Source organism: Colius striatus, chromosome 11, assembly GCF_028858725.1.
Source record: "Colius striatus isolate bColStr4 chromosome 11, bColStr4.1.hap1, whole genome shotgun sequence".
NCBI lineage: Eukaryota > Metazoa > Chordata > Aves > Coliiformes > Coliidae > Colius > Colius striatus.
In genome coordinates this window covers 5,137,371-5,281,549 of record NC_084769.1, presented here as the reverse complement: position 1 = coordinate 5,281,549, position 144,179 = coordinate 5,137,371, and the positions used below count along the sequence as shown (strand labels likewise).

At 38.4% G+C, this 144,179-nt stretch overlaps 1 protein-coding gene across 1 annotated transcript; it reads left to right on the top strand.

The window, feature by feature from the left end:
* The first annotated feature begins 74,078 nt into the window (after positions 1-74,078).
* On the top strand, positions 74,079-133,582 carry KYNU (kynureninase). Its single transcript, XM_062004968.1, has 14 exons — positions 74,079-74,114; positions 78,684-78,873; positions 84,568-84,688; positions 91,735-91,817; positions 98,418-98,479; positions 99,676-99,747; positions 101,061-101,135; positions 102,472-102,618; positions 108,523-108,621; positions 109,383-109,456; positions 126,535-126,587; positions 128,091-128,176; positions 131,489-131,719; positions 133,430-133,582. The coding sequence occupies exons 2-14, from the start codon at positions 78,705-78,707 to the stop codon at positions 133,580-133,582; spliced, it is 1,425 nt and encodes a 474-aa protein (XP_061860952.1). The 5' UTR covers positions 74,079-74,114; positions 78,684-78,704.
* The last annotated feature ends 10,597 nt before the right edge of the window (positions 133,583-144,179 follow it).

Here is a 144,179-nt window from a genome sequence, read left to right as displayed (position 1 = left end):
GATGTTAATAATGGACTAACATCTTACAATCAAATCTAGCAAACATCAGATGCTTTCTGCTGCCTGCATTACTTTCTTCTCAGGAAATTTGACTACCATGTAATAAATGCTTGGCTTGGATGATGTTCTGTTTAGGTCTTTTTGTTGTGTAGCAGCCTTTACCAGAGAGAGAGTGGGAGAAGATGTGGCAAAATATTTCAGTTCCCGAAAAATTGTACTTATTTTCTCAGCACAATTCTGCATTATGAATAGTGCCAGAAGACTTCCCTGAACAGGATAAGACTTCTAAAAAATCCTGCCTCTCAGGCAATATCATTTTCCAATTTCTGCTTAATTTTGCCCACTTACAGTTTTTATGCCAATGACACATGCCTGACATGAGAGAGAGTTGCAGAAACTGCAGAGGAAAATAAAAGCAGGGGAGAAGAACAAGAGTAGAAAGTGATAAAGTGAAAATAAGAAGCTAAATAAATAACAAGGGAAGGGGCAGAGGGCACAAAAAGAGAAGTATTTCAAATGATTGAAGATAGAGAGGTATGAGGAGAAGGCAGCAAGTTCAAAACAAAGTCTATAAAGTGTAAGGGTAAGCTCTGAAACTCCTGCCACAAGATGCTGGGAAATTTGAACTCTGTCTCCATTGCTTTTTCACAGTCACTGTTACTTCCATGTGCTGTACCTGTTTAGCTTGGATGTCTTTAGCAGAGAGGAGGAAAAAAAAAGGCATAGTAAAAGGACTTGATGTCGAGATGAGAAACTTACTGTTTGGAAGGGACATCTGGTAAGTGCTGAGCTGAGTGCTGTGGTAGTGGGATGGGCAGTGGTAGGCTTTGGCTTTTGCTTACTACCGGAGATGGGACATAGCACTGCTGCTCAATCCCTGTGGAGCTGCTCCTGTGTCAGGAAAGAAAACAATGCTGGCAGAAAACCGTTATCAGTGCACACTGTGAAGGAAATATAGACACTAAAAAGAAGCACAGACAGATTTCCAAAGGATTAATATCCATTTCCTTTTGTTCTTCTCATGGCTTTCAGCTTCTTCTTGTCTCCCTGGTAAGATGGCTTTCTCTTGTCGCCTTCTTTATGACATTGCTGAAACTCATCATTCTCCTTAAGTACACTTTTGTCCTTATGGCTCCCTAGGCAGGTATTATCTCTCACCACTCAGTATTTAGACTTATGCTGTGCTCAAGTATAGTTCGTGCTAATCTCCTCCACTCTGAGGAATTCCTAATATTTATCTAGAACATATGCAAGGTTTTCTTTGGAAAGATGGATATGAGGTACATCTCTGAATCACATGTGGTTCAGAAGTGTTTTCAACTCTGCAGTTTAGCTGTGTGAAACAGTCATTTGAAATAAGAGGACCCTGTAAGATTGCCATTTGCTTGATGCTGAGATGCTCTAAGGCTGTGCTAGTGGGATTTAGTAGCAGCACCTCAGTACAGGTCCTCCGCTGCTGTTAATGGCACATCCTCAGCAAAATGAGCAGGAAACTGGATCCTGCATTGTTCCCTTACAAATCTTCCATTGATCAAATGCAGAGGTGTGAGATGATGTAGGAGCATCGACAGTACAGCCCTTGGTGAAGGGCATTGAGTCTGTCACTTTCTGAATCACGATTTTCTTTCCTGCTTCTTAGACCAGTTCTTTTTATGTACCTTTTACAAAGGTCCAAGTCCTTTTTACCCTTTGTAGACTTTCACAGATGTGCAACGTGTCTCTTATAAGCAGTGGGGCAAACTTTCTTTTAACCTGTTTCTTTTCTTTGGTGAATTGTGGCAAATTAATGAACACATCACATTTGAAATTTAGAAAGTCCTGTTATGGTGCACAAATGAATTGCAAAATGTCATCTCTGCTTAGACTGAGGAAAAATGCTTTGGATTTTGCATCTGTTTAAGAAAAAGTGCTTCCAACACAACAAAATGAATTCCACAGTCACATATCTAACATGCAAACAAAATGGGGAGATTACATGTGCCTAGAAAACAGAAAGACTTTGCTTCTCAAATAGAATTCTGTGTAATTGAACATATAGAGAATAGAATCATAAGCTGGGTGTTTAATTTCAAATCGGCAGTGATAAAACTCCACACAGTTTAAAAATGAATAATTTGTGTGAGTTTGCAGTTTGTAATCCTTTCTAATCACTTCTTTGAAACAGCATTGCATCACAGGCAACACTTTATTATCCGTTGCATAAGGGAATTAAATCACTTTTATTGAAAGTATAGGGGACTGTTTACCTCTGACAAAATTACAAGGTAATAAATATGAGTAATGTCAAAGTTTAACTACCCCAACCGTTGTTAATTACCCATTTCTAGATAATTATTAGAAGAAAAAAAAGAGAAATGTCTAAAAATTGCTGTTTCTCTGCATGAAATGCTTGTAAGAAACTTCAAGTGAGAATAGTATAAGAGTGCCTCCAAGTGGCACCTGTCTAGATTCCACTTCAAAGAAAAACTTGAAACAGTCTTAAGAATTTAGTTTGCAAAACCAAACTAAACAAATCCTGTCTTTCAGTCCATTTCACTCAGACCATTATAGACTTTTACATGTTTTAGTTGATGGGACCTGCTATGTGTTTTTAAGGAACTGCAGGAGAAGGGTATTTAATCTAAATTAGTGTCCTCAGAAAGATGTCTTTTCTTCCTACATATGCAATAATCATTCTTAGATTAATTGTAATGGTTAAATTAAGCTTATTGACACAGCGTGACGTGGCATCAGTGTTTCCTGGGAACTGTCTCCTTGTGGAAATTATGTTTTCCTTTGCTTTTGTGTTACTTCCCCACTAAGGAGTCCCCAGCTGGCATCCAAGCAAAGGCAAACTGCCAATCTCTGATCCTCACCATGCGTGGCTTTGTGGGTCTGTGACGCACGTTCAGGCTGTACCGCTGTCATTGATGTCTGTGCAAGGAGTGAGGGATAGACTGTGCAACAGGGAGACTTTTTGCCCTGTGATTGAAGGTAAATGGAGCAGAGTGACTAACTGAAAGGGAAGATCTGTGGATTCATAAGCTGTGATGTGGTAAAAGCGCTGAAAAGACTGGAAGAGCCCGTATGCTTGCTAACACAGGATGGTTAGTATTGCAAGGGAAACTGTGGGAAAAGAGAAAAGTGTGCTGTCCTGGGCTTTGGATAGACCAAGGGAGCATTTTAATATCAAGCTCCTCTTGGTTCTGAAATGCATTGGAAGTAGACAAAAATCTGTTCAAAATATACAAGAGAAAAGTACCTGTGGAAGTGAAGTTCTAGAGCTGGCTGTGTCAGGAGGTTGTGCAAACAGATGGCATCAGTCCATTCAAATCCCTAGGTAACAAGCCTATGAAAAGATACAAATGGAAGAGATCAGGCAGAAATGCCTACACTAATATCCCTAATCCAAGAAACAAGGATGTTGAAGGCTCTGAATGAGGGCAAGTCATGCCACCACTCCCAGGTGGACTAGATAGTTTAAGAGTCTCACCCAGCAGGGAATTTCTTTAGCCCTTAACAGATTATACCCCACATGTTGAAGAGCATTTGTTAAAGAGTCATTTACGTTATGGATTTTTTTCTCTACTAGAAAATCTGCAACTGTAGTCCTGAAGTTTTAATCACCAAAGATGAAAATCATATAGATAAAGAAAACTTAATAGGGAGTTTAAGAATAACACAAAATTATACATGGGAACAAATCTACAAGTTCTGTGAGCTTGATGTGGGTTTTTCCTGTACGTGTCTGAAGTTATTGTATCCATTTTAAGAAGGAAATAACTTGATATTTGGGAGAAAATCACTGTCTAAGAAACCTACTAATTTAAATAATCTTCCATGATTGACAGGTTATAACACCCACCACTAATATGTATCTAGTTGATGGCAGACTTCATAGTTTACAGATAGAAAGCAGGAAAGCAGGTTCTTTCTTTAGAGTGAAATAATACAGCATATATTAATCCTTCCTTTGAATAAGAAATCTGTTAAGAGGTACATTAGAAGAAAAAAAAATACATTAGAAGCAAAGCAGAAAACATAAAGAGATCTTGCACTTAGATTGGTTTGTGTTTTTGTAGAGGTCTTTATAAAGACAGTAGCATTTAACAACACCTATTTACAAGTCTATCTACACATTAAAGAGGTGGGACTTACGTTTAGACATGAAATGAATAACAGCAACAACACAGCCTGGGAAAACATAAGTACAAATATCTAAAGACTGTTTTGGGGTTTTTATTCTTTTTAAAGATAAGTCATGTTTAACTTACTTTGAGTTTTGTGTGTGAAACACTTTAGTTTCTCTTCAATAGTGATTTGCAGTTTAGTATTCCTTGGAACGGCTTTGTCAGAGGAAAGAGCTTTGTCAGAGATCAGTGCAGGAAACAGATTTAAGACACTAGCTAAAATAGTGGGGGAATTTAGGAAAGCATATCTGAAACAGCCTATCTCAGAAGAAAGGAAAATGGTAAATGAGAAAAGGCACTGATAGAATTTTCTCGATTTTTGATATGTAGTTTATGCACTGGCACATAATACTCCAGACCTTGATCTGTAGGAAGCTCAAAGCAAGTTGAAGATGAGTAGGCAGAACTGAGCTGGCAGGAGCTGAAGGTCATTGGAAAAAAAACTTGTCTTTCCCATGGGCATGAAAAGTATTACCCCAAAGGGTAAGCATTTTTAAATTATTTTCACAGAAAATGTTCATAGACTCTTATTTTTGCCCAATTCTTTAAAAACTACTCAAAAGTAGATTCCCTATCTTTAAATTTCACTCTTTTTTTTTCTTATTTACTAATGTGAGGGTCTTTTACTTCTCCAGTACAGGGACCTGTCAACAAGTAAGAGCTAACTGCATCATAGTGACAATATGAACTACATAAGGGAGTCCTCAGCTTAATGAAAAAAGGAAAGAATAAATTCCATAGCTGCAGAGTTAAACCACCTCTTCAAAATTCACCCATTGAAAGCACAACCACGTATCAGCAAATGAGTGCATAGAGGAGAATTCAAATTGTGCACAGGCATAAGCAAGCATGAGGTGAAGCAGAGATGAAAGAGTTGCACCTCGGGTTTGATGCAGTAGATCATTTGCAGGAACAATACCATTTCTCTTGCTAATTGTCAAATTATTTTTTCCCTTCTTCTGCCTCTCAAGTCCTCTTCAAGAAATGTCTGCTGGTATCATCCTGTGCTCATAACACAATGACTAGCCAGAGAATAAACTGCAGCCAGAATGGCAACAGAGCTGATGGCAGTGGCCATGATGATGGCTTGACATTTCAGTAAAAACCTTTAAGCTCACTGAAATATAACAGCTTTGGGTCAGATTCAGCACAGCTGATTTAAGATGGTATGATTTATACCCCCGTCAGCTCTTGTCTCAGTATGTCTTGGAGGATGAGATTCTTCTGCTAGAGTATTGTCTAATTAACATTACTGCTGAAAGAGAGAATCTGTTGCCCAGTGGTTAGAAAACAGAGGGAAGGCAGGCCACCCATGTCGTAGCATCTGGTTTGGAGCAATTGGACTTTTGTCCTCCAAACAGCTATTGTGGAAGAGGGAAGTTCCTACTGCTTTGCTGCCCACTAATGTTAGATCTATGAAGAAGCCATAGACTCCTTATTCTGCTTTCTGCCAACATCTCCATATTGCACGAGTTTGATCCTCAGTTTTATTCTTTGCCCTGTCTTCTAAAGAACAAAAAAGGAAGAGATTTTTGTGATGGTTACAGTCCATCTCCAGGCACTGAGAAGAATACTCCTCTGACTTTTAAACCTCCTTTGAAATAAAGATTATCTGCTAACTACCTATATCTCTATCTTATAAAAGAGAAATTGTTCAGAAATGCTTTAGAAGGCATTACTTCAGAATTAGGCAACTCTTTGGAGAACATCTCAAACCCACATGTATATAATGAGTTGGATTTCTTTGGTAGAAAATTAATCTTGGTTCATAGTTTTGTGAAAGCACTCCTTGCAGCTTTTTGCTAGAGAACTATTGAAAACTGTTACCAGAGTGATTCAGCATTAGATAGGAGTGTCACTATTGCCTAAAAAGGTGTCAGCCTCTACCATGTGTTACAGAAGAGGTGGGCCCATAAGCTAATTCTGAAATACCATTTAAAAAGTACAATAACCTGACATGTCATTGGAGTCAGAGCTGCATTTTTGTGCCACAGGCAAATGGAAAGGTAAAGGTTTAGTTAAAAGTATGAAGATATAGTTAAAAGTGTCCATATAAATAAATAGTAGTACCTTAATACTTCATAGATTAAGACACAGTCAGGATAAAGGCTAACATCAAAGTTTAGGAAAAATCATCAGGAAATAGCCTTTTCCCTGTTGATTTTCTTTAACTGACTGTATGATTCTATGAAGGGAGAGTCTTTGTTTCTTCTCCCAGAGAAAGCAGTCTGATGACTTGGCTCTTTCTCTATGGAGGTCATCCCCCTTCCTCCACACAGGTAGGTGGTGATATCAGTCAGGAGGTTTCTCTCCGTCAGCATCCTCTATGAAACTTGACTTCATCTTTTGTCGTCTATTCAGCCCTTCTGCATGCTCTGTGCAGTGCTCAGTGACTGGGAGGGTGCCCAGAAACCTGATCACTGCTTTTGCTCTCAGGAATCATACAGGGACAAAGCAGGTGGATACTTCCCCTGCAAAGGCAGAGAATGGGCTCTGGCAAGGTCAATAGTGTCTCTTACATAGTTTTGGAGACAGCACTGAGACACAGACTTGTCAGTCACCCTCTCTTACTGTAGGAATTACTGATATTTGAAGAAATATTCAAACCATCTTTCCAGGTTTTGTCTCAGGTTTCCAGGTCAGTAGAAGATGCGAGATTAGGAAGGTGTCCTCCCAAAGAGAGGAACTCCACTATAGCAGTTCACTTAGAAATCACATGTTCCCACACATCCATGCCTTCCCATACTTTCTCTGTCTTACCTTAGTTTGTGACCATCTGCTCGTATTATTTAGGGACATGGTTTAGTGGTGGGCTTGGCAGCATTAGGTGAGTGGTTGGACTCAATGATCTTAAAGGTCTTTTTCAACCAAAACTATTCTATGATTTTCATCTATATTTATTTCTGTGTGCATATATTGGTGAATATATCTCACATAGCCACCTTCTCCTTAAGTGACACTCCCTGGAAAGTGGCAGCAGAAGCTTCAGTTGTTGAGATAATTCTCACCCACCAGTGTGGAGGAAGAACTGGTCCTAGTCCGTTGCTATAGCAATTTTCAAAGGCGTGAATGTGGCTTAATAGTGTCATCTTAGAGCACTATAAATCTAAAGTAATGCCTGCCAAACTATTACATTCTGAAAATTCCATACTAAGGGAGTTAATAAAATTGATATGTGTGCAAATGGCATTTATAAGTTGCACATTACCAATAGTGTGCTCATTCCCATTCCAATAAAAATCGGTTGCAAAACTCTCATTGACTTTACGGCGTTCAAGATGAGGCCCAACATGTAGCTGTGATTAAGTATGCAGTCCTGACAATTTGATGAAGAAAAGATAAAAAGCAATGATCCTATAGAGAACAAAGCTTCTTGTCTGTTTATCAACAAGCACATTCGAAATTCTCCATCATTAAATTATACATCAATAATATCATAAAATGGGAAAGGAAAAAAGCAAGTGTCAAACTAAAATCTTTGATGTAAAAACTTGTGCCTGCTGATGAAAAGCAAAGCCCAATATAGCTGTCTAATAAAATCTGCTAGGTGTATAAAATATATGTACCTTTTCTCTACCATATGCCTTTATAATTAATGCTAAATCATTTATTGTTATAATTAGCAATGGTTAAATAATGGTCCTCAGCAAAAGTTTGAAATACACAGTTACAATACCTGTGCCATTTCTGTAGATGAGTGTTATCAGACCAAAAAGTTAGTGAAGGTTTTAAAAATATGTCCAGCCCATCTCAGTTGTAAGGTAAATGCAAATAAGTTTGTTTACAAGTCGATAACATTATGGGCTGTTGTTGCAGAGGAGAGGCACAACTAAGGGCAAGATGTGTTAGACCGCCAAGTCTCTGGGAACTATTTATAGAGACCAACTGAGCAGAAAGTATGGGAATGACTTGGTTTTCCTTTTGTTTGTTTTTTTTTTTAAAAGGAAAATATATGGCATGTCATTTATTCCAGTCACCAATGTTAAGTCTGGAGGCTTCAATGGAATTGCTCGTGCAGAGCTTTCGCTTAGAAGGGAACACTGTAGTTGTATTTTTTTCATAGATAAGTTATGGATGTTGCTCCTTATTAGTCTCTATAGAGTAACAAAAATATCTGTATGGGGCAGGATTTCTGAAGTTAATATTCTGTAATTAAGATGCTCCAATGTGAGTTTTTTTCTGCTTTATGGAGCTGTTGGTACCCTCTGGTTAGCTTCCCAGCTCACTGCTGTCAGGGTGTACCAGGGCACGCTAAGGCGCTGTGTGTAGATGTGGAATAGGTGGAATTAATGATTACTGTCTAAACTGGGTAGAGGAAGTTATTTTTGCTATTTCACAATGTGCTCCATTACATGTTTCCAGACATTAAATATGAATATGTTACCAGCCCAATTTTGCAGGTGCATGGCTAGTTAGTTACTTCAAGAATCCAAGCAAATATGATTCTATCCTTTCTGCAAACCTTTCCCCCCCACATTGCAACTTACCTCTTCAACTACCAGACAGCCAACATCATTATTATGTATCAAGGTCATTCTTTATTGCAGCAATCAAAGACTTTAAATATTGTTTTTTTAAAAAGAATGGTAAGACTGAAATATTCTGAACAGATACTTTTTAATTACATGAACCTGATCTCATCTTTTAAAACTAAATATCAGTGTGTCATAGTTACTTTACAGTGTTTGCTTTTCAGAGGATAGAAATTGAGGACACCATTCTTTCTGCAGTGGAAAATGAGTCCAGAAAAAATGCAGTGCAAGGGAAGGGGCAGAAATGGTGCAATCACCAGTCCTTCACTAGGGTCACTGGAGCAGTGGTGTCTGCAGCAGAATGACTAACTTCAGCTCAAAAACCTTGACAGCTTTTGCAGCCATTTCAGCAGCTATTATCTGCCAGGTTGTATGGTTTAGTTTATGCTCTGAAGTTTATATGAATAACATAGAGTTGTTTTCACTTTGTTTTGCCTTCTCATCCTTTTTCTTCTCAACTGAGCATGAACCTCAGTCTCTCTTTGTTTCCCAAGAAAAGGTTGGAGCTGGTTTGCAGCAATTATTCAGAAGTAAAGCAGCTCAGCATAGCAAAGTTAAAGCAATAAAAATAACAGTACAGACAGGAAAAATATTGCATGATGGATTCTGATCTCTTGTGTTTCAGCATTAATCACCGTATTGATTTTAACAGGGATGACTTCTCAGCACTGTAGCTGCTTTTTGTCTTTTTTCTTTTACTGCAGCTGATTAGTATCTGTCCTATGTCCAGTGCACAACCGTCTTTTGGAGAGAGTGCTTTCAGAAATACTTTTTTTCCCCCTTAGAAAAATCATAACTTGAAGGGATTAGACTTAACAACCACAGTTGAATCATCTTGTGTTCTTATTTGTTTAGTATGGAAAAATGAGATATATATATATATGTATATGTGTATATATATATATACACATATACACACATATATACTGATTTTGCGAAGAGGTCTATTGCACTGAATGTCCATAAACTGTAGATGATTTCAGTTCAAATAATTTTGAACTTGCAGGAAAATACCAAGTTGTGGCATAGGTACTCCACAACATTGAGAAAGCTGTGTAATGAAAGCAATCTACCAACTACTCTGAATGCAGAACTAATACTTAGAGACACTGAGACTGAATAAACAGTTCTTCAGAAATCTTCATGATTTCTGTGCAGTGAATGAATCCTATATTAGCCATATTGTCATCCTTGTCTTCCTGCTATATGTAAATATGGACATGTACATGTTCATTCATGATGCTAAGGTTTTATTTTTGGGTTGATTTTTTTTGTTTGAAAACTCTTTCTAGGAAATGTTGCAATCTCAATTATTACTGACTTCAGTGGTGCTGCTCAGAAATTAGGTTACTCAAAATCTTTCAACTTGAGCTGTAGTTGAATAATCAGATACTGCTATCTGAAGGGTTAGTTGCATCTTTACCTCTATCCACTGAGATTTCTCCATTACCTTCTTGCTTTTTCACAATATAGATATTTTTCTGACTCAGTTCAGCAGGCTCCTTGGTGATGACTGTCACAAATCACATGCCAAAGGCTGGGGAATACAGGATACGTGCCTTCAATGACAGCACCAGTGCCAGAAAGCATGACTTACTGATATGCACCAGGATAAGTTTGCATAGAGCTCTTAAACCCAAAAAAAGAACAAGGGGCAGCCCGTTGCATGCCTGCAGAGGCTCTATTGGTAGGAACTGGGAGAGCAGCCCTGTTATGGTTTTCAGTGTAGTTCTGCTGCAGCGACCTTGTCTTTTAATGTTTACATCTCTACATTTAGCAAGAAGATGACTAAGAAAGTGATAGTTCTTCATGCAGAAACTAGTAAAACTTCATGTCTTTCCTTAAAAGAATGACTCCAACCAACTTCAGAATATCAGTTTTATCATTAAGGGTGCCCATCTTTGTTAGTTCTGCTGCCTAACCACCATTCTAAATATTCCTGCAAACGTGTCTTGGCTTCCCTGGACCTCTGGAAATCTGTCTTTCTTGAGCTAATGTGCAATTCTCATTCAATCAGGGGTGACTGGGCTTGACTTTGTAACCTCTTGAATGCAGTAAAATCACTAGAGTAATGCTTAATGACACATGGGGCTGGAAATATATTTTAGGATTTGTGGGGCTGTTACTTTCTCAATTTCAAATTTATCAGACAAAAGAATTAAATATTCAGACTCTGTTTAACTTAACAGAGGTACTGGGCCTACTTAGCCGGTTTTATGGAGCTCATGGGTCAAAATTAATTGGTTACAACCACTTAATGCAAGAGATATTGTCCTGTATTACATCTATTTAATGTTAGTCTACAAAGAAGCTACATACCAGATTTCTCATTTGATGCTTACCAGTCTTTAAAACATCCTTTCAACCCATTTTGCTGAGTAAATTTGACTGTGGCAAAATCAAATAACAAAGACAAATTAGTTGCATCTTCTGTTAATCATTGATTATAAATTAGACATGCTAGCTCAACTGAGATGTCTCAGAGGATGTGAATATTAGAGTTAATTGTTTAATTTAGAAAAGAGCTGGAAAGTTTGTTTCCATTTGTACCGGTTGTAATCCTTTGAGATTAATGTATTTGGACTGTCTCTTTACCTAGGTGACACTGTCTTTCAAATACTGACTCTTTCAGATGGACCACTGTTTAGAGAGTAACTAATACCTGTACAGCCAATGTATTTGTTTCACTAATGTTGGCTCTCATTTGATGGTGTTTTCCATGATCATGCTTCTTGTATAAAAAGATTACTCAGTTTATCAATATTTGTAGAGCTATTTAATAGGACCTGATTCAAGCAATTAACTACAAGCTTAAGTCCAATCAAGTCAAATATATTAAAACTAAGGTTTTGTTTAAGAAGGTTCCTAGGAAAGCAGAATGAGTAACAAGCCAGCATCTGATAGAAGTGCTTTAGCTTAAACACTATTCAGAGACATTCCAATCATTTATTTCAGCTACCTTAAAATTTCTCCACAGGAAAATTATCCTTTAATTTTGTGTCAGTATAATGCCTAGCACAATGGAAATCAGGCTCTTGGCTAGTGTGCTGGGTGCTCCTGTGTTATAAATAACATGCTCCAATCTGCTCATTACTAATGGAAGGCAATAGAACTCTTAGAAATGCTACTGGAATCACGCTGAACATTCATCCTTAATATTTTAATGATAAGAGTGATAGTCAACTATGGCAAAAGCTGTGAAGAGACTTTAATGCAAAGATAGGGTGATGACTTTGTTGACTCAAGAGCTCAGTCAGGGAAAGCAGAGAGAGATGTGCATCAAAATGAGGATTATTACTAATTCAGTGGTGAACTCTTGGAGCAATTCTTTTCCTTAACACTTTAGATGAGAAAATTCTCTGAGGAATTTTATTAAGAGCAGTTAGCTCTATGAATCCCAGAGGAACAGTATAAAAAAAAGTTGTAGAGCTCAAAGGAGAACAGGCAGCAAGCAAGAATCAAGAATTTTATTTAAATGAACTTTACCCCTTAGCAAATAGCAAAGTTTCCCCTTTCCTCTGCTATTTATGGCAATGTTTATATGGGTGTGTGCTGTAGGTTGACATTTCATCCAAGTATGCCAGCCTGCCAAGAAGCATCATTTCTAACTTTTGACAAGTCGAGGATCTATAAAAGCCATATATTCTTTAAACAGCTGTATAATTAGGACAAAGAACATTTGGAGCATCATTTATTCTAATGTATAGCTGGAGGCATATGCCATCCATTAAACTTGAGGAAGGGGCTCTGTGTTCTTGTGAAATGCAACAAACCAGTGGATTTCACAAAAGCAACAAACTCTGTTCATTTGATTGACATAACGTTTAAGATTTTTCCAATTATGCTTTGGTTTTGCAAAACACAGCTTCAGTTTTACAAGTGCATCTTAGACTCAGCCCATCACAAAGAGATTTTGAAGCTAATGAAATACATTTTGCTAAGTTATGCGTGTTTTCATGAGGCAAGGGGGAACACAACCTCAGCGTGGGCGGACTGTGGCTGGGAGCTGGCTCCCAGTGCTGTGGAGCCAGGAGCCACAGGTGGTAGCAAGGCCAGTTGCAATCAATAGCCTCTATAAAAAATGCTGATATTGATGTTTCTATGCAAAAGGTATTTTAGTGCATTATTTAAATACTTTCAGTAGGTGTTTAAACTCAGAGTAAAGTAACTACATGTTTAAATCTATGCAGAGATGTTTTCCTGAGCTGATACCTACACCTGAGGGGGGAAAAAAATTAAACAAGGCTTTTAATGGCAAAAAACGCATATACCAAACCCAAAGTGTCTTAATGAAATCAATATAAGCATTTATCTTGCCATTTCAAATTAGTATAATGATCAGAATGAGCAAGCAAGTTTAGAAAGTGTAACGTATCAGTGCAATGATAAATTGGGCAGGCTTCAGAATATCTGGTCAGCCTTCCTGGTGATTTATGAATGTCAGAGGCTTAATAACTGGAAAAAAGAAACGTCTGAGTCTTTCTGTCTTGCTTGTAGTGTTTGCTGTGCTTTGTGTTTTAAAATAACATGTGAGAGTATTTGGACCAGTGTTACAAAACTGAATACAGAGATAAATCCATTTCTGGCTACTTCCACACAAGCTTTTCCAACTGAGAACCCCATGAAGTTTCTCTATTAGAATGCACATAAGTTTTCTTTTTTATTATATTAATTATTTTTTTACACATATACTTCTTGAAATGTTCATTTTTCTTTGGTGCTCGAAGCATCTCTAACACAAAGTGTATCTATCAAAACAAGTATAGGTAATACAGAAAAAGAAATGTAAAGAAGAAATGTCATTGAAGTTGGCTGCACCTCCTCCAGTATATGTGCTACCAACCCCAAACACAACATTGGATAAGCTGCATTTTTTCCCAAGCTGTGAATTCCTTATGAGGAAAGGCTGTGAGACCTGGGGCTATTTAGTCTGGAGAAGAGGAGACTGAGGGAAGATCTCATTAATATTTACAAATATCTAAAGGGTGGGTGTCAGGAGGTTGGGGCAGCACTTTTTTCTGTGATATCTAGTAACAGGATAAGGGGTAATGGGATGAAGCTGGAGCACAAAAAGTTCCATTTAAACAAAAGAAAAACATTATTTTACTGTTCAGGTGAGGGAGCCCTGGCACAGGCTGCCCAGGGAGGGTGTGGAGGCTCCTTCCTTGGAGGTCTTCAAGACCTGCGTGGACAAATTGCTATGTGACCTGATCTAGATGGACCTGCTTCTGCAGGGGGAGCTGGACTAGATGATCTCTAAAGGTCCTTTCAACCCCTACCATTCTATGATTCTATGAAAATCGAGACATCTCTGCATCTCTGACAGTGAATGTGGCCATTCCTGAGGATTAGTTAAGGTTTAGTCAAAGAACCCAAAGGCTTGATACTGCTGTCTGCTTGCATATGACCTTTCACAATTTCTGGAGGAATCTTTTAATGGCAATTCTGCACTCCATCCTAATAATTTTTTGCATATAAATTACAACATGATCTTAAGTAACATCTAACTTAAATGGAAGCTACCATGCTGTATATTACCCAATAGAGTGCAAAATATTACAGGAGGCAGTCAAACTAGATTATCTCTTTCTAATCCTGGAGAAGGTGGGAAGTTATTTTTTACTTTTATTTTACAAATAAGATCAGAAAAAGAGTTAGTTGGGGTCATTTTCACCTGTTTTAAAATTGGACTAGTTAATAATCTTGTGTCTAGATGGGAATGCTTCAGTAGAATAGTGCTGAACTTTGGAATGAAAAATTACATAATTACAACTGTGAAACATTTTAGTCTTTGCAATGTAGATGTTGCAAAATCAGCACCAAAATGAGAGTTAAATCTTGTGGCAGTATGTTTCCTACTTCTTAAATGTTGAGAGTTTCACAAAAAGTTTGTATTCCTTTTCAAATATTCCTGATTTGCTCTGCCACACTGGCACTTAGCATGAACTGAGGTGATTTCTACAGTGTCACAAAGATTGGCCTCATACAATCATGCCACACCATAACAGATCTGCATAAGATGTGTCATTCTCACTTTTCTGCACAAAGCTTAAGCTGATCCCCTCCCTCAATAAATTAGACACTAAAGCCTTCAGGAAATCAAACTGAATAATCAAACACTTAATAAAAAATGCATCATGGTACGTCAGCCTATGTTATTAACTTGGCAAAAAAGGCAGTATAAAAATGCTCAGATAATAATGATGTTCATGAATATAAACATTAATGCAAACCTCCACCTCATTGTACTTTTTCCAAGATGTTTAAACCCTTTTACCAGATTAAGTTTTCTTCAAGCCCTTTTGACAAACAGTACCTTGTAAAAAAACTGTGCAAGTTGATAAATGATTATGAATGATCAGCTTATGAGTAAGGGATTACCTTAGGTCTTGTCAAAGATATATTTTCTATGCACATTTGCAAATATTTATCACAATCTCATCACTGTCACTGGTAGGTCCCACTGAACAAGATGGTTCCAGGTTTTCCTGCCTCCACTTGTCATCCTTCATTCTAAACCAGACAAAAAACAAATAATGTTGCAAAAGGCTTTTTACCTTAGTTTTTAAATGAAGAGGCTTTCCATTTCTTCCAGAAATGAAGAAGAGGACCAAGTATTTAGAGATTTAGGTGGTGATCTGTGAAAAAAATAGAAATTCACCTTCTTTGGCAACAAGCAATGTAACAAGTCATAGCAAAGCCATGCTTTGTTGTTTTCAGTGGTAGAAATTTCACAACCACCAAATGTGAATAATTGGTTTATATACGTACGTCTCTTTAAACTGTCTCTCTCTAGGATCAGGTTATTTTAAGGTTTTGAATTCACTTCTCATTATTTTGGACTGTTTACAGAAGGATTGCAACCTTATCCAGTACGTAGCATGCACCTCTGTGTACAGTTTTGATATACATGGCATTTCTAGCATTGAAATATACAGAACAAAGTCATATAGGTATTTTGAATCTGTGGATTCCTGCACAGCTGACTCAGTCTCCTGGCTTTCCATAGATAAAACATGTAAGTTAAATGCCTACAGAATCTGAAATACATGGTGAACCCATCCTCAGTCGACAACAAAAGATTCAGTCAAACCCTGTGTTGTTCCACATTGCTACAAATTCATATTTGCAAAGTAAATGTTGTGTTTTCATAATATTTGCTTTCATTGAAGCACAAACACTTTACTGTCCTTATCAGGAAATGTCTAAAAATCTTTCCAGCAAAAGAAAACACAATGATCATATGTTGGGACAGTGTGAGAAATTGCAATGGAATTAGTACATTTTTATAGCCCATCCCATGATGACCTATAGCCTTTGCTGATCTGTAGATAACACCTGCAGTACACAACAATGCATTTGAATTTGCCTTTTCATTGCAATATTCAATAGTGACAGCCAGCTTTTTATTTCTTTTCTTATTTAAAAAATGAAATATTTATCTAGGACCCACATGCTGGAATGTCATTTTCCTCCTTCATTTAAAGTTTACTTTTCCCATGTTTAGTCAAGCCAGTTTCTCAAAGACGACCATGGAAGCTTTACTGCTAGTGAAGATTGAAGTTGCTGTGAATATGCTTGTGTGTATTCAGTCTTGCATGAACTTTAATGCAGTATTTTATAGTAAGTTTTTTTACAGGACATCATTTAGCTAATGCAATGAAACATTAAGTTAATGCTCTGCTCTTTGGAATTTATTTTACGAGTGTTTTTGTTTTAAAAAGAAGTCACTTTGCAGGGACAAAGTTGTATGAATCTTGAAACGCCTGTCTTGATAAATACATTTAAGATGCCCAAATAGCAGTTGCCATCAAATGACTGCTAGTAAATGTTGCTTTGAAAATACTTGTTTTACAAGTTAAAAAGAACAGTACAAGTGTAAAAGTTTTCTAATGCATTGTTTGTTGCACCTAGCAGCACTTTAAGACATCTGTGAAGCAACCCGTTCTAACACCACCACCAATGACAATCTGAAGTGAACGGGTACACCATAAAAGTACTAATAAAGTTCCTCTATATTCATTAATGTACCTTGTAATAGACCAGTTAGAAGACAATTTGTTCTTTCATGCAAATAGTTCTATTAATGGAGCAAGGAGAATGATGAAAATTTAAAAGGTACACTAAAACACTCTGATGAATATATGGGCTGAGTCATGTCTCTGACTAGGATAGGGAGGGAAAGTAAAACATGAATGTGCTCTCTATTGTCATTGTTAGGAATCAGTTCATGCCTTTTTCTGGAACAGTTTAGGTATCCATCAAAAAAAAAGTTACGTTGGCAAATGTTAATTTACAGCTACAGAAATTACTTGGGGATTAATATAGAACCTATGAAGTGCAAATGGGTCTTAATGTCATCCAGTTCAATAAATGTGTACCCTGTAGAAGAACATAGGGTTTGACATTGTTGTTGACTGAGGATGGGTTCACCACATATTTCAGATTCTCCAGGCATTTAACCTAGATGTTTTAGCTATCCAAAGCCAGAAGCCTGAATAGACTGTAACAGGAAAGACAGTTATCTGCAGATAGTAATTCAAAATACCTCCATGAGATATCACAAGTTAAACCATATGAAGAAGAGCCTGTGGTTACAGGTTTCAGAAGTAGGATAGCTGACAGGGAATATTCCAGTCTCTAGCCCAGCAGATCATTGAAGCTTTTACTCATCTTTGAATATAATATTGAAGGACTCATTCTGAGTCTTCCCATAGTGATTCATTAGTTGTGAAAAGGAAGCTTATTGGAGAAGCTATATCTGTGTTTCATAAATTAACATATACTCAGATCTGGAAAGGGATTTGTATACATAATGTTAAGCTCCTCAGATTTAATAGAACTATTTGTATACTTAAAATTCAGCACTGGCTTTATTATCTAACTAAATCAGGATTAAATAAATCAAAGTTCTTTCTGGTAGGTAAGTTTTGATCAAGGCCTACACTGTCAGCATCACTCAAACTTCTTGAGAGGTTTTAAGAATATCACTAAACACAGAAATTAAATAAGAATAACTTTGTGGTGCTCTTAGTATTGCTTCTGCTGTATATTTTGTGAGTCATCAGCTCATCAGAATATGCCATTACAGGGCAGAACCTCATATAGCTACAGATTTAAAGCCATGATAGAATTGTGCAGTCTGATACCAAAAACCCATGGAAAAACTTGTGTAAAGATTTGAACTACTTTGTTCTGGAATTTCCTTCCAAAGGGTAAATAAAGAAGCACTGGTGGCTCTATGAAGGAGCTGTGTCATCTGCTTATTCTCTGAAAGGACTTGATGCAAAATAGTATCTCAGAAATTGCTTTGGAAATTTCACACCAAGTGATCTCAAACAACCTGGAGGAATAAACCCCTCAACTTGCTAGTTTTTCCCATTGGTCTTATACCATTTCTCCTTTTGAAGTGTGATGGATACTTTGGAAGAGTCTTCCTCTATGAGTCCTTCAGGAAGGACTCTTCCTCCAAGCAGGTTGAGCTTTTCCGCTGCATTTACACTTCAAGGGTATGTTCTGAGCTGTGGTGACACCTTTCTTCCATCAGCCCTTGAAGAATATAAGACATTGCTAGGAAAACACAAACAAACTTTTTACCTTTTTAATAATTATTAATTCTTTACCCTAGAAAGACAAGCCCAACTCCTAAGAGTGATTTCTGTAGACTCCTATTACAGTTTCATGGTGTCCTATTGATTTTGTTTCTCTTAAGAATTTCACACCAAAAGATTGCATGTAATATAAAGGATAATAGAAGAAATTGCTAAGCACTAAGGATTATTATTCTCTGTGTTTACTGCTTTATCAACTCTATGAAAAAGAAAGGAAAAAGAAGACCGAGGCAGTGTACTTATGACTACTGGGATTTGTAGTTTGTCCTGTGTAAATGGATGCTGACCTCCATCTGTCTGAGACAGTAAAATCAATGGTAAGAAATCCACCCACCATTTATTTATACTGGAATTGTTATGCAGGATATATATTAAGAACGTTTTGTCTGCAGAGTGTACTGCATCATGGTACATATCTGTACTTTTTTGAAGGCACCTATCATATCTGTGTGGATATTATATTACTCTGGCATAATAGCATTGCAATGGCAATACAAATTCAGTATCTTTTTTTTCATACAGGCTGTATTTATGGCCAAAGTAGCCACAATTTTCTTCATATAAAATATGAAGTGTAAGCTAATCTTTCACTTCTTGACAGAATAATATTGTAATTCTATTCAGCCTTCAGCCATTCTTTAAAAAGACCAATGGTGGAATTTTGGAAAAAATACAATAATTTATTTTAAAACTAAAACTGATCAATGTTTTCTCAGTTTTTCAAGTAATTGTACTAGTGTAACAAATAATTCCTCCTCCTTCAAACTTTTTTAGTTGCATGAACAATTCTTACTCAAGATATCAAATCTGGATTAGTATCAGTCTTGGATGTAATTAAGGTGATTTTGTGTTTCTTTGGCAACAAAATCTCTTTGGATGAGAATCATAGAATTCTATGGGTTGGGAGGGACCTTTAGAGATCATCTAGTCCAACCCCCCTGCAGAAGCAGGTTCACCTAGATCAGGTTGCATAGGAACATGTCCAGGTGGGTCTTGAAGACCTCCAAGGAAGGAGACTCCACAACCCCTCTGGGCAGCCTGTGCCAGGGCTCCCTCACCTCACAGTGAAATAGTTTTTTCTTATATTTAAGTGGAACTTTTTGTGTTCCAGCTTCATCTCATCCCCCCTTGTCCTATCACTACAATACAGTAGACACAATAGAAAAAAGTGCTGACCCAACCTCCTGATACCAATCATTTAGATATTTGCAAATATTAATAAGATTCCCTCTTAGTCTCCTCTTTTCTAGACTAAACAGAACAAGGCACCACAGAGAACTCCTTGAAAACGCCTTGTCTTCCATTTTGTTGAAGATTGATGATATTGATGAAACTAAAAGTTTCCCAATGTCACATGAATTTGCGGACTTGAATAAGGTACCATTGACTCACCAACAGAATTCAGATTGACATCAATGATGCCACGAGGAGTTTGTAAGGCGTTGTAAGATGTTTGTTTGACGTTGTAAGTTTGGATTCTGAAAACTGATAAACACCTACAGTTTCAAATAAGACCTGTGGAGGTCTTCCACAGATCCAGCATCTATAATCATAGAATGGTAGGGTTTGGAAGGGACCTTTAGAGATCACCTAGTCCAACCCCCTGCAGAAGCAGGGTCACTTAGATCAGGTGACCTCCAAGGAAGGAGACTCCACAACCCCTCTGGGCAGCCTGTTCCACTGCTTCATCACCCTCACAGTGAAATAGTTTTTTCTTATATTTAAGTGGAACTTTTTGTGTTTCAGCTCCATCTCATTACCCCTTGTCCTGTTTCTAGATACCATAGAAAAAAGGGATGTCCCAAGTGGGTTTTAATGAAAATATTATTCTCAGCATATAGTCAAAGTTGATGACAATATTCCCCTGAGTGTTAGATGAAAAAATATTAAGTTTTATTATGATCCATGTGGCTTAGCAACTTGTACACAGGTTAGAAATAGTATGTACAATGCACTTAACACAATGAAATGCTAGAAAAATAACAAGATATATTCCTTTAACTAAACGAAAGCTTTGGCACAGGCTGCCCAGGGAGGGTGTGGAGGCTCCTTCTCTGGAGGTTTTCAAACCTGCCTGGTCACATTCCTGTGCCCCCTGAGAGACAGGGAACCTGTTTTAGCAGGTGAAATGGTCTAGATGCTCTCCAGAGGTCCCTTCCAACCCCTACCATTCTGTGATTCTGTGAAAGTGCTACTTTTACTTAACTACAAAGTTGAAACCCTTGTGGATATTAAAAACATTATGATGTACTCAAGAATTGCCTTTCCAGTTCCTTGGTATAGGAAGTACAGATAATTTAGGTTTTGACTTCAGTATCTGGGGACAAAGAGAAAAAAGCAGAGTTGAGTAATAACAAAATGACCTCATTTATTGAGCTACAAATGCATATTTTACACTTTGATGTAACAAAAAATCTCCTTCTTTCAAATGAGGACATATGTGTTATTTCCAGGTTTAGGAAGCCAGGAAAGTAAGGAGGGGGTCAGAAAATCCAGATATTATATAACGCGCGGGGGGGGGGGGGGGGAGGGGAGGGAAAAGCAGTTTCATAGAAAGAGCTTCTGATCAAAAAAAAAGCTTAATTCAGTTTAGAGTATTTTCTCAAAAAAAATTGTTCTTGCATTAATAGCTTTTGAGTGCCTCATTGTAGCCCATAAGTAAAGCATAAATCAGTTAAAGAGTGAGGGGCATAGAGATGATATTACTATGGATTATACTTGTTTTCTTCATCTCTCTCTCTTTTTGTTTTTAATTGGGTAATTGAATACATGCTACAACCAAACTGGTATATAAGGTCATAATATGAATTATTCTCCTCTTGGGGCACTTTACCATGTATCCTTGCAACTTTTAAGGACATTTCCACTATGTTTAAAGAAATAAAGTGCAGACTGGGGCACTGACCATTAGTTTTTGGTTGAATCTGCCTCCTTGGTTTGTCCTCCACTGCACAAAAGGAAACCCAGGCACCCTTTAGCCTACAAAGAACTCTGATAAATAATGTTTGCTGAATTTGCTTGTTGTGAGCAATGTGTAATGAATAAACTGTACAGAAAGGGAAGCCTTTAGAAATGAAGATTAAAATATGGCCTAAGGTTAATGATATCCAAAGTTTCTTTTCTTCCATATCTTGACTTACATATACTGTAGTTATTCAAATTAAAATAGAAGAAAATATTTCAGTGGAGGAATTATTGCCAATATCTAAATTTAGAGAGAGTGTGAAGTATAACATGCAATTTAAAACTCATTAAAATTATCTTACTAGTTATTTCTTTTGCAAAAGGATTTGGATTGGATTAATTATATCATGAGCAAGTGTAGAGAAGCCAATGCAATGTTTTGCTGATATTGCCCTTTCTTAGTTATATTGTAGCTCTTGACTTCTGCTGCTCTGTATGTATTCTCTCTTCAAGTTTTTACACTGAATCATTGTCTTATTTTGTGTATGTAAACATTTCTGTGAGAAAGAACAAAGTCATGATTATGCTTCTTTGAAGGAGAGAGTTCTGAGAAAGGCAACACATTTTTATTTACTGATGTATTAATTCAAGACAAGTGTTCTTCCCATATAAAGACTTGCATGGCTTGATGAAATTTGGCTCATGACTTTCACCCAAGCTCCTTCTTGTGGGGGTAAATATTGTGTGAGCATCAGAAAGACTTTGCATCCTCGTTAATGGGTTTTCTTGCAACATCTCAGTTAAAAACAAAAGGTCAAAGAGAAGTAAAAGCATTCAGTCTTGTAGTGTTGCTGTAAATGCTGGTTCTTTGGTCTAAGAAATAAAAATATGTCTTGAGCTTTTGATGGTCAGTTCAAGTTTCTGGAGCAACTGGGATCAAGTGTGAATACAAGAAGTCAGCCTGATTCCTGCTCTTTCTGTTACAACTTAGAGCCGAAGAGGTTAACAATTTTCAAGTGTCAAATTCTTGATTTTGGTAACCATCTTGTCACTGAAAAAGTAACCAAATCTTAAACCTAAGAATAAAACAGGTTAAAAAAAGTGGGGGAAAGATGAGCTGTATGTCTACTTTCTTGATACATCCCAACCAATATGGATGAGTCACTATGGAAGTCTTGTAACTTTCTGCTAAGCAATAAATTATTACTTTAGCCTTCGCTGGAAATGGCTAAAGAGTTTGAGAAAAATACTACCTCCTACCTTTTTGCTGTATAATAATAGATATAGCTGTCTTAGATGAGTCATGTTACACTTGGTCATGGTGGGAACTGAAGAAGCAGAATCAATTCAGTATTGAATCTAAAATAAAACAGCTCCAATTATTCTAAATAAATGGATTTTTTCCCCCATTTGGGAATATTTTCAGATATTCTTTTAAAAGTAAGTGTTTTACAAGAGAACCAAACTGTAGGAATGTCAAAATAAAATGCCATTAACTTTATATTTGGAATCTAGAGGAAAAGAGAAAATAAGAGTGTTATTCAGATTGAAGATTAGAAAAATAGAATTTAAGAAAGTGAAACAATTTACCAGTGGCAGTGATAACATGTGGTTGGTTCAGAAGCCCGTGAAACATTTCTGGAGTAACTTTAAATGGTAATTAATTACTTATTCGCTGCAAAAATAAATGTTTTTATATCTTTACATTATGATGTGACAGAAAGTTTACTTTGCTGACATTTATTTCAAATTTTGTTTTGGCAAAATTAAATCATGACAGCTGAAGCCTTTTGATCATTGATTTAGTTCTCATTTTTCAGTTTCTTCTTTCCTCAGTTTGGTTTCTCTCACTCTCACATGTACACGTCTATTTAAAGGAAAGAGAAAAAGAAAGAAATAAAATGGAAGAGTTAATATTTCAAATTTCTAACTTTTAAAAAATAATCTAAGTTTTCTGTTAAATTCAAAAACCAATTCACCTTTTTGGGATTTCACTTTCCCCTGGAAAGCGCGTAACATTTTGCAAGCTCAAATCATGTTAATATTTAGTTTATATGTACCTACATCACCTATCTCAAGGTCTCAAACTGGGCAGATACCATTTACAGGAACAGTTATTCAGATGTTCTGATTTAGTACTTTGTTTTTCCAAATAGATGGACTTTTTAGCCACTGGACTACTTCCATCTGGTGTCAACAGAGGAGTTGTGTCTCAAGGATAAGAAGTACTTCCCACAGGTTTTGTAAGATAGGCAAGTGGAAATGCCTTGCAGGACATGAATCAGTTTCTTCAGGTGCTTAAGAACTGCTTGCATTGTGCATGATCTTCCAGAGGTGAAGGAAGCTTTGGGAGGCCCATGCTGTACAGAGGGACAGAGGGGAAGTGGTTGATTACCTCCGAAAGTAATTCCATCCAGTTTCTAACAAATTCGGTGGAAAAAATGGTATTTTTTAATATATCTGAAGTCATCAACACTAAAGGTGATAAGAAAAAAAAAGAAGGAAAAAACCAAATCCCAAACAATGACCTCAGTGATGGAAAAATGAAGCCTTAAATCTTAATTTTCACAGTCTTGCCCTGAGTAACTGAAGAAAATCCAGAGTCAGAGGCAGAGAGAGTCCAATCCCAATACTAAAGACCTGTTGAGGATCTGTACTTCTGAACATAATTAAAAACTTACAAGACTAAGGAAAGGGCATTGGGCTGTCACACTGAAAAGGTTTAAAAGTGTTTAAAGAAGGTGTTAAAGTGTATGCTGCAGGCTTTAAATCATTTTTAACATTGTTGGCTACGTGCGCTTGTACAACAAAATGCTCAAAAATATCTCGGTTTGTAATTTTGTGCAGATATATTGGAAAAGCAATATACATGCTGTCCTCTATTATTAAGAAAATTGATGATTACAAGGTAACTTATATGTGATGCAGAAATTTGTATAAAGACTGGGTTCAATTATTATTCAACACATTGACCAAGCATTAAAAAAAAAAGAGAAAAGCTAAGCCAACCATATTGAACATCTGTCTCAAAAATGTTTAAATCAATAGTAAAAGCAAACTTTATTTGACTTGTAGTCACAGTCTAATTCCATTCCCAAATTTTCCACAGGCTAAGTAATTGCAATTAACCAGTGATTAATGTTTTAACTAATAAGAGTTTTGTTGAGGAGCCGAATATACCGTACGTACAAAAAATCGTGGGGAAAAGCAGGATAAAATGCAGTTTCAGAAGCACAGCTACAGACACATGTACAGTAGGAAAAAAGATTATTATTTTATCATTTCTGAAATTCATCTTACATTTGGTTTATTATTGTATAGTTTATAATTTTAGTTTATGAAGTTTTTAATATTCATAGACAAATTATTTTCTCATTTTCTGGTAGTAAAAACACAAGCAATTCTGTTTTCAGCTGATGGGAGAAGAAAACCTTTTGTGCATCAGCTAACATCTCTTTTTTGATTATGCAATTTTATTTCACTTTGTACAATATTTGTTCTATCCAGTTAAATTTTCTTAATGTTTTCTTTTTCCTAAAGCTAATCTCATGAAACACTTGCAGCCTCATCATAACAAAATATTTTGTTTAAAATGAGCCTAGAAGTCTCACATTTGATTCAGGTTAAAGCAGAATATGTAAACTGCAGATATTTTTACATTGTGGTCATCCAATTTGTAATGGTATCATTAAAACAACAAAAAAAGTGATTTAAGATAATGGATGGAGATATTGCAGTGCATTTGGTCTTGTGAACAAAACTGGAGTTTAAATACTTTCTTTTTTATTTGTATAATTTTATCATAGTCAAGGCATCCTAACAAAGTGTATAATTTTGGCACTTCTGCTGTTCAAAAAGGAAAAGTATGGGGTAGCTAACTTAGAAAATATATCTGTTTTGAGGCTTTGAACTTGAACATTTAATTATCTGAGGAATCAAGACCATGCAGAAGTCCAGCAGGAGAATGAGGGACTTATTCTTTTACCTGTAACCTAGTGAATCAGGATTTTAGATCTGTGGCCATGCTTTGTTTGGAAATGGTTAACTCAAAAATATTTCACACTTACATCCCATCTCCTTGATGAAAGGCTCTGGTTCTTCCGCCTGTTTTTCCTTGCAGCCAGAGAAAGCTCATAGTGGCTGAGAGGATCCATCATGGACTCAGACACATATGTGGACTAAGCAACGGAGGTGAAATATTCTGGCACTGATGGCTAAAGTCAACCTGCAATAAGTCCTTGGGAAATTTCCCAAAGAACCTCAAGGACTTAATGACTTTGTCTAGTTTGTCTTCTCCTGGGATTCAAGATAATGTGGCTTTTGGGAACCAGGAGTTTGTCAGGCACACATAATTGAGCTAAAAGAGAAAATACATGGAGTAATTGTGGTGGCCTTTGTTACACAGGAGATCAGACAAAACTAGGCCCTGCATATGGTACATTGTACAGATATTTCATGTGGTAAAAAACATCAGTTTCCAGGGGCATGGAAAGTTTTCCCTGTGCACACATAAATCTTGTGATTTCCATTATCTTAGAATCCACTGCTACTACTACTTACACATTTAATAGATTTTTACTTTAATTTCAGTTGTTTAATGCTATCAAATTCTATTTATTTACTTATTTTTACAATCTGTGTATACTTTGGAAGTTTGATCAGGATTTTAATGTGTTTCTAGGTAGCTGATTCCTCTGTCGAAGACATAACTTGCACTAGGGAAGTTAAAAGGCATCTCTAATTTCTGTTCCTGTCAAAGACTGGATAGGTCCAGCATTTTACTTTGAAATTATGTTCTTCATGTGAACTGCTTATTAGGCAATTATATGTGCTGCTTAAGCTAGAGCTAACTAGAAATTGAAATGAAATGATTTTTAAAAGACTCGGTGGTAGTTGTTGTTCAAAGGCAGTTATGGCTGTGTGGCTGTCAGATAGGGTTTAGAATAATGAAACACACAGGTAATCAGTGTGAACTGGCAGGAACATTTTTTTTTTTTCCCCATGATTTCATTCCAAGGGGACCTGATTAGGAAAAACATTGCACTTACTACTTTTGAAGGAGCATTTTAAGTAGGCTTGGCTAGAAAGAGAATTGCATATGGTATTACTATTTCAGGCATCTATAAACTGTAAAATATGAATAAAAAGAGGAAAACTACTATTTCAAGGATTATCATCTTAGGAGGCCAGCTAGCCAAATGTTTTTACTGCTTGCAACTGAAATGTGCTGCTCTCAAGTTGTTGAAAACATTCTAGTTGTGACAGGTTTCAACACTTATGAAACAAGAATTATACAAATGAAATGCAGGGACTTGGTATAAAGTTGTGATTTCCATCTTGCCTTTACAGTCTGGAGCTTTCTTGTGTATTCTAAAATGCTCCCTTTACTCTCTTTGGTTAGCATTTCTGATTTAAAAGTCTTCCTCCATTTAAAGGGACCTCAAAACACTTCACAACCTACTTTGTGCAATGAAATACACTTTTCTGATGTATTAGGAAGTTCTTGTTAACTTTGAGAACATAGAAAAGAGATTAACATAAAATAAGAGTTATGTAACAACAACAATAGAGAAGGCATCAGAGTTTATAATACTGTCAATAGCCTACTTTAGCACAGAGTAGGGCAGATGGAGGAAAATGTCTCTGCTATCTCTTCTTGCTGTTACCACTTGTGTTTCAGTAGAGCTCAGAAGTCCTGAAAGAAACCTACAAATAAACAGAGGATGAGAGAGGAATTAGCAGAAAAATACATGATGCTTCCAGCAAGGAAGGCAGAAGATCATTAGCCGAACTGGAGAAATGGCTGGAATCTCTTGATTTAGTATCCACTGCCCTAAGAACTCTGTCAGACCCCCTTGGTCATGAATGTTATGAGCTGGGTATGAATCAACTGAGGCTGCTGCAGGAAGGCAGAGCTATTGCTCTTTTAATACTGAATGCTTTAGAAATTGCTTTGTGTGTTTATTGTATGTGTGAAAATGGAGTGAAAAGGTAAAAAATTTAAACAATATGTCTAACCCTTAAGCCAATGATTAAGACTGTCCCAGATTAACTTTTTACCTCTTTATAAAACCTATTTTAGACTCGTCGCCCATCTTACATTACTGAAACCTGATGAAGTTTTTGCAAGAAACTAGAGAGATTGCTTTATCACCACAGTAAAGTCAGTCCATAGGCAAATATAATTTGCACTTGATAAGTAAGAATAAAGTCTGATCATTCCCTTTTGACTTTTCAAAGAAAAAGAAGTATGATGTAAGGAATCACCAGAACTCCCACGGATTCTCTTGAAGGAGCAAAGAAGTTGGTGACACATTGGAAACATGAAGCTGAGCTACAAAGCCCTCTCCTTTTTTAAGTCTCTAGGTGTAACTCAACAATGTTAAAACTGAAATTGTAATTATAAACTAAAAAAACCCCAACCAGCTTACAAAGGGAAAGAAACAGAGTAGTCACCTTTAGCTAGCTACCTGGAGTCATGAAAAGAAATGTCATCGTTCATTTTAAGACATAATGAGATGCCAAAGTTGAAGGCATAATGAGCTGCCAGAGTTGAAGAATATTTATTTGGTAGTCATCTCCTATATGCTTCCCTATTAGTTTAAGCTGAATTACCTCAACAGACCAGCATTAGTAACAAGCCAACAGAGTGCCAGTTGCCTGGAGCATCATATGGGTAATGGATTATAAAATGCATCTCAATAGGTAAATCTGTTGCCATTCCACATTTTGTCTGAATAACTTTGTAATGTCATTGGTAAGCCAAAGCTGTTCTTAAAAAAAACAAAAAAAAAACCCCAAAAGCATTTACAAATGCTGTACTAGGTCACTGGGGAGGGAAGGAGGGAAGGTAAAGCTGGCCTCCCCTCGCTGTCACTGACATCTTTTATTCACTGCACTGTATGTAAGAGCATTTTCAGTCCCAGCTCCCTAATCTACCAGCCAAACAAGTCATGTTCTGCTTTTGCAAATGAAGACTGAAATCAAAATCAAGAAGAAAACGTCTTGTGGCAGCCAGATGCAGACAGATCTAGAGATTAAGAAAATAGTATAGAATGATAACATAATCCAATGATAGGATAAGGGGCAATGGGTAGAAGCTGGAACATAAGAGGTTCCAAAGAAATATAAGGAAGAATTTCTTCCCTGTTCAGGAGAGGGAGCACTGGAAGGGGCTACCCAGATGGGTTGTTGAGTCTCCTCTGGAGACATTCAAACCCAGCTGGATGAGTTCCTGTGTGACCTACTCTAGGTGGTCCTGCTCTGGCAGAGCCTTCGATGTTCCGTCCAACCCTTTAAGATTCGATGACTCTGTGATAACTATACTCTCGGGCAGGAATGACTGGATTAGTTTAAAAGAAGTGCTGTGTTCTAGAGTGTGCACACACTGGAGAGCAAGGAGGGCTGCTGACACCTAGTGTTTTCTGCTTAAACAAATTGTCTGCCTGTACTCAGGCAGAAGTGTCTGTGTTTGGTTACAGAATCACAGCCCCTGGATTGCACTGAGAGCACAAGGTGCAAGCCTCCATGACATCGATTTAGTGAGGTGATTGCAGAGGATGCAGGCTTGAAATTCCCTGTCTCTGGTGCCTGACCACGTTAGCTGTTGGAATTAGAAACCGATCCGTTTCCTAGTACACTTATGCATTTGCACACCAAGCCCCTGAGAGCTGCATTTGAACATCTATTTTCTTTTTCTTTCACTTGTCTTATTTTCTTGAATGAAGAAGCAATTTCTTAAATCAACATCATCAATCAATGCAAGCTCAAGTCAGGAGAAGACACTAGGAAAAGTTTTGTCTTTCTGCCTCACTTCCTAAACTCAACAACAATTAAAATGTACTGTGTTTACTTTACATACAAAACAAACCAACAGCTAGAAAAAAGAATGCTTTCACAGATACTGTAGATGCAGTAAGTGCACATAAATATTGTATGTCCTCACTGTGATTGTCACCATGCTTCCTTTTAACCAAACATAATTCTTCTATAATAGTTTCATTGGAGAATATGTTTTGCCTCCCTACGCAAGTTCATTTTCTTTACTCTGTCTATTTACAGTTTGTGCACGCTGTCTGATTATGTTAGGACTGTCATTCTGTGCTGTCATTATTATCTGGATTGTTTTGTTAGCTCTGTTGCTGTTAGACTCATTATTTTCAGCCTGCTAAATGTCCTGACCTAGATTTGATTGCCTACCAGGTGACTCATTATTTAAATTAACTGGTAGATGTACATCAGGCATTACAATTTAATTCCTTGAATTAGATTGCCTGCTGATTCTTCCTCTCCAGATGACTGATGGTTTGAATGATTGTCACTTATGAAAAAAAACAAACCAAGCTTTAATATATGGCTTAGTAGTTAACTGGTAACTTTTTTTTAATACTTCAGCCTCAAGGTTGTTCTTCAGTTCTGAAATAGATGTAGGGATGTGGACTATAATGATTTTAAATCAATAATAAGGATTAAATATTTTGCCTGTAATAACATTTACTTAAATATTCTAGGAAGATATTGTCTGACTACAGTCAAGATTGTCTTTACCTGTATTGCAGATACCTTGACACACCAGCTGCAGAGAGACCTTTGAACTAAATGTACATGGAGATAGTAACTTCCCTGAACATCTCTTGCAATCTAAAGGTTACATTGAGAAGCTCTTTTTTGCTGTGACGGATGACTGCCTGCACGAGCTGGATCATTATTTTGTAGGGGACACCTAGTGCAAATACTGTTCATCAATGAGAATAACTGCTTCACAATCTGTCTCTTAAAGATAAGACACGAAAAGGACATAGACCTTGGAAATTACTCCCAATCTGTTACTTTAACCACAAGACCATTCTGATGAGCATATCAACTTTTCCTAATGTGTTTGTCTGTAGAAGACACCTTGCATAAAGAAATGAACTACTTCCCAAAGTTTGTAATCATTACCCTCTATAAAATGATTTTTAGATGCATTGTTCTTGTACCACTGTAATTAATATTGTTTCCAGCTGACAGTTGTTTTTGACTCTGCAAGGTCAACTGTTAAACTGCTGCAGTCACAGTAAGCTCTAAGCCTGTTAGTGTTTAACAGGATGGGAGTTTCTTCCCTGAAGTTTCTGCTTTTACAGCGGGAGAGGTGAGATCTCCTTTTCTCTTTGCTAAAGGTTGCTTTACCTCTTATTTTTCCCTAAAGAATTTGTTCTCTTGGTTTTAGTTTGACAGCTTTGAGTGAAGTTAGAAGAGTTCATCTTGTTTACAGCTTCTCTGGGTAAATGTATATGTTTACGTACCAAAGATGTAAAAGTTTAGTGTCTTGGGGACAGTTTGCTCTTCTTGTTGAGAAGGATTTGTCTCTGTACATGGTCACAAGGCACTGAGAAAAGGAATAATGGTGGCTTTATTTTTGCAGTTTAATCTGGTAAAAGGATAGAATCCATCATTACCATAAGACTAATAGAAAGAAACCCCTCAGAACTGCAGATGTAGCAACTTCTGTTTCTCAAAACAAGAGTAGGAGAGGAGTAGGCAAGTAGTCAGGCTCGTTGCTGAATAGTCTCAGCTCAGTGAACATGCAATCACAGGCCTAATTGTAATCAAATAAGTAATCCAGGCCCCAATCCATAAAACACATAAGTGTATAATTAACATTATACAAGTGCCTAATCCTATTAAGTTTAATAGAAGATAAGCATGGGCTAATGTTAAGCATATACTTTGTTGAATCAAGACCTACCCACTCTCCATATACTTCAGAGCAGCAGCCTTACAAACCTTCTAGAGTAAAACAGGGTTTTCTTGGGTATGCACTCCAGTAGATAGTAAAATCTTGCATGTATGAGAAATATATATATGTAAAACATGCAAAAACATAGATAAAGAATATGAAAAACGAAGAAGAGCAGTACCTTGAAGCAAACTTAAATTCCCCTGGGGAGCATATGTCAATGTATAAGGCAACCCATGTTTTATTTTGTCCTATATGAAGTGTAAGAGAGGATTGAGATACTGTTTCTGCTTGTGAAAGCAAGATTAATACTTGTGTGAAGATCTGCCCCGTGGGAAAGGAGCTACCCGTAACACTAATGACTGATGTGAGTAGAGTACTTGGTGGCAAAGGGACAAACCACAGAAGCAAATCAGCAGACCATTTCCACAGATACTTAGGCAATCTGATTCAAAAGCATCTCTTGAACTCCAGCGTCCAAAGGGAGGGGACAGAGAGTCTGGCATTTCCATTACTGGCTTTCAAAATTACCTTTTCTTGATAAAGTATTGAACCAGGTAGAAATTACAGGGGAAAAAAGCAGGGAAAATAGAGGGGGAGAGAGAGAGGCAACTTACCATCAGTACAGTCAATACAGGAATATGTGTTAGCTAGTGATTGTAAAAGACGTAAACTTATCAAACTGTTCTGCACAGCCAGGGTAAAGACTGCAGAATTAAACATTAATGCTAAGCTGCTTACCATGAATACTATGACTCCAGACTGTGTACATTAGAAAAGTTGACAGAAGACTAATTTCTGAAGGAGAAAATGTTTTAAAAATTAAGCACAGCCGTCAATAAATCAGCCAAGCTTAAAATAAAGAGGTTTGGATGTATTTTGACATCTGAATATAACATGGCTATAAGAATAAAGGGTTTAGAGAACTATGTTCTAAAGTAGTCAACTAGTCTTTTTGCTAGAGATTGTGTTTAAAGAATTGTAACCAATGGTATAGTCCATGGATTTGTATCAAACTTCATTTGGTACTAACCCTGCAATGATTTCTCTTAGAACATATATACCAGTGCAGATCTTCAGAGTGCTTTACCAGCATTATTTAATGACATGTACAATAGTCTTTTGAGGTAAGTATTGTAGAGATGGAAAAGCTGAGGCATGGCAAGATATTTCTTAAAGCTGTTTTGTGAATAAGCGGAAGGGTGAGAATTAGAATTTAAAAGGACTTAGTTCCTCAAAATGACTGGGGACTGTCTCTGTACAATGGGTTTCAAAAGTGATTAAATTATTAAAAGGCTTTAATTCAAAATGCAAATAACACACGTGGGCTCTAGCCCACTCTGAAGTCTTTGACCTAAACTGTTTCTTTTCATCATTGAGGGCTAGATCCTCAAAGAAGCTTTGTAATCTGGTCCCTTTTAGGAAGCGCTTACATCAATAAGACTACACACGTAGAGAGTTTAAGTACATACACTAATGCCTCCATGGATTAAAGCCATACAGTTGAGCACCTTAAAAGACTGAGCTGTAAATTTATGTTTGAATGTCATATGATGCTTAAGACAATTAATTTTTAATAGCAAAGGCATTGTTTTTTACATGCTTCCTCCAGCACAAAAATGGAGATATCACTGGTCAGATTCTTTTGCTTATGGGCTCAATCAGCACTGTCAAGCTTGCTCTGCACTAGGCTGATAGCTGGGTGGTGTACAGGCATTTTAGGGCACCAAGCAAACAAAAGTCACTTTACCACCCTTCTCCAGCTATGCTGAACTCTTTCCCTGGCTCTGGGGCAATTCCTGAAGGATACAGTTGTTGGGGTATCACACGCAATTTAATGTAATTATTCACTTAAAGCCTTAATTGAATGTTGGGGCTCTTATCTTTGCAGAGAAGAACAAAAGAAGAGAAAGGTTTGGGTAAGGGAAGGTTGGTATTAGTTTTCAGCTACCACACAATTTCCCTTTTGTCTTGTTTATGGGCCTTTACTCCAGATCACACTTCACTGTAATAATGAAAATTGTGTGTAGAGATGTAGGTACATATATATAAACAGAAATTTGCATTAACTTATGTAGTTTCATAAAGTAAAATGCTTTCGTTACTATTTTACTGTTTACTCACCAATATTTCAACTGTATCAGCACTTCTCAAGCAGTTATCAACACAGTATCTAGGCAGGCATATGGATTCTAGCAGAGAATGAAAACTGTCCTGAAGGCAGTCAATGCTGTGCCTTAGCTTTTAATTACAGCAAGGAATTTGTGATGTTTTGGTTTAATCATGTTTGTAATCATAAACTGTTGGATTTGCTTGCAAGATTTTGTTTTTCTTCTCTCTGGAAATGAAATGACAAAGTAGTGAGCCTTTTCATCTGACCTGAGACTTATTTTCTTATTTCCTCATTTGGTAAGGGTTTTTCAGAGTTTGGAACTTGCTTTTGAGAAAACTGTACTTAAAAATTTCACTATTTTCAGACTCCAAATGCAAGATGGCCCAAATGCTATAGGCCTGGCATACGAGATGACAGTTGCTGTCTTTAACTCTCCACGGAGATAAAACTAAGACAACATAGAATCATTCTGCTTTTCAATCAGGGATGAAAAATATGATTCAACAGTACATGAATTTGAACACTTCAAGGATGATTTTATTCACCGCCTCATCTAGAGGATGATCAGCTGTGTTGGAATTCACAAGTTGCTTGTTTAATATTCAGCAATCTTGACATTCAGTAAACTCTAATTTATGGTTATTAGCAGAGCTGCTTTTGTAGATAGATCCCGAGTTCATTTGGCTCATCAAGCACTCATGTAGATGGTATTTACAGATCCTTACAGTAATCACTAATATTTGATTTTGAAAAACAATGAGGTTTCTCTTTTGATCAGGGATTCGTGCTGTTCTGAAGAGCTGTGTTTCCATGTTAAATGCAAAGTGTTTGCTTTTGACTGATAAGCAACACTTTTTTTCCTCTTTTTTTTTCTGTTTTGTGGTGAATCCTTTGTACTTGAAATAAGTTCCAAACAAAGTGAGAAAACCAAATGCAAAAGTTGAAGTGAAACAAAACAAAAATACTCAATAGGAGACCATCAAAGAGTATTACTGCTTTATTTCAAAATGCATTAATAACAATTCCAATCTATTCTACTTTTATTCATATTTCCATATTGTACTAAATTTGCTATATACAGAAAATACTACTTCTTTAGACCTCTGTATGAGTCTGATAAGGTCCTCTGCATTTTGCCTGTCACAATCTGGAGGACAGTGATTAGCAGTAATATTCTGAAGGGTGAATCTTCTCTCCTGGAACCTTCACCTGGCACCTATGACCTGCCTTATGGTCATGTGTTCAGATGATTACTGTGCTGTTCTTGGACACAGACAGGATTTCAGGGTATGTTTCCCAGTACTAAGAGGTCTCCTATGTCTTTTTCAGTGCAGGAATGTAAGAAGACAATGTGACTGGTAACTCTTACAAGATGACTCCACTTTTCCTGTCCATTGCACACATTTATGGTAAGCTCTGGACCATGTTTGCTTGTGGAACTAAAGCTCTATATCTCTTGAATGGTTCTCTAGGATATTTCCAGGTGCAGTCACCTTATTAGGTTAGATATAGCTGTAGCTGTACCTACCTCCAGTTGCAAGTAAATTTCACCTCAAATACTGTGTTCAGTTTTGGACCTCTCACTACGGGAAAGACCCTGAGATTCTGGACTGTGTTCAGAGATGGGCACCAGAGCTGGTGAAGGATTTGGAGAACAAGCCTGATGAGGAATGGCTGAGGGAACTGGAGGTGTTCAGCCTGGAAAAGAGGAGGCTGAGGAGAGACGATCACTCTTTAGAACTACCTGAAAGGAGATTGTAGAGAGGAGGAGGGCAGTCTCTTTTCCCAAGTAATGAGTGATAGGAGGAAATAGCCTCAAGTTGTAACAGGAGAGGTTTAGGTTGGAGATTAGGGAGATCTTTTTCCTGAGAGAGTTGTTAGACATTGTAACATGCTGTCTAGCGAGGTAGGGGAGTCACCATTCCAAGACACATTTAAAGCTATGAAGCTGAGGTGCTGAGGGACATGGTTTAGTTAGTGACAGGCTTGGCATTGGGAGGTTAGTGGCTTGACTCAAAGATCTTAAAGATCTTTTCCAACCAAACAATTCAATGATTCTATTCTATGAATATAGTGGAAATGTTTCCAGGTTTTCATGCCCTAGTTGTGTCCTGCAAATGACAGGACAAGGTTTAGACACTCGGCAGCTTGCCTCCCCTTGACTTAGTCTCCATGAAGGGAAACCCGCACACATAGTTTGGAATGGAGAAAAAAAGAGTATCCCCTCCTGTAGCTTAAATGATGAGGAAAGCCAGATCCTTGGATATGCCGGAGCACAGCAGCATTACCTCTTTGTTAAGAGACTTTTGGTTGGTTCTGACAAGACAATGTTAAGGCTATCTGTGTTCTATAAAGAGGTGACATCTGCAAGAACTGTCCTCCAAAAGTAACACGATAAGGTACATCCTAGGTCAGATCTAAAATAGAGGCTTCTGCTACATTGGCATTCTAAGGACACATCAAAACCTAAAAGTTGGCCCTTGTCTTCTTGGCTGGATCTGGCCAATTCCTAGTATCTTAATCTTCTCAGGAACAATGGATGCAGTGCCAGACCTGAATCTAGAAAATGAAGTGATGTCCCAGTATGTAATATTCTCTATAAAAGTCTCAGCCATCAAAAAGTAGAGGCAGTTTTACACCATACACAGGATACAGAGGGATTTAAGAAGGGGGCATGTAGGAATATATCAAAGAACTATTCAACATTTTCTTACATATTTCTTCTCAGGTATAAATCTTCCTTTAGGATCCACACCCAGCAGTGTAATTAGCTGAAGTCTACAGCAGTAGCCACTTAAGCTACCAGGTTTCAGAAGGACTGAATATTTCTCACCCTCCTCAATTCATTTTTTTGCAAATGTGCAAAAATGGGATTACTGAGATGCTTTGTATAAGTTGCTTTAGCTATAATTCCCGAAGAGTTTTTCAAGCTGCTAATCTAAGAGCTCGTCTCTGGAGGCTGATGACTTAAATCTATTTTACAGATTTAAATACCTCACCCTTAATATCCAGGGTCTGGGTTAGAAATGCCACTAACCTTTTCCATCCCCTCTCTGCTGTCTGAGAAGGTTGATAAAATTACCAGAAGAGACAGATAAAGATGAGCAGAAGAGTTGGGAAGAAGGAGAAAGGCATTTTTCCTTGCTCAGCCCAGCTTGCACTTTAACAGGTATTTACAGTCTCTGGCTCCTGGTGCTTGTACTCAACTGTGTCAATCTGCTTCTATCCACAGGCTGACTGTAGCTAGGAGCAAGATAATTTATCTTTCTTGCTCTTACCCTTGTCTGTGTCCCCACACATTAAGGATGTTTCTCAGGCAGCACAAATATGTGTGAAATCTCTTGATTGCCTTTGCCCCTTGTGAAAAGACATTGTATGCTCTGTCCTTGACCAGCTATTGTTATGCCTTTATAGCTGGCTGATGAATTCTCAGAGCACAAGCACAAATTCTGATGGACTGGAAAGAAAATATATATATATATGCTCTCTGTACTGGAAGGGCACAGCACTTGGTGACATTGCCTGCCAGACAGCTGCCTGGTGCTCTCTGCACTGGATTTTCATATTCATGGACTACCTTCTGAGCAGCTAGTCCCAAGGTGCTTATGGACTCTGTGCACCTCTCCTCTGTCTTTGCAGATTAGTGCTTTTTGGTGGAGAAGAAAGGTGCTGTATGCTGCTGCTCTTTGTAGAAGTCACTACTCTCAACAGGATCAGCAGCATCACTGGCACCATTACTGTCTCACAAGATAGCCCCAATTCTCCAAAACATAATTGCTCACCGGAATTCCTTCCTTGTCAGCTGCAAGAATAGAAAACTATGTTTTTTTACAATGTCTTTCTTTTTTTTTTTGAATGTCCAGAGTTTCTGCAAGCTTTTTCCCCAACAGCTAAATATGTCTTAGGAAAAAGACTAAGTGGAGGCCGGCAGGAGGGGAAACAAATTCTTTTCAAGTGGTCACATTCCTCGTTGTCTATTTAATTCACGATACAAATGGAGCCTTCAACAGATATTTATCAGCCTAAAGAGAGTTTCTGCTGCTGGTAGACTGCTTGCAAAGCACAATCAGAATCGTGCAGGTTGCAATTTTATATTCAACAGCTCTCAAGCGTTTAAACATAACATCCTCAATTTTAGATAACAGTACCAGTAATAAAACAGTATTTAGAGATTATAGAGAAATAATCTGTAGATAAGAGCATGACCATAAGTCACTTTTGGGAGACCAATACCTCATCCTCAAAATATTTAGTTGTAAGATCACTGTGATAGTTTGTATGATGGAGACCCCTCTTCTTTTGGAGGGGGTGTAACACATGGCCTTAGCAAAAAAATGTAAAGATTCTGTTTAATCCAAAAGATGTACTGAAAACTAGATTAAAAATATGATTATTTTATCTTTTGAAAGCATTTGTTTCAATTAGCAGGGTTCAAGCACAACCAAAGATAAGAGATAGAAAGAGTTTTATTTTTTCTACATCAATGTCAGTAGAAACGTGTCATTTTATATCAGCAGAACATCCACCTATTGGTATTAATTCAGAAATCCAAAGCTTGACTAAATCATTTCTGTTTGGGGAAAAATATCTGTGAAGTATCCCACAGCACATGCACTAGTACGAGTTATGTCACTGAAACTCTCACTTCTGTCTTTCCCAAATGTATTGGGAAGTGCATTATAGAGTTAGTTCTAATAATGTCTTCAATGGACTTGTGAGATAATTTGTATTTTACAACTGTAATCAAGAGAAGCCTACAAAGATACGTAGAAATACTTGAAAAATATTGGGAAAAAGCAAAGAAACACCTTTGCAGACTGTCAAAATTGACAGGAAAACAATATTCTGAGGCTGTAGAAACTCACCTCATATTTCAAATGCTTAACACAAGCAATAGAGTTTTAATTACAAGAAAGCCTTGTAAGTTCTGTGGGATTCTTTCAAACTTTGCATTTCTTTTTCTGGCATAGAAGCTTCTTCAGTAGGCATATTTCGAGAGCAGTTGCTGGCAATACATGCTGCATGTATTCCCAGCAAAGCATTTTTGCAAACGTACAGCCATAATCCAAATTAAAGATGAAAACAGGGCATAATTAATTTTGAAGCAAAAGGAGAGGCAATAGGAATATTGGGAGTGCCATTTTTAGTTAAGGAGATAATCAAATATATGGCAGCAGAAGCCAAAGGGAAAAAAAAAATAGAATAAGAAGATGCTAATGTGCATTTAGCAATGTAGCAAAGAGCTAACGGATTAAGGTTAAAGAGAAGTAGCCAAAGCATTCAGGTCAGCTCTGGGACCTCTGTTTTAGGGAAGTCAAGGCTCATAATATGAAGAGAGTCCATGAAATCTGTGTTTTTTACTTTACTGCTGTGATCCTATAGGCACAAAGAGATGTCCACCAGATTGAATGTTTCCCTATAAATCAATGAGAAGATCTGTGATGCATCACTCGACTGGTTCATTACAGCTAGATGGATAAATACTGTCTGTAGATACCATCGAGATGTTATCTGGAGTTTGCTCATATACAGCAGGACAATCTCAAGGCAGTAAAAATGGACCTATAACACTGACTAGATTTGAATACAGATGGAAGGAGATCTTATCTATCTGCCAGTGTGTGCCTGAGGTGTGTGTTCAAGGAACAGCTTTAGCTCGCTTATCATGTGAATTCTCTCATTTCCCTATGGCAGATTATTAAGATACATAAAACCTCTGTCAAGTCATTTATTGGTCTAGAGAATGTCAAAACTCTTGATCAGGTGGGAGTATCTTGATGCAGGAGCAGTTTTCTTTTACGGGAGCAAAGTTGAGTGACTCAAAGGAATTTGAACACAAACTATGAGTGTGTATGTGTGTATATATGTATCTCCATCAATATAAGCGGTAGAGAGCAAAGGAAAATTTATGACAGACCCACATAACTACAAATCCTCAGTCTCAGACCACTGGTGAAACAGTCCAGTGATGCCATTCAGCGGGATATTGACCAGCTTGAGAGTTGGGACAAGGAACCTCATGAGGTTCAACAAAGGCAGGTGCAGAGTCCCGAGTCTGGGAAGGAACAACCTAATGCACCAGTACAGGTTGGGAGTGACCAACTGGAGAGCAGCTCTGCAGAGGGAAACATGGGAGTGCTGGTTGACAATAAACTAACCATGAGCCAGCAATGTGCCCTCATGGCCAAGAAGGCCAATGGCATCCTGGGATGCATCAAGAAGAGTGTGGCCAGCAGGTTGAGAGAGGTTCTGCTCCCCCTTTGCCCTAGTGAGGCCTCATCTGGAGTACTGTGTCCAGTTCTGGGCTCCTCAGCTCAAGAGGGACAGGGAGCTACTGGAGAGAGTCCAGTGCAGCGCCACCAAGATAGTCAGGGGACTGGAGCATCTTTCATACAAGGAAAGGCTGCAGGAACTTGGGCTGTTTAGTTTGGAGAAGACTGAGGGGGAAATCCCATTAATATTTACAAATATCTAAAAGGTGGGTGTCAGGAGGTTGGGACATCCCTTTTTTCCTTTGTATCTGGTGACAGGACAAGGAATAGTGGGATGAAGCTGGAACACAAAAAATAAGGAAAAACTATTTCTACTTTGAGGGTGATGAAGCCCTGGCACAGGCTGCCCAGGGAGGGTGTGGAGGCTCCTTCTCTGGAGGTTTTCAAACCCACCTTGACACGTTCCTGTGGGACCAGATCTAGGTGGGATCTGCTTTAGCAGGTGGGTTGGACTAGATGATCTTTAAAGATCCCTTCCAACCCCTACCATTCTGTGATTCTATGATTTGAGCTTCAATTTGTATTTTTAATTTTGGTTATAAACTAATGCTTTTTTGTTGTTGTTGTTGCTCAGAATTGTGCTGTTCTCCCATCACCTTATCTGGTGTCTGTCAAAGGTATGTGTTTGCTTTAGATGTATGTGCAGCTCCTATTGAATTCAATGGCACTGTTTTAACGACAAGGATTCAATTATGTGCTATTAATGGCCCATCCATTTTGAAAACACCTATTGCTTTATCTAAGTATTCTCTTAACTCATCTTAGTATTGACTGGATTTATCTGGAACAGATATCTGCTAAGAATGGTGTGAGGTATAGCCTTTTCTGCTTTTGATGTTCTCTAATTCTTATTTTAGTAAAATCTTTATCTTTTCTTTAGTGGTGCATGTACCACTGTGCTTCAATCTGTGTATGAATCACAAAACTTTAATGGTATCCCTTAGAAAATAGTCAGAATTTGAAGTAATCTCTCTGGGAGAAGCCAGGAAGACTCTACTGAACTCCAGCTTGCAACCAAAATGCCACCAGCTCTTAAATGCCCAGATGAATCAGACATGTGTCCCTTTCTCAGCATTTCACCACAAAGGATGTCAGCACCTACAGTACACAACTTTAAAGCAATTTTTTTTGCCACAGGAAGATTGAAAACTGAGTCAGTGCTGTGGAATTGTTAACTTTTCATCTCAAGGGAGTCTGATGTTTATCAGGGTGAGTGCCTGGCCCACGGGTAAAGAAAACCTGTGAAGTATGAAACAACCCTAGCTCTTCCCTCCACACAACAAACCAAGCTGGCTTCATCCTCACACTATGCATAAAGAAGTTGAATATGTTACGTATTCAAACACCCATGTACGTTGCTGAAGGCTCACTGACTCCCCAATGGCAGCAGCTTAATACGGACAGCACATCATTTTCCTCCTCCAACAAGCCTACGGAAAATTGAAGTCTTTCAAACGTTCACCTTGACAGATCTAGGTTAGCAGGATCCCTGACAGCCCAGCTGTCTTGTGTCCCTATGTCTCTATTTGGACGCAGACAGCATATTTTAGGAGGGGCAGAAAGAAGAACAAGAACAGGTAATTTGCCCTTCTGAAAGAGCTGTGGTTTTATGAAATCCTGCCAACTGAGCTGTGCTACGCTTTCTGCTGCTGCCTTGTCACTGTCAAACAGGTTCACACTCCCTATCCGTGGCTGACAGTCTGAGATGCAGAACCAGAAAATGTCCCTTTTTCTCTGTTTATGTGTTTTGTGCACTTGCTAATTACTTCAGAAGATAGTTAAATTTTACTTTGCAAACTCTATTATTATTTTTTGGGTCTTTGTTCATGGTGAATATAGTGCATTGTTTCTTTTGGCACATAACATTGACTGTAGTCTCTGTGCTAGCTGTTGTTATTTATTTATCAGTTCAGTGACTCCACTATGCTAAGGCAAATAAAAGGTATTGTCTTTGGCCATAGGGGACAATATTGCATTTGAATGCTTCTGTTTACTGATTGATCCTTATTAATATACATTTTGAGGCTTTAGTCAGGATATTTCCCCATTCATTAAAAATTCATGGTCAAAAAGCCCTCAATTGCGTAAGCTACTTCAAATCAGTCTTTGCAGATGTGGAGCAGGTAGAAACTTTTGTGGAATATTTGTTCATTTTGTAGATAACAAGCAGCCTCAGACCTCAGCTCACATTAGTCCTACAGAACACAGGAAGGTTTCCCTTTGAGCATGAGTAGCTGAACGTGCACACATGCAGACTACAATTTCAGTTGTTTGTCGGTTCAAGCAATGGAAGCAGGGCATTCTTCATCCCATTTCAGTTTCCCGTACCTGCATGTTCTCTGAGCAATGAACAATGTTAATAAAATCTGATTTTGGCCTGCACAAAGTTTTCATAGATTAATCAGGGATGTGAAATTCTTCTTAGGCACTGCTGGCATGATCCCAAGGCATTATGCTTACACAGGTATAAAAGTTCTTTAGCACACTGTAGCACTTCCCACACAGGAATAAGCTCTTCTAGAGCATGGATGTGGCAGCTCCTGTTTATTTGTGGTTGTTTTCCCTTTCTTTAAGAAGGTGTGACTGAGTCAAGAGAAACCTACTGGAACAAGAGGAGACCAGCTTGTGTGCTCCAGTGATGGAGCGGTGGCAGGGATGGACACCTCTGGCAAGAGCTAAGGAAACTCTGAGGGTAAGCTTTTGTACTAAAGACATGCACACTAAGGATTGATATAGATGTACCTTCAGTTTAGCCCCTATGGAAATATTGCACAGTTTAATTTTTTTTCTCTAATTGCTGTAATATATGGAATTGAGTGAGTCTACTTTGTTATTCTAGCATGAAGAATCTTTCACATTAATCATTGTGTCTCCATGGCCCACTAAAGTCCCTGTGCTAATTTGAATTAATCACTCTATTCTGGTCAGGTATCACATGGTATAGTCTTTCATTATTCCTATAATTTGTTTTGTTGGGTTTGGGTTGATTTTTTTTTCTTCAGATATATAGGAGATGCCAAGCAGAAGCTGGGGATAAACAGGCAGCCATAGAGCATAGATGCATTAGTTTCTCAGCATCGTTTACAAATTGCCAAATCACATGGAAGATGCAGTGGTTGCATCCATGAGTGCAGCAATCATCATGCAAGTGAGACAGTACACAGGTGTTTGGACTCAAACAAGGACATGAATTTCTGTCTGCTCTTCTAGCAGGATGCTCAATCTCTGGATCCACTGGAGGAAGAGGAATGGCAATGGGTCAGAATTAAAAAGTTATTTGTACTCTTGACAGCACTGATCTGAAGTAACTTACTGGGTGAAGTGGCTGGGCTCACAGACCTTGACTGGTGAGAAAGAATGATGGCACAAAATGCTCATTGGTGGTTGAAATTAGGTCTAACAAGGTCTGTTTTCTTAAAGACCTTTACTGAGCCCATCTATGTTTTGTAACAGCAAAACACTGACCTAAGTCTTCACCTCTGCATAAAGCAGTGAAATTCTCTCATCACGTCCTGGCTGTGTGTTCTGGTTTAGCAAGGAGCAGCTTTTGGCTTAGTAACAGGGGGAGCAGGTTACAGTCAGTAGGAAAACTCTTGTCTTTAGAAATCTCATGTGTGTATAATCAAGTGGGAAACCAAGTGATATGCAGCAGCCTTTGCTGATCTATGACATTCAAGGTAGAAGAGTCTGATGGGCACCACCAACTCAGCTCTGCAAAGAGCTGCTGTTGGGCATGTAATTGTATTCATTCTCTTTCAGGCAGTTCTTACCAAAGCTTTTGAGTGAATCTACATGGAAATACAGAAGGGCTACTATTCTGCATGGATAGCATTCCCAAGGTGCAGTAGGAAGGCAGATAGGTAAACTCTGCCAAAAAGCTTCCAAGCCCTGATGCCAGTAGACACCATGTTGTACACTCTGACTCTCCAGAAGTTTTCAGTGAGATAGAAAACCAGCCTTTTACAGTCATATTACAAAGCATTCACCTTGAGATTAACCTGAATGTTTGTTCTGAAAAGTCTTCATGGTACAATCTGGGCTATTTGCCTTCTGAAAGCAGAATATATTATAAGCAGTTGGCAGCACCTATTTTCTACCCTTTTATTCTGTTCTTCCAAGGAAAAGTGTCTGTCTTGTGACATGTTTTATTTGTGTGATGGCTTACAACACTGCAATGAGTCCAGGAACTGTAGAGGGAGAAGGAGCAGCCAGGAAAGGAAGGGATGGCCCCGTGTCTGTGGGGGGTGAAGGCAACAGCGTGGCACATGAGGGTCTTCCACTGCTGTATTTGAACCCTGTAGAAAAGGAGGAGTTCAGATGTCTGGGAATGAGTGTCCACATTGATATTTTTGTATAAGTTTAGATCTGGTGAATCACACAGTTAATGACTGCGTAGGATATTTCTGGTTGATGTGGGCTTTGAAGGCCTATGTTTCTAAAATATCTTATAGGAGCAAATTGTTATGTTGAATTAATTCCTACTAATTATTGCATGGGAGGAAGCAGTCTGTCAGGGAAGCATCCAGACAAGGGGACTCTCATGAATTTGCTCATGTCCTCTTGTAGAAGTGGGACTTAGCTGGGGCTCAGGTCACTTTTCATGTGCACCATTATAATATAATTGCAGAAATCATGTCTGAATAGAGCTGGTTTTGAGGCTTTGACCCTCAACTTGTCAAACTCACCACCCTTTGCACTACCACAAACTACACTATATATGACCAGTAAGAGAGTCTTTGGTGAGCTGGATGCAGTCTGTATGCTTTAGCTAAGAAGGTTTTTATACCTATGTGTTCAAAATCTTGCTCAGAAAAGTCTGGCACCTGTGATTAAAAAGACCATTTTTAAAAGACTTTCAAGTGACAAACTCCACGCTTTCCACCATGATCTTTTTAAAAAGTTCTGTTAAATAGGGCATTGCACTTGCAAAGCCTTTCTTGTTCTGACGTTTCTGAGTAATTCAAAATGAGTTTCAGTGTACTGGACTTACTTATTTGCATTTCAAAGACCCAGAGAGTGAGGTGGAAAGCCAGATGTTCCTTGAGTTTGGGACTTAAAAACCATAATTAAAAAAACCCTCATCTTTGGCAATTGTTAGCTGAAATGCTGACTCATCAGTGATGTCACGCTTTTGTAACCTGCCTCAGTATCTAATTAAGGTTTTCTAAAATGAAGCATGGTGCAGAATGGAGAAGAGCAAGGATAATTTGTCTGACAGGAGATTAACAGAGGACATAGTTGAATTTAATGGGAACATTATCCTCCACGAATCCCTGAAATGCCTGACTGTGGATCAGAGAGCTGCAGGAGGCTACCTGCTTGTTGGCACCTTTTATCAGTGCACTGTATTTAAAATAAACTGCCAGGTCTACTATATCTTTCATTAGCTGACTGAATGTCTGTCTTGGTCTCAAGTGAAGATGTCACAGAGCTAATACCTTCCTAACCCATATCCTGCCTTGGAGCCCATGATAAGCTGCCGAGACTTGAAAGGTTACAAAAAAATGAAGTCTGTATTCCAGTAGCAACAAAGGAAAATGAGGGCAAAAGACTAGAAAAAAACTGTTAATTTGTTTCTTTTTTTTCCAGTTTACAAAACCAAGCACAATCCATCAGTGACCATGGGTCCCTTTAGATCTCTGGTCCATGTCCAACCTCTGGATTGTACCAGCTTTATATAAATTCTTCAACTAGTTGTAGTGGAAGATAAATCATCTATAGATATTGTTAATGATGAAATGCTTAACACATCCTTATTTATGTATTTTATTATTTGAGCGACTTTCACTGACAAAGGAAATCAACCATACTTGTATTTGCCAACATATCTCATAATGTGATGTCACTGTAGTGATGAGGAGAGCTCAGCAATTTGTTCATGGTAATGGTTGTCATAGAGTGATGATTTGTTAGTTAAACCCACAGTTTTGGTGTGATGGGATAAGTAGATTGTTCCCTGAACGAAAGGTTAAGGAGTATAACTACACAGATACTCTTGTGCACTCTGTTAAAATATTGACAACATGGTCTTGTTCCAATTTCTTCTGCTCATTTGGAATATCCCCACATTATTCTGATACTATATTGCACTAATACGATAATGAATACTTACAAATATAAGATATATTAATAGTTATGATGACTCTTTAAAAATTCTATCATTGAATGAATGAAACCTCCTTTGTTTTGTAATCTTAATTGGTACAGGAATTAAAACATTGATGTATAATTTTCAGGAGATCAAAGCACATCTTAATCTTAGCAGTATTAGACAAAATAAGAGCACTCAAAACAAAATTCCTTTAATGGACATCAGAAAATTTCAGCATGACTATGAGTAGAAGTTGTTTTTCTTGCTCATCTATACTTTTTTCCTAAACTCTTATTAGGATGAAAAATAAAACTAGTAATTTTTCCAAGGAAACTTCCTTCATATTAAATGAAACATTTTTGGTTGGGTTTTTTTTTGTTTGTATTGTTTGCTTATTTTAGGGTTTCTTTTTAGCATTTTTTTTAGAGTCCTTTGTTACCATGTAATGTATGAAAAGGCATTTTGAAATTGAAAGCTGAAAAAGAAAAAAGCAAAGATACACTTTTTCCCTTATTTTAAGTTTAAAAATAAATGTGAAGATATTATTAAAAATTAACTCTTTTTAAAAAAGTGTTTTTCCTCTTACGTCTTTCCTATTGGAGAACAATTATATAGATTTTAAAATTCCAATGAGTTGTTAAGACAAAACCAGCACATATCATGCATGAGTTTTCCAGATTTATATTATGTAAAGTCTTCTCTCCTTCTCTCCTTCTCTCCTTCTTCTCTCCTTCTTCTCTCCTTCTTCTCTCCTTCTTCTCTCCTTCTTCTCTCCTTCTTCTCTCCTTCTTCTCTCCTTCTTCTCTCCTTCTTCTCTCCTTCTTCTCTCCTTCTTCTCTCCTTCTTCTCTCCTTCTTCTCTCCTTCTTCTCTCCTTCTCTCCTTCTCTCCTTCTCTCCTTCTCCCCTTCTCCCCTTCTCCCCTTCTCCCCTTCTCCCCTTCTCCCCTTCTCCCCTTCTCCCCTTCTCCCCTTCTCCCCTTCTCCCCTTCTCCCCTTCTCCTTCTCTCTCTTTCTCTCTCTCTTTCCCTTCCTCCCTTCCTCCCTTCCTCCCTTCCTCCCTCTCTTTCTTTCTCTTTCTTTCTTTCTCTTTCTTTCTTTCTCTTTCTTTCTTTCTCTTTCTTTCTTTCTCTTTCTTTCTTTCTTTCTCTTTCTTTCTTTCTTTCTCTTTCTTTCTTTCTCTTTCTTTCTCTTTCTTTCTTTCTTTCTTTCTTTCTTTCTCTCTTTCTTTCTCTCTTTCTTTCTCTCTTTCTTTCTCTCTTTCTCCCTTTCCTTTCCCTTTCCCTTTCCCTTTCCCTTTCCCTTTCCCTTTCCCTTTCCCTTTCCCTTTCCCTTTCCCTTTCCCTTTCCCTTTCCCTTTCCCTTTCCCCCTCCATCTACAAGGCATCTGCTAATATGTTTGCAGGCTCAGCACCGTGCAACACAGCAACTGGGAATCGATTGAGATACTCCAGGTGAAGAGACAGGCACAAAACTGCTGGGAAAATTTTAAAGTTTAATTAATGAAATTTGAACCAGTGCTACAATTTTCAAGGAGTTTGTAGAGTTCTCTAACACCTATGGCTAGATTTAGTAAAAGGCAAGATATTTCCATAATCATCAGCGAGACTTCTCTTTTAGAAAATGAAAACTGAGATAACAACTTGGGTAATCAAATCTTCACTGTTCAAGTGTAAAAAAAATCTTTAGAAGAGACAGAAAAAAACATTGTAAACTTATTTACAATTTGTCATTATTATTTCACAGTCTCAAATCCTGTGCTTGAGCAGGAGGAAACTGAACAGCAATCAAAGATGTGTGGTGGTAGCATCATTAATATTTAAGATTTGAGAGATCTGTCTGGCTAAGAAGTTTATCCTAAATAAAAGAACATTCATTTCAACTAAACTTAGCTCTCCCCTTCTGAGCTAAGGTAATACTGGCTGTGCCACTCCTGCAGGCTTCACCAAGAGCCATCTCTCTGTAATATCGTTTTATTTAAACATTGTCAGGTTCCTTCTTAGAATTGTGAGTTATCAAGATACTTAAGGTATCTGTTAACACTGACATTTACATTAATAATTGACATTAATTATTTTTCTCACCTCTTTTTCATGAAACAATAGTCTGGTAAGTTCAGGGGGGACTTTTCAGGAGACACCATTGTGTCCACGTACAAGTCACAGAGTACATCTGATTTAATACAATAACCTTTATTTAGTTGTTTGACTTCTAGAATATGTAAGAAAACTCTTTTTTTCAAGTACAAATGTATTATTAATATCGAAGGAAACAAAAAAAATCACTATTATGTTGACATAAGAAAGATGAATATTAAGAGGAAAGTATTCATGAATTTACTTAATGGTCTTGCTGCTCCAGCTTTTGGATTAGGTTGCTCTCTTGGTGGGATTAAGAGACATACTTTGAAATAAAGGACATGAACATCTGATTAATATTAACAAAACTCAGACAACTCCAGGTATAAGCAAAGATTACCCTGTTTGCTTTGCCTAAGCCAAAGCCCTAGAAAGCCAGGTTTACTGCTCCTGCCACACAGGACGGCAAGGTTTGTGCAGTATAAATTTCCAATGAAGTCATAGCCAGACTGCATAAAACACACAAACAAATGAGCCATAGTAGGAACCCCTGCAGTGCTATGTGTAGGATGACTGAAATGTTTTGTTTATACAACTCAATCATTAACCATGATTTTTTTTTTTCATATAGGTTAAATAAAATCTTGGTGAATAGCAACATTTGTTTTTCTGTAAATCAAGCTCTTTGCCAAGAGCTCTCACCTTGACCAAGTCTCTTTTTTGTCATCAGTTTTTCTTTTGTAATTTATTTGAGGCAAAATAATTTAGTTATTTGGCTATTAAAATGAATTCCTTACTGTCTCATAAACATGATCCTTTTTGCATGGAATGAGCATCTTCTCTTTTATGCACTGCATTACAAGCTCGATGTACATTAACTTTTACACATATGACAGTTCTCTGAGAAAAATTAGGAGTTACCTATCTTCTCAAAGAAGCAAAAAAGGACTAAAGAAGGACTGGTTTTTTTAAGTTATCTGAAAATATCGCCAGTGTCACTGAGAACCTGGCTTTGATCTTTTTAAGTGAAGTCCTGGCTTGTCTGAAGGAGTTTTGCTATGGACTTCAAGGTTTCTCTTCATAACTTCCCCTCCAAAATGGTCAGGTGTGTACTATGATATAAAAAGTAATAAACTCTTAGGCCAATTTGCATGGGGATGCTACTGGGGAAGGAGTGGAAAGATGAATGTATTGAGTCTTTTCCCTCCTGAGGTGCCCAACTGCCTCTTTGTCTCAGAGCAGCGAAGCAAGGTGTGATATGATGCAAATCAAATGCAAATCTCCTTGGCTAGCCTCTGGGGGAGACAAATGTTTTGCCTTTGTTTGTCTTTTGCCTTTATTTGCCTTTGTGTTTCCAGTGTCTTAGTCTAATTTTGGTTAATGAACAGGGATCTGAGCAGACACTCCTACCCTAAGCCTCTTAATGCACCTCACCCATCCCAGCCATGGAAATGCAGCTGTGTCACCCGCAAAATGAGCCAGGCAAATTGTGCCTGCACTTTAAATTCATCACAGAGCTTGTTCTGCACCGACCTCCCAGTGTAGACAAGTCCTTTATGAGATCATCTGCAGTTTTGATGATAATGGTGGCTTTATTTTCTTCTATTAGGCCTTGGGGTGCAAAAGCTATTGTAAATCCTCCTGCACTTGTACATGCTATTTCTCTCTGTTCCTATCCTAATTCACAATTCCTATCCCCTAGACCAAAATACTGATGTAAATAAGCTTTTTATTTTCATTTTTCAAAGTTATAGCTCTTCACAGTGTGACACCAAAAAATCCACACACTTTCTTCTTTTTTTTTTGAGGAAAAGTGTTGTTTTTTTTCTGGGGGGCTTTACATAAGAAAGGTCAAATGCTCCCTCTCACATTTGATTCATTTAATAGCAGGATGCTCTTTCTGGCCATCTGCTTATTGTTGAATTAATTGTCAATTAATTGTCTCTTAATTGAAGCATTTGTTTCCAATTTTCAAAGATTAGCAGGGTATTAAACAAGAGAGGTCAACACAATTTAAGAGAATGTTTTAAATTTTTGCATCTAGAAGCTGGGAATTGTAGCTTCCATTAAACATCACTCTGGTATAATTTGTGTCATTAAAAGTGGCAATTTCAGCCAATTACTGCAGCTGTTTTGAGTTTGCTTGCTTGAATGATTCCTGATTTCAGAACTCGAGCTGAACTCTCACTATTGCTCACTGTTGCTATGTCTGTTTAAAAATAGAATTAATCATATAAAGAAACCTATAAAAGTTATTATTTTTACTGGAAGATATAACTCTTTAATAAACTCCATATACTAAAAAAACATATAATCCAAAACATATACTAATATCTGTTCATAAAAGCTGACACTAGATCCTAATTAAGGGGCTTCTAAACTAAGCCAGACTTGTAAAAGCCAAGGCAACAGTGGTGAAATCAAGACTCAAGCCCTGGCTCTCCAGGTGGGCTGTTGAAAAGGTCCCATATACTTAAAGGTGACCTGTGGAGACCAGAACCCAGGAGGCAGAAAGATGACTGAGTCGTATTGGGTATATGTACACTAGTCTTTAAACATCCAGTGGCTGAGCTATGAAGTCTGTGTGGGACCAATAGATCTGAACCTCAGCATGGCATCAGCCGTTGACTTCTCATCATCTATTCAGGTGTGGAGCCCTGGAAGTTGAATTTGACTGATGAATATTGTCCAGAAAGTACATGATTAAGCCCATGGAAGCTCAGGACTGCTGATAACCATCAGTATAACATTTTTCCTTCTGTTTTACATTCCATTAAGTAATTTAAATTCTTATGTTAAATAAGACCTTGGTCTCTTAATGCATCTGCTTTATCAAATGGAAGTATTAGTTTTGGAAGATATGTTTTTGAAACAACTATTGTGTTTTATTCCCCAGAAAGTTAAATACTAAGGAAAAAAAAATCATGCCTTAGCTTAATTCAATCAATAACTTTAATAACCACTGATTCAGCAGGTTCTTGGGAGAATCTTTTCTTTCACATGTGGGATTCGATATTCCATGTCTTTTTGTACTGAGTAATTTTAGATGTTTTAGTAAATTTAGAGCTGAGAAAGCAGAACCTGTTCCCTCTAATCTGATATTACTTTCTTTAACAGACCGCTACCTTCTCCCAAGACTTTGGGATTCAGACCAGAAGGGACCTGGCTTTTCCAGTACCAATGCTGGGACCTCAGCCCTTGCGTATGTGAACTTCCAAAGGCCAAGTGAGCAGAGTTTAGCTTTATCTTAGAGATCGGAAATATCAATGCCTGAGTAGATAATACTGATTGCTTGAAGAATACAGTATGGTCTGTCTTATTTGATAGAGAAGAAATGAAATTTGATTTAGATGTTTGCATGCACTGGATCTGTATGAGAATGAATGTATATTCATCTGTCACTGTGCAGGGAAACTATCTCTATCCAGCCCAGACAGCCTTGTATCTTTTAGACATAATGTTCAGAATAGCCAAAAGGTGAGCCAGGTTATATAACATAGACAGTGATCAGCATATTTTACAAATAGATTGATAAGCCATCAAGAAATGTAAAACATTTTTTGATGCTGCCCTTCAACCCTGTGGCATGATGTCTTGTGGCTTTTCTCTGAGCGCTGCTGATTCATAGGACAGCCTGTAAAAGGCAGCTCTGGGACAGATGGCTGGATAAATGTGGTGGAAAAAAAAGATCAAGTATTTGAAGCTGCTCAGCGTTGGGAATTTTAGCTTAAACTCTGAAGAAATGAATCCAAAAGAATGGTAAGATGGGGATACATTAGTTTTCTCTCCGGCTATGAAGTTTGTCAGCAAATTGCCCCTGTTGTGTGTGGTGAGTGTGAAGAAGAGAACGTTCAGATGACAGTGGGATGTTGATGAGCATCTGGTCTGAATCAGAATGTGCATTGGATCACAACTCCTTTTACTTGCAGTAATTAACACACTGTAGACATTCAGGGAAGAACAAAGTGATAATGTATGTTACAAAAGCCCAAATTCCAAGCATATTCTATGAACCAGGAGCAAAGACAAATCTGCTCTTTACTTGTATTTAGTGTACACCACAGAATCCAACAAATCTTTCCTGACTAAGCCCATATTTAACAGCTGGGAACCTGTTCTCACTGGGTCACGCCTGCTGGCTTCAAATGATTTATTTCTGATTTACATAAGCATGAGTGGAAAATATGGCCTGATTGCTTTTATTGAATAGTGTTGTAGAGGTGGGTTACAGTACAGGAAAGGTAATTTAGTAGTTCTGCATCAAGGCCTTCAAAAAAAAGGCATATTTTTGTGAATGGGATCTGCACAAATTCACTAGAATAAAAGCTCTGCAATGAAGGTATTATTGTTTTTAAATAATATCTGGCCAAACGCTGTGCACAGTAATCTTGGAGAGAAAAAGGAAGATTTAAAGTCAAATTTCAAACAAGTAGGACTGTGCATCTTTAAAAATAAGGGTTATGTAAACTGGGAAAGTTCTGTCTACCTAAAGAATCATAAAAAAAAATCTGTGTTCATTCATGCATTTATTTATTTAAAGTGAAAATAATTTCAGAAAGAATACATCAAAGTTCAGGATAAGGCTTCCACTGTAGAACCTGTGTTCAATTCTCCAATAGCCTAATTATTAATGTTGTATTTCTTATGGAATTTTTTTCTGCCTGAATCTTTTTATAGCTGGGAATGACCTTTTTCAAATGCTTTCCAAGGAACATTTTGGTACATTAAGAATTAGACTAGAATTAATCTTTAACCACAAAACCTGATGTTCTCACAGAAATATTAAGTTCACTGTCAAGATTAGATCAGATGAAATAGATAGGCTTCACTATATCCTTTTCATTGACTAATTAGCAAAAGTATAGTTTGCTGTGCAAAATCTAAAGATCTGGTTTGCACCCCATATACTAAAACCCAAACAGCTGTCTGCATCAAGTTGTTGAAGACAGCAAGCAAGATGAACATCAGCTCTTTACCCTCTTTACTTTTACAATTGTTAATGTAGTCTGGTATATTGAGATGCTGTTGTGTCACTAGATAGAGCTCAGAGAAAGTTCCAAATAACTACTTCTTGCAAGCATATCTTTGCTAAAATTCCACTTTAATATTTTCCTTAAACTGATATCAGCAATTTTTGTTTTCATAAGTGGACCTTAAGCATGAACATAGCTTCAAACAAAGGCAAATCCTGCAGGTACCCTAAATGTTATTAAATATCATTACCTCTTATTTATAAAGGAAAACAATCTTATTAATGAAGTCCTTATAGTCTTTGATTAGAGAACCTCCACCATTTGTTCCTTTAAGCTAAGCAAATTTCTGAAGCCTGACTTTGTTTCTGCTTGCAGTGTGGCAAAACTTAATCTGTCATAAAAGGCATTTTGCAGAAAGTTAAATATTCCTTCTTCCTGATATCCTCTTTGAATTGGCAAACTGTTCAGCACAGATACAAAACCACGTGGGGTGCCTTTCTTTGAGCTGTTTAGAACCTCATTGCGTTTCTTGGTAAATTGAACAGAAAAATTTGTGAGTTTTACTGTGGATGATATTAAATATGTGTCTTGTTCCCACTGTGAGTGAAACCTTTGCAGAAGAGAAAAATGTGGGATGTGTGATGTGCCACACCACAGGGTGAAAATTGTCTGGCTTGTGTTACAAATGGATTTATCTGTTTCAAAGCCATTGAAGAAAAAAAATCATTTTAAATTATGGTGGAGTAACGTTCTAGTACTTGTAATAAGAGAAGTGTCAGCTACAGACCACTGAATGTAACAGGTGACTTACTCTTGAGACATCTGTCAGTTATATTGGGGGAAAATGCTGTGTTGTCAAAAAAGGACTTCAACTTGAGTGACAAAATACTGGCGGCTCATGCTGACAATCCTAAAATGTCCTTGAATTTACAAATATTATCAATGGCAAATTCCTATAAAAACTGTTACACTTAAGAGACATTCTATAAGAAATCTCATCTTGAAAGAGAAACATTTACTTATCACAGAAATAAAAATCAGTTCTCGAGTTGCTGTAATAATCCCCATTTGATTGCCTTGGAAATGTGTGTAAAACTTAAAATCCTTGTTAATGTTTGTTTTCTCAAACACATAGACTCAGTCACCACATCACAGGCACTTTACAAGGAGAGTCTTCCCAATGTGGGATCAGTCATGAGCCTGATCAAAGCAGGACTAGGAAATGAAAAATAACCCAACAGGGACATTAAATTGAAATGAATAGATTTATACACAGAGATTAGCAGATCCACTGGCTTCATTTAATAATAACAATAATTTTTATAAAGTGTTTGTGAGTCATTTGCATTGATTTTAGTCCCACAGCTCTATATATATTCATAAAGCACGTTACATACAAAATAACGCTATTGGCCAAGTAGTATTTTAATAGTGAAGCCAACAGAATTAAGAAATGTCGGGTGTGTAATTGTCTGTGTAGTCTTATCTTTGTTCTTTCGCATATCTCTCCCATAACACCTCACCTAGGAGTTGCTGTGAGGGTAGTGGCAGTGGCCAGAGCGCGGCTATGAGTCATGACAATCTCCTTCAGGTCAAGGGCAAGGCAAAAAGTGGATGTTGGTTCTGCTCAGTCTCAATAGGCTTTTTTGTTACTCTTCCTGGAAATAGGTTTTAGGCTTGTATGAAGGTCCTTCTAAGCACAGCCACGAGTTTATTTTCTGATTAGAAAACCAGTTAATGCTTCAGAGCTTACTCAGATTAAGAAAGAGAGGCATACTTGATAAAATACCAAATCTCAGAATTTTTTCTTAATTCTGACATCTCAAGAGGGGCTGATTATACTTCCTTACTGATTTTTCAGCTTTCTGCTTTTGATTCATCTTGCTCAGGATGTGCTTAGTCTTGGGAGGGAGGTAGTAATGTGATGCTGAAATCTATAACTCTCCTGTGGATGCTCAGGTTCTGCTTTGGGAAGAACACTAAATTGGACAAAATTCTCAGCTGTCTGATTGAAGAGTTGTATTTCCAACAAAGCTGAAGTCTATGCTCTTCCTCACATCTTGGAAACAGACAAGTGTTGATGCCGGTCTAAGAAAGTGAGCAGAAGTGTCTAAGATGTCAGCTCACAACTCTTTGAATCCTCATGACATTCTGATGGAGTTGGGCTGTTGCTGTCACTTGTAGATGCCAATCAGCTGTAGGCTGTATTACACATGGTGGCCAGGTAAAAGGAAAAAGCATTCCACATAATTTGTATGCATTTCTATGTATTGCATGGCATTACTCTCACTAAAAATGGTATTTTCTCAGAGAAAGAGATGGTAAGGGAGCATCCAACCACTTCCTGATGGACTCGTCAACATTATGGTTGGACTTTCAACAAAGATTTCAAAAAGACAAATTCCTGATGTATAATTTAACTATTGTTAATGTTATCTCACCATCAGGAAATGCCATCTATGAAAGAGGGCTGCATTAACAGTATAGCTACTTTCCTACATCCAACTGACGTGTCAGTTGATAAGGCTCTGATTTAAATGTATGGATATTGTGTGTTTTTAGTCTCACAAGAAAGCTAAAGAAAAATTACCATCAAATTCACTCTGAGCCAAAGAAGGGCAAACTTGAGAAACTGGTTCCTTTTTCAGCTCATGTGATCTTAAACTATGCTACAGGAAGTAGCTTCATTTCCTTCATTTTGAATTAAAGGACCACATTTCTATCACAGAATCACCCCTGGGCTACAGCATTGACTTAATTTTTAAAGTCCACAGACAGAGAGGGTAGCAGGAAAGAGGAGGTGTGAGACATCATAGATTTTCAGTTGGATCCTTGTTATCTCTAGTGAGAGCCAGGCAAAGCAATTTGTTGGAAGGATTCAAAGACACTGAGAGGAGTATGGTTGTTAGATGTGTTCAATAGCTTCTTTTGAAACTCTACAAAAAGTTTCCACTAAGAAGAGCAGCCTTGCAAGTTCACCATCTGAACCAGTGAGAAGCGGAGGTGGGAGGAAAGTTACAGTATGTGTATTAAAGCTGTTGCACAGATGATAGCTAGCCCTTCCTTTTTCAATCATTCAGCATGAAAAGTGTCTGCTGGGAAGACTGCATCATAATATGAGCATCTCTCTGGTTATGAATGACCTGTATATCTTTGAGTATGAAGTGCAGCACTTCTTAGAGAAACCAAGGGGATAGCTGAAAGTGAGGGATCTGATAACAGCATCTCTTGACTATTACTTGGCCAGTGGGATTCTGACTGAGAGGAAAACCAAGGGTTTCTGGACTCTGGAGAACCTGATTACAAATACATGTTCTTTTAATCTCATCTTAAAATGTGATTCTGTGAGATGGTCATAATGTACCTATGCAAATATATTACATGTATAATATGCATATATACTTTGGAGCATTGCAGCAAAATGTCAGCAAATGCTTTTATTTTAATTAAGAAAAGTAAAAGTTTTACAACCTGGCAGCTTTATTTAACAAATTTTAAAGAATGAATTCTAGAATATTTGAAAATATTTGAGGACAAACGAAATCTTTCCTTTTTTTTTTTTTCAGTGCAGTAAATAGCTCTGATAATTTTGGGAGTCGTGGAAAGAACAACAGCCTTTCTGTGAATCTGACAAATTCTGTGCATGCTGGGTTTTTGTAATGAAGAAAAATGTGATGTAAGTGACACTCAAGTGAAAATCAGCATCTCACTTCTATTCTTTGGATCTTTTCTATTGTGCTTTGGTAATGTCAGAATGGCCCATATAGCCCCTATTTTATACCTTTATAATTAATGCCTTTTGTCTAATAAAAGCACTTCAGCAGAATATGTTATTTGTGAGAAAAATTAAATAACATTTTTGATCCACATAGCAAAAAAATCTCAGCACGTGTTAGATCTAGATATGCCTCTTCAGTAAGAAACCCAAAAGAATTGTATTGCAGATATATTACTATTGTTCCTGCAGGGTAGGTGATTGTAATCTTTTATAGTAAATTAAAAAAAGAGAACAGCTTCAATAAATTTCATGTTTTACAATGAACACACTCAACATGTTAATCTTTTATATGGCCATTGTCCAGGAGAAATATACATGGTGGATAGTTAAGACACTCCTGTAAGGTACTAGGGCAACACGCTTTCTGTTTCAAATTAAAGCAGCCAAGAACTTTCATTCTTTAAGCCTGCTGTAAAACGTATCTAAATGAAAGTAGTAAATGGTGAAGTTACATAAAGGTGTGTTTCATTAAAATGTTACTGGAAGGTAATTCTGTTTTTTAACTCTTAGTGTATTTCTGATGGTGCAGTATAAAGCTAGGGAATTTATACTGGCACTGAACAAGCCTTGCACATTTATTGCTTAATTGGAGATAATTATCCTGGCCATAGAAGTGTAGATCTTGCCATTCCAAGATCATGACATATAAAGGTTAAGTATCACTTCCAGTAAAATCTTTTCGGGGAATTTAAAAGTTGCAATACAAAGTTTGGTAAGACATCTAATTTTCTTGCTGACTGCAATTTTTCTATTTTTTAATTTAAGGTTAATATAGCATTTGAATTTATTTATAAGATGTATGCCCTGACCAAAAATGATCATTAAAACACTTAATGTTACTTTAATAACTGCATACATTTTGGTATTTTTTTGCTAAATGGCTACTGAATTGTTAAAAGCTATCTCAATGCAGCATAATTATTGTGAAATAGAAGAGGACAATAATGATATTCTTCTATAAAATAATAGGAAAAAATATGAATATTCCCATCTGCAAATTAATCTGCTTATTGGACAAAGCAAATTGGGAAATAACCCCTATTCAACATCATTACTCTAAGAGACTCATAAATATTTATTTAGCATTTCTGCCTCAAAACTATATCCCATAATTTAATGGCAATACTATGATAGAATTTATTCTGTGGGATGCTGTAATAAACACTATGGCTGAGTTAACTCTCAGCTGGGGCTATATTGAGCTTGGTTCCTGGAGGTAAGCTGTACTGAAAAGCTAATATTGCATCTTCCAGTCACTGGTTTGCCATGGGGACACATTGGATTTTCTGTGCTGTAGGTATCACCCAGAAATGAAATATATAAACTTGTGTCACATTTCTGTTAGAAAACAAGCTTTTTAGGTATTTCTGACTAAAGCTTGTTTCTGAGTGAAATGTGGAGACTTTCATCTTATCTAACAGGTTTGCCTCTCTCATTTTCAGACCGAACCAATTTGGTTTATTAGATTGTGAGGTGTTTGCATTGGCAGTTAATGGTTTCAAACACATCATGAAAGATTGCACAGGTCTTCATGTAGTGTAGCCATCAATGCTTTCTTGGATGAAGATGAATCGGGCTGAGTTTGCAACCAGTTAGAATGGTCCAAATATGTGTCAGAATTGGATATGTCATGCCTTCATCCTCTCTTCTGTATGTGCAAAACATCTAGGCCTCTCCCACCTAAGCCAGCAGTCCCACTTCTGAGTGACATTTTAGTGATCTGGATTGGGAGCTGTCATGGCTGAAAATTAAGATAGATTTAAAAGAAAAACAACAACAAAAAAGGATGGAAAGTAAATAATTTCTCAACCACATGATTATCAATGCTGGCATGAGAGAAGTGCTGGTAGCATGTGGCCAAGACAAGAGACAGTCTTACACCTTAATAAAACTTTGTGTTCAATTTTATTTCTTTGCCATAGCAAGGCCAAAAATTTAATTTCAAAGGAAATGGGGAAGGATTTGCACTATTTTCCCAATGGCATATACTGTCCATCTTCAGTTTTCATCATGTTATGAGCTGCCAGAGGTCATTTATAGCCATATGAATAATTAGAAAATGTTCTAATGCAGGTGGATGTGTTCTCTGCTAATCACATTTGTCCCTCTAAAGTCAGAGGAAAGAGAGGAGCAGGGAATGTGATTTTTACCACACACTGCTAATTAGTCCAATATCTGATATCAGACTTTAAAAACCGAATATCCCTTATTATTGAGATAGTGTTAAATCATTGTTTTTCAAACAACAGCTTCAATTTTTCTGCACATATGTGTGGCTGTTGCCACCATGAATGCTCTCCCAGAACTCTTGCATTTTCTAAATCGTTAGTACATTTTTATTCAGGACTCATTTTCATATAGACCCCTTAATGCAATTTGTTTATGCGTGGGGTCACTGCTTACTCTTGATGGGAACTTGCCCCTCTGCGGGACAGTATCTTCTGCATAAGAAGGAAATCTGGCTTTGTCTCTCTGCTATGCTGTGTGCTGAGCAGCCACTTGCCCCCCAGCACAATCCCAAATGATATTCCCGTAGCTCTCAGTAGTTTCTGGCTGATTTCAGGAGCAGTGCTTGCTGTGACTCTGAAGCTTTTAGATGTACTTTGTTGGGTTTTTTTTCTCTTTCCATAAAGATAACCTTCTGGGGGAGGAAGGATACTACTCCAGCAGTGAAATCTATAAGACTTGTACTGAGTAGACATGTAAGAGGTTTTATTGGTGGTATTTATAAACCTTTTGCACTACAGGAACTGTAGAAACAGCCTGCAGTGAAGCAGAGAGCTTGTCTGAGAGGACTGCCCTGTATCTTGGAGATGGTGCACCTTAGCACTGATGAGAGGCTTGAAAATAGTAACACTTTATGTGTGATATAGAACAAAATGAGATATTGACTAATAAGGATTTGCAATAACCTGCAGTGAGGTGCTTTTCCAATCAGCTCCTGAGACGTTAAAAATATTGTGTTGTCTTTTGTAAAGCTGTGATCAAGCATTTCAGTAATAAACTGTTTTCAGGCATTCGTAACAGAATGCAGAGGAAATAGCTGGGGATGTTTTGGGGTTAAGCCTGGCACACTGTAGAAATACCTCATCATGTATGCAACCAATTTTCAAGTAGCTGAACTGGGATTTTTATTTTAATGGGAAATGCATTGAGAATTGCTCCAGGCAGGTGTTTTATTTCTGAAGGTGGGTTAATACATTTAACGGACAGGGGCAATTTGAAATGCTGACCAGAGCTCCAGCACCTGTATTAATGCAATCATTATCTTTTTCATTTTTTTTTTCCCTGGCAGAAGCACAGTGGTCATGGGGAGATATTGGGATACTTTTATAGCAGGCTCGGAACTTCCATAATGAAAAGATGCACCCTGCTGCAAAAAGTTTATCTTAAACTTAGTTTTGCAGCTGTCTGTGGAGTCACGGCCTTGTTTTTGTCAACACTAAATGGGAGAAGGATGATGGTGGAAACATATACATGGATAAACTTTTGGTTCTAAATTGTTGGGAACTTTTTCCTTCAAGGACAAGTGAAACTTGCTTTCTGCCAGAAATGTGCAGTCTGTGCATATATGTCAGGTAACATAATTTTTATGGACTCTACCTGTCAAAGTCCGTCTGGTAAACTTCTGCTTACGCCAATGGGAAGTACATTCTATATTTGCTTCATTAAAATAAGATTATAGAATAACTTTTCTGAGGCAAAAACTAGGGGTTCAGTAAAGGGAGTTTGTGCATCCTCATATTTTTGCAAAGAGGACCCTCTAACCTCTGTCTTCACCATAGCTAGACTGAGTGGAAAGGTGGTCCTCTGGGATAATAATTCTTTCTCACAGTGCTTATACCTTGGGTTCTCTTTTAAGGCAAATGCTATCCCTGGTAATCTAGAACTTTTAGATCTGCAGTGCAAGGAAATACAAGGACCTCACCTAGTGTGGGAACACAGGTTGTCCTCAAAAGCCCAAATGTCTGCAGATTCCCTTCCTGCTTACCATAGTTTAGCGAGGAGCGGCTTTGGCTTGGTAAGAGGGAGAAGGGGCTGCAGCGCTGACCCAGTAAAGAGTTCTTGGACTTTCACTCGGCTCTTGGATTCAGACCCACCCCTGGCCTGGCTGGGCCAATCTGGCACCTCTACCATCACTATTTAAGGATGGGAATTTGAAGTGGTTGGGAAGAGGTGTTGGAGTGGTATAAGATGGAGGCGATCATGTGGACCCCACAGTCAGAGAAGGAGGAAGGAAGGAAGGAGGAGCACCAGACCAGAGACTCCTCTGCAAGCCATGGTGACAATGCAGCTGTGCCCTTGCAACCCGTGGAGGGCAATGGCAGGACTGAGAGCCACCAACAGCTCCAGGTGAGTGCGCCTGGATGGGCAAGAGACTGTGTGAGGAGGCGGCCATGGCACAGGCCATGCTGGAGCCTGTGGGCTGCAGAGCAGCCCCACGCGAGAGGCAGAGAGGAGCTGCAGCCTTTGGGATGAACACATGTTGGAGTAGCCCATGCAGGGCTGCTATGTGTGTGAGGAACCCTGTGGAGGTGCAGGGAGGTCTGGTGAGGAGCCCACCTGCCCTGAGGTGAGATAAACGGCAGAAACCATCAAGAATAGACTGACTGAAACCCCCATTCCCTGCTCCCCTGAGCCGTTCAGCGGGGGAGCAGATACAGACACTGGGATCAGGGCTCTGAGCCGCGAAAGAGGTTAGAAGGTGATCTGAAAGGGCTGGTTGTGCTCTCCATCATTGTACCACTCTGTGTTGTTTTCTATTATGTTTTGGGGTCTTATGGTTATGTTTTAGTTGGTGTTGGATTAGATTAGTTTCTGTGTTCTTCCCCAAGCCGAGTAGCCTGGTCAGTTTTGTCCAGGACCATAAGCGGCAATTCAGCCCTCCCTGCCCTTTGGCAAGGCTCAAGTCTTGGTACTTGAGTCTAATCGTGGTCTTTTGTCCCTTGATGGGCCTAAACCATGACACTGCTCTCTGTCTTGGACACACTTTTGGCACTGAAGGCTTCGCGTGTGACAAACCAGGATTAACAGAGAAGCAAGAAGTTCTTGTCGATACAGATCTAGTTCCAGCAAAGCAATCATGCACATACTTGACTGTGTGTGTATATTCAGGTTGATTTACAGCGACATAGATGAATCAACCTGCATGCCTAAGTGCTTTGCTGAATCAGAAATACAATTTTTTCACCAGCAGAACAGGGAAGGGTGGTTACTAGCAGGACCTCTGGCTTTGATCTACCCACACTTCGATGGGTGTTTGATTTTAAGTGTGTGCATAAGCCTAAAGAGTAACTTTGTGAAGTCAAGGCATGGCACTCACTCCCATTCAGCAATGATAATAGAGAGAAGGAACCTGTGCTCTCTTGCCTCTCTTGCCCTCTCTCACACATTCCCGTGGTGCAGAGAATGGAACAAGTTGAGAGCTACCTCTGTAGTACAGCAGCATAACCACAATGCTTGTATTTATGCCTTTACTCTGAATTGTTTGTTATAATAATTTTATTGGATACATTATACTTCTGTAAATGATTCTGCTTTCTGAAGCAAAAAAGCCTACATTCCTCTACAGACAACAGTGGTTTGGCCTGAATTAAAACAAAAAAGAAACAAGTTCTTTAATTGTTTTTTACATTTGTATGTCTTAAACAGAAATAGCCTTATTTAAAGCCTCCCCAAACCCTCTGCATTTCTTATTTATTTTTCTTACAGAAAAGTTATTTTCTCTTTTTTTTATTATTTTCTGTTATTTCCTTCCTTTAACAACTTCACAAAAGTTCTCAGTGCCACAAACTCTGGTATTAGCAGAGTAATTGTATGTAAAATATTTCTAGCATTTCCTTTGAATCAATAAGCAATTTTCATGCCAATAGATGGTAGAATCAGTGTACTTTCTTTTTTTTTTGGTAATTTACAAGTAAATTGTGCACTTTCTTAAAATGTGGGAGAAGTAATTTTTCCCACACTGATACAATAACAAATTCTTACAACTGGATTTCACAGTTTTGTCTCAAATTCTGGCTGAAGTGAACTGAGAGTTTTAAGAGGTGTCTCTTCTGCCACAAATTAATAAGTCTGTCAGGGATGTGAGTGATATCTGCTATCAGAAACTTTCTGATTTCAGAGAGATTGCTGCATATTTCAACATACAGTAATATTTTTTGTGTTGAGGATGTATATAACACCAAGTGTTTTGTGCATAACTATTTAGTTTATTGGATAATTTTGAGTTTCTCTTTTTTTTATATGGGAGAATTCTTTTTGTTTCTCTGGTTTTTAGCAATGCTGAGAAAGAAATATCATTGAGTTTGCTTGCAGGAAGCACTAAGACCTTTACTCTGACCCATCACTTGGGGCTCTTTCTACTGAGTTCCCACAGCCATGAACTGACCCATGTAAGAGTCTGAGATTTTGCTTCTTTAGTCTAAAACCCCATTAATTTACTACTTGAAAAAATGGATTTTTAACAGTTTTCAAGTATGTGGACATCGTACTGTGGTTTACTTGTTTTTTATTGGGCCAGATATTTATGTATGCCTCAGTGTTCCATTGCTAACCTCTGTGCATTCAAGAAGTGGAGATGCATAATGTAGTAGCTATTCCCTTAGGTGGTGTAGTGGTTGATTTAGGCTGCAAAGCAGTGGATAACTGAGGTCTGGATGACGTTACTTTAGACTAACTATTTTTTCTTGCTATTTTCCCCATTTGAGTTCTAACACTCTTGCAGATATATTGCTGAGAATTAATCCAGCAATTCACAATATATAGCTGCAGCCCACAATTTGGTTATAGAAGTGCTAGAGTTAGCAAAAAACGAGGTGAGTGTTAACACACAGTTTAGACAGAGATCAAACCTGTCAGAGGCAGCCAAGCCTTGCACCAACTTAGATTGTGGAACTGCAACCTTTGAGTTGCTTTTTCAACCTGAGAGATGCATCTTACCTATAAAGCTTTATGAAATGGCAAATGGAGTGTAGGGCACCATGATGCATGTGACTTATGCTGCAAAGAGGCATAAATAATTAACAAATGGAGTAGAGTCTGGCATAGTTGGGTTGAGTGGCATTGACCTTGAGCATCCTGAAATTGGTCCTCACCAAGGCAATTAGTGGCTGCTTCAAAGGGCAGAGAAAGCAGGTAGGAATCGATGAGATGTAAGACACACCACAGCCACAATCTTGTTTCCTCAGACCTGGATGCTTTTCTTACTGCAGAAAACAGGAACAATGTGGGAACAGCTGTATTATATTCTACTTATTATTCTGAATGTTCACATATGTTTGCATGATATTTGCACAGACAGCTGTTTTGGCTACAGTCTCTCTGATAATGTCTCTATAGTAATTATATCATAGAGTACTATTAGCTGAACGTTTGAGTCATTCTAAATAGCACCTCATTTTGTTACAATCTTACACCAGTAAGAATTAAAGCATTTAAGGAAACTGTGGGAAATGTGAAAATAACTTTTTCCCTGGAGTCTTAAGAAAAAACAGACCAAGCAGTTTCAATAATTTACTTTAATTCCAGCAAGCAGCAGATAGCATAACTAGCTATCCATCATGTTGCTTTATATTTAGCAGCGTGTCAAGAATTCACAGTGGGAAAAAAGTAGCAATTAAATAAATGAGTGATGACACACTTGGCACCCCTTCCCCATCACCATTTGGTATGGAAAAGGTCAAATATTTTGCTTTGCTCTGCTAACACTGGCAGCAGAAGTTGCATCCTAAGCTCTGATTTCCATAAAGACGGGTTCTAGGCTGTTCAAGATGGTTGCATAGATTTTCCTGCTTTTTTTTTTGGCATTCACCTTATCTTCTTTTATCAGCAAGGATCATCTATACTATCTTCTCTTTTGGCCGTCTGTGGAACTCCTCTCTGAACTTGTGCTGAGCACTCCTGGGGAAGTCCTACTGCCTCACCTGAATTCACACTTTATTGTGTACATACTATACAAAGTATACTACAGCAGCAGCATCTGTTGTGTGTCACAGGTATCCGTGCCATGTTCTTTATTGGTGACTAAGTAGACAACTGCATCAAAGTGTTCATGTTTGACAAATTTGTATCATAACTGCAGGAAAAATAACAAACAGTAGGGGAGAGACTTGGTGAAAGACAGAGACAAAGCCATCTGTTTGTCTCAGATTGCAAGTATACTTTCTCACAGAGTCAGATTTTAATCAGAATATCTCAGTGTTGTTATTCTATACTGAATGCACAAAAGCCTAGTTCAAATACCTTGGAAGATGCCTGGGGTCATCCTGACCTAGCCCACAAAGGACTGGACCTTGCAAAGAGGGAAGGTCATATATGAGAGTTTGTATCCACTTTCAGGATACACCTTACCAAGGAATAAAGGCTTAAAAGAGTTTCATTGTGGCTTGAATATAAGGTTGGCTACGAGGAAAAACATAATTGTGTAAAAGGGAATCTCATAATGGGAACAGCTTGCTTCCTCAGACTGCATCTATATCTGTGTCTGGCTGTCACTGAAGAATAACTGCCCAGGCATCGTGCTGGGACATGCTTTTTAAGAAGATACATGAGCAGGTGCTAAGGTGCCCGCAGCCCTGTGGACAGCTCGTGTTGTGCCCAACAAACATTTATCTTCCTCCTAGGAGATAAATGGTAAGTGTGCCAAGCACAAGTTGAACAGACTTTACATCATGAGCAACCAGAAGATGGCATTTTCTCAAGAGTGTGAGATACCTTTAAGGGACAGCTCAGCTGCTTGCCCACGCTGTCACAACTGAAGATGTGCTCCATAGAGCTAGTAGCTTTTAGGGCCATTTTAGAAGGGATTTGCCTAAGCACTTCAGCTCTTATAAGGATGAGCAGGGGTTATCATTTCTCCTGAACCATGTACTTTGCGCTTGACTAAACCACAGAGGGGGCTCTGCAAACCTCTCCTCCCCGTGTTTCTCAAAAATTCCTGTTTGCAAAAGGCCTTTTGTACACTCCAGGTGTAATGCCACAGCTGCTATTGCCTAAAATGTCAGAACACACAAATCATAGAATGGTAGGGGTTGGAAAGGACTCCCGGAGCTCCAGGTTCCCTTCAATCTGGGAGCACAGGATTGTGTCCAGATAGGTTTGGAAACTTCCAGAGAAGGAGACTTCACACCCTCCCTGGGCAGCCTGTGCCAGGGCTCCCTCACCCTTACATAGAATATGCAAATGGTGATTTGGTCACTGATGGCTATTAGCCCAGGAAAGGCAATGCTGAACAGGCCTCCAGCATGTTTCTCAGCTTGTGTTTGGAGAACTGTTTCTGTGCTTTGTGTGGTGGTAGGGGAGCAGATGCTGGTGGCCAATGTTTTCAGCCCACCAGTTGGGTCTAATCATCTTTTCTGTGCCTCTTCATCATGCTGCCTCCCACTCTAGGTTTTCAATATGCTCAATGGTTTGGGAGTCTAAAACTCAGATGCCTAGGAGTTTGATCTAAAGCTCACGTTAGGGAGATCCTGCCCCAAACCATTACAGGCCATAGAATATTCACATCTTTACTTCTTATCATTTCTATAAAAACGTTCTTTCCATGTAACCAGACATCCAAACAGTGAACAATACCCACCAGACTTAGTATGTTAAAACCCAGCAGCTGTGGCACCTTTGATGTAATTCTGAGTTACGCTACTTTCACTGTGCTACGTTTGTTTAAACTCTTTGGTATTTTAGCTTTAAAACCATGTTAAGATGAGATGTTTAAAAAAACCTCTCAGTTTTCCAAAAGCTCCTGGCTTCTTTTATTTTTTTTTTCAATTTTTGTTTTTTGGTGCAGAAGAAGATACAAAGAACCTTGGCCAATAATTAAACATTCTAATTTGAGATAATCTTTGATTAATGAAGAAGCTACTTTCGAACTCTCTTCTCTGGCTCTAATAATTGATCTCTAATTGTCTCATCTAAAGGTTATATATTGCCTTTCCTCATGACTGTGTCCTCCTAATGCCACATAACTCGGATTCAGCTATTAGCAACGTTCATTAATTCCTCTTGAAAATGCTGTGAACTTTCCAAATTGAAATAGTGCTTTATAAAACCAAGTTTCGGTTTGTAGCAGGTTTTTTTAGTCTCTTGAGAAAACCACACCCAGGGGTGTCACAAACATGGTGTATAATTATTCAATTCCAAATGATCCTAGAGTTTATGTATAAACAGTTTGAGGGTGTTAGATAGAGGGGGTGTAGGAGGATAACCTAATTAAAAATAACGGCACAGGTGCTCTTTGTTCTCTTACTGCAAGTAAACAGGTGATGGATTTGCAATTAAGTGTGTGATGTCTGAGTGGTAAATGCATCTATGCAAAAATTATCAAACTATAACATTTAGGATCTGGTAAAATGTCCTTGATGATAGAAAAACCCTGGATTATTTTAGAGAGATTTTACTTGGATCCCCAACAATCTGGGACAGCTAAACATATTTGCTTAATTGCTTAGCTGATTGAGAAATGAGGCTTCTTCATAGCAGTTGTTAATGCATTTCAGGAATAAACTGGGTCTACTGGAATAAAGCTTATTCTACTTTAGTTAGACAAACACTTTTAACCTGTTGCTTGGTAGGCTTCCTTTTACATAGACAGAAAAAAAAGTGGCTAAAATTCTTTGTTCTTTCCACTGGACATTAAATTATGTACCCCAAATGCTGCTATGTGCCTCATGTTTGACCACAGCATTATAGCACCAAAGGCTTATGATTACCCAGCATATTTTTCTGCATATTTTGATATTAAAAAATGCACAAGGTACTTGCATGGGCACAGATTTTTACAAATATGTCTAATTAATACAATTTGAAAACACTTTTGCTTCCTTTGCTCCTGAATATTTCAGTCTAATTTCATTAAAGTGGAATACTTATTCATGTGCTGCTTTCCCCAATTTTGGCTTAATTGTTTCCAGTCTGTACAGCCCAGCTGCCTGGAGATGTTTATTACTGAGTAAATGTATTCTGGAAGGAGAGAGCCTGGCTAAATTGCTGGAAAGAAAAATTCTACAATCTGACCTTATCAAGACAGGATCCAGAAGGTTCTTATTTTTCATTTTGACTGCGGACTGTTAGCAAGGTAAAAAACAATCCAAAGAAGTTAACTAAAGTCTATCACAAGAGTCATTGATGCTGAGGAGAAGGAAAGAAAAAAAAGGCTCTGTGAAAAGCTTATAATCTATTCAGCAAGACTGCAGAGAAAGTGTTCCACATCCTATAATGACAGAAAAGTGTTTTCTTCTGTCTTTGGAAAATACAAATCTATTCCACACAAATGCACTTGGTATTTAGGGAACCTTTTAATATACTTTAAGTATATGATAACACAGAATGAGTGTATGGCATCACAGTACTCAGTGATATATTTTGAGTGATCTTTAGCAACTCTCTTGAGTGTTTATGACTTGCTAGAGTGTAATGTCCTTCTCAAAGATCATATAAAGTCCCTATGGAGACCTGTAACCTTCCCCAGAGCAAATCACCACAAACTGATAGGTCTGATCACAGCACAAGTGAGAGAGTCAGTGCAAAATGCTCTGGAAATGCTTCGAGAATACTAATATGAGCCCTGAAACTGCTGAGTCACTGCTTGCAACTAGGGGTTCAAGCAAAGGCTTATTTGGGGATAATAGAATTTGGTAGGAAGCTGGGTATTGGCAAAAGCTTCATTTAGACCTTGGCTGTATAATCAGTTTATTAGTGATCCAAACTTTGGTTTGATAAAATCTTTGGTTAAGGAGGGCTGGGAGTTTCAAATCAGGGGAAGAGGAGTGAAGGAGAGAATGTATGGATATCAAAAGGCTGCTCTGAGCACCACAAAGACCTGTATTTGTTCTTCTAGAAAGAGTCTGGTACTTACCTGTCATTCCCACGGAGCCTGCTGAGTTTATGAATGAAGGGCAAGGTTTCCTCCTCACCTCTGTACACTTGTAAGAGTGATGCCATACCCTGGCAGCCTTGATGCAGGAGTTTGTTGGTTTTCTGATGTTATTTGGCTTTATAGTATTTTTCAGTAATTTCTGCTTTGCTAAAATGATCTACCACTGTTTGAGCTTCTGCTGTTCAACTCCCTCAGATAAAAAGCTGCAGAATGAGTTTCTTATCACAGAACGTGTGTGAATATATCCCCTTCCTAAGCCACTGCTGACTCTTTATTGTGGCCTCCCCTGAGTATCACACACCACTTTTGCTGCATGTCATGATCCTCTATGTACTATTTCCTCCTCTGCTGCTTCAAGGCCATCCAGAACAGTAGCATGCTATTTAAATGAGATGTAGCCTGTCTTAGCAATTTCAGCTCTTGGAGTCTCCAGATCTACTTGGTGCTTCTAATTAATTAGCACTATGCTGCCTGGCACTCTTTTCTTTAAAAATTCGAGACAGCACACACATGGTACAGGCTCAGATTGTTGTTTTCTTACCTGTCTTTTCTTCCCTCTTTCCTTCCTGAGTCTTGCTCCAGATGGTAACTGCTGCAAGGGCTTAAAAATAAAAGTGTGAAGTGTGTTCACTTTTATGCAGCTGCAAAGAGAGGGTAGGGGAAGGAGGGAAAAGGAACTGGGATCGGTTGTCTACTTCAATTCACTCAATGTCCTCAGCTATTAGTCAGCCTGCAATGGCATGAAGTGCATCACAAAAGATGTGATGCACAAATATCAAGAAAAAAAGGTAAACTCTGTTATTGTGGAGAGCCTCTCAATAAAGTCTTGTTATTATTATCCCGCTGCATCTGGCCTGTAGCTCGTTTCTGATTTCCCCTTTCTCAGAAGCCCTTTGACCACAGGCAGGAACTGTGCCACAAACAGCTGAAGAAGTTGGCAATTTTCCTGTATTGTGAGAGTCTGGACACACAGCTGGCTGTGTGGTGAGTGAGAACCTGCAGATGAAACAGTGGCTATGTAGAAAGAGGCTATATCTGATATGCAAATACCTTTACCTATCTTTGAGAGGACTTTGGAAAAGGAGTTGTTGGGAAATTTGCTGTAAAACGATTCCCAAAGCACTCACTTTGATTTTTAAGGTTATGCAAAGTGTAGCAAGCAGCTGCTATGAGAAGAGTGGTTGCCAGGCCACCCCATTTTGCTTTTGATTTCTCAAGTGCCACCTTACCTGTCATATTACTGCACCTTTGGGAAGGGACAGACACATTGGTAAAAACATCTTGAAACATCCTCACTATCCAAAGCAAACATTAAGGCCAAACAAATATTTGACCAAAGAGAGAGAAAAAAAAGGCTTTTATCCTTTTCAAAACATTAAGATAAACAACAGAGATAAACTACCCCTTATAGCAAGGGGCTTTTAAAGCACATGTGTGTGTACCTTCAGCCTGGAAATGCAGGTGAGGGTACCAGAAGTACAGGCATCTTTTATTAGTAACAGCTAACATGGAGAGATACAAAGAAGTTTCATCTAGTTAAAATATCTTCTCTTGCTGTTGCAGCTACCAAGGATTTACCAAAGCCAAGGGAGTTACTATTCTTTTTTTTTTTCTTTAAATGGAAATCACTTGACTCTGATTCCCTTATTGTCACTCTCTGGATATTACTGTTATTAGTGCAGTGATGGAATATTTTTCCCTATATGTTACTTCAGAAAAGTAAATAATTTCTTATTTGTTTGGTTTTGTTTTTCACAGAGACTCAACTTTAAGAATTGATTTTAAATGACAAATACTATATTTAAAGACTCAGAAAGAAATGAAAAGGATAGCTATTACAGAACCTGAAGAAAAACAATATTAGGAGAAGGTCACATAACAAGGAAAAATCCATATGTATTTAAGGAGGTGTGTCTAATGCTCCCACTGAGAAGAAAATAGGGTAAAGTGCTTCAGACAAACAAGAAGATTTCAGAAACTCACTTCAGACACCCAAAAAGCAGCCAATAATTTATCAGTAGCTACTAAGAACTGCTCAATAAATAAAAGCAAATCAAACACACAACCGGGATCATGTTTATAGTTAACTCTCAACAAGGTAAAGCAATCAGAATTACAGAACCAGAGCAATCCACTGCTGCAAAAAGACCAAACATGCATGTTCCCTTCAAATCACTTCAGAAAAAACATCAAACTCTAGGGTTTGGGAAAGAGAACATGGCAAGTGAGAGCAGGTGTAGGGCATCCTCATCAAGCAGGGTTTAAAAGGGGCCTGAGGTAAACACTCAGCTTTTCACTCAGAGCAGGAGTGTTGAGAGGGTAGAGAGAAAGCAAAAGTGATAAGAAAGTTGATGTAATGAGCTCATCGGAAAGAAGACCAAAGGTTTTACGTTGTTTACTAAGTCATGGTCGTTGCTGAACCTGAGGTGAAATGCATTGTGCCATCATAAGATGCAGATGACATGTTTTAAAAAACAGCTGTGGGGCTTGCCTTATATATACAGACAACCTTAGTTTTTCTAAGCATCTGTATGAGGAGTGCTCTGCTGCAGGTGCAGTGTGTGCTGCTTGGACACATCATTGCCTTGTCGCTCCTTTTCAGACAGTAGAAACCACAGTGCTTTCCTGCCCGAGGGTCTTCCAGGTCATCTCATCCTGGGTAAGACCTGCCTTTTTCTGTTAAAGAGAATCCTTCTTTGTTTGCTGGATCGTTTTACTCTCATAACAGCAAGAGTGCTCTGGGCTAGCAGCACAAAGACGAGTTTTCATGACCTGATGGCCAAATGACCTGGCATCCCATCTGGCACAGGGTGGGTGCTTCAGGGTGTGTTTAGTTATTTGTTGTTGTCATATGTCTTGAGAAGAAGGCATATGTTTTGTCAGATTAATTTATTGCATGTTTTATTGGCCTTCCTGTGGATAAGTTCACACATCGTTTCTTTCAGTCAAGGGACAATGTTCCCATGGCAAGAGTTCGAAGATACTCTGGTGAGCCTGGGGCTGGCAGTGACGGATGGCAGATGTGTACAACAAATGGTTAGGGTGAAGGAGGAGATGAAGCAGTACCAGCATGCTCATGGATGTGTCTGGTAGCACATAGCTTAATGTGCTTAAGCACCTCCAAAGGAGATGGGGAGGCTCTTGGTATGAGAAATGTGTTTATCTGATCAGCCCTTAATTACTTGTCCACCTCATGTACCCCAGATAACCCTCAGTTACAGACATGCAGGGCTTGTTCTCCTGTAAAGCTGCAAACACCTTTTTCATTTTTTTTTCCCTTCTCTAAACTGTCTGTCAAGTATCACTGCCTTCCCATCACTTTCCTAGCAGCTCCTTTGAGAGGTTGATGGCAGAGCTGCCCTTCATTGCATTTTCTGATTTCTCTCTGCCACATCAGCCAGTACCTGCTGGGACTTTAACTTTCTCCCGTGGCCTTGCTTCCTTTCACATTGGTCTCTGTGGCTTGCAGTGGCTCCTTCTCTTCCTGCCCTCTAGTTTCTGTGCAGCATTACAGAGAAAAAAAAAATACAGACCGTTAGATTACTTCTGCAGCTAAAAAAGGCACCAGACAGACGTGTTTGCAGATGTTTGAGCCTTGAACTTAAGGGAAAAGGTTTTTGTCTTTTGTTTTTCTTTCATTCCATCTGAAAAGTCAAGAAGAATAACTGGTAAGAGGGGTCAATATTTCTACTCTCACAAAAGTCTACAAATATATGGCCTCGTCCAACACAACTGCCTTCCTGCCACCATTGACGATCAAGGGTAAAACTCAAGATGCTTTTACAAAGGAAAATGTAGTGGGAAAATTTTCACTCTACTGTTTGTGTAGTTTTATTTCCAAGGTAAAAAAGAAAAGAGTATTTCAGTTTGTTTTGACTTCAGTGGTTAACCAGCCAATAAATAAATACCTTTTTGGGGTGAGTTTGACATTGGATTCCTCTTGCCTCAGTAGCTGAAATGCCTCAGCCTCCTGGTTTTCTTGGCCCAGATTCCTCATGGTACAGTTTCTTGAGCAGCATCCCTATTGTTTTGCTTGTGGAGTAAACAAAATATGAGTGGGCATTCTAAAACGTCATTTTCAGTGCAAAATAGATGTTGTAAGAACTGATGGATAAAGGTTAGCTGTATTTTCTGTCAGTATTAAGCACTTTGGGTAGTTGGTTGATTTTTTTTTTGTGGTTAGGTTGGTTGTTTTTTTTATCCAACAAAGATGATGAAATGTTACAGTTCAAAGTGACAAATATATTTGTGCTTACTGAAAATGGAAGTCCACATAATAAATAAGCGTTACTGCAGAGATCTCTGCACACAGAATATGAAGATAGGGTCATATCTCTAAATTAGGTTGTTAGTCCACAACTCTGACCACTTTACCTCTATATCTCTCCTCACTGGGGTTTTTGGTTTATTTTTTTGTTAGGCTGGGTTTTTTTGTGAGTGGATTTCCCTCCTGAAAGTTCAGAGGCTGAATAGAGAGAAACAATTTTTGTTGCTTCCTGATGACTGTGTGTTAGCTGCATATAGAAATGGATGTCATTAAAAATTGAATGGAGCAGACTGGGCTAATATGTGGCTGGTTTGAGATAATGTTTAAAGAGAGTAAAGAGATATCAACACTGTTCTTCTCATCAGCAGCGGAATAGGCTGCCCAGAAGGATTGTGGAGTCTCCTTCCTTGGAGGTCTTCAAGACCCACCTGGGCATGTTCCTATGTGACCTGATCTAGGTCAACCTGCTTCTGTAGGGGGGTTGAACTAGATGATCTCTAAAGGTCCCTTCCAACCCTTCCATTCTATGATTCTATAATTCTATGATTTTCTAATTTCACCTTTAATTCTTCTGGCAATCTATACTGTGTGGAAACTTCCACCACTCACTCAGCCATGTAGCTGTGAACATTGCTGATTTCTGTTAGACTATTGATCTTCTCCTTCACTAAACCAAAAGAGTTTGGTTTAAAACCATTTTCATTTTAACTCTGTGTGTATTCTTGTGCCTGTATGGGAGAAAGGTACCTTCTGATATTAATCAGCTTTAAATTTTGCCATGGTGATAAACAGAAGAATAAATCAGATATAAACACACACTTGGTTTTTGGTTAATTCTCAGAGGTCACCGTGTGGATCAGAGTCTAGAGAAGCAACCACGTGACCGTGGCTGTTTCTTCATGCAACACTGACTATTTGCACAGGAATTTCATCATCCTCTCTCAGGGCCAACTGCAGGGTAAAGTGGTTTCACTCTGGAAGGGAAAAGATGAGCGCTATATGTAAAATTATTTTTAACACCATAACACTTCTTGACATGAAGGTCAATATGTGCCTAAATCACTCTAAGTAACTGAGTTTATTATAATTCTTCTCTGTCACATTCCCTCGCTGCAGTTGTGATACCGTGTTGTGTAACTTATTTAATTATACAGTTGTGTTTGCTGCTGTGTGTCTGTTGTTGGGTATGCTTTGAATATTTAGCTTTTTCTTTCTCTGCAGTTCTCTAATTGAAACAAATTCACTGAAGTGGATTTAACCTGAAGTAATCTGGAGTGTGCGTTGCTCTGGGCTGTGCTTTTTTAGGAACTTCCTTCTGCAAAACTGTATGCACAGAAGTGGCTTTGTTCATGTAAAGATGGGAAGGAGAATCAGCCTTTATCTGTCACATCTTTTTGGAGTTTTTCTTGGTTTTTAAAGAAACTTCAATCCACGGTGCTATTGGTGCTTTCAGTGGGTGTATTTTGACAGTGTGGACCTATACTATGAACTTGTGTCCTTATACATGTGCACACCCCCAGTTTTCCTTCCAAAGAGTTCATTTGGACGTTAACCTGAAAATGCCAAAGGTTTGTGGGCTGAGCTGCATTTAGCAACCTGCTAAACAGCTATTGGAGGGCAGAAAATGCAGGACAAGCTGTTTCCACGATAATCTCTTTTTCTCTGAGGATATTGACACAACTCTTTAAGTGTGGATTCATTGTGTGACTGTCAGCAGTGTGCTGGGTAGAAAGACTGTGAGTAACTTGGAATATTTAAGAAGCTGAATGGGGGTGAAGGGATTTCAAAGGTTGGGTTTTTTTTTTAATAAAGACATCAAGATACAGACAGAGGGTAGATCTATAAAAATATTGCAAGTGGATCTAAAAATAGGACAAATTATCGTTCTTATAATTAAGCCTAATGGACCTTCCTGTGGAAGTTTGATAAGATGGCTTTCTAATATTCACATTTTTTTTCCTCTTTAGTCAGTAAATTATGCATAAAGGACAAAACAGAAATAATCATCCAGACATTCATGTCACTTGTGTCTGACTAGTTCTCATACATTGTCTTTTATAGTTATGAAAGGGGAAATGAAGGAGTGGGGCTGATATCTGTGCTGACAAAAGATGTAATAATGACTGTTTTCTTAATTTCAGTTGCATATGCTCTTTTTGAAAATGAAAGATTGCCAACAGTCATTAGTGAGTTCTTTACATTGAATCAGTATGCAATACAGGCAAATTCTGTGGAAGAGTCAAAGGAGCAAAGGAGGAGTAAAAAAAGATGCTGACTTTGTCAACTATATCAAGTAATTAAAAATGTAATAAAGTTTCAAGGAAAGAAAGAAAGAACCTGAATGTTTTGGGGTTTTTTTTGAGTAGGTGGTAGAGACAGGTTATTTCTCTTAAAATATTGATTGTTTTTACTCTTAGTTGTCCAATAACAAAATATCTGGGTAAGGAATCATGTTTGTTGAAGTGGGAATTACATTTTGAAGTGATGAGTCTGAATTAAGTTTCAAGAGGACAGAGAATATAGTTTTTCAGTTAAATCAAGCTTATAGAATGGAACAAAGGTGTGCTGTTTTTATACAAACGTGTTTGCTCTTCATGTAGAAAACAACAAATGACTCATGAATTATTGTAAAATAATGGCATGGGACTCTATTCTGCAGCAATTAGAAAATACAATAATGTCAGTCAGAGGAAAAAAAAGAAAGAAGAAAAGGAAATAACCCAATCTATTCTGTGATTTGCTCTCTGTGATACCTAATTCCCAGTCACAGGACAAAAGTACTTTCTTATTCTGATGTCAGAACTGGATCTCTGGGATTTCATTCCTCAATAGGATTTTGATTGATTTTATTTTAGTAGTTTTATCTTATTTCATAATGTTTGTATTAAATCAGATACTTCTGGGCACTTAATCATTTTTAGCTTCAGATATTCGTATTTAATATTGTATTTGCTGTCAAAATGTAATATAAATAAGGAGCACAATAAACGTAAGTCATTGATCAGATGCAGCAAACTACAGCAATGACAGGGAACCAAAAGCCCCATCCAGGAATCTTTGTAATAGAGAGACCTATTGACTTCAGTGGGTTTTGGTTCAGGCCTCAAATGGAAACAAAACCCATCTATGCTAGCCAGACAGGTCAGTGGGTGACCTGGAATATGACAGCTATTAATCCACTGTAATAACTGTGTGTCCTTACTGAAAAATGGTGAGTAGTAAGATGAATGGTAGGGTGCTGTGCTGTGTTCACGTGGTGTAAAGCCGGGAATCTACAGTCCAGATAAAAGGGATCTGTTGTATAAAACCAAAGTGTCCTTCAAGCATCCTTATCATCCATTTCCTGATCACAAATTATGGGAGAATTAACTGATGTTGTCAGTGTGGGCCCCAAAGGATAAATACTGGAGGCTCACAAACCTTCTTCGTAGGCTGTATCCAGGAAAGGACATAGGTGATGGCAATATTGGTGCTTCACGGTCCCTCTCCTAAGGACTGGGGAGCATCAAATATCCCTAACTCAAATGAGTTATCTGCTTAGGCAAATTAAAAGGCTTCTTCCCTTCCTTCAGAAGCAATGCCCCTGAGGAGCAAAAAAGATCCAAAAATTAACTTAATCAGGAAGGAGATCGACTGTGTAGAATAGACTACAAAGACTACCCTGTAGTCCTTTTATCTGGAAACAGACAAGGAGACCTGGTTTCCAGCCCCTCATCCAAGGATTGTTTCAGCAATTTGCATTAAATGCTCATTATTAAAAAAATGAGGACTACGTCTTGCCTATGTGAGTATGTGTTGGACATGCTTTGGTGATGCTGATGGGATCAGGATGCCCATGCTAGTGTTGTAAATCAAAGAAGCCTTTGGAAAGAAAAAGTAGTTTTACTTTCCAAGCACTGATCACAGAATTGCTTGAAAAAAAGCCCATGGCTTCTCAAAAATTGTAATTAGGAGAAGTGAAACTTAACTTACAGTGTTTTAGTTTATAATGAAGGTGCCTGCATTAGTGATAGCCATGGCATCTGTGAACCTGGCTTTCTTTTCTAGATGTTTCACAACATCTATTGGAGGAAATCAAGATCTCTAAGCCACTGATGACTGCCAGATGACATCCAGAAGGTTAAGGCCCTTCTGACCTGCAGAAGAGCAGACATGTTCTTATCAATAACAGCATGGGAGCTAGCAGAGGAAAGGTTTTGGGTCTGCTGTTCAGCTGTGGAGGCTGATGTTCCCTTGGGAATAGGGAGCCTGGTCATATATCCTGCAAGGTTTTCAGTGGAGTGGGAACTCTTTGGGAAGTGGCTGATGTTGAGTGTATTGATTCCAGCCAGCTCAGCCACTTGAGCATCACACACAACATCTTGTCTAGATATAGCCCTCTACTTTCTATAAGATTTGAAAGTCATTCTGAGAACAAAGGCCTTCAAATCTTTTTTTTTCATCCATTTTTGTCATTGTGTTTCCCTTTTTGCCAGCTACAGGATAATCAGCATGAATGAGTGGCAATGATAAATTTGGTGACAGTGAGGAGGTGTGAACCACCTGTCTGGAGACAGCACAAAAATATCTCCAATGGGTCCCCAGAGAGGGTGAACATTAGCTAAATGATAACTGCTGTCTTAAACAGCTCTACTGGTTTTTGAGCCTTGTTTTTTAAATTCTATGTGCTGGTGGGAGAAGAAAAAATGTTACTGTGCAAGATATCAAATCTGGAGGGGAAAAAGAAAATGTTCTCATCATAAACTAAATGATAGCAAATTAAACCAGGTAACTAGCATCATGCTGGCCATTTGGCTAGATATAAACAGATTTGGATTAATTGGCACTAATGAGGCTGTGCTGTTTAGGGGTTTATATTTAAGTACCAACTGTTGTCCTTCCCATATGTCTCAACAAAGCTCTTCTAGATGATGTTCAGGGTTTGGCATAAACCTTTGATAAAGACATTAATCTGCATTTCTGTATTTGTAGTGAAAAGAATAAAGACAAGTATGTTGTAAGAGATTTAATTTTTCTTAAAAAATAATCTATATCTTGGAATATACCATCATGCTGACTCTCAGAACCCTTCCTCCAGAAAAACTCAGGCTGGGTTAAGTGACAATGAATGTAATGCTCAGCTGGCTACAACCCAGATAGTCATCTGTTCTATCCACTACTTGTTTCTGGATAACTATCTGTAGTACACTATTGCTTTTAAGAAAGGAGAGTTGATACTTATGGAAGATATATACTTAAACCCTTTCCTTTGTCAGAGAGAAAAAGCTGGTGGCTATGCTGTATATTATATGCTAATCTCTCCTATTTCAGTCTATTTGGTAAAGTTTTCTGTTGCACAAAAACTCTTGAGGATGTTAATAAGACAAAGAATATTGTGTGGTCTGACTAAACAGTTCCCTTAACCGGGGAAACAATCAAGCACCTCAATGAGCCACTTGTCTGCCCTCTGCGACAGAACACAGCAGGCAGCACCAGCGAAGTTTTGCCCTAAAGTACAGAGTACTTGTCATAAATTTTCCAATTTACATTTGCCAATAGATCTCTGAAGTCAAATGCACAAATGCTATCTTGAACACAATGATGTGTCTGAGCAGTACAGCTGCAGAACTATTTTTCTTATCAAGACCAACAGGCTTGTAAATTTTGCAGTTACCGTTTAGAATATTCTGTTAGAAACTGTGCTCTGTCATGTTTTCAGCCCAACTTGGGCTGAGTTATTTGGTGTACCTAGAAAGAAATATTAATTCAAGGTCCTGGTCTTGAAAGCTACATTTCTAGCAGTGCCTTGGTCTGCCATCTGCATCCTGCTTGCTCTGTCCTTGTATATGAATGTGACTGTACATAAACACTGCCTCCTATTTTTAAGGCAGAAAAGTAGACTGAACATTGAACAGCCTGAAAAAAAAGAAACTTCAGTGTAGCTGTAGATCTATTTTTGGGAGCACAGACTGTAGAAACAATAATGCTGTCTCTGGCTTCAAGGTCTCAAAATTGTGAATGATACGTCAGCCTTTGTTGCGGCTGACAATCTGGTTGGAGCACTTAGAAGCTGTTGATACAGCTTGAAAAGGGAGGAGTATCATATCTATGGAGGGGAAAAAAAAGCCTTTGGGTGTTACTGCAATATGTTGCCTTGGAAATATTTGAATTGATCAGGTTTACCAGTCTATTAAAATACTTCACTTTTTAAAAGCTGTAAATCAAGTAAGTTTGGGTCTTGAATGATGCAGCTTTAGCAGCTGCTTATCAACCACTGGAGAATATGCATACTGTAGAAGCTAAACTGTGTCATTTTTCATTTTAAGGTGAAATTGAATGACCTGAAAATGGATCCATCTTCTCCTGTGTTACCAGCAACCATTTTAGAGCAAACTGCCCTGCGGCTAGGATGCAATCCTGCAGATGAGAAACTTGCTTTTCACTTAGATGAAGAAGATGAGTTAAAGCACCTTCGTGAATGTTTCTATATCCCAAAAGTCAAAGATCTGCCTCCAAGTGAGAAATATAATTATGGGGGGTGGGAGGAGAGCGGGGAGGGGGAAGGGGTTTCATGCCTTCTGCATGTGTTTCTCATATCTTTGGAAATCATTGTCACTTATGAGATAATTGAGCAATTGCAGTCATATCTGAGTACAGTATGTTCCTGGTGTTGCTAAATCAATCCATCAACTTATTCTAGCACCAAAAGCTTTATGCTCTCATTCTCATCCTGAATAAAATGTGAGGATACAGTACTTACATGGTGCTTATGCTGTCAGTCAGCTGCTTTGAACAATACAGTGACTGATTGAAAATTATAGGCAGAAGCATTTCTATCCAATGGTTTGAAACGACAGAGTTGCTTGCAATAGTTCAGAGCAGTTGCTTCCTTGGTATAATGTAGTTTGATATTATCTATCTAGTTACAATTATTTTTAGTTAATGAAAGAAATGGTACATATATGAATGTTTATGTCTTACTGCTGGTAGTAAAGATTATTTTCTTCCTGAGGCTGGATGGAAGGCTGTGCCTTAGAACAAATAACTGATCTGAGTAAATAATTCATAATGAAACATTTTCTTTGAAGATCTTTCCCACTTTTCTCATGAATTGGCTACAAGTAAGTAATTGCAACGTGGCTCCAACATAGCCATGCAAAATGATTCTCCAAGTTTTTCTGCATCATTCCTTGGATGTAGGATGTTTTGAGCCTATGGACTGCTTGGACATGGAGGGGACCTGGTGTGCAGGAGGGCTGGCAAACTGAGAGGGAAGCATTTGCTTTGGATTAACATTCCTAGCCCAATGAATATACAAAACATTTCCTTGGTTTTTTTATATCCATATATAATCTGTGTCTGGACAAAATTATGTGCAGAAACCTGGTGGGAGCATCTACCTATGGAGACATCATGATCCTGGCCTCTTCTTCTCAAATCCTATCTGGTTTTATTTTCAGCTCACATGTCAGATACAAAGGGAACAAAAGCTGGACATGCTCTGCAGGCCCTAGTCATAGCACACAACAGGCTAAAGAAATTGCATATTATTTCCTTAGTCACAGTCACTCCCCTCCTCTTCTGCTTTGACAGAAAGCGTAGAATAATAGAGTGATAAAGATTGGAAGGGATGTTTAGAGATCATCCGGTCCAACCCCCCTGCAGAAGCAGATTCCACCTAGATCAGGTCACACAGGAACATGTCCAGGTGCATTTGAAGACCTCCTGAGAAGGAGTCTCCTCACCCTCCCTAGGCAGCCTGTGCAAGGGCTCCCTCACCTCAGCAGTGAAGCAGTTTTTTCTTATGTCTAGATGGAGCTTTTTGTGTTCCAGCTTCATCCCATCACCCCTATTGTCACTTGAGACAATAGAAAAAAAGTGTTGTCCCAATCTCCTGACATTCACCATTTAGATATTTGGGAATATTAATGAGATCCCCCTGCAATCTGCTCTTATCTAGGCTAAACAACCCCAGTTCCCACAGCCCTTCCTCATAGGGAAGATGCTCCATCTATTTAAAATTAACGGGAAAAAAAATCAGAAATGTATTGCAAAATACTTTCATTTTCTAATAAATAGTCAATATAGACAGAATTTTCTGCTGGTTTTTTTCCCTGAAAAATGGGAAATTACCAGTATGTTCAGCAAATTATGTCCAGTAAGGATCTGTGAGAGAGAATGGTATAAATTGTCTGAATTCCTGGACATATTTTGAAATTCCCTTTGTTTTCAGTATCTTCCTGCAAGCAATGATGATGTTGGGAATGCAGTCTGCTCCTATCTTTAGGATATGGGGATGATAAGTCTTAGTTCCTTATGTACAGATGGTATTGATTTATCGTTCCCCACATTTAAATTCTTGAGTTTTGCTATTTGTACTATTCAGAGCAGAACTGGACACTTCACAGATATTTGCTTCCTCCACATAGAGGAGGTGTTCTCAGCCTGTCTGCCAAGAAGTAATATTTTTGAGTGTTTTTCCCCCTGATCATTTAAGAGGGTTTCCTAAATCCCACCTGTTTGTTTGGGTATGACTACTCTGTACTCAGAGCCACTTCAACTGCCACTGTGCTGCTGCAAAATTTATCTGTAAAGCTGAAGGCAGCTCATGTGGCCATTGTGTTTCTGCCCTTCATCTGGCTGTGCTATTGAAATCCAGCTCAAGTAGGGCATCTGAACTGCAGCTTGTCATCAACTGCAGCACATTAAATGTCTCTCAAGAATATGAAAGGTCACTTTTCAGTGTAGTGTGGCAACAGATTAAAGAATCTTCTGAGAAGTACAGAGAGCTTTTAATGCCCCTGTGACAGGTTTCATTGCCTCCTGTTCAACCTCCATTACTGTTTGTTTTTCAATTACCATAGTGTTTAGACCCAAAGACTGCTAAGGTGAGGGTTTTTTTCCACCATTACTATAATATGCAGTCCTGAGACTGTGACTGTGTATGTTTTAGTGAAGATAAGCAGCCTACAAAGTAGTACTGGTTGAAGAGCACAGAGAACCCATCATTCCCATGTTTCCAAATTGAAGGGTTTTTTCCTCCTCTTTTTTTCCCCCCTTGTCTCTCTTTTCCATGCTTAGCTGTCACCAGGAACAGCATCCTCGCTGAAAAACAGCAGGGGTGTAAATACATATATATTTACATTGTGTGTCTATACCATGGAGACAGATCTTCTGTGACATTTATCTAAGCACAGGAGCGGATCCTAGATAACATGCTTCTGAAGATAAATGTCATTATAGATATTAGCCATCAAATATTCTTTATGTATTTACATAAAGCATTACAATGAGGTTTTAAAATGATGCCTTAGAAGAAGCAGATGAGAATATCCATAGGAGGCAACTGTAAGATGACGTACACAGAAATATTTAGAAAGTCATTATAATAGTTTAATTTAGTTATCAACTTATAAGCTGTCATGGCTGTTTATTTGTGAGATCAATCAAGTGGAAACCACTAGCAGACTTAACTCCCTGGCAAATCTTTGGGATTTTATTTGTAAGTGTGAGGCTCAGGTGAGCAAATAAGAAAAGATGACAGCAGAAGATTTAGAGCAGTGTTTGGATCTCCTTTGCTCTTCGAAGTCAACAGTCTGTTTAAAGCTTTTTTATGCATTGAGGGGAGGAGGTAGGAATGACTGGTTTGCAGATGGCAGTCAGGCACCAAATCATTGATCTGATTAAGGCTGTGGCTTGTGGTTTGTCATCTTGTTAAAAGAATAGAATATCATTTGGATTTCTTGGGAATAAAAAGATGTCCCAGAATGAAAGTGTTGAGCTATATTTCCCTGAAGAGATGGTTAAAGGTAGTGGTTATTCAAATAAATCTGCCTCTTTGTTTGGAGGGCTTGTCAGGGGGTATAGGAAGGTGTGAAAGAGGTGATCTTTTATCCTTCAACAAGGGATAGGACTTAGATCTGTGTAAGCAGATTTAGTCCTTCCTTTCTGGGTAATAAAGACATTGTATCTTCCCCTTTTATTTGGACTGAATGTTTCTAAAAAACAAATTTGCTGCTTCTTTGAGGTTTAGAAGGTGTAAAACTACATCTTTAATGTAGACAAATGAGTATCTTTGGTTTGCAAAATACCATACATTATTAGATCTGACCAGTTGGCATGAATCTGAGTGGGTGTGAGAATAATTTACAATATACCTAATTAATCTGGATGTAAATCATTGTTCATGTCTTTTATGTTTTTTGTACTCAGGCTACTCTAAGGGCACATTTCAATCAACATCTCTCATTTGTTTTGAACCAACCTTTATTTCATCAATTGTGCTTATTTCTTATTTGAATATTTCAATATGTTACATGTCAGGCGTAACTCCTCCAGAAATAAACAGGGACAATAGTGTGAGAAAGAAGGGGAACTTGGGGAAAGACGAGTGTCTGAAGAAAACAAAGGCATTACTGCAAAGAATATCGCAGTGGGAGTGGAAACGTCGGAGCACAACAGCGTGTTGGTCAGAAGAAGTTGTGAAATGATAAAGATTCAGCAAAAACCAAGCTTAGTTTGGAAAGCAGCAATGGTTCGAAATGAGTCTTTTAATGATGTCAGAGAAAGAGAGGAGGAAAAGGCTTTTTGTGAAGAGAGAACGGTCCAATACAGAGTTGGTGACACGTCAAAAAAAAGTATATCCAAAGTAACAGATGTAAAAGTAGGAAGATACATTTAGTTGAAGTTGCAACGTCATTGCTCTTCAACAGTGACCCAAAAGATGTTTATATTTAGAGATGATTGTGGTGTAAGTAAAGCTGACTTGCTTGTAATTCCTTACCTGTTTAAACCCTTGATTGGGATATAAGGAGTATTAGTGAGACTTAAAGCTCCAAATTCTTGAGCAAAGATCCTCCTCTCTATTCCCAATGAGACAGCATTATTGTGTTACATGATAGGAAAAGAACTGTTAATGCAACCAGTTTAGGAGCATGGATAATATTTATGCCTCTCTTTTTTCATTCATATTAGAACAAAGATGAAAAACAGACATAGTATCTCTGAAACAGATTAGGCTGAAATTGCTCTCTGACATGCTTTTTAAAAGCTTCTAAAGCTTTAATTAAGAAATGACCCAAGTTGTCTTTACTTCTGAAAAATGTGCTTCTGGTGAAGTTCAATGAAGTCGGTAGTTGTTAGTGCAAAAGGTAAAAAGAGACCTTTTCCAGGTATCTAATCTATTTTTCTACACCCCTGACATAAAATTTCCACAGATAGAACTGCAGTCTTATCATTCATTTCTAATATGTAACATATTAATGTGTATGATCCTTCTTCTGAGGCACATCGACTGTATTTACCAAGGATTTATGTACTGTTACCTTTTGTGGTGTGGATGGATGCAAATTACTGCTTCTAGTAGGTCACCATCACTTGTCCCTCCAAAAATCTCTAACATGAGAAATAATAGAAGAAGGCAATGTTTGGATTGATAGATGATGACACAGGGTAATTAGATTGTTCAAGAACCCCACTAGAGCTATTATTTATAAATTTCTACTGCCTTGCTTTTCTCTTAATCATTGAAAGGATTTGTCAACATAGATTTCCTCCTCAGATGATGATGATGATGATGACATGAAGTGCAGCTCACAATATATGCTGACAAGACAAGAAGTTTTGAGACTGCCTTAAAATATTCTGTGCAATGACTGCTTTCTTCTAAATATTAATTTAATCATGCAGGAAGAACTTACATGAAAGACACAGATTTAACTAGTCTTGCCTTCTATTAAATGCACAATTCAAGTCATTTCATCATTCAGAGTAGGAATATATCGATGATGGAAGTGGATAGCCTGGTCAGGAAAATGCTCCCTCTTCATTTAATCATTAGTTATAGATCCAACAAAACCAGTGGCAGTGGCTGCTCCCTACACAGTCACAGAGATCTAGGGATTTAATGCTACCTGAAGTCACATTTGCTTCAGAACTGATATAGACAGAGTCAGTCAAAAGGAGGGTAAGGGGAATAACTGCATGCAAATTCCCTGACTGTCCTCCTTAGGCTGCTTTGCAGGGTCACCTGAGTTGTCTCTTGGGTGGAAGGTCAGTGTGGCACCTCTGTTTATGTATGGGGATGATGACTGTCCCAGGGAGATGGGGAATGAGCAGAGCCCTGGATGGTGGCACACGTGTGTGTAAAATGTTCTGTCCCTCCTGCGCTCACTCCTATGTGTATGTTGCTTTGGTGGTTTCTCTCTGCAGCTGATCTGAGCCTGGTGAATGGAGAGGAGAGCTGTGTATACTTTGCTGGGAATTCTCTTGGACTCCAGCCAAGAAAAGTTAAAACTTACTTGGATGAAGAGTTGGACAAATGGGCTCGAACGTGAGTACACCGCGGGGTATGAGAAATTAGCTAAACTGCCCTTCAGATGAGCCCTTAATTTCAGAATATGCCTTGGAAATGCTTGAATAGAAGCACAGTGTGTTAAAACCATTACAATCCAGGGGTAAAACATGTCCAATGTTTCCCTAGCACTGTTTGTATCTCCTTTAAAAGTATGAGCAGTATAAACAGACAAAAAGGATCAGCTGTGATAACCTGTGCTGTACATTGTGGCTCTGTTTAGCTCATCTGGAGGACTAGAATGGTAAAACCGTCTCCATTCAATTGCTCTGTATGTTTATACACAGGACACACAAACTCATTTGGTTACTGCTGCTTGCTTCTGAACATGATTAGGTTTCAGGCTTTGTGATTTTTCTAATTAGTATTCTTAACTGTGTGTGATTCACCCTGCAGGCCTTGTAATGGGCAGTTCCCCTCGAAATAGCACTGAGCACAGGTGGTGTTGGCAGGATTGAACCAGGTCTCTGTCTGATAAGTTCATCTTATTTATAAAGCAGCATTCCTATCTTCTCAGGAGCATCTCAGTGAGGAGCTGTGGGTGGATTGCGGTGAACTCTGCTGAACGGAGTTCATGTAGAAGAGACAGGAGGACAAAAGAGGGACATGTTTCAGCACTGCAGAAAAAGGAGCATTGTCATCATAACAGATGGTAAACTTTTAGATATATAGGGAGAAGAAAAATATTTTTATATTATATTTTGTTTCCATGGAGAGTGTGTGTTTTGAGATGTCCAGCACCTGACTGTGCAGCTGAAGCAGGAAGGAGTAAGGAAAAAGATAAATAAAAACTGAGGAGCTGAAGGTGGACAGGGAAAATAACACCTAGATGAGCAAGTGAGCTAGGAGAGAGATGAGTGCTTTTATAGAGTGTGGAATGTAAATGGAACAGATGTGATTTCATGGTGAGAGAGCAGAGGAAATATGGGGAGGCAGAAGAGGAAAAATTCTGTTAACTAGGCAGCCTTGTTTCAGTAGAAATGGTCTAGATGGAGGCATCACAAGGCAAAGGTGAGAGCTCTGTATCTGCTCTTTCACTTGTTAATATATGAATGTTGTGAGTCAATAAAAATGCTTTACTGTTTCCTACTTATTTGCCATATTCTATACGTGCAAAGAAGGTTGAGAATGAATGAGTGAAGGAAGGGACCTGTTCCTCCTGGTTACTCATTCAGCACAGCACTGCAGTTTCTGTAGTTATTAAAGTGCAACCCTGTCCATTTCTCTATGATTATCTTACTTTATCAGAGAAATGGCTGAACTCTTTCAAAAGGTAAAAGTCAGATGGCACTCTTATCTGTTAGTGATAAGTAACAGGTTAGTACCTTCACTGTACCTTTTCACTGGTTCACTTCCATTCTTATGTTTGCCTTTGCTACAGTGAAAGGTGTGTTTTGGTTTTGTTTTTTGTTTTTTTTTTCTCAATGATTTAAAAAATCTAAAAGAAAAGAGTAAGCAGCATGCTTCTCTGAGAGATCTAAAGTGCATTCAGTGACTGTATCTAAGGGGGAAATATAGCTAAACGTTGATTTCAAAACATAGGAAGACAAGGAGAAAATCTAGAAAGGCTGTTTGCCAAAAATGTAGCTTGTCTCCAAACAGTTTACCCAGAATAAATCAGAAAGGCTTCTTTTGGGTGTTGGGTTTTGTTTTTTATAAATAAAAAAACCCCAATAAACAACAAAACAAATCCAGCTAAACCCAGGAAGATAACTGTAGGTGTACCTAAGGCTATCAAGAGAGTCAGGATAAGGCTATAGAGGAATAGGTGTTTGGAGATTCACAAATGGGTGCAAAAATCCAGTCTAAGGCAATAGTTGTTACCAGCTGCAACCTGCTCAATGACTCATGTGTTGGGTCTGGCTTAGATAAATAAGTAGCAATAATCTGAGAAATAGCATGAAAATTAGGTACATCATTCAAGTCAGCATTGATATAGATTGCACTCCTCTTATAAATTAGTTTATCGCATTTTCTGTTGGTTGTGTCTTGGGATTCATCTCAAACAGCTACTATGCTTGTCTATTTAAGTGGTTTTCAGTGCTTACAGTTAATGGCAAGAGTGAAAAAGATTAGTCAGTATCTATGGTCAAGGGCAGGTAAGATTGTAGCTTTAGCTCTATGTGGTGATGGCAACACGTTAGGGTAAGGCCTGGAGAGAAAGACCTTTCCATGCACTTCTTGTTTTATTTCCTCTTACAGTGTCAGTCCTGTCCTGCCTACCAATGGTGGGTTATAGCTTCCTTCTCTTACATCTGCCTCTCATCCACCTCTTTCTTTCCACATTTTTTAGTCCTCTTCTTATTTTAATGATAATATATAAAGACTACAAATCCAAGCTGCTGACGTTCTTATCACAGATTATAAAAGAACTTTTGAGACTTCTGTTTTGATTTCAGCTAAATCCAAGATTGATTGAATGAGGGGCAAAAAACAATGAAGAGTCCTCTCCTGTGTGATGAGGCTAGAGTAGCCAATAAAGCTTTTTTTTTTTCTTTTTGGAAATCTAAAAGACTAAAGTGACTTAAAGTCACTTCAAGTGACTCATTTGGTTGGAGAAAGGCCAGCAGGTGCTTTGCAGTGTCTTGTTTTCCCTTTCCCCTGCCAGAACTGTGTAAGTAATTAAGGTATTTCGTAGAACCATTATTGCATGTGAACATACTTGCTGCAGTGGGCAATGTCTCATATCTGAGTAACGCATTAAAGTGGAACTGTTAAAACAGAAGGGAGTCTGCTGTAGCCAGTTCTTATGCTCCTGTGAAGGGCTGATAGCGTGACTGCAGAACCTGCTGTAGGGAGGACTTGAGGATTAGAGTTGTTTAGTTGGACAAAATGAAGACTGAAAGGAAAAATGATTGCTCTCTGTGAACGTATCAAGGGGAAAACACAGGAGAAGAAAGGAGCTGCTTAAGTGAAATAACGTGCTGGCACAGTAAATATAAATTAGGAGTTAACAAATTGAGGCTAGAAACTATATATGTGTGTGTGTGTACTTCTGAGCATTGCAGCAGTCTGACAACAGGCTTCTGACATAAATATAATTGACACAAGCCCTTCCAAATCTCTGGAAGGTATATAACACCTACAGTAGCAAAGACTACTTTCAGTGACTCAAAAGGCATCTTTGGTTCTATGTGTAGAACTAATCCTTCAAGATAAACAGCCCTACAAACAGGAGTGCAGCTTGGCAGGGCTCAGTCACGTTCTGCTTGACAGACCCACTTCCACCATTCAGCAGGAGTCAACTCTGCATTGTGCCTTTCAGCAAGTTGTATGTTAGAGCTATAAATGCCTGTTTTAATGCCATGGGTTTTTTTAGATTTGCCTTCAATCTACTGCTCAACACAGGTTTTTTTTTTCTTTGAATGTGTCTTGCTTGGCTGTTTCTTTGCTTGAAACCATGGTCAAACTTAAAAGCCTGTATTGGCTCATTAAATACCTTGCATCATTTTTGGCAAAGAAGCAAGAAGGAAATTTCTACTTGAACAAGATTTGGAGGAGCGCAGAAGATTCTTGAAGCTGGCAATTAATTTAAATCCTTTTCTCACTGCCTTTGAAACCCTGGGATCATATCAGAAAATGTGTTTCTAGCTCCCCTGGTGAGCTTTAAATCAACCAGACCTCAGTGAATAAAATGTGGCATTGTGATTTCTTGCCAAATTGAAAATAAAATGGTAACCGACTAAAAATTAATTTGCACAATGAGAAACTCTCACAGTAGTTTAAGAAATAGTTCCGTTAGTATGATGCTTTATGATTTGAGGGGTCACGTTTTGCACTCATTAATTTGGGTTCCTCAATTGAATTCTCTCTCTCTCTCTCTACATAGGGTGCAGTGGAAACAAAATGAGACACAGGGTAGCCGTGTTTGAGGGGAATGCCAGAAGCACTGCGGTGTTGTCCTTAAAGATTATTACCCCCAGTGCCTACCAGAGCTGAGAGAAGGGTGGCATAATATACAGAGATATAAATTCTCTGAGGCAGAGCATAGAATTTTACAACCAAAGTGTAATAGGATGTATTGTGCCATCAGCAAAGGCTACAGAGTTTCATGTGATTAAAACAAAAAAAAAAGGTCCAAGAATATGCCTATAACTACCATTTTAGCTGCAATAATTTTTGTCTCTTGGCATTTATATTGCCCATCAAGAAGGAGGCAGGCTGTAGGCTGTGCTGTAATAATAATAATAATATGAATAATAATTAATGCTGTCTCTCCCCTCTTTCAATGTGATTAAATGTCCATGTTTTCTTCTCAAAATAAAATATTCTCATGCCCAAAATCTCATATCTGTTTTCATGGTAACTTGGAAATTTAGCCTGAAATTTTGTTAGTCCTGCATGCTGGTAGAGAGCACTTTCATCAGTAAATTCCCATTAGAAGGACACTAATGGCTATAAAATCGGAGAAAGCTAATGAAAGAGAATCCCATAAGTAGTTAGGGCTTCTTTTTCCCATCTTATTATGTTTGCAGTCCTCTCTCAGAAATACAAAGCCCCTCAGGCTGGGGGGCCGCTGAAAATCTTTGGCTTTCTTTTTATTTTAACAGCCTGTATTATCCAAAAGTCCCTTGATCACTATATTACAGTTAAGAATAAAAAGAGAAATTAGCAATAAATGTCTCACTGTTTGCGAAACACATACAACTGTCTGCAGGGAATGCAGCTCCATTATGGTTTCATAGAAGGGGGGAACTTTTAGCACTAATCCTGCCCCTTAAAGCATTTTCTCCCCTACCCACCTACTGCCTTTATTCCTCCTATATGAAATGTTCTTGTAAATGAGTGCTATTTCACACTGCCCGCTTCCTGCTATCAGACTCTCATCAGAGAGCGATTGCAAAGCGGAGGAAAGCGGTCAGCTACTGTACCGCGACCTAATCCAAATGAGGGATGAGGAGCATCCTTGTTGGCTCTGTGGGGCTGGACTTGTTGTAGGGAGGTTATTTTATCTGTAGGAGATGTTCGGTGGTACTTGTGCCCTCCTTCAGCTATTGACCTAAACTAGTCCAAAAGCAAATGGTGTTTTACAAGGATAAGAAGCACGAAATAGTCAGTACAAATGGTGGGGGGTTTTTTTGCAGCAGTTCTACTCTTTAGGACTGTGGTTATTTTGGAAATGTCTCTAGGAGGTGTGAATTAGACCCAAGTCAATCAGGAACGGTCTGACTATAAAACATCCAGGTAATTTGTGTGGGAGATAGAACAAAATTCTACCTGAGAAGGGAAAGTATGAGGCGGGTAGGGAAAATCAATCTTTTTAATAGCCTTAAGCACAGGGAGCTGGTTGGTAGTGTCTCACACACTCTCCTTATTCTGTCAGATGTCTTCTCACCATTTTGAGTCAATGTTGTGCACTTGTTCCTCTTAAAAAAATGTCTTGCTTGTTCGTTGTTCTTTTCCTTCTCTCACCACAACTTTTCAGGGCTTTTTTTTTTTCCTCTCTACCCGGTTTCCTACTGGCTTTGTCCCTGTTTTGAAACACCTTTGTACTTGGTTTGCCTTAGCTGCATGCAGCCTGACATTTCTGAATCCACAAGTACCCTGTGGTGCTCAGCAAATATGAAAATCATCCAGTGTGAGATGAAAGCCCCAAAGCAATGTTCCCCTGGATTAGCACCATTATTACTTCTCTCGATCTGCCTTCATTTGCATTTAAATCTGTAAGCTACATCCTGAATGATGTAAGAAACTTTGCAACTTTTTATTTATATATGCATGGTGGCTACCTTGTAGAAGTTTACTTCTCTGACACATTTGAAGCAAAAATTAGTTCAGAGCACTTAATACAGAACCAAATGTGCACATCTGCCACTTCAGACTAGTGATGCATTCAGGTTTAAGGTGACCATCTGATCCAGCATAGATAGGAATAATTTGCAAAACAAAGGTTTTAAATGCCTTCTGTCAAACCAAAAAGCTCTATGCACGCTCAATCTAGAACAATTTGACAGGGAGAAGACGAGTAATAAAAATTAGCAAGCAGCTCTGTATAGGCAGATGCCTCCCTGCATATACATGAAGTACCTGCTGGTTTGTGCAGAAGAGTGAGTTTAGACAGAAGATTTTGAAGCATGGGAATTATTTCTGACACAAAATCTTTCTGTGTGTCAGCAAGATGTAGCCAGAGATGGGCAATGAAGATGGTGAAGGGTCTAGAGCACAAGTCTAATGAGTAGTGGCTCAGGGAACTGGAGCTGTTTAGCCTCGAGAAGTCTGAGGGGAGCCGTGATCATTCTCTACAACTACCTGAAAGGAGATTGTAGCGAAATGGGTTGGATCTCTTCTACCAAATAATGTGTGATAGGACAAGAGGAAATGGACTCAAGTTGCACCAGGGGAGGTTAGTTTGGAGATTAGGAAGAACTTTTTCACTGGGAGGGTACAGGCTGGTACGCTGTCCCAAGCTGCCAAGGGGAGTGATGGAGTCCTCATCTCTGGAGATATTGCAAAGCTGTGGAGCTGAGTTGCTGAGTGCTATGGGTTAGTGGTGGGCTTGGCAGTGTGAGGGGAGGGCTTGGACTCAATGATCTTAAACATCTTCTTCAATCAAACATTTCTATGGCTCTATAAGGCAGTATTCAAATCTACCATCCTCTGTACCACACAACATTCAGAAATGCAGGTGGAGTAACTCTGCTGATGTCTGTGTAGTTTATGTGTTGGGGTTAACAGGGAGCCATCCTGCACTGGGCATCACCGTGCCTCTTCCCAGTGTGCCTGTTCCCAGAGGCTTCTTGTAGCCATGAGGCCACTTCCAGAAGGCTTGTGAAAGAGGTATGAGCTTTAATTTTGAGGGATTTCTAGGGGAAATTTTGGGACAAAATGAATACTTTTCAAGAATCTGTCAGAAACTAACAAACTGCATTTTCTCTGAGCTTCAATGGCATGATAAAAGATCCATGCTCAGCTTAGGTGAATCTCCTCTTCCTCCTCCAAATGTGGGATCTCCAATAAGATAAGTTTCTTAGGAATGATGCAAAGTGAATAGCATATGTTTTCATCATTTGGTTCTTATTTTTCAGAGGTGTTCATGGCCATTTCAGTGGTCAACGTCCATGGGCTTTGGCAGACGAGTGCATTGTGGACCTGATGACTGAGCTGGTTGGTAGGTGTGAGCTGCAGGGAAAAATCTTTCTCTAGAAACAAAACCAAACTTGGTTTAAGACTGAAAGTCCTGAAAATCTGTAAGCAGAATTCGGTTCATCGCATTCTTTTGGTTTAAAGCAGCTTTTCTGTCTGCCTTGTGCATGGACTAACACTTTATCTTAAGGCTGCAAGTGATCTAGGAGATGAATGTATGTGATGATATATGAGCACATGAATATCATGAAACTAATTGCAGCAAAGGGTGTCTTGGAACATCATAAACCACTTGGTCTAATACGTGAAGCCCTTTCAAAGGACACTTGGCGTTACAGAGTCTCAGTCTCTCTCCTAGAAATGAACCAATTAACTTTCCTCTTTGAAAAACGATTTATACCTAGACATTTTCTGCTTTTACTCCTTTCCATGACACTAAATCCAGCCTCATATTTGAGAACTGCTTATATCAATGATGCTGATAATTGGGGCAGAACTTGCTATTTCTAAGTTCCTGTTACCCTCCTGTATCCCTTGAGGAGTCTGCAGTGCTGCAGGACCTTGGCAGTAAAAGCATCTGGTTATTCTAGAGATTGGGAAGGAGCCCTGGAGACTTTTCCTGGTGAGTTTGCCAGCCCTGAAAGCAGTCATCTGAGTCTGAACACAAATTTCCTCTGTCACCTCTTACACTAACCTGTATGTAGTTGCTAAAATAATCCTTTACTGGGATTTCCTTCAGGTTTGGTGCTGTCAGAAAGAGGAAAAGAAATGATCTTGGCAGGGTTTCTCACAGACACTTTTTCTCTCCAGTCCTTACAACTGTTGTCAAGGCTAGGTTAGTAGATTTTAGTGAGATTTGGCTGGTATTTCAATTTAGGTATTGAAGGTGACTGTCAATACTGACTGTCTGAACTGAATTATCGTGTGTTCATTTGTACCTTCACTAAGGAAAAATATTACAGTTAGGCTGACCTGCTGTACACTAGATATTGTCTTGTAATAACTCCTCCAAGTATAGGCAAGTTTTCAATGAGAAAGTCATGGTTTTTCTCCTTCAAGAGAAGCAAATAGGGTATGAACAACTGGAAATAGAGACACCATGGAATGTTTCATGAAAGACTTATTTATATATTTATAAAGAAAGTCTTTCCCTAGCTTCTTAAGGAAGTTTCCAAATAGCTAAAATACTGGACATTATTACAGGAGCAAATAGGAGAAATATCTTAATAGTTGGCCTATGTAAGCAGCAAGATAATGTAAACACACAAACAAGAGCACTCAAATGGGAATGTGGCTAGACAGGGCATCACTGGGCTATGTGGAGAACTGCAGAATGAAATTAGAAAAGAAAATGCAGATTGGTTGTTCTGATTTTGGAAATTGCTACCTTAGCACTTAGTATTGCTCAGGAGGTTAAGAAATTACTTTTCTTGCTTTCATTACATTCAAGGGCAAGCTCAGTACATTCATCTGTTAAATATCATAGACCATAAAAATGTGAGGATATAAAGGGGTGGAGGGTGTTGAATTGATGAACGCAGCTGATTCAGGGATTTCTTTAGTTTTAACAGTCTTTACTGGTGAGTGAATGTTCTCATTCTGGTAGGGTATTAACTAGGAAGCTGTGGGCAGCTGGTGAGATGTGACTTGTCATACAACTAGCCCTATGCATAGTAAAGGCTTTTAAATTGGAAACTTGAATTTATTTCTCTGGAGAGTGGAGAATTTCTCTTATATCTTACGATTATGGGAGAATAGTCACACTACGTATTTGCAGTCACCTAAATTAATAAAGTAACAAGATAAGAAGATCGATGCTCTTCACATAATCAGGAGAGAGACAAGATCCCCCAAAGGGCCGTCTGAAGCATCTGAATTCTCATGCTTCTCTACATTCACCTTCTGTGAGTGTTTGCCACTGCTCTGTTTGCAAAATGTGAACTCCCTGCAGGGTGTTGGGGCAGGTTGAGCTCTGACCTCCTACCAGGGCCAGGGCTGGGGTCAGTTTGTCCCCAGCTTTAGGTTAAGAGTCACTGCAGAAACCACAGAGTCAGGCTGGGATTTTTTTTCCCTTAGCCATCTGTCTTGTAAAGGCTGCCAGCTCAGTGTGTATTATAATATTTGCTTAACTAAAAGAAGCATTCTGCAGTGAAGGAGAGGGAAATGAGAACTTTGCTTGAACTTCATCTAACTTCTTGTCAATCTCCTTATTTCTCTTTTCTTTTCCAAACTTCATACAACACCTTTTTTTTTTTAATAGCAATGGCCAGACTATGCTAAACTAAACACAACATTATTAATTTTAAACATATATTCTAAAGTTTTCTATAAAAAATATGGCTGAGGTCACCATACCATAAATTTACTTTTGGCTTTTAAAATTCTTTGCTGGGAATTGTTTTCTAGTCCTGTTTTCTTCATCAGTAAAGGGCATGTCAACATTATCAGCTTGGATTTTGTTCTCTAGGATTTTTTGGACTTTAATTGAACTGTAAACCTGGTTTGGGCTTGAGTCTGGTCCTCAGAATCATAGAATGGTAGGGTTGGAAGGGATCTTTAGAGATCATCTAGTCCAATCTCCCTGCAGAAGCAGGTTCACCTATTTCAGATTGCATAGAAATGTGTCCAGGCAGGTCTTGAAGATCTCCAAGGAAGGAGACTCCACACCCTCCCTGAGCAGCTTGGGCCAGGGCTTCATCACCCTCAAAGTAGAAATAGTTTTTCCTTAGATTTAAATTGAACTTTTTGTTCCAGCTTCATCCCATTAGCCCTTATCCTGTAACTTGATACAACAGAAAAAAAGGATGTCCCAACCTCTTTACACTCACCATTTAGATATTTGTAAATATTAATGAGATCCTCCCTCAGTCTCCTCCAGACTAAACAGCCCCAGGTCCTGCAGCCTTTCCTTGTATGAAAGATGTTCTATACCCTTGACCATCTTGGTGGCCCTGTGCTGGACTCTCTCCAGCAGCTCCCTGTCCCTCTTGAGCTGAGGAGCCCAGAACTGGACACAGGACTCCAGAAGAGGCCTCACCAGTGTAGAGTAGAGAGGGAGAAGAATCTCCCTCAACTTGATACCCACACTCTTCTTGATCCATCCCAGGATGCCACTGACCTTCTTGGCCACGAGGGCACATTGCTGGCTGATATTTAGCTTATTATCAATCAGGACTCCCAGGTCTCTCTCTGCAGAGCTGCTCTCTAGCAGTTTGACCTCCAGCCTGCACTTGTCGTTGTTGAACCTCCTGAGGTTCCTCTCTGCCCAGCTCTCAAGCTGGTCAAGATCCCACTGAATGGTAGCACAGTCTCAGAATCACATGCCAGTAGGATCAGATTTATATAATGTCCTCTATACTTTTTTCAGGACCTGGTTGAGTGACTCTTAGAATACAAAAGAATAAAGTTTTCTTGTATAATGGATGTATTGTGATAAGTTTTGATTTTTAAAATTTTAGATAACAGTGAAAAGATTGGGGAAAGTGTTATGTTAACATACCCTTAAGATTCTGTAATTCTGTGACCTACTCTAGGTAGTCCTGATCTGGCAGGGAGGTTGGACTTGATGATCTTTCGAGATCCCTTCCAGCCCTTAAGATTCTGTGATTCTGTAACATGCTCTCTTCCAATGAGGTACTTAGAGCAGAGTCTGTTTTCCAGCAAGGTGTAATATCAATATGTATCAGTTGAGCGAATCCTGAATTAATTTTTTTAGTGAATTTAATGTAAGAACATAAACATAATTTTTGTATTCAATATTTAATATGCTATGGAGGAGGAAGAATTACTATTTCCTCCTCTAAGTTATAATAGTAGGTAAAAATTATTTGGTGTGGTTTATTCAGGAGTAGACTAAAGACTAAAATATCTTTGTCTGTTTAATGGTTTATAGTGCTATAACACCTTGCTTATTAAATGCAGTCACATTTTCTTGTTCAATGAAAGTTACAGGAGTAAATACATTGTGAAATGCAGAGTCAAGGTCAATGGATGCCAAAGCTTTTTTTTCCTATGCTCATGCCGAGTGGCATAACGCGGTGACAGTAATCTCAGCTTCTCCTACCAGGCTTTATTAAAACATTACAACCTTGGCAGGATCACCTTCTGATGGAACAAGATTAACTGTATGGCTGCTGCTGAACAATGTGCTCAGGCAGGTCTCTGTTGAGGGAAGACTGAATGCTTAGCAGATTTGTAGTGACTTTGACTGATAAGGATTATTTCAAATAACCAAACTGTTTTCGAATTGGGGCCCTCAGCTTTTTTTTTTTCAGTCATTTTTACAAAATGCTTTTCGCTTGCTCTGGTGAGGATCAAGCTCCCACTGCAGTCAGAGAGGAGAAGGATAGCAGTGTCTGCCTAACACAATCATAATTGTCTCTGAAGTTGTACTTTGCAAATGCTGCTTCCTTTTATTAAAGTGGAGATTTATCAAGCAGAACATACAGGTTTTAGCCTGTCTGGGAGATATGGTATAAAGTTAGGAAATAAAGAAAGCAAACATAATTTTGTCTCCCATGTGCCGGGTCTTTGAATATTGTAATAGGTTAATTGGATCATACTAAGGTTGTTTTCTGAAATGCAGTGCAGGTTATAAAGGATAACAGTTTTCCAATGACACGGATGAGGTTTGTTTTGTGGGCATGAAATTCAATAATGGAAAGCTTTTAATAAATATATAATTTACGGAAGACCAAGACTTACATGACAAATGTAGTGTCATATTTAATTTGGGATGCTAAGATGCAACTAAAAGCGATCTGGAGATTAACCATTTGTTCTATATAGAAACAGTACAGCAGGCAGAGGATTACCTGCTGAATTTTCTGTAAAAACCACAGATTTCATGGAAGGAGCAGAGAGAGAAAGAAGAACAATACCACTTCTTGATGCTATCCCTTTTTTCAGCCTCAAGAGTTCCATAGAAATATTAAGACTGCAAATAATACTGTTTTGAACTGCAATCACTCTCTTTAGCTGTCTTCTGTATCTGCAATAGAACAGCCACAAGGTGACCTCTTTCAGCAGCATGGAGCCTGCAGATGCAATGCTATCAGAGGGAAGAAAAGAAAGCAAAGGAGAGGAGTTTAAATGAGGAAAAGAGCTTACTTCTCCCTGTGAAGAGCTAAGCCTGGTTATGTTTCTTCCCACAATCTTGATGATGTTCCTGGTGTTTGAGCTGGGAAATTGATTCACAACATCTCTTCTCCTCCTGGTCCAACCCTTGGACGGGTCCTCTGGTGTCACTGGTGATAAACCTGTCCAACACTCGGAAATTTCAGTAACACAAAGGTCCTTGAATACCTCAGTCAGAATGGTTCTTGGATCATAGAATCATAGAATGGTAGGGGTTGGAAGGGACCTTTAGAGATCACCTAGTCCAATCCCCCTGCAGAAGCAGGTTCACCTGTGGTGGCAGAAGCTGAGGCCTGCTTGGCAAGGATTTGCAAATAAGCCCTTCTCAATTATATATTTCCCTGTTATTAAGCTATATTCACTTGTATTGAGTTGAACTCATGGTTATGTCTTTTTCCTATATATATATATAGCGAGTGTCTGGGTGCTCTCTCTGTTTCGTCCCTGTGCTGATTAGAACCTTGAGTGCCCTGCAAAGCACAGACAGGAGAATCCCAGGACTCACCTCCACATCTTTTGTCTCCTCTTACCCTTTTTACCTTACCTTACCATCATGTTTTCCTTTCCTTTTTACCAATCTCCAGGGCAGCTGTTCCCTCCCTGCCTGCTTACACTTGTTTTCATCCTCTTTCCACCTTCAGTCAACTCTGTTTCTGAGGTGATGACTAGGGTGTGGTGCATGAGCCCATCATCCAGCTGAAGAGGACTCTCAAAGCACCGATTTGTGTCAAGGGTGAATTACTGCTTTTCAACAACAGACATCAGGGAAAACAGAAAGAAACAGGAATTGATTTTCTCCATATCTCAGTGGCGCCCTGCCTATCATGCAGTCCCTTGTCCTGCCTAAAACCTCCCACCAGTGCTTGATAAGGGTTTGAGAATTTGTTACTAAGTAGTTTGCAATAACAATTAGTTGTTACTCCATCAGCTCTGCCTGTGATTAGCTGTAGCCAAAAGGCATCTTTTGGCTGCCTCTTCCTAAGTGGCTACATTAACAATGGTCTGTTATATTCAATGGTCCATTTTTGCTATTTTTTTTTATTAGGGATGAGATTTAGCTTGATGTTGTAGTAACCACTTACAGTAGATGATTGTCTCCATATGCTTTCTGACTTGCTTTGTGTATAAACCTAGGTCAAAATGAAGCCTGTAAGACTTGCTTTATGTATAGTCTTCTGACCTGATTTTTGTCTGAGGTATTAATAATAATAAATCTACCGGTGGTTTGCCAGGAAATGGAAATATTTCATTGCTTTTTGTTTTCTGTGGCTGACCTTATAAAAATAAATGTTTTCCTGCCAGTGTGGTGTAGTGAGTCAGACAAGAAATCTTTTTACTTCACTGTGATGACACCTCAAGCATTTGTTTACTTTCCAGCCTTTAGAGAGACATTGACTGAAAATGTACTTTTGCTTTCTCAACACTGTACTAGATTTCTCTGAAATGATAAGTAAAATCCTTAATCATTTAAAACATATTCTCATTTCAGGGGCCCACAGACATGAAGTAGCCTTAATGAATGGCCTAACTGTTAACTTACACCTCCAGATGGTATGTCTTTACAATATCTATTTGACAGTGTGTTGACAAATATTTTTCTCCTTACTTTGTAAATGTAAGCAAAGTATTTTCCGAGGTCCTCACAAAGAGCAATGGATGATAGCCTAACTTTTCTTAAGCCTTGGGAATTCCATCTTGAATGATGTTTTGGCTTGTGCAAAAAAACCGGTCTCCACTTAAGCAGAAAAGCTTGGCATAAAAATGTTTTCAAGGACTCTATAGGGGAAGTTTGAGCTGTTCTTGTATGTGCTGCATGTCAGTCCTCAGAGAGGACTAAAATGTGGTAAAGCATCTGGGTTTTATTTTTATCACACAGTAGCCATAAGTGTGGTTTCTTTACGTGCAGAGCTCTCTGTGGTTATTGACTGTGTCTGGTTCTCTGCCATTTCCAAAGATTTGCTTCAACTAAATGAAGATGTGAAGCTTCATTTTGTGTGTTTCATTCAAAAAGATTCATTGCTCTTCTGTAACATGTCTCTGACCTGTGTTAAAATAAGAAACCTGAAACAGATTAAGAAACCTAATGAGATTAAGTAAAAGACAATTATGTGCAAGAGCCATATTGGTACCAAACCACTGGAATACACAGCCCGTGCTAAGCTCTGTGCAACCACTGCTAGCATGAGCAGGAGGGCTTGTAAGTCTTTTTCTGGTCATCTCAGCATGCTGGCAAGCCCACTTTGTCTCAAAGCAAGGAGCTAAGAAGGAAGAACCGTTCACCTATAGGTGCTGGGATGGGTGAGAATGAGGTCTCTGCAGAAGGCTCAGCACTTTGGTCAAGCTTGTTTCAGAGGAGGGGGTGACTTAATAATAAGTGTTTTAGGAATGGAAAATCCATTTCCTTTGTGCTGTTTGCTACTCTTCAGCTACTGTTTCTGCATGCAGAATGGAGCTGGGTGAAATCCCAGCTTCCCTGGCCACTGTCAAAGCTTTGCCATCGATTCCTGTAAGTGCAAGTTTTCGCTGCTGCATTTTTGTGGCCTTTGTTATGGAAATATGAAATTCAATATTATAACACTTTCCTACTTTGATAAATGTTATATGGACAGAGAATAATTTGTTATTTCTGGGGGTTCTCTGTAGTCCTCATGAACGTACAACAGTCTTTATTAAGTTATATGCCTGGAATCTCTCTCATCTCTGCTTAGCTATGTTTCAACATACCATTTTTGTTTTGTTCTTAACAGTTATCTTTCTTTAAACCAACTCCAAGACGCTACAAAATTCTTCTAGAAGCCAAAGCCTTTCCCTCTGACCATGTAAGAAATTAATATTTGACCATATTTGTATTATTAATCAGATTTTTTTCAAAGAATATCAGTAGCCCTATTTGAATATTTATTAGCTTATCTTGTCCAAGTAATGTTACAATAAAAAAATCTGTCAGAAGCTTTTGAGCTCAGCATATTTTACAGATAGTAGCTTTATTCCTTCTGTTAAAAAAAAAAATGTTACAAGAGGAAAAGATTGAATGGGTACATTGATTTATTAGTCTTTTTAAAGACATTGAACAAACTACTGGCCTAAATCAACTGAAGCTATAAATGTTTTATTAATTCTTGTTGCTGTTTTACTTTATGAAACCAAATCGATACAAACTCACAACATTAACACTTATATATCCCCAGACAGAGATGGAAATATTTGTTCTTAGCACTTTAGATTACTGGTTCAAATGTAATTTGTTATAAAACAGGAGACAATAGCCCGTGCATCACAGATTAGAGCAAATTAATCTTTGGATTTGTGACCCACTGCTATTTTATCATCAAATCTGTAAAATAATGGAATTTATAACAAATTTGATCTCTAAGGTGTGATAAAAATGACTCAGTCTACTTACTTTATTTGTAATGAAGATGGGTAGCACAGATATATAAACTTCAATTGCCTTTAGTCTAAGTAATGTTCACACTAACCCCACGTTTGCTCCAGCTGCACTGGTACATTTGGACTCCATCTTAAACTTCTATGGTGCTACAGCAGTAACTTGTGTAACAGCCGTCACTTCAGTTCCTGTCATGTATTATTTGACGACTTTTATGCTATCTCCAGAACCGTTATTTATTGATAAAATCAGAGTGTAGGATTTTCAAAGTAACCTGAGAGCTGAGGGCTCTCATTTCCTCCCAGCTCTGCACCAAACTGAAGACATGAGAATGACATGGGACAGCATATACGTGCTGGTCAAACCTCGTTTGAATTGAAAGTGTGTATATGACAGCCTGGGGTTTAGTATGTGCTACCAAGGAAACTGAGTACCCAAGAGCCATAGAGAAGTGATGATCAGTCCTCTTTGTGGTTGTTATCCCTCCATGCTTTGCTTGCTGGCATATGGTAACCTCCATGGATTTCAACCCTCATTCTACTCCATGAACTTATCCTGTAGGATTCAGGCTTTGAAATCTATGAAGCTTTCAAAGGAGTGGAATGAGACTTTCAAGCATTAATTTTAGTGCAAGGAAAGGCATCTGAATCCCTGTCCTGAAATTCTGATTTGTTTGGCTGCTTTTCTTTTAGTTGTTTTCTTGTTTAACATCGCTAAGGTGCTCTACATACAAATCTCTTCCAGTACGCCGTTGAGTCTCAACTTCGGCTTCATGGACTTGATGTGGAGAAGTGCATGCTCATGATGCAGCCACGGGAGGTTGGTGAGAAGTGTGTCAGTTCTGATTGCTACTGCTAAGGGCAGCGACATATTTCATAGGAGAGCAGTCATGCCTTCTCAAATATTGTAGTCTTCCTGCAGAAGTGATAATCTATTTCTATTAATACTTTCACCTACAAATGTACAGACCATGTATTCTGTTTCTGTGTAGATATTTTCTTTGTATTAGAACTTGTTTTATAATTGTCTGGTTCAACTGGTGCATTTGCCTTGTAGAACATCTATTTTTCCTGTTTGCAAAATCTAACAGCATCCTGTGAGAACTGCAAAAGACAGTGGCTCATCAAGAAACCCCAATGTCCTTTTATTGTCCTAGGGTAAAAGATAGCCATAACATGAACAATAGGAGTCTGTATATCAGCACAGACTAAGGGAAAGGTCTGCTTTGGGTAATATGCCATTCAAATTAATTTGAGAGGCTGCCTTGCTTCATTTTTGTAGTATTGAGAACTTTGCCACCTAACTATAAACTGATAGTGACCTTTTGCTTCTGAAATCTGAGTCATCTTGTGAGTAAAGAGCCCACTCTTGAACGCTTGATAGATTTGCAAAGATTGTGGAGATAATAACAGCTACTTGCAATTCTACACTCTTCTGCCCAAGCTTTTTTCAGTAACAAGTCTGATTTAATTCTAGGTTTTTGCTGCCTAATTGATCCCTAGGTGGTGGTATGTTTTACATGATCCCTTGCTAGGAAGCTGGGAGGAGGATAGGGCACTAATTTTCCTACAAAAATCAAGAATGAATTGGTTTTTCTTTTTCTTTTTTATTTGGTTGAGATTCCTCTATATTTAATGACCCCAGGTTTAGGGATTTTTGTACTTTTCATAATGTGAGACTTATTGTTTTTGAAATATAAATATGGCAGGTTTCTAATAGCTTCCAGTGGGATACAAAGTTTATCAGAAAAGTAGAGTGAAACAGGCCACTTTTAAGTCTTGTGGGTGTCACAAATTTTAAATGCCACATCAAAATCACTATATGTTCTATTTGCACTGGGGTCTTTTTTTCACTGTAAATTAAGACTATCTGAAATATTAAAGACTATGAAGCATGCTAGAATATGAAGTGAATAGATCTTTTATAACTGACACCTTCAAGATAAGTTTGCTAATGATACCTTTTTTTTTCTTGAGGTAACTCACAGGGTACTTCATAGCAGTAGTTTTGTATATCATTACCATGCTAAGGATTTGCTTTTGATCTCCTTATGCAAGCAGCAAGGCTCATGGTAAAATATAGATTATGAAATAAGAAATGACAGTTTCATTATGGCCAGAGTTGATGTAAAATGTGTGCTTTAACTTTGTTTTAGGGGGAGGAGACATTGAGAATTGAAGATATCCTTGCTGTTATTGAGAAGGAAGGGGACTCTATTGCTGTCATTCTGTTCAGTGGGTTGCAATACTACACAGGACAGCTGTTTGACATCCCTAGAATAACAAAGGCTGGACAACAAAAGGTAGGAGTGCTCCAGACTCATCCTTTTAACACCAATTTTAGATCAATTTTCTTCGTGAAATATTTGTGATTTCTACTTTTTGTGGAACAAAACAGAGCACACATGGAAACATGTGTCGAAAAGCACTGTGTGACCAGACCCTTTGAGGGCTGTGGGCTGCATGAAGAAATAGCCCTTTCAGAGCAATCTCGCAGTTGAGAGTTAAACTAGGCAGAGATATAACTCATGACTTGGCTTCTATAGGGCTTTTCTTCAAGGATAGACTTTCAAGAGGTTCGGTGGAGAAGGAGGAGGTAATCATCGCTCTAATCTCTCTTCTAAAGTCAGTTTGCATTAGATTTCTGCTGATTTGGCAGACTTCCCTGTTTTTCCTCCTTTCCTGCAGGCAGTCTGTGGCAGTTTTTGGCCCCAGTGAGCAGGCAGGTGACATCCCCATGGATGCAGCGGCAGTCAGACTCAGCTGATCAGACTCTCTGAACATAGAGCACATCAGTGTCACAAGACGACTGTAAATAGTGATGACTCAGCCTTTGGAGAGTGCAGGAAGTGTGCTCTGTGGATATAGCTGTAAAACTTCTTTAACCATCTCAATTGCTTTAGAAATCCAGGAGAAAGTAGTTTTTAATTAAGTCTTCTTATCAACAGGTCACCAGACTTTCTGCAGGGCCAATCTTTTACTGGGTGCACCTTATTTCATGGAAGATTAAACCATTCAAGGATAAACTTAGTATCACTGGATTTTGGCAAACTAGCTAACTATTTATATTTGATGTTTGAACTCTCTGGAGAGGTTCCTGGCTCACAACAGGCTATACATCTTCTGTTGCTGTAGGTTTGGCAGTGGAAATTTTTCTAGAGGTCAGGGAGTAAGTTATGCTGCTGTAAAGTGATGGTAAAGTCTCCCGTGGGAGAGTAGAGCAGGTATGAGAGCTAGTGCAGGACCCGTGGGATATGAAAAGGAAATGTTCTCAACAGAGCAGCACCTGGTAACAAAATTGGTCCTGAACACAGTACAAAACAAGACTTGACTTCTGACATGGATGCAGAAAGCCAAGGAAGAAAGAAAAAGGGGGAGTTAACTGCAGGGAGACCCAGGTCTGTGCGTTAGCTCCATGCAGCTCTCAAAGCAACACCTGGATTGGTGCTTTGCTTGAGAATCTTCCAGTACTTTGCTGACCACAAACAATCAAAGAGCTATGCTGAAATGTTTCAAAGGGAAGACAGGTTATTAATAAGATGATACCACCCATTACCCTATTTGCTCTCACTCCTGGTAGCAGCAAATCATTCACTCAATCGTCAATGCCTACATGCCTACCATGCTTCTTCCCCAAAATCTGCTCTGTGATGTGTCTGAGAGAGAAATCTTTTTTCCCTGATGTAAATATGAACAACATGAGGGAAGCCTATCACCTCACTGCCTCTCTATAGATGCTTTGTGGACTGTGAGACACGTGCTTGGATGAGTGGAAGTGATGCAGTTTCACTGAAGGCTATAAACCACCCCAAAGTGGCTCAGAACTTGTGTTCTGGGGAAAAGCTGATAGTTCATTGTAAGTCACTGATAGTTCATTATAAGAAGCAAAAAATGATTTGATGTTCATATTATTGGAGGAGATAACCAGGGTTTGGTGAGGACAGCTTAAAATGTCTATAAGGAAGAGCCAATAATAGTACTAACTAGAGGTATGTGGAGGTATGTGCTTCCACACAGATACACAAAACCGCTACAATTTCTGACAGCAGTTTAGTACTCCAGCAGGCAGAGATGGTTGTCAAAGGCCCATTTCACCTGCATGCTTGTTAGAAATGTCACAATGTGGAAGTGGATCTTTTCTTCCAGAGATTTTTCAAAAGGAAAGATAAATAAATGAGTGCCTGCCTCTTTGTGGTTGGAACGTGTAGGACAGGGATTCAGGTAGATCCACAGCTTAAAATGTCCTTAGTGTATTAAAAAGTAGAAGTAATTCAATCTGAAGAACTGTTTCAGTACCCATAAGGCTTGAAAAGCATGAGCCAGCCCTGTTTTTATTCCCTGCTGTCAGATAGACTCAGCTCTATGTCCTTACAGATTCTGCCCCCAGGGTTAAGTGATGGTTACATGCTTATACAAATCACTATGTAAAGTACTGTTACACCACATTTAAACATCTGTGTATGGCAAATATTTAGTTGAACAGCTACAAACTCAGTGATTCATGAAGAGTTTGCTGTCTTAATGTTGGTAAGAGGTGATCCTGTATCCTGCTGCTTCTCTTAGTGTCGGCATTTCTGGTTACACCAAAAAGCATAAAACATTGATTCTTCAGGAGCAATTGGCTCCTCTCCCCTTTTCCCATATCAGAGCTGCCATTGGGAGTTGCTGTTGGCTTAGAGAACACAAAAAAACCCCTACTGAACCAGAGTTATTAGAATCTAAGTAATATGTATAGCCTTAACCTCTGTTTAGTGGCATTCAGCCAGTCCCTGTCCTCAGGCTGATAAGCTTCAGGACAGTAGGTATATAGACTTAAAGCCATATCTCCTTCAAGAGCATTTGGACCTGATGATACCAACAATTGTCTTATACATGACATATGGTCACAGAAAGGCTGGAAGTCGTTTAAAATATATATTCAAAGAGAGTAAGCTCAAGAAGTCACGTTCATAGCAAAAATGCAAAGCCCCCTTTCCTGGTGATGAAGGGCAGTGAATGACTCCATGCTCATAAACAGTAAATAGGTTGAAGAGAGCTGACAGGCAAGAAAGTCAGAAGGGGAAAACTCAAGGTGGAAGTGTCACTTGAGAAGAACAAGAAGAGGAAAAAATTCACTTGTCAGTCGGTGTAGCAGAGATTAAAGTCCTACATAGGTGGTCTTAATAATTCTTTTAATGTACAATTGAAATAAAATCCTGCAGTGTTGTACTTTATCAGGGCTTGGCTAGAAACTTCAGCTGTGAGCTCAGGAATATGTCCTAGGATTCTTGAGGTCAATCATTTATGAATTAAGTTACTGATTTCCTTTTACATTTCTTAAGCCAATTTCCTAAGTTCTCTACGTACTTTCAGATTCCTCCCAGAGTGAGAGCTCTGCACATAGACAGCTTCATTAAGTCATTAAATATTAAATGAACTAAATTAAGCTTGAAAAATTACCTCAGGCTATTTTTCCATCTTAGGTCTCTCTGATCAATCAAAATTACTATGTATTGTGAAAGAGACTTATCAGCAGGCTGAAGAGGATGTAACAGGTTTTTTTTCCTTGTTTCATACTTCTGTGCTTGCTCTAGAGGATGGATGGACTTGAGTTATTTCATTCTTCTACAAGCAAAGAAATGGCTGACTTTTTAGGAGACTCTGGCTTTCAAATACAATTTTCATTTCATAAGTTATATTGTACTTTCTACTGGCTCTGTACCATATGTAAAGTATTTTAATCTCTTGAGTCGCTGTAGGAAGAGCTTTAAGATCCTTCATCTTCATTTCTTTTCCTGTCTCTTTTTCTAAATGTCCCAGCTTTGCTGGTGTGAAGCTGTCATTTCTTTCCCTCTCTCCAAATGTCATTGTCCATGCTGAGTTGTTACCTGCTGGTTATCAGCAGCTACCCAGACACTTTACAGAAATGACTTTTAGATGTTAGAATAAAATGGAAGAGGCAGGGGAGAGCACATGCCCTCGTCCTTGCCCAGAGCAGGTGGAGAGCTTTGTTTTCCCCTTAGCTGGGGAAGCAACATTCCCACATAGTCCTTATTCTTCCTGGCTTGTGTAGGGAGAGCTGTTTCAGTTTGTTTTACTTTTTCCCTGCAATCTGTGTGGCTAAACATTTGCTGTTTGTGCGAATTGGGTGCCAGACACCTCCCAGGGAAAGCAAACCAGCACCACCCATCTTGCAGATGATGACTTGAACAAAATGGTATGAGTGGGTGTTTCAGAGACTGTAGGAAACCTGCCAGCACCGAACCCAGATTTTCAGGCTTTGCCTCCTTAGTAAGTTAAATAGTGTTCAGTAGGGATTTAACAATGAATTCCAAAATGTTGGGGAGCAATTAAAGCCACTCAGGAGTACAGCCCATGGGTGGTCATACTGTTTGAGGGCTGTGTGTGGTGTGGACACAAGCTGATCTGTGCCAGCCATGTGTTTATGCATGTTGAGGTTATGAGTATAGATGTGGCTATGAAACCTCACTGTGGCAACATGACTGCAAGGCCATCCAGCCTTCTGGTGTCCTAAGGAGTCTTGTCCTACATCCCTTTTACTGTATTTTCCTAATTTGTGATCTTGTGCTCAAACCTATTTCTTTTTTATAGGGTTTGTCACTTACAGACTGGGAAACTACAACTGATTTTAACAGGTCTTAAAATATAATTAAATTACTTAAATTTTATTTTGGGGCTGTTGTTTGTTTGATTTCTTTTCATTAATGTCCTGCCAGACATACATTCTGTCAGACTCTCAGCATATTATGTTATTCATAGTTTCCACTGCAGCCAACGAATCTCTCATCAAAAAACTTTGTGGGGCACATACAAACAGATATCTGTAAATGTTAAAATCCAGTCAATGGAAGTTTTGAAGCTAATGCCTTAAAAACCAGTGAAAACCCTCTTGTTCAATAGCAGTTTGGCTTTAGTTTGCTGTAGCTTATTTCTCTGAACCAAGGCCACTTTATCTCTGAATGAGAACGTTCCCATGAGCATTCACTGTGCTTCAGCTTCTCTCCATTAGCTTCACCATTTCAGTTGATTTGTCTTAACTCACTTCTGAGTTTCCCTGTGAAGACAAGACAGCAAGGGTGTGAAAGCTAGATTGTTTGTTGCAACTTTGTTTAAGAGCAAATGTTTAAATCACACAAATGGAAAGGCAGTGAGTCTTCTTCCCATTATTTTGGAGTGACTTCTCAAACTGATAACTTCAGTGATACCTCCATTAGAATTAGTGTGTCATATCTTCTTAAAATGCTGTTTCTTTCAAATTGTTATCTACTTCATAGATAAGATTAAATACACAAAAATAATGTTTAAATAATTTATCTAAGGCTTCCATCATGCAAGAAACAGCAAGAGAGTCTTTAAAAAATCCTTTGTTTTATTATTGGATGTTGATTTTTCTGAAGCTTTTGCTCTTACTCTTATTCCTTCCATGTTAGTTGCAAGCAGACAGTTTATGTTTTAGAAGCAAATGCAAAATAGTGTTTAATTTGTAGTCCAGGCACAAAAGGCAGTTTTATTTCTCTGAGATTAAATAAATAGCAAAGTTAGGAGGACTTTTTAGTTTAAAAATGCTGCCATCCAGTGGTTACTTTCTGTGCAACCCTTTTTCCAGTGGCTTATGCAAATTGTGGTTATTAAAAACACACCACTTTTCACAGGGAAATGACAGGGTCCTTTTGCAACTTTTAAAGAGAAGTAGAAAAGTTTTTAAAGATCATTGTGTCACATCGGGTGCTATTTCATCTGCTTAGATTCTCAAAGAGAAGGATCCTCATAGTCTAAATATCAATGGGATCTTAAGTATAAGTCTATAGTGGAATATAATTGTTCAAGAGTGACTGGCATCATCATGTACATTTGTATATTGCCTCTGTCTAGAGCCTGCCATGCCATGCAGGAGTTTGAAATAATCTCTTCATTCTGAATATTTATTTCAAGTGATTGCACTTTACCACATGAGAGAACATTTAAAAATCCAAACTATATCCAAGAGACCTTGAAGGCAAGCCCACAAAAAAATCATGATCTCTACCTTCATCTTTGGTATAGAAAACTTGATTCTAGTTAGAAATTGTGATCCTACTGAAAACTCAGAACAGATGAGACTGTAACAGCAAGCCTATGTAAAGAGCAAGTAAAGCTTTAAAGATAGCTTTGTCAAAATAAGTTACTATTTATGGCTATCTGATATATTAATTTTCTCTTTCCTGCAGGGTTGCTTTGTTGGGTTTGACCTGGCTCATGCAGTTGGGAATGTAGAGCTTCATTTGCATGACTGGGGAGTAGACTTTGCCTGCTGGTGCTCTTACAAGGTAAACCAGATTCATTGTTTGAGACTATTTTCTGTAATGTCACTTATATGATGGGCCAGTAAACAAGTCAGGTGAATAGGAACTGCACTTGAACTGTTGATCTGACTCGGCTGAGTCTTTCAACCTAGCAGGAGATGGACTCTGACCTTAGTGGAGGTTTGTTACCACAGATTCTAAAAGATAATAGTGTCAGTGTCCTGTGAAGTCATGTAGATGTGAGATGGGTGCTAGTGATGGCTAAACATCTGCTCTGAAGCACATTCTGCTCTGCCAGAGGCTCTTGTCTTATTTCTCACACCAAGAAAGTCTTGCAACTATTGGATTTTCTTGAATGGTCCCTAAATAAGAGAATATTCCTGTCTAAACTTCAATAGTTTCAGATCATGGAACAAGATATTTTCAGTTCCTTTGACTTTTCATGAGATTAAGAATCAGCAGATACAGCCAGAAGAATTGTTTGACGACTTTGCTATATTTATTATGACATGGGACGTTTTCAGCTCTACTGCAGTTTTCTAGCCTTTTGTCTGTCAGACTTCAAGTATCATATGTAAGCCAAGAAAGATATTTTCAGAACCAATCTGAAAAAAAATGTATCTGTTTTTACCCACATCAGCACTCTGGGAGCAATACTAAGATCTCTAGTTAGAAACCAGTAGAAATGTTTAAATTGGTCTGTTTTGCACAACAGGGTGAGGGAAGGGAAGCTATACTTTACAGATAATGAGCACAGTGTGTACATGTGCATTTGTTCTTTGCAGTATTTAAACTCTGGAGCAGGAGGCCTCGCTGCTGCTTACATTCATGAGAAGCATTCCCAGAGTATTAAGCCAGCGTAAGTAGATTCCTAATTCCAAATAAAAGGTGCTGGGAAGTTTAGATGGGAAACTCCCTTTCTTTTCAATTGAGATCCGAAAATGAGAGAAAGTATATAGATTCCTAGTCATAGAGTATGGATGTGTTTAATTACATATGTATAGGTGTAGAAGATTTTCCCTACTTAAAAAAACCCACCTCGTTGGGCTAATATTTGTTCCTTTTTACATCAATGCAAAGGTTAGTACAAGTTTAGTAAACTTGATTATCTAACTTCATTACCCCAGATGGGTTGTTTTATGTTAATTTTACTAAATTGTGACATTGTTAGTGTATATCCTCCCATCTTAAATGCATTTCCTCCTTGACATTTACTATCGGTTCTAAACTAATCATAAAACAGAATGCTTATAATAGTAAAAACAAGTAACCTAAATCATGCCGACGAGACTGTTCAATGCAAAGAGAATATTTAACATCTTCCTTCAAAAATGGACTTTCAAGAAAATCATTGAAGTCTTGGGTTGATGAACAAAATCAAAGACAATTTCAATTTTGGTGTCTAATAGCTCTTTAATACTGGCATGTTTTCATTAAAATTATATCCACTGGTAAAGCTGGGAAGCATTACGTGGAGATCTGTGCTCTCAAAGACTGTATAATCCATGAAAAGCTGTGCTATCTACTGAGGTTAGCTGCATTAAAAAAAGAAATCTGTTATTTAAAATGTTAAATGACTGTACTCTATGTATGTATATTAAGAACAGTAGGATTAATACTTTTCATGCACTGATAAATGTAAACATTTCTTTCTGGCTATAACGCTTGGAGAAATTGCTAGCACTTTTCTTTTGGCTTGAAGAAGGCAAACTAAATCAGGTTTCAGAGAGAAATAATACTATAATAAGCATTTTCCCTGCACTATGTGCTGGTTTCAGACTGTCTAGACTCCCAGGAGATAACAAAATAACACTGATAAGTTCTACTCAGTTACCCATAACAGAAAACTCATTAGGGTGACATATGACCCATTGTGAGCTGATTTGATCCTCACATGTGAACACTAGTAAAATATTCTGAATATCTAGGTATTTCTTCTGGAAAGTTTTGGTGGTTTTTTCTGCTTCCCTGTTAGGCAGGGACAGGCATTGCTTCTGTGGCTGCACCTCTGGATCCTGGCTGTGTGGAGGTGGGGAGATGCTGAGCCGTGAAATACAGTGGGCCAGCTAGAAATCACAGAATAGGAATAGGAGGCATGAATAAAATCTCAAGGACTTTCAGTCTTTTTACCTGAAGAAAATGTGAAACTTCTATGAGGGTGCTAGCTTGGTATTGTAGGTAAGAGCTTAAATCAGTGTATCCTGAACCAGCTTCTTCGTACATAGTCATTAATTTATGTACTGAATCTAGATGCTGAATATCTTAAATAAAAGTCCCTACATAAAGTAGTTATTTTTCATCCTGGGATGCAATTAAGAATATAATTCCAAACTTCCTCCAGAGATACTCTGCATTATTCAATCATAGTTATTTCATATTTCCTGAGATTTGGTAATCACTCCTCATATTGTTTGTAGTTAATATGCTTTGGTTGCATTACTTTTCCTTCTTTTCCGCATCAACCAGTCATTTCAGGTCTCCTAATAAGACAATGAGACAAAGGAGAATTTGTCTATGTCAAAGCATTCCACTTTATAGCTGATTTAAAAGCAGAGCAATTTGCTATATGTTGCACAATCAAATAGAGTGGAATTTAACTGCTCTGGAAGTTGCAGGTTTTATGCTGTATCTAAAAAGTCTCTGGCTGTCATCTGAATCGAGGATGACACCCAGTGGCCAAACAACTTCATTCCAAAACAGAAGCACAGAACACTTCTCTTTCTTTACATTTCAGCCCACACATAAGCTGGTAATTAAATTCCAATCCAGCTGATATCCTTTTGTCATTTTAACAGTCTGAAATATCGTTTTTAACTCGTGGCTACTATTATGCAGGTCACTTTTTCCCCCCTGTATAGATTTCTTTAATTTGTCTCATCCTTCATATTTTCTGCAAGCTATTGACTAGGCAGTTATTTTTATATCGAAATAAAGTATTGTCTGTTAATAGAAAAATGTACATTCTGACCATAATTCAGAGAGGCAGACCCAGAAGGTTTGCCAAGTGCCTTTGCCTGTTACTGAGGCTGGGGCAAAAAGGGCTTCGATACTTACTGCAAATTAGACAGCTCAATCCAAAACTCCTATTTTAAATCTTCAAGTCCAGCTACCACCCATCATCATTGGGATTTGGTTATTTTATTTGAACTTCCATTGTTTTCTTGGGTAAGCTTTTTCCAGGTCCAGAAGCCTTGTAAATAAGAGCAAAGTAAGGAAACGAGTGTTCCCGTTGTAGCTGTGCCTGGATTCAGAAACTGAGTTTTCCTCCAGCTGCTTTCCACTTTTCAAATGTAACTTTGGAAAGAGTTATTAGTTTATTTCATACCCTTAGCACTACTATCTGGTGCCATGCCAAACTGCCTTCTGCTTTGAGTCTGCAGAGTGAGGTTGTGGCAGCCTACCTTTAAACCTTTGCAACCCAAACCCTGTACTATTCAGTAACACCACTGCAGCAGACAAAAGACAAAGCCAATCCCACCCTTCTTTGTGGATGTGCAAGCTTCCCACAAGAGTTTTAAAAGTTGGTAATTCCTTAACCTGGAAAAGGATTTATGCCTAAGAGCAAGGTTTGACCCTCAGGACTGATGGCTGTCTGATGGAGGCTACAGACAATACAGGCTTGTATGTCCCCTTCTTGTCTTGTATCACTGTGAACACTGTCCTGCACTACCTGGCTTAGGTAGGGATAGTTCTCTAATTCACTGCAAGGGCCATGGGTCTAAAAGTTACATGTTGTAACCATCCTAATTAACATCTGTACCTGAGTGTGTTGAATAGTCCTTTGCTAGTCCCCTATGTTTCTTCCCAGAGCAGTAAAACTGAATCAATCTGACATATATGGGTCCAATATATCTCTGTTCTCTCATGATCTCACCTCCTGTGAAGTCTCTTTTAATACTTGAATAGCTTTTTTAATACCTACTCTATATATCACAATGCAATATATTCTTGGCTAATTGTGCTAGAGTGATTTCTCTGTGGGAAGATTTCAAATAAAAAGAGACCTGGACAGAACAGAGCTATGAAACACTACTGAAACTGGTCAGTGCAGGATGATCCTGTGCCATTGAGTTTCCACTTAAGTGCAGTTATGTTGTGGAGGGGACGTTTCCAGGACACAGAACTAAGGTGACCTACTAATCCTGAAATTTTGCTTGACTAGCTTTTTGGGAGCCAGCAAAGTTGCTTTTTTGCCTTTTTTTTTTTTTTTTCCCTTTGTTCTTCCTCTGTTCCTCAATTTTGCCATTTATAAAAAGGAGGATAACTAAAATCTACCAAGCAAGTTATCTATAATGAAAGGTGACTGTTTGAGCACCTGGGGTAGAAAGCATAGGAGAAGTCAGGTGTTCACAGCAGAGTATTTGCAGTTGTAAATGTGCAGTGAGTTCAGCTCTGCTGTCAGCTACCGTAAGAAATGGGAGGGAAAAGTCCTAAGATAGGAGAAGAAAAGTCCTAGTTAAATCCCTATAAGGAAAAGTAAGGCACAATTTAAAAAGATGAAAGGGAAATAAATGTATGTAAAGCAGCCAGGAGAATAATAGATAAGCCTTGGCAGAGGATTAAATGAAAGTTGTACACAGTCTAGTGTTTAAAATGAAAGGCTTTATCAAGACTTAACTTCAGCACACACCAACAGCAGGTAGAGTTTGAAAAGGAAAAGTTTGTGTGATGTGAAGAAATGCTGTATGTGCAGCTGATGTGCAAAGAGCCTGTCGGCTTTTACTACAGGATATAAAACAAGTATCAAAGAACAAGAAACAAAAAGGTAACTATTTCACACTAGTTTTGAGAAACACAAGGTATCTTCAATTTCTTCTTGGACAGAGGTGAGATGTCAACCCTTTCCCTTAGAGCACTTTCCTTTTTAGCATCTTGATTCCAATGAAATTGCCACAGCAAAAAAATAGCTTCCTGATACTTCCTTATAGAGACCTGCACAGCTTTTTTTGGTACTTGCAGTTTTACCCCTGTATGAGACAAAAATACACTATTCCAGCTCCATACATCTTCCCCTTCTGATTTTTCCCAGGTGCTCTGAGTCCCCATCCTGCTGCAGCTGGGACCATCTCTGCCCAGTACCTTTGTTTTGTTGCCTAACCTTGTCCAGGATTGGTAGCTCCAGCAAAGTTTTTCTTCAGTTATTTTCTTGACCTATGAGGAGATACCAAATTATTCCTTTCAGAATTAGAGTCACATAATCCCCAAAGCTTCTGTGAAACTGCTGAAAATAATGTAGCTTTGGGGCAATATGACTTGAGAGCAAAGGACAGTCATAAACAGATTGGGAAGGTTGTTTTACATCTACTATATTGGAAAGAACTAAACCTGCTCTTGCTTAAAATGCTTCTAGGAATAATAGACTACGATGATTTCACTCTCACTGACCCTTGGAGTTGATCAGCTCTGTGTATCTCAGCACTATTTAAAGTTTTAGCAGAAGAGAGCACCCTGGCCTGACAAAGGAGAGGATCTGGAGAAACAACAGAGTTTGTTCCAAGGAGCTGTGCTGAATGCAGCAAGATAAAAAGTCAATGGCCACAGCTGGAAGTGTAAACATTGCTGTCTCCAGAAGGGTTTGTCATGGGTTTTAGCAGACTCAAATTGTGGACTAATGTGTGAAAAAACTTTGTGGAGTGCAACATGTCCCCCAAGTGCATAAAATATCCTGTACTAAGGTAGAAATGAATTGTTTCTTTGCCAAGGAGATGAGAGCAATTTAGCTCCTTCAGCTAATTTAGAAACCAAAAGTTAAAACCTCCCTTGGGAAAAGACTGTTTAGGAATAAAGGCATTGGCTAATTAGGCTTAATTGCATTGTCTTGGGACAAGTGATTTATTAGGCCAATCTAGACCCATGATGGGCCTGCAGGGGTGTGTTCTCGGATTCACCAACTGAATGGCAAATATCCAAGAGCATTTTTTAACTTTGGAGCTAGTCTCTGTGAGGAAAAAAAGAGAGGTTAATGTGCACTCACATCATCTGTTCCCATTCTCATTTCTTCTTCTCTGTACATCCTTTTATGTGACTCTTATGATTGTCTCCTTGTTCTGTCAAGCATTTTCTCTCTCTTCTTTCAAATCTTCCCTTGTAATTAAGCTGCAACTTCAAGCAATCTTGCTTCTTTCTCATTATAAATAATCTTTCTTTCCTGAAGATCTTCCCCTATGTTTTGTCATCTTGGCCCTGGTTAACTTTTAAGGTGTTTGAAAGATTACAGACTCACAGAATCTCAATGGCTGGAAGGGACCTTGAAAGATCACCCAGTCCAACCTCCCTGCAGGACCACCTAGAGTAGGTCACACAGGAACTTGTCCAGGTGGGTTTGGAATGTCTCCTTTCATCTCTATGCTTCCTTGTAAACTCATGGGACTATGCAAATGTGCTGTACATCAAGTCTGCATCATCTGTAGGACAGTTGGAGTGAGTATGAGAATAATGTGCTGATTTCTTTCCCTGAGTGTACTCCCATGCTACCTAAACACTCTTTGTTTTGAAAACTGAAACTTTGAAGTGGAGCATGTAGGAAAACAGACACGGTTCCTATAAAATTTCTCAAATGTATAAAGTAATGTTTCAAAACAGCATGATGCTGGATGAATTCATGCTTCTCATGCCTGTTATCAAAGCATCAAAATGCTGGGATAAGTGGAGATAAACAAGTAAACAGAAGCACTTATCTTCTATGAGTCATATCTTCTCCAAAGCAGTATTTATGACATAAATGTGTTTGATTACAGATACCTTGTGGGTACATTTTGGGGATTTTACATATTTAAAATTGCTCTTTCTTTTGTCCAAAACTCCACCAACAATATGAATAAATATCATTTAAAACCTGATGCTTGTTACAGCCTTTTTAAAAACCATTTCATGTTAAGGCTGAGTCTGGTCAAATTTGTGCAGTAAGTCTTTAATGGTATCTTTTCTTCAGTAATTGCTCATTTAACTAGTGAGTTTACATGTTAGATCTGAGCAGATTCAAATTTCTCATGCATATTTCCTTCTGGACCACACTGATGGGGGCATATATCACTTACTCTGCTCTGTCATGGCCCTTTCACGCTCTCAGAAATGAGAAGGAAGTGGCTGTGTTCAGTGTGGATGTGGTTTCCCATCTGCTGCCTCTGTCTTTTCTTATCAGATGGTGTAAAATACAACTGCTTGAATACATGAAAGGAACCCAACTGGCTTGTCCTGGTGGAAAGGTGAATGTAGCCTGGGGGCAACTCTTGCATCCCCATTAAGTAGCAAGGAAGAGGTCCTGGGGCTCTCCTCAGAGTCTATGTGGTTGCTGTGATGGTTTTTTTTCCCCTCACTTCACAGGATGTGTGTTAGCTGCCTGCTCTTTGTGCCTCAGTTCTCCACTTTGAGACAGGTAGTTTGGAAAGCCCTTTATGTCTAGATTTTTTGTTTTTCAACAAGAGAAGCCAGTGAATTACTTTCCTTCCTGCTGAATGAACTTCCAGAGGTGCAACACTCAAGCTTTTGTCACATACATCTAGAAAAACATTACTTGCCTGTTTTTTAATAAGTCGCAAAGACATTATCTCCTCTCTCTTTTCTCTTCATCTGTATATTTCTGCATGCACCTCACAGAACCTTTCTCTACTGGGGGGAAAAAGTTTATTTTCAACAAAAAATGTCAAGTAAATCTGCTGTTTGCACTAAGAGCTTACCTCTGTGCAGGAATGTGCTGAAGCTAATCCAATATTACAATTGGGATTTCCTACTAGATGTTGACTCACTTTCAGCATTTGGTAATTTTTCACTTTTTCTACTTCAAATTCCCACTTCTGGTAATTTCTGAGAAGTTTTCCTCCCAAGATTCTCAATTAAAGCTGTAGTCTATGTAAGTCCTTTAAAAATGAGATTTGCTCATGCTTTTGTGTCAGTTCATTAGCCCACAGTGGGGAATTATTTCTAATTTTTCCTCACTGAATGTGCTTCAAGATCATGGTATGCCTCAAAATTGCTCTAAACTGAAAGTACCAGCAATAGCCATTATTCTTTTGTGCCATTAATACAGTTACCTTTTTTTCCCCCCCATTAATGTCCCCTGGAGTATATTCCCGTAATTGTCAGTTACTGGTTCAGATGAGGTCTCCTACACTACGTGTGTCTCAGCTATTCCTGTCCCTGTCCTGGCTGAGTACCTCTCTGGCTTTAGCTGTAGCTCTGGGATCATGAATACAACTCATATTGTAATTCACATCACAGACAGCACCTGATTCAAACCATAAGCATTTTTAAGAGTAATTGGAAGGTCATTGCCCAGGTTAAGGAAATAATTCAGCCTCTTTATCTCTTGCAAATTTGGTGTTCTGTGTGTGTGCACAGAATGTGTGTTGGTATTCTGGTTTGATTTTTTTTTTTTGCTTGGTTTACCCCTTGTGTTTGTTTGTTTCCACTTGCTTATGTGGTTCCTCATCCTCATGCCCTCTCTTTCTCCTATCTGAACCTTCATGTCCCCAACACTCGGCAAGGAGAAGATGGTCTTGCAGGGACATACATCTTCATATTTTTCTTTTTCCTTGAGCTCCCTTAGTCAAATCCATTTTATCTTCACCATTGTTGTGGGCAAGCTAAATCATTCCTTTCCCCCACACATCAAACTTTTTCTTGCTAAGTCCAGCAAAGGAAGTCCAACACGTTCTGTAGCTCTTGCCCATCCCCACACACCTTTGACTCAGGAGCTTCTTGCAGACCTTCATCTTGCTTCTTCTTATCCACTTGCTTTAAGCCATCCTCCTCTGCCTTTCCACTTGTTTGGAAACAGCTATTTGCTGATGGTGAATTTTTACTCTCACAGTCACTACTTTCTATTGGCAGTTGAAGTTGCTGGTAGTTGACTCATGCTGCCTTCAACTGTGTGGAAACCATCGGACAGTCACAGCAATATAATGCTCACTCAAGTGTTTGAAAAGCAGTTTTCAGTAAGAAAACGGCAGGACACTGTGTCCTTCTGTTTCCTCCTTCCTTCTCTTAGTTTCTCAGTTGTCATGACATCAAATCCAGGATCTGTTTGGTCAGTGTGTGTTGATGGTCAGTGTTGCAGATACCGTTAGTTTGTGATGTGTGAGAAATAAGCCTGTATAAGTGTTCTTATCTGATGGCTTCTCACCTGCTTCTGCAGTAAGAGTTTGAAGGTTTCTAAACCCAAGTGTTGTATATTGTGTCAAATAATTGACATATCAGACCTCATGTCAAACATTTGACCTTGTGCCAAACATATTTTAGGACTTGAAACAGTGGTAGTTTATGTGCTACTGAAAATACTGTAAAAAAAAGCCTCTAAGTCAAGTTTCTCTTATGTTGTTCTTCAGTGATGGATGAAATTTCAACTTTTTGAGGACAGACTCTTTAAAACAACTCTGAAAAACGCTTATTCTGTTCTCCCTTAATGATTTCATATCTCAGACTTTGGCTCAATAAACTCCATTTGAGTGGAGTTCTCCTTCATTTAACACTAGTAACACAACTTTCGTAACACAACTGCTGGATTCTGTAGGAATTCTGCTAGAATTTAAAACTTTTAATTCAATTAGTTCCAGCCACTGACATAAAAAAATCTCCAGCTCATCTAATGTGCATTGCTTCTTGTTTCAGGCAAAGAGCAGAGGTGACAACGCTTATATTTTAGCTAATAAGGATGCTACTATGATAAAGGACTTGCATTACTATTACAGTATTCAAAAACAAGGACCTGAGGAAGTGCAACTTCCCAGATCTTAAAATTTTTATATCATAACTCAGTCAGATAAATGTATTATTTAGAAATCTGTCTAGAGATCATCCCCTCATAGATTCATTCAAGGGATTGAGGAGATGATATGGTTCAGTAAATGCATCATGGTAATCAAAACTATCTAAGTCTCCTTTAAGTCAGAATTCACGTTTAACAGTAGCTCTAGGAGAGATTGTTGCTTTTGCTTCTTGTTTAATTTAATCTATTTGAAATAGCCTGAGAAAAAAAATTACTGAATTCTCAAAGAATATAATATGTCTTTTTATCACCATAATTTAATTGGGAACTATTCAATACTTTATAAAAATCACAGAGAACTTTATTGATATCTCTATGAGTAAATTGGCTCTCTGCTTGAGTTTTAATTTCTGGTGTTAGGTAGAATATTTGATTTAGCACATTTAGTAAAGGGAACATACTGCTGGCTGTATTTCCCCTTTCATATATCTGATATTTGGCTAGTGGAAGTGATATATGAGCACTTTGTGATAATAGTTGTTAGTAAGCTGATTTAACAGTTTTTAATTCAACTTCATTAGCTTTAGAGGGGTTGGTTTTTGTGAGATCTTTTCCCAGGATTTAATTTAGGCTCCAATTTCGTCTGCTGCTTGATCATACCTTTCTTTTGCCTGATCATGGTGAGTGAAATTATCATTCCTCATCGCAAGCGCCTTAGAGCTTTGGCAAAGAGCTCTGTGAGACTCCAAGGGGCCCTGATTGGATTCGTAGCAGTGCAGATATTTCTCTTTCTCATGCCCTCATCACAGAAACTTGTTTCCTGCTACAAAAGTGAGCTCAATCTCCTTTTGTTTTGACCTGGAGGGGTAATACGGAGGGACATGTTGAAATTGGTGTATTCCCACTTGTATCGAGTCTAAAAGACTAACAAGGAAAAAAATCAATTCAAGAAGAGCGTTTGTACCCTCTATCTTCAAATACCTATCATCTGTAAATCACCTTGCACTTGATTGACCAGACAGCCCGGGTTTTTCACCCAAGAGTCTCTCTAATTGTGGCAGAGGTAGCATTACAGTGAGAACAGTAGATCTCAGGGAGCAGAGAGCTGCCCGGCTACTTTTGGAGAAAGAATAATTACTCAGATCTAAAGAGTTCTTATTTTCACCCATCACAGTTACATGGATAAGTAAGTGCCATTGTTTAGATGATGAAACTGTTTTCCAGGATTTTGGTTTGTGCTATTAAAACTTGCTGCTAGGCAGAAAGTGAATTTAGCTATTTTTTTTAGCCAAGTCTCAAACTAGAGGAGAAAAATTGTCTTCCTTTAGATGATTCTGAAAATGCAAACCACATAACAGAAGAAAAATGTCATGCTATTAGCCTCTAATACTATCATATTACTTTGGTCTTTTGACAAAGTAAAGCCTCATTGATATTAAATATGAAAAGTTACTTTCACAGTAACTTTTCATAAGGACTTTTGGGTTTTTTTTCTACTGAGTTCTAAGAGATTGATCCATTAATAATGTATGGAAGTGCTCACAAGTCACATATGCTTAATAATTAGGAAACATTTGTACTGAGTTGAAAAGAGTAAGGAAAGCATCAAGAGTATGTGAAAGTCCAAAACTACAGAATTCTGAGGCTAGTAATTACCTGGGCTTCAAAAGCTTTTCAAATTGTTACAACAGATTCTACTTAAAATTAACAACAGACACTGCACAGAAGAGAATAATGAAAGAAGCCCCGTCTTACTGTTTGGGATAAAGGATATCTAAACAGATATAGGGGAGGGTAAAAAAGAGAAAGATGTTTTAAATATAGCTTCTGGCAATCTTGGCAAGGTTTTCTGAAGGAGACAGTGAGAGTTAGGTTTCCAAATATTGCTAGAGTCTTACAGGGGCTAACTACTAAGTCCCTTAACCCCCCATACAAATCCTAGCCTATATATAATATATATATATATACACACACACACTGTGAAGTACACTCCATAACTGACAGCTTCATTGTATATAAAGAATTTCACCTACACAGAAGGGTTAAACTAAATAACTTCTGCATTTCAGTGATGAAACTGGGAGTTACTTTTCAATTCCTCTTTGTTTTGGTTAAATAGACCCTTCATCATCCCACTAAATATGGTTTGAAACACTTTTTCTCCGTTCCGGTGAGCTGTCAGCAGGAGAGCCCTGGGTCAGAGCAGAACCTTGCTTTGGTGCCCAGTACAGAGAGGATGGAGTTGCAGTGAAATAACATTGTTCATTCACTTGGGCTTCAGTTTTGTTTTAGCACAACTGTAAAAAGCCATGTGGAATTAAGCAATAGAAATATTGATTTGGGTTTTTTTTTCTTTTCTTGACATAAGTGCCAGTTAGGTGACATGGATCAAGAAACATATTAAATTCTGAACTCAACTGGAAACAACTTTTGAGCCTGAGAGGCTAATTTGGGAAAAGGCTGAGAGAAGGAAAAAGCAGTGAAGTCAGCCATTACTTCTAACTCTCCTTTCCCTATCTGTGTTTCCAAAAAATCCGGTATTAAGAAACTTCAGGGAGAGAAATTTCTCCATTCTTACATGATCCCCATTCCTAAGCATGTGCAAATATTTTCACGAATATATTCTCACCACTCACCAGAGAGTTAGGGCAGTACTGAGTGGCATTTCTAGAGATGAGGGCTTGAGGCATGGAAAAACTAAATGACTCATCTGTGAGACGGAAGAAAATTGAAACTCCTCCTCAAACTTTAGTCAGTGAGTCAAAAATATGACATGTAAAGCAATCAGTTTCTTCTCTTTTCTTGAGGAAGGAGTGTGGGTCACTCTTGTTGTTTATTTTGAATTTTGGTATTGAATCCAAAGAAGCAAAATAACACTCATGTGCTTGCAATAAAATTAATGTAACAAAAGTGGAGTTAAAACATAAAAAAATTAATGCAGAAGAGAATGTAAAGACTGTGCCCCAGCTGTTGAGCCTGGGGATCAGATCTGCCTGTGCTTAGTTTATGGAGAGCTGTTTGTAAATCTGGGTGAAAGTGGCTTTGGGGAGGTCATACAACTCATATAAAGAGTTTGGCTTCTGGGATTAATCCTTGTGTAAATGAAGCAGTGTTAGGAGATGCTTCTGCTCAGGATCTGACTTCTGGCTACTTTTCTGTCTGTATTGCATTACTTGGAGGCCAGGACACTGGAGGAAAGTACCTCAAGATCTGGAACCTGCTTCTGGAGGGAGGTTGGACTAGATGATATCTAAAGGTCCCTTCCAATCCTACCATTCTATGATTCAGTTAATCTGTATATCCATATATAGATACAAGTAATGTTAAGGAATATATTTGATCTTTAGGAACTGACTGTACCATTTGTGCTTTTCTTGTTTTTGTGGGGGGGGTTTTAACTTGCTGTTTGAAACACAAAGGCTGGACAAACCTGAATTTTGTCTGTCACCAGTGGTGTGGTACCACCACGCTATCCTAGGCAGCAGGGTGATGATGAAAACATGATCAGATTCCTCTGACTAAGGTAAGATGTAGTTTGCTCCTGGCTTCAGGCTGGGTCCAGCCTCCAGGCTTTGTGTAACCCTTTGCAGTCTAATTCCTAAGACCTCATGGGTCATTTAAAAGATTTCCTGCTAATAGAGTGATATTAGAGACACAAACTCTAAACTTATGTCACACTGCACTGTGCCTTTTGGTTGTCTGTTGTAGGTCTTAAGGGTGTCATGAGACTTAAGCACTGGGAATAGATGTGCTTTTCAACCAACTAGTTGTGTCACGGACATATAGGACTGCAAGATACAGAACAGAAATGGTTATTGTTGGACCTTTCATTCTTTTTCCTTCACAAAGCTGCCTTTGCAGACATACCTGCCTCAGTTCTGTGTAATAAACTTTGGGAGCAGTGAGACTCCTCATTAACTCCTCAAAGCTGGTTCTTACTCATAGGTAGTAGGTAGCATGAAAACTTTAACAAATCTTTGCCAACACCTGGAACTTTTTGCTTAACGATGTGTGAATGAAGAGCTAAGCTGTCACCCAGCAGCTACATCAGCTGCTTCAAGGACTCAATCCACCCCAAAAACTGCCTGATTATGCTTAAGCTTAACCCGTGGTTTCATAAACATCTCATGCTTTGCTGGCTAATATAGTTATAGTCTAAATAATGAAGATGAAACTTCTACATAGCATTGTGACTTGATAATGGAGAGAAGACTCTGTTCCATGCCCAGTGAAGCTGGCTGGCGAGTGTAACACAAAGTATTACCAATTTCACACTGCATTCCTCTTGTAGCTTTTCAACATACTTTCTCACAGACATCAAATTATTTCTCACACTGTATAGTGACAGGATACTTCCAGCACATTGCCATGGATTTTAAAAGTTGGACCACATTAGTGGTATTTCCCTGTTTTCTATATCACTACTCAAAAGTTTCTTTCTCTTTCTTTCTTGACAAGAAGGGAAATGAGACCCGTGTTGCTTCAGGCTGTAAATTATAAATGAGTAGCATGATCATCTGTAACTGTGAAACAAAGGTCAAAGGAATTTTTTCCTTATTTTTTCTGTGTTCTTCCTTATTTTTTCTGTGTTCTTGAACTGGATCTTCTTTGATGTTTACACTGCACATACATCATGATCATTATATCCTACACTCTTGCATCATTAATGCAACTACAAACGAGACGACTTAAGTTATGAACAACCAGCGCTTCAGTCTAACATCAGCTAAAGAAAAATGCTTATTGAAGGGATTGTTCCCTGGTGTAAATGCACTTAAAGAGAGTATGACTAAATGAGAAGATACTGTTATCTTCTGGAGAAACTTTCCAACCCAGCAAATCTTTGTTCATTGATTTGTAAAATAAGAAAGAGGACATTTTTGGGGTAAAAATGTGATATTTGAAAATGTTTCAGCAATATCTCATTATATGCCTACTTGTTTCATAAAATTGAGCTAGTAACAGTTTGCTTTAAATGTTATGTGACACATTTGAAAACTAATCTTGTGTGTGGACTGGAAAGTTGCAGAACTCCCTGGGAAAGTCTCTGTTACCATGCCATTAAGGCGTAAGTTTTGTTTGAGGCATAAAATAGAACAATATCTATTTTAGAAGTTATTTTCTTACAGAAGTGGGTTTGTAAGAACACTCACACCTCACAGAAACACTCATGGCTGTTTCAGAATTGAATTGAACTCTCCTTTTTGGCATGATGGCAATGTGACCTACTGTAGGTGCGATTGGACTAGACGATCTTTCGAGGTCCCTTCCAACTCTTAAGCTTCTATGATCCTGTATGTTTTTTGCTGCTGGATGGATTGATGTTAGTCATAGAGGCTCTCCAGGAGCCTTGGGAGGCTGTGGGTACCAGGGACTGGTGATGTCATACCACCCCAGCCCACATCTCAAACTGGCCATCTCTGGGATGACCATTTTGATTAGTGCTGTGTTAAAACAATTGCTTAGTTTGGGTGTGTTTACATGCAAAGAGTAGTGACCAGTAAAACGTTATTCTCAAGGTATATCATGAAACCAAATTTACAAAATTAGAGCCCTTTCTTCCCAGACATTAATTTTTAACACACTTCCCAAAACAGATTTTATCTGCAGTGAAAAGGCTGTAACTCTGGAGTCCTGTTCCTACCAAGTTTAAGGTGTTTATAAACACAAGCACATCACATAAAGCTTTCTAGAGCCTTCCACACTATACATTTTGCAAAGACTATGCAAAGAATTTGCAAACAATTTAGATCTTGGTGCCTTTGTTGTTGAAGCAGGAACAGTCAAAAGGGTGACTGCGTTTCAAAACACTCACTTGGCATGCAGAGTATCAACTCTTTCATAAGAAATTTTACTGCAGTATCTTAATGTGCAGTTTTATTGCCTATTATTTTTAGCGAGCATTTTATAAAGCCTTATGTTTGGGGTTTAACACCTTAGCTATTTCCCATCATAGCAGGTTGAAATTTGGCATAGCAGTGGCAACCTTCATTTCAAAATTTTCACAGAAAATTGTAAACAGCAAATTGCTAATTTGTAAAGATTTTGTTAATTTCCACACTTTGAAGCCTGTCAACTTAAATGTCAAATAATGTGACATCCATATGGACTATTAGATCAATGAGAGTGTAGGACCAGAGCTGCCTTAGAGTGCACATCCTGTAGTGACACCTCTGAAGTTCTAGAACAGCCAAAAGAAAAAGAAAAAAAGTACAAAAAAAAGGAAAAGCAAATTGTCAAAGTTATGGTAGGAGAGGGCAAGACAGCTAAAACTATCTTTAAATAAATCTTTCATTCTGTCATTTTGGAAAAGTTCTGAAATTTCAGTTTCCAAGTTGCAAATGTGGTGCTGCAGCAGAGATCTGGTTTTAAGCCAGCTTCAGAGTTAGCAAGTTTTGAGCACTCAAAATGCAACCAGAATACTTTTCATCAGGCTCTGTCTGGGTAATATTCCGATTGACCTTTTTTTTTGTCTTTGACTTTAGGATGTGGTCCAAATAGAACACAATATTCCTTTCAACTTACTGCAGAGTAATAGTCCAAATGTTCTATTTCCCATGGACTTTTCTTTTTCTTCTTAAAACCTTCAGAATTCAGGGAATGTGTTTACCATTGGCATTAGTAGTATGTTGTAATCACATACAATATTCAGTGTTTATAGTAAAATGATTTTATGTATTATACAGTTCATATTAAATAGCCAGAATATCCTTTATGGTTCAAAGCATCACTACAGAAGTTGCATTATTGTTTATTTAGGGTATTTGCATTTTGGCATTGTAATATCTCATTTGAAATGACTATATATTGCAGTATTGATTTTCATGGGTTTTAGAATAATAAAAACATCATGCAGCAATAAAGAAAAAAGCACACTTTTACTGTATACACTGTTTGGATGCAGCTCAGGGCCTTTCATAGAAGTAAACATAAAACCTGTGTTACACAGAAATATGAAGTACTTTATTTTACACTATGCAGTACTCATATAGCAAGTTTTTAACTCAAATGTGATCTTAATTCTGCAGAGCTAAGCTCTTTTAAGCATGCTACAAAGAAATGCTCCTGCTTTAGAGAAAGGTGATGACTTTTTCCCTGTTTACTTCCAGGAAAGCTGAGCTACTGTGAGTTTTACTTACAGATTTTTTTACTGTTACACATTTTGGATACTTGTTAGGCTTCATCTGGTACAAGTCTTCTACTTGACATAGAGAAAACTGAGCAAAGTCTTGGAAGAAATGATGTCCAATACTTTCAGTCCTGAAAAACTTAGAAGGTCAGGAAGGAGTCTGTGGTGGTGACTTCCTAATGGGGTAACAGTATTCATATTTAGGAAACTTCAAGTAGTACTGACACTGTTAATCATCACCAATATTATCATGTACTGAGATAAGAAGTAGGGAACTCAAGAGAGATAGGGAGAGACTCCTTAACTCTGCAGTACAGATTTATCTGCAGTACCTCCTTCATTAGGTGATCCAGTGGATTTAGCTGCTTTATTTATAAGTTTATATTCATGTCCTTGAACATATTTTTCACCAAATATGAGTTAATAGTCTACTGTCATCTTCATGTACAAGCTTGGACAACTGTTTTTTTTTAAGTAATTGATCTGTAACTTATTTTTTTCCTGGTGATAATCTCAAAAAAGGATTTTTGCATTAAACTGGTTTGGTTTTTATTTTAAGGAAAGTTTTTTGAGTTATGAGTTCAGTTCAGGAGAAGAAAAGTTTACTCAGAATTCACATTGCTCTAAGGAACGTAAGGAAAGGTGATACCTGGTCCATATTTCTTCTGAGGTCCCGTTGTCCATCTGCTGTCCATCACTAATTCCTTCTTTGGGTGAAGTTGTCATGTTTTGTGACACCTTTTAGCTTTCAACATTCATTAAGGTAGAGTTTTGAATTTAATGTCTTGGAACAAAACAGTGGAAACATTTCTGTTCTAGTTTTAATTTTGTGCAATGAATTCAGACAAATGGACACGGTTAGAAATCAATAGTTAATTGAGAGATGTGCTACATTTTATCATGAGTTGCTAAAGAGAAGTTTCCAAATAGTAATATCAAGTTTTTAGTGCCAGCTATTTATTGCAATTTTATGTCATTGTTAGAAACAGAATGCACTGTTAGGAATGAATACATTTCTTCATCTTGTATTTCTTAACCCTCAAATCTAAATTAAAAAATATTGTACCAATATTGTTATTAATTTACTTTCTTTACAAAATCATAGGCTAATGGGCTGGTGGGGTCATGACTTCAAAACACGATTCCTCATGGAAAACAGTATGTACCTTTTCAATTTTACCTTATTTTTGATGTATTTTTGTCTAACCAACTTCACTTTTAGAGTAGCTTGTGTAGAAAGGATAGAACTTTGCATTTCCTCACTTGTGTTAAAGGTATTAAACCGAACTTGTCTCAAATACGTAACGCAATGGAGTGAACAAAATAGACGTGGGAATAAATTTGGTCTCTGGGCATATGGGTCTGACTGTCTGCTTTGAGATATTTTGCTGAAAAGCCTTCAAAATGCAGATATAGAATATGGATGAAACTTCCAAAATATCTCAGTGAATTAAACGCGTAAGTCTCTGAGGAGCGAGGATCTGCTATCGTTCACTTGGGTAATATCTTACTTTAGGATTAGTTCCACAGGAATTAATGAGGAGTTACATAAATAAAGGTAAAGCAACCTGACATAAGTCATGAAATGTTACTAATATTTCAGCAACTCCAAATTCTTTGCACTGTGAAGATGGGTTATAAGACAAAAATCAAACCTGCCCTGACATAGCTTAGTATTTATTGTCCCAATACGAAATGAGGACTGCTTTCCAAATCTGACAGCTAGACTGTTCAGCTCCATTTTAAAGTATGGCAGAGAGACTATCCTGAGGGATCAGGAGGAGAAAGGAGCTTTTTGTTGCAATTGGTTGTTTTGTTTTTAATATATTTTTAATTTCTATGGCAGCGCCTGTTGATGTGACTTTGGCTGGAGAACACTTCTCTAATAGCCTCAGTCTGCTCTTTGTTTTCTGACCAAATGTAAGAGTGGCACTGTGGAAAGCCAGCAGGAGACACAAATTGCCTCAAAATACTGCTAGAAGAAGTAAAATGTCGTTTATTCATTTCCGTGGGCAATTTATACTGGGGAAGTTGGGCAACAATCGTTATGAAATTAGCCAGTTTGCTGTGCGTAAAAAGCATTTCCTCTGCAGCATCCTCTTGCTTTGGTGCTGGAGCATGAAATATAAATGGTGACACAGAACTTGCAGTGAGGCTTTATAGATTTATTAAATAGATTCTGTGAAATTTCACAGCTTAAAGTCCGTGCAACTTCCCCCCGTGGCCTGAAGCTAGACTTAGCTGCATATGCAATCTCCCACGTGTCTCGTCAGTTTAATAAAGTTAAGGAACGTGATTCCCTGCTCGTGGACCCTGGCTCTGCATGAGTGTGCCTCTGCTGACTTGGAATTTCTCTGGTTTGTGCCAGTATTAAAAGAGATTCAAGTGTAAAGGTGGTTTTAACACACACCATTTAAACAAATTAATTGCGGTTCTGTAGTTCCCATGAAGCCGCTAATGAGGTCTTCTGCTGGATAAAATTGGGCTTCTCTCGAAGTTAAAAGTATTAGCTGTGAATAGATGACTATTTCCTTTTAATAACTGATTCCTCCAGGCCACATTAGTGAAATATTTTATTGCATGAGGACAGACTTCAAGATAAGGCCCAATCCATTAAAGAGAAGGAATAAAAAATAATAATATAAGTTATCCATTTTGCAGAATTGCAGCGAAGTGAAGGAATTAATGGATTTCGGTTATCAAATCCTCCCATTTTACTAGTTTGTTCCCTGCAAGCTAGTTTAGAGGTAAGTAATTGCTTTACTTTGAGCCTGAATTTTGAGAGTATGAAAATGTTAAATGAATGTTGTGGATATTATTGCTGTCTGTTTCAAAAGAGTTTGTAGAAGAGTCAAGAAGTAAAGCAGGCAGGAAGGAAAACCAAACAATATCACCCCGCAACCCAGAGAGACTGAGGTCTTTAATATACTCATCCTTTCATTGTTGTCACGAATGTTGCTGTTGGACCCAGTATCCAAGGGGTTTGTACTTCCAGGCCTGATCACTAGCACTGTTTATCCCAGCTTTTAGGGGCTCAGTACAAAGAGTAGCTTTTCCCATAGAGATATTCAGTGTTTCCCTCAGTGCAACTCATGAGAAGGATGCTGTCCAAAATCTTCCTATGAAGAAACCTCGCAACTCTGAAAAGTTGCATCTGGAGTTGCCTCTGCATATGTTTGCCTGAGGTCTCCTTTGTGAAAGAAAAATGGATTTCATCACTGGATATTCGGGAGTCTAAATTGAACCAGTGGTTCTGAGACTCTGTCCTCCCCTGTAGTCACTTTGATTATAAACAGAAGAGATAGAAGATGCCTGTGAATGCTTCCTAAGAGGAGAATTCAGGAGTATGATATAGCTCCAGGCTGGGTTCTGTTTAATCTCTTCATCAGCTTTCTGGTGGCCAAAGGAGTAAAGTCCAATCTGTAAATCACTGAGATGATGTCTGTGGTGGAAAGGGCAGTCATGCCATCCAGAGCTAATTCCTTTTCTGAGAGGAGAGCCGTGTGTTGAAAGTCCTTTACTCCACCTTGCAGAGCACAATTCAGCCCTGTCTGAAGGCGTGCAGCTGTCCTCCAAACACCTATTGTGCTGCTTTTCATATCAGGATGTAGGAGCATTTCTCTTCTGGATCTCAAATGCAGGACTCTAGGTCTTTGAGGCTAAAAAGGATGGTTTTACATTGATTTCCTTACCATATGCTACTGTATGAAAACTTTTGCAAAGCTACTTTTTGGGTCTGTCTTTGTTAGCAAGGCTTTGCCATCAGCATAAATGGGAGAGATTTATTTCGGCAACCATTCCATTAATACTAGTGTCACAGCAAAGCTGATGCTGGAACAAAGAGCAATGTCCCCACACTAGATGTTTCCCTTCTTTATTTACTGAAAAAATAGTAACTTAAGCAAACAAAGTCAGAAAATTGCCCAGTTGTGCTCTCTCCATCTTACATGCAACGCTGAAGGACTGCAAAGGGCACAGCAATGCTTCTTGCTCTGCCTGACAATTTATTTTGTTGGTCCTTAAACATCCAATATATTTTTTTAAACTTTATGTGACCTTTGAGATAAGCTGAAAGCTATTCTGCTATGACCCAGATTGTCAGTGCTTCGGTTTGTGTGGGTTGATGTCATTTAGCCCACTGCAGGGAGCCTCAGACAATGAGGGTTGAGCAGTTTCCATCGCCTCCCCTTTCTGTGCCTGCATTACCTTTTGGCACAGCCAGGATTTCCCAGTGCTAATAGCTCTAATACAGTGGGAAACAAAATAGTTTTCATGTCTGGCAAGAGATGGCTAGTGAAATTGCATGCCACCTTCTCTGGGACACATTAAGCAGAAGGCAGTGTTTCCAATGGAAACAATGAAAACTGCAAGTGTTAATGGATGTTATTCCTCAATAATGCTTAAAGTGACTGTTATGGCAGTAGCTGCTCCCTTTTATGGAAAAAGGGGGAACGTTCTGTAGCCACATTTTAAAGATCCTTTTCACAAAATTTCACCCAGGAGACCAAATATTCCTTACACAAAGCCTGAACAAACAGATTTTTGCATGCAGCCTAAGGAGATCCATCCCTCACAAAGCAGCAAAGCCCAGAGGAGTAGGAGGCAGGTCTCCATTTTACCTTCAGCCGTGTGCTGAATCGTTGTGCGTGTGCTCTGCCTGCCCGTGTGGTGAGGGAAACACCTCTAGATTTTTGTTGACCTCTGCAAGTACTACACTGCTGAGGGCTCTGGTCCCTGTCACACTCATTTCCACGACTAGACCATCTCCATGTGAAGTCTGTCTTATTTTGTTACATATGTAGGGGCTTTTGTCTTTGTGCAGCATCTAGTGATTGTGAAAACATAAATGGGCAATGCTTGTTCTACAAAATACTGGTTTGCAGGTGCAGCTGGAAACCAGACTTTCTTGTATTTTGAACCAGACTTCTCATTTACCTCTTTGTACATTCTTCCAGGTTATGATCTAAGTAATCTTAAAAGTCTTACTTCTTCAATGTGGTGTAGTGATTTCTTAAGTGAAGATTGTGGATTTTCATACAGGACTTCCACTCTGACCTTGATTTTACAGTTGCAGTCAGTGCAGGCATAATTGGCCATGAGCAACCATATTGCATTTGTCTGCCAGAATGTGATTTGAAAAGACCATCGGGTACTTGCATCTCTGTATCTTGTTATTTTTCCTTAGAGCTACTTGCATGGGAAGAAGAAAAGGGAAGGTTTGAGGAAGGCAGGAGTAAATTGCCTCTGAGATCACATTTTTCATTATTCCCTGTAACAGAATCTTTCCAGAGCAGAAGCAGACACTCTCTTACCTTCTCTTGCTCTCAAACTCTCCTGTTACATTCTTCAGTCTGGTTTATGTGCCAAAGTAGCATTGCCATTTTTCAGCATTCACTTTTGCATATCTCATGATGTTTTGAGCTTCTGCAGCTCACCTGTCCTTGTAGCTGTGATAGAGCATAGAGCTATTAAGTCAATATCAAGTGAATATTTCTGCTATTAAACCAGAATTAAGTGAACACCTTTTTCTTCATGCAGACTAGCAGAGACAGAGGCTGTACAGGGCTTAAAGCAGGAAAGTCAATATGTTAGTATAGATTTTGTGTTTTCAAAGTAAAGAATTTGTAGATCACTCATGGTGTCTCAGCCCTGACCCTTGGATTTTGTTACGTGAGGTATGTACAAGGAAAAACTTGTATGTCATTTTGAGCTTCATGCAGCCCTGTTGAATGTGTCAGGGATCTATGGATCCCCTTCAGATATGTTAATGAATGCTCTCTTAACAAACTACTTTTGGTTGTAAGTTCATTTAGGCTGATGTGGATGTATACAAAACTTTTTAACAGTAGACAGAAATGTCATTACCTAAAGTAATAACATTATCCCGTGTTTCCAAAAGCTCAATCTGGCCATGTTGATGTGTAATGTCTATCTGAGAAATGTCTATCTGTTTCCAGTGATAATGTATAGCAAAATCTACTACCTTTTTAGTAATCTTCACTTCCTTTGTGTTTTCTATTGAAATGCACTATCATTCTAATGATTTGAAATCATTACAGGTTTTTGGTCAAACTACAATGAAAGCATTGAGAAGGAAATCAGTTCTACTCACTGGTTACTTAGAATACCTGATAAAATATTACTACAGTGAGGATAAAGCAAATCCAGAGAAGCCCTTTGTAAAAATAATCACACCACCTCAGATTGAGGAAAGAGGATGCCAACTCACACTATTTTTTTCCCTTCCAATCAAATCTGTGTTTAAAGAGCTGGAGAAGAGAGGAGTAGCTGTGAGTAAACCAAACTTCATCTTTTTGTGCACTGTTTTGTGAACCCATAGCATAACCAAGTGATAATTTTACTATTATTCAAATAGAAGGCCAAAAAGGACAGAGAATGAGGAAAATTGTTTACATAACATGGTTAATCTTTACTTTTGCAAATAATCAAATAAGTTACTTTGTAAATGAGTTGTTAGTCTGTATATTGCCCTTTATTGATTTATTTCCACTAGTCCTGTGAGTGACACTCAGGAGTCACTACTGAGATTAGAGATGCTTTATGGTGGGGGGCATTATGGATCTGAAGCTGATACTCTGACCAGGAAAGATAGGGAAAAGATCTAGATCACTGGAAAAACACAAATATGATTATGTGAGAACTGTCCAGTGCAATCTACTCTCTGCACAGACTTCTCTTCAGTATGCTTGCCAGAGACAGAAGGAGGTCTGAGCCACCTCGGGGTGCTGGAAGTCAGCAGTGCTCAGGTGATCCTCACCATCCTCAACACCACAACTTGCACAGCTCCAGACTGATAACAAGGAGCTCTGAATCTCCACCAGTCTCTTTCCTGATCTGAAAATGGCCCAACCCTTGCTCTTTGCAAGGTGGAGGTGGAGGAGTTAAGAAGCTGTCATTTCCTTGGAGATGTGTTTTAGCACTGAGGAAGGGGCCACTGTACAGGAATGCTGTATAACAGTGTGGCTATCAGTGAGCACTGCTCAGAAAGAATAAAAGCCAGATTTAAAGCTATGCATTTGGTGATTTAGAGGTGCTGGGAGGTGAAGCTGATTGTGTAATGCCATATAAATGATAGATGAGTTTTATTTCTGCTGGTGGCTTGTGTCCCCAAAGGGCAGCGCTTCTAGGTTGAATATGCTGCTGTTTTGGTGCTGCCAGGGAATTCCAGGAACTGCAGCTTTTAAGAGGGCACAGGGCCTTACACTGTTGGCTTGTCTTAGTGATGCAGTAATATGCTTCAAATGTGAGAGATTATTCTATTCAATAAAGTGTTCAATACCACAAAGGAGGGGGGAGAAAAATACTGCAAGCCCTATGACACTGCTTGTACCTGTAGCATAAGACATGTTATCATAGAATCATAGAATGGTAGGGGTTGGAAGGGACCTTTAGAGATCATCCAGTCCAACCCCCCTGCAGAAGCAGGGTCACCTAGATCAGGTCGCATAGGAACATGTCCAGGCAGGTCTTGAAGACCTCCAAGGAAGGATCCTCCACAACCCCTCTGGGCAGCCTGTGCCAGGGCTCCCTCACCTGAACAGTGAAAGAGTTTTTTCTTATGTATAAGTGGAACTTTTTGTGTTCCAGCTTCATCCCATTACCCCTTGTCCTCTGTCATACTGGCATGTGTCTGTTTTGTGGTGGTTTTATGTGTGCCACTTCAACCATTGGTTGCTATTGGCACTAAGGGAAATTATATGAGCACACAGCTGGTTTGGAACTCCTCAGTGACACTGCTACAGTCCTGCCCATCCTAAGCCTAGCATCCTTTTTTAGGCAATACGCTGGTCTTCTTACTATGTACTTCACAATAATACACCTCACAGTAGTTTCTTGCAGGTCCCAAACTTTTTACATTTGTCTCTCTGTCAGTCCAGTCATTCTCCCCTGAAAAGAAGAATGACATTTAAAAATACAGTGTGACAGATAAATGTATGAAGTGACCTGAATTGCCTAAGCGTTCCCTTTCTGTTTTTCAGTGTGACATGAGAGAACCAAGTGCTCTTCGCGTCGCCCCAGTTCCTCTCTACAATTCTTTCCATGATGTGCACAGATTTATTGAAATCCTGGGATGTGCAATTACATCTTCAAAACAAACAGCAAACAATACTGCGCTATCTGGTTCTTATTGATGGCTCAGCTGTATCTTTTAATCTATTTCTGACTAAGATGCATTTTATCCTGCTGAGCGATTCTTTGCTTTGGGTAGACTGAGCTATATCCCATGCAATTTGCAAAAAAATGACTGTGCTTGGATAGTTATTTACAACAGACGTAGTTTTATTAAAGCTCATATTTCCACTCTGCTTTGACTTTGACTTCATGAATTAGTATGCTTTGTATATTTTAATGGGGCTTTTCTTAAACATTTTATGTAGTTTTATTACATTAGCTTTGAGAAGCATGGAAGAATTGCTATCAACCAGAACAGGAATGAGGGGAAAAAATCCCTTCTTTATTATAAAAATGATGCACATTAAAAAGAGGAAAATAGACAAATCACCAACTGTTAAAAGATATAGTCCAATTTCCATTTTTAATTTATCAATTCTATTTCAAGTACATGGTACACTTGAAAAGTAAAAGTTGAACAATTAGTTGTTTCAAAACTGTTAACTACTGCATAGTGATTCTTTCAAAGGGCCCAACATTTTGAATTTTTAGTTTAATGATTTAATTGAAGAACGAATTTACATTGCAGAAACCTTCTTTGATGTGATACTGGTGGCTAAAACAAAACATCTACTCTTTATCTTTCTAGGTTGTCGTGTTGGAAATGATATGCTTGAGAAAGCTGAGAACAATTTTAAATTCGTGTAAGTTAAGGGCTGTATGAGCACTTACTGCAGTTTTAAGCCTTATTTGAGATCAGGCAAAACCAACTCCGAACTGTTTAAGCTGCAGTAAAATTTCTCACTGTTAACTTGCAGTGTGACCCAAATTTTTACAGAGATTTGCACCAGGCAGCTAAGAGCAATGAGGAAAAAATTGATTACATTTAACCAATATGTCACCTGGAGTTGTTTTAAGACATAAACGACACCTTGGCATAATTGGCAGCTAAGTCTGTAGCTCCAGCATGTACCTTTTTTCAAGAATCAGCTAAAGCTTTGTCTGTGATCATACTCAATGTGTCTGATTTTTGGTATGAAATGCTTAGGAAGTTCTGATAGTACTTCTTTTAATCATACTTCAAGGGTGACAGAGGATTTGGGGGAAGACGTGAGGACTATTCCATTTTGATTCGAGGACATTTTTGCTTGTTGAAGTTTTCACACTCTTTGAGTATGTCCTGCTGCAGAGGGGAACCCAAAGGCCTTCACAGTATCTACCTGTGCTCTAAAATTCCCCAAAGATGGCTAGAGGATAAATCTATACTCTTTACGTGGGTCCAGCTTACTGCAGTTATATGTATTTCATTGGTTGTAAAATGTAGGGGAAAGCTGAAAGAGCTGCAAAGAAAGCATTTCTTGACATTTTTTAGCACCCATGAAGCATAAGAAGTGCTTCTTAAAGTAGAATATTGTTGTTATAGGAATAGCACAGGAGTTTTAATGGGTTGAAAAGCTCTGGCTCGCTCAGGAGGTTTTGATTCGTTGATGTCATTGTTTAGTTCAGCTGAGACTGTATCATTGTATTGCTGACCAGGTATTTGTATTTCAGTGGCTGTACTGTAGTTTGAATTTTATACCTGCATTTTCAGTAAAGAGACTTAAATCTTAGAAAAAGCCCATTTTCCACAAACTGACGTTGATGAAAAATAGCACTGAATATAAAACTGTGACAGTTCATAGTGTTGAGAAGGGTTTTAATTCACTTACCAGTGCCTCTGAAACACTTGTGCTGTTGTACAGCTCTGGCAGAGTTGCTTGTATCTTCTCTATAAAGTTAGGCAAGACTAATATGAATCCAGACATGATAAAATAACTGATTTTTATATCAGCTGAATCTCAGTTATGTCAGGAAGCCAGGAAGAGTGAGAACCTCAAAATCTCTTTCTAAATAGCACCTAGACATCAGCTAGTTTGGGCTAAGAGTCTTGGAAGTTATAGGGAGAGAAATGGTGAATTTTGAGGTCATGGTTTGGCACCTGTATTAAATTCACAAACTGTGAAAACAATTCCTTCTGTCTTTGACTGTGGAAAGTGAAAGGAGTAGACAAAATACTTACTGAATCTACACAGGCCAGGTTTCAAAAGGTAACAAGTTACTAATAAACGTTTAATAATGTTTTGTCAGTTGCATTTCAGGTTACAGGTGCAAATACTGACTTCATAAATAAGCATTTGTGTTTCACTTGATGGATTTGATCAGATTCAGATCACCGAAACTCACTTATTTCAACTTTTCTGAATGGTTCTCTCCTTTTTACCTATGAGCTAAATGTGAAAGTTCCTTGCTTTATAGGCATCTATATACACTTAGAAAATAATGTCCAATAAAAGGAAGGAAGGCTATGTTGCATTATACTGAAACAAAATTGCATCATAAGCACCAGTTTGTCATGGTCTTCCCCTACTTGTAGTAAAAGTTTTGCAAAATGAATAATACTGAAAGTTAACATTAGGTGTCAGCATTTTACATATTATTTAGCGAGAGAATATCAAGTGAAAGAGCTTCTGTGGGGGGAAAAAAAAGGAACTACAGCCTTCTTTTTCAAATGCTTTAAGTTATCACAGTTAGAGTAATATCAGGAATAATTATTTGTGAAATAATTAATTGTATATACCCCAAATGCTTCTTGCTAGTTACATCTTGGATTTACAATTCAGTATTAAGAACCACCGCTTTCTAATTGGCATTAATTTAGTTCTTGGATTGTCTGAAGAAATTACATTTTTCAAATTAAACTGCATGAGTGTCTGTAAATGACAGAAAATTGATACTCAAGTAGAGTGCTAAAATGCCTAACAAAATGAAAGACAAGAAATGTGAATATGCAGATCCCTGGTCCTATGTGATCTTTCTCAGCACATGACAATTTCAACCTGTACAGATCTCTAAAACTCCTTGTAACTGTTGAAAACATGAGGGAAAAATACTGTAGGATCCATTTGTGCTTCTCTTACCCTGTTTTGCAATGGGAAGATAAAAAATAAAGCAAAGTCCTCTTTCGTAAGAAGAAAAGTATGTTTTTGTTTGCCAAAAGAACAGTTTGCTATAAGAAAAAAAAGGTATGACATAGAATTATTTTCTCATCTGAGCTTGTTGTATGATTGACAATGGGAAACACTTGACCCATCTGAAGAGCTTAAGATAGGAAATGCTGAGACTCCTTAACCTGACTACTGCAGAATCCACCTTGCTTTGACTTTATCAATGGAGTATTAAACATGAGTAGATTAGACAAGGAAGATAAAAAAAGGAGAAAGAAAGGAAAGAAGATAATAAAGGAATTCTTTTTAACCTATGTCACATTCTGTCATGGCCATGCTCACAAACTGTAGCCCTGTGGATAGGGGTGGACCTTGGTTGTGTTCAGAAAGGTGGAAATAAGCATTTAGGGCTAAATTCGCAGAGGGGTCTTACAGGATGTCTAAACATCAAAGCAATGACAGTAATATAATGAAGACATGGCCATGGTAAGTGTATTACTTCATATACTCACTTATAAAGCCCATTTGTTCCAGATGCAGTTAACATGTCATGATCTAACGTTTCAGAGGGAACTGACCTGCTCAGAGACCCTTAAAAACCTCAGCAGGTGCCAATTTGAACCTCTGGGCTCCCAGACTGGTGAAAGCATGTTTCTGAACAGCTCTTCTCTCTCTATGACCAGCTGAGAAACAGTTTTGCATTGTAAGCTTCAACTTTTGTCAATATTTGTGAAATATATTTAGAAAGCTCATTCAGAAATGAATAAGTTATAGATCAGTAAGTCATACTTTTTACAGTGCAAGTTTTTATTACCTAAACTTACTCTTCTAAGCATCATTTTATGTTTCTAGTTAAATATAAGTGAGAATTGATTGGGGCATTTCTCCATGGAATTCTATCTTTATTTCATCATAATTGCTTCATATTTGAATAATGACAGATGAACTACTTCATTCGATTGCAGTTTTAAGTCTTTGAAGTCACAATAGCTGCAAAGGATTTAAATCCTGAAGCCATTATTATGGCAGAGAAGACATCAGGGAAAAGGAAAACTTATGCTCATGTAATTTTCTAGACAGAAAAATACTACTGTGGTTGCACTCTTCTTTTTCCCCTTTTTGGGTTTTTTTTTTCTGGACATTTTGTTAACTTTCAAAGGATCCACTAAACTTCAACAAAATGAAATAGCTGCAACTGCTAGCAAAACAAATGACTTTCATCTACCCTGGAAGAAGACATTAGAAATGCTGAATGAGAGTCCATGCTGTAAGTAAACTTCTTTAGTTATTTTGCTCTGGAGCTAGCTACAAACCATTTAAAATTCCAGGCAGCTGCACTACTGTACTTCACCAATAAAGAGTTCATCAGATCTTTTTCCTGTCTGACATTTACATCTAGTCCTGAGTACATGTTAATACTCCAAGGTATGAATTTCAAAGTTCCCTTTATCTTTGTGTACAGTTTTAAGCAATTAATCAAGTGATTAAAAAACAGCTTTAAAAATAAGAAACGAATTGTGAATTTAAAGTATATGTTCAAAAATTGCAACATTATAACTTGTAGAGGACAGAGCCTCTTATCAACAGAACTGAGTGCAGAAGTTCCTTTTTTTAAACTTACATTTCATTGAAGGATTCTGAAGAGATGGTTCAATTGTTAAATCATGGCCAAGTTGTATATCCTGGAGAGTTCTTTCTCCTAGGAGGCTACATCAAAGTGGGAAAGACATAGAAAAATCATTATTTAATACGTTCAAAATGACTCCCATGTGGGGGAAGATTTATACAGTCTTCTGAAACAGGCATGAGGGCAAGCAGCACTGAAACCCCTTCATTGAAATAAAAGCAGATGGCAGAGTTATCATAGTGCCAGGTATAAATACATATATATATATATATATATATATATATATATATATATATATTTATATATGAAAGCTTTTCCAATTCTTTCTTTTTAACAAAACATATTCTGAATGAAAGAAAACATGTGAACACTAGAGACATCACTGCAGATTGAAAGGAGTTGCCTTCTGGGATGTCACCTTCCTCTCAGAGCATGTATTGTCTATCTGGATACCTATACAGATGGCAGCATTGTTTACGGTCTCACATGTTGCAACACAGATCAAGTTCTCTGCTACTGAAGAGACTTGTTTTTTGTGGGATAGGTGGTAGCATGTCTCTGTGGTAGTAGAGGATAAATCTATACTCTTTACGTGGGTCTAGCTTGCAAGTTTACTACTTTGCAAAGTTTCCCAGTGCCTCTGTTTGCCATCTGGGAGAAAGAATGATGTGGGGTGGTTGTTGCAAGAGTATTTGGGAGTGTACATCTGTGAAGCTGACATTGATGCTTGAGCACAAGACGTTAAGAACTGGGAGCTATTAGCATGTAATTAATGAATCTCAACAGAAACATGCCTGTAACATATTTGCTATATTAACAGTGGGCTATGTGAAGCATATTGACACAGTGCTTCTTTCTAATGAGTGTTTTATTTTTAATTTCCACTTGGGAGGTGAAGGGAAATGGTCAGAAATATTCATCCTACAGATAGGACATAGAAGTAGTTTTAATGCCTTAGCTGACAGCTTATACAAAATGCTCAGATGCTCTTGTGGGAAATATCTAATTTAAACTATGATGGCCAAGAGGCAACAGATTCTGCCAATTCTTACCTTCTCAGACAGAATGACACCTTGCAACTAGGCAACTTGTGAATAGGTGGATATTCCTTTTTAAGGATGCTTTTAGACTTTCCTATACTGCTGTTACTCAGAGAGAAAAATAGGGCAAAGTTCTCTTTACAACAGTGAAAGTCCAGATTCACCTGCTTCTGAGCTCTCTTCATTTTCTCTAGAAGGGCTATTTTTCCTAATTCCAGAGCTGAGTTTCTGTATCTCTGAGGCTGTAAAAATGATTTTGATGTGGCAGCTATAAAAAGCAGAATCTGTGAGTGAAGACTTTTTGGTTACATGTAGAGAAGGAGGAAGGAAAACTTCAGCTTAAGAAATGAAAAGCCTCTATGAACTGATTTGTCAGGTATGATTACAGCAACAGCAATGATGCTCTTCCAGCCCACAGCAGATGCCATCACATTAGACTGGTTCCTTTTATAAACACCTCTCTGATTACCCTTTATTGTCTTTTGGTTTTGTTATTTGGGGTCCAAGTATAACAGTAAGTTTAACTGTATTTCTTCACTGTAAGAGGTTGAGAAAGATGAGGGTTAAATATAATGGTTAATAGCATACATCTCATTAGAAGAGGTTATCTTCAGCATGTCAGCTTGGAAAGGGTTTCACCCACTAGAACGAAGGATTGAATCTTCATGATCCAAACCAATGTTTTGGGCCCCTAAACAGTTCAGTCAAAGCCAGTATTGAAAAGAATCTCCCTACTACATCCCAACTGGATAAACCCCAGCAGCAAGCAGAGTGATGATGTTTATTCTGGTAGAAAAGTGTGTGGTGGAGCCAGCAGACCTATTAAGAACTCATCGATGGAAGCTCGGTCATGGGGGGAATACCTCTGCATATTGCATCAGTGTTAGTCCAAGAGAATTCCACGTGTTTTCCATTTTTATAAATAGATGCTAGCTAACAGCGCCAATCCTGTAGAGTTATGGTGGGGGAGGACAGGCAGGTAACACACAACCTTCAGCCTACAGAGTTACATTCTGCCGAGCGTGCCAGAGCCATCAAGCCCAGCAGGGAACAGCCAAAGATTTAAAGACATTTTATACTGCAAAATTTAGGGTAACTGCTTGGCTCAGGGGCTGTGGAAAGGCCTGCTGAAGCCTAGTTCCCTTCAGTGACAGTGTAGCCTGCATTCAGGGTGCCTTTCCTCCTCTCTACCCCCAGGGAAACCTCAGGACACGATTTCTCCTGTTCACCGTGAGTGTCGGGTATTTCAGTTTTACTGATTATGAAGTCAAGCTAAAGTGCATTTTGAGATGTCAGACTTGGTTTCTAGAACCTAATAGTTAATTTTACTTCCTGCTTTCCTAGATTATACTCTGATTAATACACAATTGTGCATATTATGGCAGGAATCATGTATAGTGACATTCTAAAAAATAGTGAAACTTGACTGAAACTGATGGGAAAATCTGATTCAGTATCATTGCTTATGATTTCTAGTTTGAAATCAGATTAGTGCATATTAATTTAATGAATTTAGAACTCTTTTTATGGTATCTAGGTTTCATCTGTTGTTGGAAGAACTTGAGTTAGATAAGGTAAACTCCTCCTGGACCAAAGCAGGAGTGGCAAATACAGTGAATTTTGGAAAGAAGTTATTCTCAGCTTCTGATATTTAGCTGAGAAATCAAAGATGATTGCTCTATATCAGATATGGGAGAAGGATAATGCTATGGGTCAATTCAATTTTGGAAAATCCTAGTTTCTGTGGAGGTATAGACATAGCATATGAATGCTTCATTTTCAGTAGCATTCTTATTTTATTCAGACTTTCTTGTTTTAACTGGATATTAAAACTGAAGTGATAAAACACCAGAAAAAGTATGAATCACCCAAAATTACACACTAAAGTCTGTTATCTTGACATTTTTCTGAATGAATATTGAAATGCTTAGCAAAAAAAGATCTTGAAGTTCCTCCATCAGTAATCAGAAGCAGACTTTACTTGAAAAAAAAAGTCTTTTTATATTTAGTTATGAAAAACCTGCTCTTAATTATAATGATGTTAATTAAAACAAATGCCTTGAAAGGTTACTATTTTCTATCAAAGGCTCTTAAAAACATGTTAAAAACCCCCATGACTGACAATGTGTCTATCCTGGAAAAATATTAGACAGAAAAACATACCAATGGGATGCATATGATATATATGTGCATCTATATCTGTGTGTATGTGTGCTCTTCTTCAGAGATTCAAGAGGTTTGATTCTGTCTTCTGCGTCATGTTTTTTTTCACATTTGAAGAAAGTGTAAGAAGTAGTTTAATTTGAGGAAATCAAACGTTCATTGAAAACAAAGGCGTTAGCTCTGAAATAAGACATCAGTTTTGCGGGACTGAAGATCCTTTGAACTTGGATGACATTGTCTCTGAGGACAAGATGTTTGATGAATTTTAGACTTTAAAGCCTTTAGTAGGAAAAATTAGTCCAGAATATGTTCCTGTAGGATAGAGGGGGGGAAAAAATCATTTCTTCTTCAAAAGATTAGGAAAGAAATGATGTCATTTTCAATTTCCTTTAAGTACATTTCCTTCAGATGCTTGTATTGGAAGAGGCTCAACATTCATGAGTTGAGGGGCTAATGCTCCTAGTTATCTGGGCATTTATATCCTCTCAGCATAGAATATTGAGGAGAAAAACTCAAATCCTTAGAACAGAAAGATAAAGGGCTCTATAGGTAAGATGGTCTTAAAAAAACCTCCCATTGCTGACTAATTCTAATCTATTAATTTAATATAATGAACATAATGATTTGTGTAAAATTATGTTACCCCTGTTATATGCCAAATCTGTCAGAAACAGCTGCTTTGCATTCAGTACATCATAGTGACATACACTGTGGAGTTATCACGTTTAAAGTCTTTTTCTTTAAGGTCTTATTTTAGATTTGCAAGCTTGTGCACAAGGGGAGAAGGGCTGGTGCCTCCGTCACTCTGTCGATGTGAAAGGTTATCAAAAAGAACTCTTGGCTCTGTGAAGAAGTGAGTAACAAGTTGGTTTTGCAGACCCTGTTCCAAAGGAAGAATAAAGCAGGATTAAAAAGTCTCATGGAGAATATCTTTTCCCAACAGGCCTAACGTTTGATGCTTTTTTACTCAGAAGAGCTGGAAGGGTCATGATAACTGAAGCTTGAAATAAAAGTGAACTTAATAACAGGTGAGGAGGTGAACTGAAGGGACTATAATTAATTGAATATTTATAAAACACATAGAGGCTGCAGATATAGTTCTACTGACAGTCCTACTTGTGTGCATGGCCGAGAGTGTGGGCTGCTACCTGCAATGCCATCCCTAACAGCTTAAGCTAACTCTCCCTCCCTTTCCTGAATCCAAAATACTCCTAAAACCCCCCAAAAATATTCTCTAATCCTAAATACTACTTGCCTTTGGAACTGCTAATGATATACCTTGTGCTATTTCAGATCTTGTCAGGATTAATAATGGATCTGAATCTTTTTGCAGCTCAGAAAGTATACTTCTGGCTGATAATAAACATGACAGTGCTGGATATGTGCTTCAGGAGAGTCCTTGTTAGTTTTGGCAGATACAGAATAAGAGATGACTCATAAAATCAAGATTACAAGCATAATCCAGAGGAAAGAGAAGGATAGAGTAGTCTTGAGAAACAAGGAAAAAGGCTTCAGAGGCCACAGACTAAAGACATTAGAAGGAACTGAAACACTGGAACAATCTCAAAAGCTATAGAATGAGACACACCAGTTTTCTATTGTTGCCTGCCTGAAGCAACTGAAATTAAATATGTTTGGATATGTTGAAGTGGTCTGAGTAAAGACCTCGTTTTCCATATGTGGTTACTGTGCAGAAGACTTCCAAGAAGTGAATATAACCAAAAAACCCAAATATTCAACCTGGTGCCTATTAGACAAACTAGTGGTGCATTGTTTTTTCCTTTTTTATCTTTTTAACTCCCCCAAAGCTGAATATCTCTGTTCATCAATAACCAGTAAGGTTTTTTTGACATCTCCCAAATCACATGAGAACACACAATAGGGATTGTCTATCAGGGGAGCTGGGGAAAAGAGGAATGGAATATAGCCATGTACAAAAGGTAGAAGTATCCTTGTAGTACATGAGCAATGAAATTCATAGCAAGCAATTGGAACTGACACACTGAGCTATTTAATCCAAATAACTGCTTGAAGGCTCATAAACTGTTTTTGTTTGTTTGTTTCCCCAGTCCATTTCAGGCAACACAGTGTCTCCTGAAACTTCTGAAAAGAAAGAGGACAATCATCTGTCCGTGGAGCAGTTTTACTTCCTACATCTGACTTTCTCTTGTTTTTATTTACTTCTTTCTTCTAGTACAACTTCCTGGGCAGTTCTGAAGTGCTCTGCAATGCCAGGGTGGGAGAATGCAGAGTGAGAGCAGAACAGAGCCTACCATGTGGATAAAAGGTGTATTAGGAAGAGACAAGCAATGAATTCAGCAATTCTTGTTTCCACTAAATTTGATGTGGACTATGATTGTTGTGAAATTTTTGTGTTGCTGTATTCTTATGTTCATCTTTTTGTGAGTGTGGGATTTGATCCTGTAGAAAAGAATCTCTTCTTCCTCCAAGGTTGAAGCAAAAGAAAAAACATATCCCAGAACTTCTCATCTTGCTTCTGCACTGATCCTCAACATGGGATTTTACAAGTCTTGGTCCTTGCTGCACTGTTATTCACCATGTAGCTGAAGGGTTTTTTTAAATAGAGATAAAAACAGCCAGCAGTAGCTGGAATACCAGTTTTATATCAAGGACATGTGACCTGATCTAGGTGAACCTGCTTCTGCAAGGGGGTTGGACTAGATGATGTCTAAAAGTTCCTTCCAACTCCTACCATTCTATGATTCTATGACAATTACTTCATACTTCCTCTACTGTGAAAACATTGATGGATTTCAGAACATCTCCAGTCAACAAGCTAAGG

What these genes read in the sequence shown, in the direction of transcription:
- KYNU (XM_062004968.1), top strand. Translation starts at nt 78,705, where the DNA reads ATGGATCCATCTTCTCCTGTGTTACCAGCAACCATTTTAGAGCAAACT. An exon ending in TCATGATGCAGCCACGGGAG is followed by an intron (nt 101,136 to 102,471) that starts GTTGGTGAGAAG and finishes ACTTTGTTTTAG; the next exon opens with GGGGAGGAGACATTGAGAAT. An exon ending in CCCTGCAAGCTAGTTTAGAG is followed by an intron (nt 128,177 to 131,488) that starts GTAAGTAATTGC and finishes AAATCATTACAG; the next exon opens with GTTTTTGGTCAAACTACAAT.